Source organism: Haliotis rufescens, unplaced genomic scaffold (genome assembly GCF_023055435.1).
Source record: "Haliotis rufescens isolate VD_foot unplaced genomic scaffold, xgHalRufe1.0.p SCAF_2, whole genome shotgun sequence".
Classification (NCBI taxonomy): domain Eukaryota; kingdom Metazoa; phylum Mollusca; class Gastropoda; order Lepetellida; family Haliotidae; genus Haliotis; species Haliotis rufescens.
The window spans coordinates 15,999,850-16,107,025 of NW_025963890.1; the positions used below are offsets into that span (position 1 = coordinate 15,999,850).

Below are 107,176 nucleotides of genomic sequence, written 5' to 3' on the forward strand. Positions count from 1 at the left end.
CCACTGCTGCTACTACAACTAAGTCAGCGAGCCTGACCACCCGATCCCGTTAGTCGCCTCTTACGACAAGCATAGTCGCCTTTTACGGCAAGCATGAGTTGCTGAAGACCTATTCTACCCCGGATCTTCATGGAAAGCATTCAAGCCTTTGTACCATGGTGCCACGGTCGTTTGTTAAGCTGTGCTTATTTTCGACCAGTTATACCATATTTGTGTCACTTTTTGTCCGTTAACATTACATTTGGATACAAATAATGTAAAAAAAACCGAGATACCCCTAAACAGGATTGATATTTCAATGGGAAACTTTCATGAATTATTATATATAACTCTCGCTCAGGTTAAACAACATGGGTTTGTCTGTAGAATACTAGACAAGGAGTGGCAAGAAGTAGGACTTGTTTGTTTATTGTTTAACGCCGCACTCAGCCTGTAAATGATAGAATCTGGACCACATAACCAAACGGAAAGGGCAGAATCCGACACGACATGGTTTGCCTGACCCTTCCTGAATAAACGCATACAGTCAAGCCAGTGTTTGTTTAGAGCATGTATAGATGTTATCAGTGCAGTCAAACACTCCAGGTACTGACGTTACACACACTGGCACTATCCTTTACAGATTTCCGGCCAAATACCACCTTCGATGTTCTTCTCAGATTAACATGGTGTACGTCTTGCACGACTGACTTTTGGTTGATTTCGCCGAGGGGCAAAGGACTTGGCTATTTACTTTGTGTGATCAACTGAGACACCCTTCCACACCCCACTCACCAACCACACACCACCACTCAACTTTCAACCGACAGTGCACTCGTACTTGTCTCTATTTATCCTGCCAGCTGCGTGAAGATCTGGGTTAGAACTGGTCTTCGGCAACCTATGCTTGTCGTAAGAGGCGACTAACGGGATCGGGTGGTCAGGCTCGCTGACATTCGTCACCACTCGCCCCTTTCCGTAACCTGCAAGCTATTCGGCTTGTCCCGGAATAACACGAGTTGGTCACGAATGGCTCGCTGACTTGGTTGATGCATGTCACTGTATCCCAATTTCGTAGATCGATGCTCATAAGGTCAATCACTTGATGTTTGGTCCAGACTGGATTATTTACAGATCGCCGTCATATAGCTGAGTGCAGCGTTAAACAAACAAAGAAAACAAAACTCTGTTATTCGATACATGATCGATTTTCTAACAGATTTTCTTTGATTAATTTAACTAATTTCATGTATAATTACTCGTAAATAACAAAGTATGAACACTGAAACAAAATAACTTTTCATTAAAGCTATTGTAATAAAAAATGCACAGTGCATAATCGGGCATTTTCAGTGTTGCATATATATCAGTTCGTTAGTAGGACAAAAAACAAATACTGTCAATTGCGCAAGGTTTATTTTTGGGTGTGGGAGACATGGGGATTGGGGAGGGTACACATCGTTTGCTCCATGTAGCACGTTCGCATGAATACACTAGAATAAGATATCTTGACGCTAGGCGCAGCTACGTTGTGGGAGTGTTGTATATTATATCGCGTTTGTCCTTGGGTATTTTCAGACATTTTATTGAAACGCCTGCACTTGTCGAACTTGTAGCAAAATATGTGCAACAAGTTCCGCCCCTCGTTTCCCAGGGTGTGAATGTTTAACGCCGCAGACAGCAGTACACCAGCGAGATCACTGCGTTCTTGTTAATATTTGTGCGACCCGTGAAGATCCGGGTTAGACTAGGTCTTCAGCTACCCATGCTTGCCGTTCAAGGTGACTTTGCTTGTCGGAAGAGGCGACTAACGGGATCGGGTGGTCAGGCTCGCTGACTTAGCTGATGCATGTCATCGTATACCAATTGCGTAGAGGGGCGGTGGTGTAGCCTAGTAGTTAAAGCGTTCGCTCGTCACGTCGAAGACCCGTGTTCGATTCCCCACATGGGTGCAATGAGTGAAGTCTTTTTGTGGTGGCCTCCTCCGTGATATTGCTGGAATAGTGATAAAAGCGGCGTAAAACAATACTCATTCACTCACCAATTGCGTAGATCAATTCTCAAAGCGTCAATCACTGGGGATTGCTGAGAACGGCGTTAAACAACAAATAAAAACACATTAAATGAAGTTATGTAAATGGTTGCCCGAGATTTTGGCACAATATTACGGAATCTCCCGAACTGACACTTGAACCCCTGAGAGCCGTACGAGTCGTTAACTTATATTTTCACACCCCGTCCTTCCTTTACGCTGCTGTTGTCAAGGTCATGGTCCTGTTTACATACCCGAGGGGCTATATTATGTAAATGTTCTTGGTTGAACCCCGAAATTCAATATCAGCGACAATTCCACCCGTAACGTATTCTAAGACTTCGTCACTTTACACCATCTGCCAAAACAAACACGGATATTTGAGCCACGGAGTTATCTCCCCTTTCCCCCTGGTCATCTTCGAGAACCCTGGGGGTGAGAGAATCTTCCGGATGGATGCTCGCGTTCATCGATGACTGTTTTGATACGAAAACGTATGAATACACGCATTGAAGTGTTGGTTACTCGCTGAAACCATGGAAGAACCTTGAAATGCATCCCATTCTCACCACCCAAATGAATTACGCCCGAACGCACATGCTCACCTCCGCCAAGTTTAAAGCTTCATAAACAACCAAGGGACCTGTCATTTAGAACCGGGTGGTGTTGTATGGGCTTGGGGTGGATGCACTATTGTTCTGAAAATAATGACGCTCCCGTAATGCTTGTCATATTTTGGATGACCCCCCCCATGTCCTTGTACGATTTGTTCATGACCCTCCCCGAAAAGGCAAAGTGCAAAAGCTTTTTATATGCTAAAATGTCCAAATTGTCATGACCCTCCCCAAATATATATTTTATACTTTTGTGCCCCCCCTTGAGACACTATCATAAGTTTTGGTGACCCTCCCCTGATATAAAACCATAATATCTCCTCATGTGGTTTGACACTGTAGGTGGCTATCTCGGACCAAAATACTTTTAATGGTGAAGTTAATCAGCCATATTGACGGGGCCACTTGACAAATATTTTTGTCCCTCCATTTTGTCGAGATTCATATGCCCAAAAGGCGATTATATGAAAATACATTTCTTCATTTTGGTCAATGCTTGCCAGAAATACTTTTGAAAAGAAATACTTTCCTAAGTCTCAGAACAATGAAAATCTAACTTATAATCTTAGTTTGAACGTGGTAGGCTCCTTTGAAATGATGTAGCTATCTCACCGCATTATACTTGTAATCTTACCACATTTAACCGAACCCATCAGACCGATGAGACACTATCTGATTTAAAGATCGTACACAGTGAGATAATCTAACTCTTGGTTACGCATGGTCAGGCTTATATTTTGTTTACTACGCGACCGATCATGCTTCAAACACTTTATGGAAACAGTGTTAAATCAGTGCAAACACTCCTTTAGATACGGAATGGCACAGAAGTTATTAAAACCAAATGAATACATTTATCTGAATAGTTATTTAGACGGCGTTTACATCCTTTCATGTCTGCTCGAAAACACGCAAAAAGCGTTTATTTTTCAGAAATTCAAAGTTGTCAAGCCTTAAAAATACCTTTAGTTGAGATTTTTCTCGGGAATATTTTCGAGTGGTATTTAATCGAGTTCAAAGGTAAGGCTTTTGAAAAGTAATACCGTGTATTTTTCTCTTAATTTACCGCACACAAATGGTTAACCCATCAAATAATCTTTTCATTACTATGAACGAATATGCTAATTGATACTCAAACGGGTAGGAAGGAAAAGGTCAGTTGACATTATCGGTACATGGCGACATGTCTATAATGGCGTTATTTATAATCCTGGTTATTTTCAAGTTTGAGTTTGATTAGTCAAATTGTTGACATGCCCCCTTATTCTCCCCCTCTCCCTTAAGTCTCCCTCATCTTTGAAGGCCGCGGATTAGCGACCAGACAGGTGCAAGTACTCGCCACCCGCGAGTTTACTGCTGTTATGGTCATCTTGGTCATTTGGACCATTGTCCACACTGTCAACTGCCCACTCACCTGCTGACCTGGACTATGTGAATTCAGCCTTCTTTATGGATTCGGCTGTTAGGAGGCGACCCTCTGCAAGATTTCCCTGGGAAGAAGTACTGACCTTTAATGACTGAACTTGATGGCCGGGTGGATAGTCTGGGTGGACAGCCCGGGTGGATTCCAACTTTGCGAGATGGATAACTTCATCCGTATATACTTGATTTAATTCTTATGATTAAACCAAGTTGTAATGCAGATAATGGATTGTGTGCCAAGGTATACTCCACCAAATGTTAACCGCACTAGTCCCAGTCGTTCAACGCGCCGCAATTCGCTGTGCAGAGTTGCGTCCCTTGGGCAAAGCAGAAACCTATGATTGTGGGTTCGAATCCCGGTTCGACCCGATTATGTTTCTAGGTTTGTCAGCACCGTGCTCGCGGGATTCAGCAAAGTTGTAAACGTCTGAGACCTGCATCTCTTCGGGATTTCATCCCACATTAAGCTGATACAGCGTGAGGTGACTGGAATACTGTTACAAACGGCGTTAAACTCACTCACTCACATGACGCCAAGTTCTGCCATGCGCTATAAAGGCGGCACCGCCATTGTCAAGGCGTCCTTGTTGATTTGTTAAACAGTAGCTCTCATTAAGAGCTCTTGGTCCAGTCTACACTCTGATAATTACTGCTTGTTTACATTAGACGGTGAATAGACGGGTAAATACGCTCATACATCAGCCTCATACAGTCAGACCTTGAACACAGAGCCATTATATACCATAGCCCTTCAATTGACAGGAACCAGGGTTTGTGTATATTCCTATCGATATTTGCTACGGTGTATTTGAATAAGGATGTATGGTCGCCGAGCTTCAGTATAAATGAGACTGCAACACATGATGTTTGAACAGCGGCATGGAGTTAATGTGAAGACCTATTCATTCGACGGTAAACTGTATGTGTATAAATGAAACACTACCAGGACTGTGGTACAAGTTAGGCTTGATGAAAGAGGGCTAATGTTTGATAAAGACCGTACTGCGCCAGACATGAAAAGGATATAGGCTAGGGGAAATTGGCATTCCTTGAACATTGAAAAAGTAATTTGAAAGCTTTGTTTGAGAAATATTATAATAATCATCAGTACAGCTGTTTACGAGTATCTAACAGAGAGACAATGCTATGTCACCAATTGAACGTCTTCCGACCTCTTTAATGAGGAAGAATAAACAAATAAAATGCTTTTAGGGCACATGTTTTCTGAAATGTGAGAAATGCGGAGGGCTTTATTTATTATTAACAGAAAAGGTGATGTGTTGGCAACATACTCACCACACACACACACACACACACACACACACACACACGTGTCACCTAAGTTAATAATTCTTTTTTAGGATGTGGCACGAATGCATTTTTTGTTTGGTTTGTTGTTTAACGCCGCATTCAGCAATATTCCAGCTATATGACAGCGGTCTATAAATAATCGAGTCTTGACCAGACAATCCAGTGATTGATATCAAGAGCATCAATCAACGCAATTGGAATACGATGACATGCATCAACCAAGTCAACCAACCTAACCGCCCGATACCGTTAGTCGCCTGTCACGACCAGCATGGGTTACTGAAGACTTATTCTATACCCGGATCTACACACAGACAAACAAAATAACCACGCTATTCACTCCAGCATTTAAAAATCCATGCAAATTACAATAAAATCACCGACACACCCACGTGAAAATGCATACAGAAACCATCCTCTTTTTGTCGATCCCGCATGAAGTTGAGGCATTATATATAAACCCGTAGAAAAGAATTATACGTCGTTTACTTCGAATTATTACACATAGATATCGAGGCGGATATAACAGCCAAATATTTACGCGTACATGTTGCAGTCAATGGGAGCGAACCGTGCGTAGTTGTTAGGGAAATCGTATACAGTAACAAATAGTGTGATATGCGCATGCCACAACCAGGCGTCAAAATACTGTTTTCCCAACAGCTGTTCAAATGTAATTAAATTTGATCAAATATTGACCAGACCAGAGTTATGCTTCAGGTGCGATCAGAACCCCTGCCAATAAACCACGTACAGGCAACACACAGTCTGCCCGCCCTTACACATTTCGCAGTATTATTTTTTTGTACCAACTCTCAATCATAAAACGTTTGTTATATCAAACGGTATCGGATGTTTTATGAACATGTGGACTCTTAGACTTTGATAACACGGATATAAAACTTACAAGTACAGTAACAAAAGGTTTTATCTTATGTCATAACGTCTGAAGATCTTGGAAACTCTCAAATGTCAGGTTGACAAATATTGACTGTAGCGAAACTTTTACTGATAACGATTGCGGGCGATATTTGATATAAATCCTTGTGGGTTCGAACTCCAAATCTGAGGTCATAGATACACAGCGTGGGAGTGACAGACAGACATATCAGTGACTCGTGGTTGCTATTTTGCTTTAGTAAGGACAGTCGACCTTTCAGTAAAGGTCAATGACCTTTTTGGCCTAGTTTGTCAAATCACTTTCACTCTCTTGTATTCATAAGGCGGCGATGGGGTAGCCTAGCGGTTACAGCGTTCGCTCCTTACGATGAAGACCCGGGTTCAATATCTCACGTGGGCACAATGTATGAAGGCCATTTCTGGTGTCCCCCGCCTGAAATATTGCTAAAGGTGACGTAAAACCATACTCACTCACTCTTGTATTCATATTAATAAGATAAGTTTTCGTCGTCACAATTTAAGGTCAGAGCTCCACATGGCAATGTCCTATTACATGATAGAAAGGCCTCATTCGTGACCAATTCGTGTTATTCCGGGACAAGCCGAATAGCGACTCGTGTCCCTCTCATGGCCATTTTGGGGACCGGGTTCAGTCTTAGCGCAAACGGCCATACCTAAAACAATTGTCAACTCGTTGCGTAATGGTTCACATATATTTCCCCATATATAATATATATTTCAGAAGCAATTTAAAGCACATCTGGACGTGCGGAATTATACAGTATGAATGAACACATTTAACTGTGTCTTTGGTATATTTTTAGAAGCAAGACATATGCATAATCAAAAATTATTTCTGAGGGATTCTTTGACGAGGTACTTGAAATCATACGCGCATTCTGATTGGTTTGTCGTATTTTCGCACATAACATTCATCGATAGGGGGACGAGTCTTCTTGAAGGTTACGGAAAGGGACGAGTGGTGACGAATGAGAAAGGCCTGGCGGTAAAGGCATTCGCTCGTCACATCGAGACCCGGGTTCGATCATCACATCGGTGCAAAGTGTGAAGCCAATTTCGATGTAATCTTCTCACTAAGAGGCGCCTTGTAAGTCTTTTTTACAACGAGACAGTTTTATTCTTTTGATGTTGTTTTGTTTGTTTCTTTGTTGTTTAACGCCACACGCAGCAATATTCCAGTCTAGTGATTGACATCATGGGCATCGGTCCACGCAATTGGGATCGATGACATGCATCAACCAAGTCAGCGAGCTTGACTATTCTTTTGATGTAATACGTTTATCTGTACGCCACTACAAAGCCACACTTTAATATGATGTGTTTCAGTTACGTAAACTTAACACACAGGACACTATCAAAAGCTATTTCTTACAGTGAGGCACGATGATAAAAGGACATCTTACCAGGTGTTATTCTTACACCATTTTGATGTAAGCGTCATGCAAAGATGGCATTAGTATGCTTGTTTCAAATTGAGGAGCCATATTGATATACAGTAAACAACGGTTATAAAGAACACGCTTATAACGAACTGACGGATATAACGAACTTACTTTTTTGGTCCCGACTATTTGCTGTAGTTATGCTGTATATATGCTTATAACGAACTACGGTTATAACGAACTAAAATTAGTTGTCCCTTTGAGTTCGTTATAACCGTACTTTACTGTATAGCAAATGTTATGCCCCTCCGGGAGCACCGTCACAAGCAAGCATCATGCTTACACTTTTCGCGAACACCTGGTGTCATCACTGACTTTCAGTCACCCATTCATATAATTTTCACCACTACTTTCCATTTTGGGGGCACAGGTGGCCCAGTCGCCTAAGGCGCCGCGATTCGCTGTGCAGAGTTGCGTCCCTTGGGCACACCAGAAACCTATGATTGTGTGTTCGAATCCCGGTTCGCCCCAATTATGTTTCTAGGTTTGTGAGCACCATACCCGTTCTCTTGTGTTTCACCGAAGTGGTAAACGTCTGAGACCTGCATCACTTCGGGCTTTCCTCACACATTAAGCTGACACGCCGCGATATGACTGGAATACTGTTAAAAGCGGCGTTAAACCCAACTCACTCACTCACTCACTTTGCATTTTACGCCCAAAGGAATTTGTTTCGTCTTATAATGAAGACTGGTTATTCTCCGGCGATGACGATTTATATTTTATTAGGTTTGATTCTCACGGGTAGAGATAATTCACAACTTGTTTGTGAAACGAAAACAAATCACCGAGGTATTACTCGAGCGATATATCAAATATAACGTGAATAAATGACATATATGACACAATTTATATTTGACTTCTGGAAACGTATTCAAAGCTAGCTCTTGTCTGGGAGGATAAACACTCAGTTTTGAATAATATAAACCACGCATATTACACGCAAACCAGTTTATGACGTGGTGTTAACGACATTTGAACTGACCACATTATGTTGTAAACTACCTTTGAAGAATTTTATTTTATGAAATAGAACAATAATTCATGCTGCATAAAAAATATTATACTGTCTTTTGAAACAGTTGCTTTGATCTAAACCGACATGAAAAAGTACGACCGCTTTATAAAATACTCAAGCGAGCTGAATATCTCTTTTATGACAGTTAAGGGAGAGAAATAGATTTGGCCATCCAACTATGGCCAGAGTACGGCACATGCAGAGGAATTTTAGAATGATTCAGCTGGGATTTCGTTTGGAGACAAGATACTTTTTTCAGCATAAGTTGCGACACGACATATTTTTAAAAATTAAACCTATGAGCCCAAATATCTTATCAAGAAAGCCACCTTGCAACAATGTCATTTTCGTGGCAGACAACTTCTGTTTATTTCTAATTTCTGAAGCATTAATATTTTTGTAAAGATTTTTCTTGAATAATTGATTTTTTTCCGATAAAATTTCAACCTCCTTCAGAAGATCAAATGGTCGGTCGGTACCAGAAACCTTTGATCGTGGGTTCGTATCCCGGTTAGGCTTTATAATTTTTCTTAGTTTGTTAGCATCACACAAGTGCTCGTGGGCTTCACCAGAATGGTGAACCTCTAAGACCTGTGGCACCTCGGGATTTCCTCTTGCTTCAAGCTGACCCACTGAAGTCCAAAACCACTACTCCGCTTGTCTCGAACTAGGTATATCTCGACGAATTGTAAAATGGCCCTCAGAGCTGGGGGATAACAAGGTTACCATGTAAAATTAACCCTTGTTGCTAGATAAACACAAAATACAAATCATGTACAGAAACTGAACAAACATGGGGATCATGCATATTTTTGAAGATATTTTTATCAAATGTGCACTTTCAATCACTACAAAAATAATCCCCTAAATATTATTATGGTCCGTAACCTTTTTGATTCGTGTATAGGCTCCAAAGTCCAAAAGAATATGGTTTTACACTGTTTTTAATATCTTTCTGGCCATTAATCGCGGGGGCTACCAAGAATGGACTTCATATATCGTACCCATGTGGAGTCGTCGGTCTCCCGACCCCACCCCCAGTTAGAAAGCCATGCATATCAAAATGTATTTTAGCATTGCGTAGGTGGACAATGTAACACTGACACTAAGCTGTCTGTCATATAATACCGGTGTGAGACAAGGAGTGTTGTACATTGCTACCACCGCTGTTTTTCTCCCACCTTAGCAGCATTCTTGACTGAGGGAGTTAAATTACCATAAACACAGATTGTTATCGATTTTAAGCATGAAATGAAATACTTTATTTATTTAAAGTTTCTTTGTCCGGTAACGGATGGTATTACAGGAATTTCATTGCCCATTGAAACACATTCAATGAGAATGCAACCCTTTAAGTCGTCTCATAATCCATTTTTGTGTTGGTCGTTTGATGTATTCAAGACATTGAATAGAATGTTTTGCATTTTCTTGTTATCAATGTGGTTTCATTGTCATGGTCGTGAATCTAAACTGATGGACAAAAGAAAGTATACGCTTGAAAAATTGGATTTGACTGAACAATTACAAATGTTATAAAACGTTATGCTGTAAATAGTCGCCGAAACACTGCAAACTTAAAGTCCAAAACAACTATGATACCGGTATGAAATATATCACCATATAACTACGATTTTTTGTTTGTTATATTTTTAGCCACCATCAAACATAGGTGTATACTTTCTTTTTACGAACTGTTTCATTTAGTTTGCCTCTGTGTCTTTCCCCAATCCTGTCAACCAAAATGTAAAACCTCAACGACAGAGAATAAACAGTCTCGATTATCCGCCGAAACATATTCCATTAGCAAAAGGTAAAATAGCGGTGACAACTATATGAATGGATTACTGAAAATCAGTGATGACACCAAGTGTCTGCGAGAAAAATTCTTTCCATATTCATATACCAAAAGCATATGTATCATGATCATATGATTTAGAATCACCATCATATAGTGATGATACCAGGTGTTTGCAGAAAGGGGAGCTAACCCTGCCCAACCGATGGCACCAGTTACAAACACAAAACATTCTCTTCTCTCGATCCAGCTTCCCCTTGCTTTAATCTATCCAGCAGAAATTCTGCAACGATCTGTCAGTCTGTCGGTATGGCTCATAATCCAGTTCGCTGTTTGTCAGTTCTCTGCTACCTCCATGTCTGTTTGTCTGTCTGTCCAACTGTCTGTTGTTTACCGAGACCGCCTTCTTATGGCCTCGACCCAACAATCTGCCTGCTGTGCCCGACTGTATGTCTAACCGACTGTGTCACTACATGTGTGCCTGACTGTGTCTGAATGAGTGTATATCTAGCCCATGACATGTGTGTCTGACTGTGTCTGAATGAGTGTATGTCTAGGAAACTTTATGTATGTCTGGCTGTCTGAATGGGGGTATATCTAGGCCACTACATGTGTGTCTGACTGTGTCTGAATGAAGTCACGTCTAGGTCATTACATGTGTGTCTGAGTGTGTCTGAATGAGGGTATGTCTAGGCCACTACATGTGTGTCTGACTGTGTCTGAATGAGGGTATGTCTAGGCCACTACATGTGAGTCTGACTGTGTCTAAATGAGGGTATGTCTAGGCCACTACATGTGAGTCTGACTGTGTCTGAATGAGTGTATGTCTAGGCCACTACATGTGAGTCTGACTGTGTCTGAATGAGGGTATGTCTAGGCCACTACAGGTGAGTCTGACTGTGTCTGAATGAGGGTATGTCTAGGCCACTACATGTGAGTCTGACTGTGTCTGAATGAGGGTATGTCTAGGCCACTACATGTGAGTCTGACTGTGTCTGAATGAGGGTATGTCTAGGTCACTAGATATGTGTCTGACTGTGTCTGAATGAGGGTATTTCTAGGCCACTACATGTGTGTCTGACTGTATCTGAATGAGTGTATGTCTAGCCCACTACAGGTGTGTCTGATTGTGTCTGAATGAGTGATGTCTAGCCCACTACATGTGTGTCTGATTGTGTCTGAATGAGTGTATGTCTAGCCCACTACAGGTGTGTCTGATTGTGTCTGAATGAGTGTATACCTAGGCCACTACATATGTAACCAACCAACCAACCAACCAACCAACTAACCAACCAACCAACAAACCAACCAACCAACAACCAACAAACACACCAACCAGCCAGCCAACCAACCAACCAACAAACAAACCAGCCAACCAACCAACCAATCAACCAACCAACCAGCCAACCAGCCAACCATCCAGCCAACCAACCAGCCAACCAACCAACCAACCAGCAAACCAACCAACCAGCCAACCAGCCAACCAACCAACAAACCCCTGTGCACCTTTGCTCGTTTGGCAACAAGGTAGATTTGTTTCAGCGGATTTATCTTGTGTTTCCTATGCTTTGTGGAGGATAATTCTGTTGCAGATTTACTGGTGTATGCAGAAATGTCTATTTTGCACGCAACAGTTTCAGCGGTGGCTGTGGAGACAGGAAATGTATATTTTGTAACGTATCCTTATTAGCGAATCTGATATGCGCGACAACCTATTACCATGACAATAACTTTAGCAAGATAGGAACATGTCTTGAAGCTGCAAACCAGATGCACTGTCCTGACTAATCAGTGTCTCAGTGTGACGCCATTAACTATGAGGGGTGGGGTGGGGATGCTGGTTCTGGGTGGGGATGGTTATCTAACGATTGAAGGAATGAAGGCGGTGTCTGAGTCTGAGGTGGGCATGTGATGGGGTGCTGGTAGGGTGGAGTGAGACGTCGTGGGCGATGGTTATACAATGGGTGTTTACGAGGGGATACAGAAGTAGTATAACACGTTTGAATACAGTAATACAAGTCTTGAAACGCGACAGAAATAACAGGTATGACATTTGTCCACACAGGCTCACAATCTTAATGATTTTGACAGTTTTGTTACACGGTAAGCCAACTGAACAAATCTGACTGAACTGATCGATATGCTTTACAGATGATGTTCACCGCTACCACTACAACTACCACCACGACTACCACGACAAATACCACCACCACTACCACGACAAAAACCACCACCACGACTACCACGACAAATACCACCACCACTACCACGACAAAAAACACCACCACGACTACCACGACAAATACCACCACCACCACTACCCCGACAAAAAACACCACCACGACTACCACGACAAATACCACCACCACCACTACCACGACAAATACCACAACCACTACTACCACAACATATACCACCACCACCACCACCACCACCACCACTACCACGACATGTACAAATACCACCACCACCACTACCACGACAAAAACCACCACCACGACTACCACAACATATACCACCACCACAATCACTACCACGACAAATACCATAACCACCACTACCGCGACAAATACCACCACCGCCGCCGCCACCACGACAAAGACCTCCCAAACCACAACCACGACAAATGCCGCCACAACCACTACCACGACAACGACAAATAGAACCACCACCACGACAACGACCACAAGGTGACAGGTGTGACTAAACATCCACAAGTGCTGACCACAGACGGATATCCCACATCCTGCATCCGGGTAACCTCTTGACTGAAGGCGCTCTATGAAGGACGGAACGTCTTAATATAAGCAACAAAACACTTTCCATATTCTTCAGAAATCTCTGCCAAAAAACAGTCGATTATACGATTCCGACTATATCTTGGGGATGTGTTTTAGAATCACTATCAACATAGTGATGATAAGGGTGTTCGCGAAAAGGTGAGCGTATCCTGCCCCACCGGTGGAACCGTCACAAACACATGCAAAGGAAAGTCTATGGTTCACAACCGTGTTATAACTACCATTTAAGAATTACCTTTGTCTTAAAATCCAAGTGTCCTTACCATTCGACAAAAGTAAGGGAATATGCATTGCTAAACAGACACTCAAGGTGGTATATCGATAGTATCGCAACAGTATCGCTATAGTGGTTTGAACAATCGCAATATTATCCCTGGTTTGAACAAAAATTTCCCTGAAGTGTTTTCAGCTATCAAAATATTATTGCAATAGTATCACTACAGTCATTTGAACTATTTTTAACAACTATTGCAATATTATCGCTGTAGTGGATTCTTGTAAATAAAAATTAAACTTGAATTTTTTTTTGCCTGCCTCAAAAATTAGATTGTTGCAAGACTCATAGTTGTAAATAATAGTTAATAGTTATCAATAAATTTCAGGTTTTGTAGTTAAAAAATTTCTAATCTCGATACGAAATCCCATCCCTTACTAACACATCGTCTCCTAATATTGTGGGAACATTATGCCCTATGGAGGAAGCAGTTCCAACATTCCTGAGATAGAAGGAAACATCCACAACACTGTCCGTGAGAAGTATTGACCGAATCAATTAACGTGGGCGGGTCGTGATCGCGTATATATGAAAAACAGATAAAAACTGCATATGTGATCTGATAAGACGGTTTTCCGGGTGGATCCGGGTACATTCATTAAAGAAATAATATTGTCAAATTGTCGTATTCTAAGTGTACACCATTACTTATATTGGGACATAATAACACGTGGTGTAGATTTAATGTAGCGTGACGTATAGGTCCCATACCGGGACAAGGTTTATTGGCTACAGTCGATTCACAGGTTCTGGAAGGTGATGAATGCACCCGCCGGGTGGTTTTCCGATGCAGTTCCCTGTTATTACTTGTATCGTGTTCCTTTAGATCAGATCGCCTCCGTGGTCTAGTGGTATAGCGTCCGCCCGGAGAGCGGAAGGTCCGGGGTTCGATCCCCGGCCGCGTCATACCAAAAGACGTTAAAAGATGGTACTTGTTGTTACCCTGTCAAGGACTGGTCGGCTCGGAGTCAGTATACTGTGTCTGAGTGGGGTATTCATGTTAAACTGCGGCATGGTATCTCAGTGGGCTAGCACTATAAATCGGCATCAGTCCGGACTAGTACAAGCAGCCACACAAACACACACACGTACATACAGCTATATAAGTGCAATAATCTTGGACGCGACGTTAAACCCCATTTCACCTCACCTCGTTTAGATCAACACTTGACTTGCCTTTGCGTGTGTTTGTGACGGGTACCACCAGTGGGGCAGAACATGCACACCTTTATGAATAGTGATTAATAAATGCATGCTATGATAAAGTCGAAATCATTTCAGCAGTGAATTCTTATGACTATGGAATTGTTTCCCTTTTCCCTTTCCATATACATACGAAATCTCTGTCGAAAGCTGAATCGATTGTACGATTCCGACTATATCATGAGCCTGTGTTTATAAATCACTATCAAATAGTGATGATACCAGGTGTTGGTGAAAAGGTGGGCGTATCCTGCCCCACCAGTGGCATGTGTGTCTCAAGAGTTTTAAGCCCACACACCATGAGTTGGTGAATTGCGAGATATCTTTGGAGAAAGGACAGGTTGAAGCTTGTATGCAATAAATCAATCAAATCACTAGTTAACTTCTTCAATAATACTGCTTCTCCGAAAACACTTAAATGTTTTGACAGCTTCCATTTTTCATTCAGAAAGTGATATTTTTTTCAATTTATATGGCCTTAGTTATCAAATGATATGACGAATGGCGCACCCCCCCCCACCCCCCCCCCCCCCCCCCCCCCCGACCCACCACCCCCTTTTTATTTCGAAAAAGATCTTTATTTCTGTATAAATTACCACCAAAGACAATAAATAGATCTTAATTGTGCACCCTCCCTTTCCAAAAAAGCTGTATCCGCCCATGAATAGAAACCATGACTTCAAAACCAGGCCGTTGGACGCTGGTTTCCCAGTGGTTAAAGCGTTCCCTTGTCACGCCGAGGACCCGGGTTCGATTCCCCCCGCGGGTACAATGTGTGAAGCCCATTTCTTGTGTCTCCCGTCGTGATATTGCTGAAATATTGCTAAAAACAGAGTAAAACGAGACTCGCTCACTACGTTATCGCGACAGTTTGGGTTAAGAGGAAATCAAAAGTAATTTTTATCAGATTCATATTCAACGTGATCGGATTGTATTTGAAAATTCAAATAGTTTAGTATTTGATTAAACTTTATTTTGCCGCAAAAATCACTTTAACCCATCCTGGTAAAGAAATGCCGAGTGAATGCACCACGAAGCACGGGACATGTACATCATAGTGTTGAAAGCCAGCGACGTGAACGATGACCATAACGCCTCCTCATTTGTAGCTTCCCCCGCGACGTCAAACAACTACTCCCAGGCACTACATCAACGTCAAGCGATCACACCAAGAAGATCTGAGCGGACAGGGGCGTTGCTGTCATGCTTGAAGTATTATTCCTCACTGAAGCTCAGATTTAATGCGTTGTGCAATAGGCGGCTGGTGTATTGTGTGGAATGTATATTATCTGTGTGTGCAGGTAGGAACATAATAACGGGGTGGTGGTGGTGGTGGTGTGTGTGTGTGTGTGTGTGGGGGGGGGGGGGGGGGGGGGGCTTTTTCCAACAAACCATCTATTTACAGACCTCCATCAAACAATCTAATCATATTCACTATTTCACTATTAACGTTTTGGTATTTCACCACCACCAACTATTCATTTTGGGCATATTTCTGAGCAAACTATTCATTTACAACACCACCCTCCTGTAAATCACATGGATGCTTCGGAATGTGCGGTTCCTGGTATGACGCATTTCAAAATTTAGAATAATGAGAAAAGGTCAACTGTGGGATGTTTTTGCATAGTTAATCCTTAATAATAAAACCTCTAAAATTTTATTTTGATTCGAATATTCCACATGTACAATTCCGAGTAGAATATGCCCCCAGTAACCTCTGCTTTTGTGCGGACCGGGTGGTCAGGTTCGGTGACTCGGTTTGTAGTGTGTCATCGTACCCCGACCGTGTGGATGGTTGCTCTCTTGTTGTCGGCTCCAGAAGATTATTACAAGCCGCCCACATATTGCTGTGTTTGGTGTTACACAAAAACCAAACCAAACACACAAATATTTCAAAATATATTAAAATGCCATCGAAAACTTCTAAAGGAAGGACTATAGCCTTGTCAGTCTAGTATGTCTATATCAAAACGGCGTCTAACTGACCTATCTATGTAATAGTGAGTGAGTGAGTTGGGTTTAACGTTACTATTAACAGTAATCCAGTTATATCGCGGCGTGTCAGCTTAATGTTGGAGGAAAGCCCGAAGTGATGCAGGTCTCAGACGTTTACCACTTCGGTGAAACCCACGAGCACGGGTATGGTGCTGACAAACCTAGAAACATAATCGGGGCGAACCGGGATTCGAACCCACAATCATAGGTTTCTGGCGTGCCCAAGGGACGCAACTCGCACAGCGAATCGCGGCGCCTTAGCCGACTGGGCCACCTGTGCCCCCAAAATGGAAAGTAGTGGTGAAAATTATATGAATGGGTGACTGAAAGTCAGTGATGACACCAGGTGTTCGCGAAAAGTGTAAACATGATGCTTGCTTGTGCCTTAGACGACTGGGCCATCCGTCTCCCCCACCTACCCCCCTCCCCCATCTATATAATAAGGGAAACAGGTACCTTATATTACAATACATCATACATTCTCATTCATTACTCAGATAATGATGTGTTTGAATCAAACGTTTTAGCATTGGCAATTACCCCACGGTTTGCACCTATAAAATGAGCGATTCCCTTATTTTTAAAATTATTATGATCGTACGATGTCATATGAAAAATTTCAATGAATAACAAAATAATTTATTTGGCCAAAAAGTCACATAGCATATAATCAAATACGATGCGACGATTTGTGTTTTTCTCGAAGTGTAAAATTACATACATGAACCATACATACGCAACTACGTGTGAAATTTTATGCAGTCCCATATTTTTAACAACACTGTACTCACCACTAAAGGAAAACAACTCCCGATGTATTTAGAAAATTAGCAGGGTGTCGTTTTAGAAATATATGCTGCAGTGCTCTTAAATAAAATGGCTTTGAAATATGCTTACAGCGATATTTTTATGTATTTTAAAACTGACCCTTTAACGCATACACTTTCTCCAGTCATTATGTCTTAATCGTAAAGGGTAGTTTGTAACAGGTGGCAGTCAAGCTAGCAATTTAGTCTTTAGTCTTTGGACCGCGGCAAATAAACATCATTACTTAACCTGGCACTGCGAAAATAGCCGCTTGAATTTTCACGGAAGATACGTTAATTGTATTGAACAAGGATCAAAGGTTGTATTTCAGAGCCTACCAGCCAACAAGGGCATTAACTTAGAAATGACGCTCTCTGGTATACGAAACGGCCTTTAAAGCCACTGTAAACGTGAGCCCCCAAATTAAAGCGATCGGAAGCAATTTGAGTTTCTCTATTCTCTACCACAAATACCCCATTCCCATTAGTCCGTCTCATTTACGACATTACGTTACGTAATTTGTTACGACATTGCGCAAAGCGGTCACCCGGAAATGATCGGTGTATTTTGAGACGGCATTGGTTTGTCGTCAATCACGAAGCATTATTTCAAGCGCATGTAACTTCAATAGCATGACACGCCTGATTTAATTCATTCAGTGTTTCTGGAGCAAGGGCGATCTATTCTGGGTGGTAGGTGTACCTCATTCGTAATCGTGCAATATATTGATGTCCAAGTACTCGAGACTTTGTAACGGGCACAAATGAAAGGGGATTTTCCGAAATGTTCGTCGTAAAATGGATGTATTATTGGATCACTAAAATAGTTTCGAAATCATAAAACGTTTAAAGCACGCGTGTTAAGTGTTTATTTTTTCATTTCCAGAAAAAAATGTCAAGGTCGTTTTTCAATAAACATGTATCCGCGCATCCGGAACAATTATTGTGTACTGGGGCATGGTGACAGTAGAGATACGTTTTCAACGTCTGACCTTCAAGTCGCAGTTTCGACCATGTCGACGTTTTAGAACATTACCTTTTGATTTTATAATGTACTAAATGCAATAATTCCCCGCTACGTGAACTAGACCCAGCCAGACACCCAACTACTCAGGAAGCGGTCGAGTAGTCTAGCGGCTAAAGGGTTCACTCGTCACGCAGAAGGTACGGGTTCGATTTCCACATGGGTACAACGCGTGAAGCCCATTTCTGGTGTCTCTCACATTATGTTGCTGGAATATTGATAAAAGTGGCGTAAAAAACACCATAGACTCGAAACAAGTTGTTGATAAAAAATGAACAATGTATAAAAAGATATATGCATTGACCACATGTATATAAATAAATACTGTATCTGACCAAATAGATCGTCCAGTTTAACACATTTATTGATTTTGGAATCATGTCTCAGGAGGAGACGTCTTTATTTATATATTTATGTTCCCAAAAATAATTGCCCGGTTAACAAGATTTCCGGATTAACGGGGCTAACTGCATTTTTAAACAATCAGACCTACGGCTATTTAACTTTATTAATATGAGAGCACCACGTCAAAGCCAACCCTATTAGATTACACATGTACTATCAGCCCAAGCAAATGTTCCAATACATGATAAGTCTTGTTTTAAACCCTAGTCTTAAACCTGATCTTGTGTACTGAATATACCTTGAATAGCATCTAACTGACATATCTACCATATATATTTTTTTAATGATGTGCAGTTTGGTTTTGATTCTTATGTGTTGTATATATGCATTGTTATGTTCATTAAAAAAAAATTTCGTTCACTTTTAAAATGCTTTCATAGTTTAGTCTCTACACATTTCAAAATACACCCATATACAGTGAAACACTTTTAATCCAGACGATTTTGTTCCGAGTCAATTGCCCGGAAAAACACATTTTCGGATGACCGAATCATGAGTTTTGAGTAATGTCCTCTAAAACATAATGTATCGTACCTAACAGTAATCGCCTAAAAGGCGAGGTTTCTGGATTAACGGTGTCCGGATTAACGAGGGTTAGTGTATAGGTCTCTCCTTTTAATCATTTAGCTCTAAACCTGCAACTCAACATCCGGGCAATATCGGGATAGTCGATGGCTGCTTTTAAATAGTTATATAATTGTATGTAGTCAGACACATTCAATGAACGCTTTCATTTCCATATTCTTAGTAAAAACGTCAACGTGCAATCTTGCTTTTGAATCTCGCGTCAACTTGTTTGCTTTCCCAGAGATATGTCAAGATCATCTTTTTGATAAACATGTTTCCATGCATCGTTACATTTATAAGGGATCGTGAAAGATTCAGCCCACGGTCGGCGTATATCTCACTACATCGATATATGAATAAGTAGTATGCCTTTATAAATGTGAATCGGTTCTATCAAGACGATCTCTTCCTTACACTACAATAGTGATTTGGAAATAGTATCTTTCATTTATTCGCATTCTGTAAAACGGCAACAATGCTCAAATTTCAGTCGTCTCGACGGCGACGCTTTAATTAACGCACGTAAAGGGCCTGCCCCACACTGCCGATGTACCTCGCCGGGACGACAAACAAGTACATGCGCGTCGCTATATAAGTGCAATAATCTTGGACGCGACGTCAAACCCCATTTCACCTCACCTCACCTCACCTCACCTCACCTCACCTCACCACCTCGCCGGGACGAAACCGGAGCAAAAGATTAACAACGGCGAGAAAATCGGCGGAGCTCCGGCGAGAAAGCACTTAAAAAATCAAAATTGACCGTAGCAATACCCATGTGGTATCGGCGTTCCCGTTGTGATACCGTTGTTCTGCCGTTGTCCTACCGATGTAAGAGCCGATGTGCTACCGAATACCACTTTTCTGTCAGCTTAGTGTTACCGATGCGCCGCCGATGTTATACCGATGTACCACCGTTGACCGGAGCTGTAGCGGAGGGATACCATTGCGCTGCCGATGTTATACCGATGTACCACCGTTGACTGGAGATGTAGCGGAGGGATACCATTGCGCTGCCGATGTGACGGTGGAGCTCCGGTATCACATCGGCGGCGCATCGGTACTACTTCGGTGGTATTCGGTAGTACTACGGCATCACATGGGTACCAGTACGCTACACCTTGAGGCCACCGGAGAGCCGCCGATCTATTACGGGGTTACCGATGCTCTACCGACATGAACGTTGCCATACCGGAGTACTGCCGTTGTACTGCAGTTGTAGTCCCATTGCTCGCTCCGGCAGCGCAACGGCAGAAAAATATGAGTATGTTCAAAAATTTGTACCGTCGCCTGCCGTTGCTATATTTTTCGCCGATGTCCTGACGATGTACTACCGTTCTGTGATACCGTTGCGCCGCCGTACTAGTACCGATCCCCGAAAATCGCCAAATTTGTGCTCTGGTATAGCTCCGGCGACCCAAATCGACTAGGTGTGACAGGCCCTTAATCAACTGATTCCAATAAGCGAATTTTGAATCTGCGAAAAAAGAGCCACCCATATTTCAAAACTGTCAATGTAGGATTTGTTGTGCTTTAAAGTTGACAAGTTACCCGCCACTTACCCGATGGCTGACGGACGGTAACGATTATTCATATAGTCTGTTATCAGACATCCCGTTGTCATTTTTGTGAGGTTTGACGAAATCTAGATCAGATATCTTTTTTCAAAAACGAATTAATTCAAAAAATTCATTTGGTTTGTAGACGCTGATGAGAAATTTATGTCAATTTTGTTTTGAAAACTGATGATATATTAAGCGCATCCATGTATATCGTAGCGATAGCGTCCGTTCCTAACATCGTATTGTACGCATGTGTCCTTTTGAAACACTCCGTTTGTAGATTCGTTCAGCTGTTTGTTCAAAGTGCTCCGTCAGGTGGCACGCCTGCATTCAAGGTCTGGTGATTACGTAAGCTGATGAATTTAATATGAAGTGTCATACGTGGAGGTCAAGGTGGAGGTTTCAAGGTCATGCAGAGATAGGCATGTGTCTTTCAATTAGGTTTGTACGAATGCTACTAATGGATATACGCAACGAAAATAACGAAAAGAAAACAATGATGGAAGATCTGATAAAGGGTGGGGGACCAACGTTCAAGGAAAGTTCACCCCCAAAAATGTCGGATAGACAAAGTCTGTTGAATAACACCTCATTTTAGAAACGCAACACGTGACTGTCCAACTGGAACATACATGTTAGTGCAATGAAAACTCGTTACCCAGTTCCTGTTAAACGTCTCAGATCTGCATCACTTCGGGCTTTCCTCCCACATTAATCTGACACGGTATAACTAGAATACTGTTAGAAGCGGCGTTCAACCCAACTTACTCACTCACAAGCGTGATGGGAATGAAGGGGATTTTGTCGGGATATACAGTCTTAAAAGATATAAAGATAGCGTTCAAGCTAACGAAGTTAACTGAACAGTGCATATTTTTACAACTTTGCACAGCGAGCGACTTTCACACGACCGGGCCACACGATTTTATGAAACAAATATAGCTAGGATTGAATGTAGATCGCATGGTCCCTTCACTCATGAGATAGAACACGCGATCAAATACTTTGGAATTGTAATAATCCTCACAATAATTTTAATGTGTACCTTACGAGCTATCAATATGTTCGTCTCCGCCATAATGTCAAAACATTCGCTGGCAATCCTCGAATCTTGAAATACCCTCGAGCAAAACCAGAATCATTTATAGGGTGATGAGAGACATGCGGCGTGAATGACGACTACACTTCGTTTGCAATTTAGTGACTGGTGTACAAACACGATGGCACATTAGCCTGTAATGTTCAGAAAGTTTCAGTTAAAAAGTTCTCACTTTTGTGCAAGACGTGTGACCTGTCAATCTTAAAATCGACGGGAAAGGGTGATTCAAAAGTGTAGATTAAAAATGTCGAAATAGGAGCACCATTGTTCTCGTCACAGATGCTCCAACATTTTAAAGAACATTTTTGGACAAAACGACTTTGCACCAGCTGAGGTTAACGTTTGTATGTAGGTATAACATACTCAATCTCACATTAAAAGTAAGAGGCTTGTGGTTTTTTTTTACAGAAATCACCATGCACTCACAGTGCACGGGAAAAGAATATTAGTGTATGATCGTTAACAATAGTGTGACTCAGTATCTACCACATTCTACATTACACTGCCAACCCCCGCGACGTTGAAAATACAATCAGTCCATTAATCTTAGACAAGGTGAGCTCCCCGCCCGCAGAAGCGGCGCGTCTGATCTCAGTAGGGGTGAAGTGCAGAGTGGGGCGTTCTAAAGTGTGATTGGAATTTAAACCGATTCCATTGGACAAATTGACAAGAAAAGCATGGGTAAACAGCTACCGGGTGATATATGGTGCAAGTGGGCGTTTGTCATTGATACCATATAGATAGCCTGAAGGCGCATCGTGGCCAGAGCGCTGTGTTGTCAATGTTGAAGTGAAAATCATTATTGTATTGTAGCTAATTTCGTAGAGGAAATGTTTATTTTATCATGAAGTTTTAAATATATAGATGATCATTGTTAAAACAGTTTTAAGGGGAAAATGGTTTGGCCAGGCCAAACTTTGTTGTTGAGGGTGGGGTGTTTTTTGTATTGATTTTGACAGGGAAAAATGAGGTCGAGAAAAATACGAAAATACATTGCATCGTACATCGTAATCTTTTTAATCATATTTAAGTTTGATGAGGATCGGTAGGTCATACTTTGTATTAAATCTTGGCTTGGTTTGGGTCATACAAACTATAAATCTAAATCTGACAGCGGCATTTCAATGTTATGAATTGGTTGGTGTGACAGTTAAGCATTCACTTATTATTATATTCTGCTCTTGGGGCAAACCCTTCAGCATCAATGTGGATATGTGATGCAGTGAGACCGACGTGGCACGCCCTGGTATCTGGTAGAAAAAAAGATAATCTACACAATAATCACAGACAACACAAATTTAGTCACTTAAATATTCGTTTGAATGTTTTTGTTGTCAAAACGATCTTGACCGTCGGCGGCATAAAGAACCTTGTCATCCTGATTTTATTTGTATTCTGAATTTTCGGTTTTTAAGGTCTGCGGATATGTAAACCAAGCCAAAAAAATTAGGTGTGTATTGTTTTACGCCACTTTAGCAATAGTCCAGCAATATCAAGGCGAACAGAATTTAAGGCCCCATGTAAACCGTATCCAAATTTCATCGGCTTTTATCGACATGTACGTATTCATTCGTAGTGAATTCATAACATGTAGTGAAGTGATTATTCGGATATATACACCAATAGAGAGATACAACAGACTCGAGCCCGTGAAGATCCGGGGTAGAATAGGTCTTCACCAACCCATGCTTGCCATAAAAGGCGACTATGCTTGTCGTAAGAGGCGACTAACGGGATCGGGTGGTCAGGCTCGCTGACTTGGTTGATGCATGTCATCGATCTCAATTGTGTGGATCGATGCTCATGTTGTCAATCACTGGATTGTCTGGTCCAGACTCTATGATTTACAGACCGCCGTCATATAGCTGGAATATTGCTGAGAGCGGCGTTAACAACAAACAAACAAATACAACAGAATGGCTGATACGTTAAGTAGCTATTTGCAATGAATTCATTATTTAAGTTCCTTTGCATATATCACTTGCAATCATCCTTGAGATGTTGGGCCTTGTGGTTAAGGAGTGTTAACATTCACACTTCACACCTTGGATGGATGGCGGATTTGCATCAGTGACCAACATGACGTCCGATGCAATTCCCTATTTTGACCATATGTTCCCATGTATTTAAGTAGTTATACTTACTAGGTACGATATGTTTGTCACAACCGCAAACACAGTTTAAAAGGTAATTAGCCTTTTATTTAACCTTGCGTGATTGGAATTATATTTCATATGCACCCACGTAATATAAAACGTCGACGCCAGACAATAACCAGTCTCGGTTATCAACCGAAAGATTTCATTGGGCGTAAAAGGCAAAATAGCGATGAAAAGCGAGTACTAAACTAAGCGACACATACTGTTTGTAGATCAGCTTAACTCGACAAGTAACACTCTATGTAAGCACGACAAGTATAGATGTAAATTTGACATTAATGGAATAATGGACTTGGGGACAACTAAGAATCGGAGAAAACCCACGCATCCTATAAGAAAAGCAGCCACGTCTACAGACCCCAAAACTCTGAGTATTTACTTAATCAAATGGATGAATGAACGAATAGACAGGACAAGTCTGTCTACATCAGATGGTGCGTTGCTCTCTCAAACCTCAAAGCGGCGGCTTGGTACATGAATATACTCTCAAGACGCCAAGAGGGCGTGTCTGTTCTGATGGGCGGGAACGGCGACAACCGGGAAGTTGGGAGTTCACGCAGATGTTTGATCAATCAGGTGACCGCCTTCGCCCATCTGACACCAACTAAGGCCAAGACAGACGAGCTCCAAACACTGACAAACAGCAATATTGAGATTTACGATCCCGACTATATCATAGGCATCTGTTTATGAACCGTTGTCACAGAGTGACGATACCAGTTGTTCGCGAAAAGGCACCCGTCACAGACACATGCAGAGGCAAGTCAATTATTCACATGAAAAACAAAACCACCGGAACAAATGGGACAAGTCAAAATAGGGAATTGCATCGGACATCATGATTATCACTGCGTCAAAGCTGGAAATGATCTCCACATTTTGAAAGCTTCACTAAGACCTAGTCAGTCGACTCCTTATCAAACAACTTTTGAGCAAGAGTCGCATGATGCTCTTTGTAATCTTCGAAGAAAGAGCCTGCTCGACTGTTGTCATAAAAGTTGTGAAATGTAGATACCAAAGGCTGGAATATTGCTTTGAAGGGAAAGTTGACAATTGCAATGTTGAAGTCATCCCTTTTGACTTACAATGTTGTCATACAACACGGGTTTAAATCCCCTTGCGGGTGAAATGCGTGAAGACCCCTCTTGGTGTCCCCATCATAATGAACGCAATATTTCTAAAATCAGAGCATTACCTTTCTCAAAAAGGCGAATATGCTTGTCGCAAGAGCGACTAACGGGATCGGTTGGTCAGGCTCGCTGACTTGGTTGAGGCATGTCATCGTATCCCAATTGCGTGTCAATGTTGTCAATCACTGGTTTGTCTGGTCCAAACTTGATTATTTACAGACCGCCGTCATATAGCTTGGATATTGCTGAGTGCGGCGTTAAACAACAAACAAACAACAATCTTGGTACTCACCGCAAATATCTTTTCGACCACAAAACCCATGTAAGAACACATCTTTGGCACAAAGAATCACAGAACCATAATTCTTATACATATACTTTATTGTTTAAAAATAAAGTACTAAACATTTTCATATACATAATCATTTCACAACACTGTTTACACGAGGGCATATCATTATTAATGACATACTATATATGAACCTATGACTATATAGGTGTCATTGCTATTATGATATGATGATATGGTTCAGCATACGCTATATGAGATCAATAGATGAGACGTCGCGAGGCCTTGCCATCGCTATGTGACCGGCTTTAATATCAGAGACATACAATCTTCTTACAGTAACACAGATTTGTGATTCCATGAAAACATTGACTATATTTCATATGAAACTCATTTAAGGAATTTTAAAAACGGTTAATGTAATTTTAAAACAAATATTCATACGAAACTCATTTAAGAAAAAAGCTGATCTAACTTTAAAAAAATGTACATCTATTCCCTATTAGTAAATAAAAGACAATATCACATTTAAAAAAATCTTAACTTACTTTGGAATTACATTTTGAAAGAAATATATTTATATACATTAATATTTTATATAAAATCAAGAGGAAGCATTTTCTCAAAATATGCAGAGAAAGATAATTTAAAATGAAATTATTAAAATTATACATAGCATGTCCAATTTCATATACCGTATTCGACGTAATAAGCGCCCAGGGCGCTCTCAAAATAAGAATATTATTTTGATGGAAAAAACAGAGTTGAAAGATAAATTTCGACATATATAAATACGACAGATATATTTTTCCAGAATTGTATTGACCATAATTAAGGGTGCATATAACACACGCGTGCGTATTATACACGAATATATAAGTCTTGTGTACATTGATCAATCGGAAGAGGTGCTAATTGGGATTGTTCACTTTTATATATTATTATATATATTATCAAATATCGCCGTGGGCGCTTATTTGAGCGGGGCGCTTATTACGTCGAATACGGTAATCTTCTTAACTTGATTTTCTTTATTACATTCGATTCAAAATATCTTCAGAGTAATGCCCGGGAGAAAAATGAATGCATCTTTACGTTGTCATGGTGATTTCGGTCTATGCCTCACAGGTTTCAATACAGACTACACTGGAGAAATATAAATACCTATAGCTCTAACAATACCCTGCTGCTTCGAGCGATATTTTTGTCATGATATGCATACATATATGAAATAAACACCGCGCAAAAATGTACCTTTCCATGGAGAAACCATGGTCAGAAAAGAAGAAGTGAAACGTCAAAGTTACCATTCTTTCTATAAAGGGTAATTACGTTTTTGCGTAGCGAGAAATGATGGCACTTTTAGTGATAGCAAATATATCAATGTGATAATGTACATATTTTTTCTACATCTCTATTTACAATAAGTTATGTACAACTATGATAATGCATGTTCAATCGGTGGTGTGATGTATATTTTAAATATATAAAATTCTCAAAAATGGAAGGTTAACAGATGTCACATAACATAATAATAATAAAATAAGTCTAAAAAGATATCAGAATCCAGACCATTGCCGTAAGTCCGTCAGCAGTTAATGCAGATCACAACCTCTTTCAAGAATATAATAGCACATTGTGAATTTGGGTAGTAAATATTTGGATCTTGTCCTCCTTGCTAAGGAAACGTACCTTTCACAATACAATGACAACATCGAGAAAATCTATATAGATACACATTTCAATATGGCCGGAGATAGAAATGAAATGGAGGCGCTTGTGATGATATGCTATATATACTTATATATGTCATTCTCTGACTGGCGCCTCTGTCCACGTCCATACTGTCATGACTAGCTTTCTTAATATTGCTGCTGCCGCCGAAATTCGCTTAAAAGTCTGAGACATTACGTGTCCCGTACTGGCCTCCACACACTTCCGCCATCTTGATTCAGGGGAGATAACTCTAAATCATTCGTGTCCATTTCACAGATTTCACTTTGGTATGTGGTGGTCATTTGCGCACGTGGTCACTGTGGGTCAATCTCGACCAGAATGATCTCCTTCTGCTCCTCGCTCACATTATTTATGTCTATGATGAATGTTGATTCGTGTGAATAATGTCGGACGATGTCGTCGTCCATTTTCACATAGATTCTGGAAAAAATAAAAAATAACATTCTTAAAACAATTCCACATTTAAGGGGTAGATGTGTGCCAATATTTTGGTTGAACAGGATTGCCAAATATAAGATATTGTTTCGAAAGTAATGGTGAGTTGTGTTTAACGCCGCTTTTAACGGTATTCCAGTCATATCACGGCGTATCAGCTTAATGTGGGAGGAAAGCCCAAAGTGATGCAGGTCTTAGACGTTTACCACTTCGGTGAAACCCACGAGCACGGGTATGGTGCTGACAAACCTAGAAACATAATCGGGGCGAACCGGGATTCGAACCACAATCATAGGTTTCTGGCGTGCCCAAGGGACGCAACTCTGCACAGGGAATTGCGGCGCCTAGGACGACTGGGCCACCCGTACCCCCTTCGAAAGTAATAAGAAAGGTTAATTACACTAGTAGCATTATTTATTTTCTATAGGGTCGTGGCAATGCTAAATTGGGTTAAAGGGAAGTCTTCAGAAAGAATTGTATTTTAGTGTTAGAAGACCAGCAAGCTCTTGAACCAATAGTAGCTGTGGTAATGTCCAAAACTTGCAAGTGATAGAGAAAGAAATAATTACAATTTTAGGAACATGCCATATAGCCTTCACAAACATTTTCAAAACTCAAACATAAAGATTATATAAACAAATTGATATATACCCTTTTGACTTCTTGTAGAAGTTCTTGACTTGTTTTGTGGGTACGTGGTATTTCTCCTCGATCTTGAAAAACAAACAAAAAACAAACATGACAAGATAGTCCAATGAACAGGTTGAATTTAAAAGCAAACGCTATCCGTCAGATGTACTCCATTTCCGGATCCCGTATCATAAATGTTCACATAAGTTCATATAAAGATATATTACATAAGTGCACACAGGTTGCCGAAGTACATGCCAGTACCATGCCATACAAACAGTGCCCAGTCTTTAGCCCTAACTACCACCAAACATGGGTGCATCTCAGGTCTATGTCCCATATACTAAAAAAGGCTACTAACAAATAATAATAATAATAATAATAATAATAATAATGATATAAAACAATGATGAGCCTAACCTGCCTGACTGTGTCACTTAAACCCTCTTTGCTGCATTTTTAAAATTTTAATCTGTAAACAATATTGATAATAATACACCTACCGCTTTCAGTAGGCCGTGCAGAGTGGGTTGTCGTAGTAGCAGTGCCGTGAAGACGTTCTCTTGCTGTTCACGAACGTACAGCAAAACTGGAACAGAATAAACGTGTAAGTACATTGAACTTGTCTTGAAACGTATGGAATACATCAGGATTAATACGTACACAAACGTAATACATTTGGGAGGAGACTTTGAAGGAAGTATCGTCATCTAGAGTAAGCGAGTCAACTACTTTCTCAGACTTCAATTCCATTTAAGAAGACACCAGTCAACAACTTACTCTTTGGCATCTCCATGCAGTGACTACAGGAACTTCGTCTTTGGCGCTTTGCGGGTGGGTAGAACTCATCACTGCGAGACAAGTCATCACCTCCACTCAGACTGGAAGTAGAACAAAATGACATGAATATACATGAATGTCCAAACACAATGCTTGTACTTCATCAAAGAGTTTTCAATGTAACAACATATTTTATTGTTTAAAGTTCAGTCAAAGATAAAAATGTCATTGAATTTATTTAAGTTGGACTATAGCGTGTTCGTTAAAAAATCAACATGGCTTAGTAAATATTATGTATTATTTTAGGCATAGTAATTATTATTATTATCATTATTATTATTATTATTATTATTATTTCGTGTCCTGTGATTTAAATGTATGTATAATATATTTTGTTTGGCTGTCCAAGTCAAACACGTTCTTCAAATTGTTAACAGAGCGGAACTTTTTCCTTCCATCACAACGTAAAACTTCCAATAAATCACTCTCACACACCCCCTCCCATCGTATCCGTCGATTTTATTGGTCGTTGTTTGTGATTGGTGGTCGCCAAGGAGGTGTTCAAACACCAAACAAACCCTGCTATTACATGGCGACCCCTGTTCTATCTACACTCCTTAATTCCATTTAAATGCTTTAAGTCGTCCACCGTAAACGTATGATATCCGTAAAGTGGGCGAAAAAGAAGCGTAATCTGCCAGCCTCAGCCTTGAACGCTTGCGATCCCCCGAACTATTTGTAAGTGGGAAGTGTGAGACAAGCGTGGGCGAGACGAGACTTCTTTTTTCCACATACTACGAAATTGATTTTATCTTAAGAGTGTCAGTAAGTCTTTGTTTCAATAATACTGAACATACGATATGTTATTAAGCCGGGATACCAGACACCGGGGCAACTTAACACTTGGAGAATAATTCGACATTGGACGTCAACGCAGGGAATCCGATAACGCCCCAAACAACAAAGAAATAAAATCAATACCCGGGTCGCAGGAATCATGTCTTCACATCTTAACACAGCAATTTGTAGCTGGTGTCATGAGAGAATTCTGTTGTCGCAGTTACATGTCGATGCTTGAGCCAGTAATTAGTCGTTATCTCTCATTGCTCTTACGGCCAGTGATAACGTAGGCCTCTGAGGTCATAGACACTGACAGGACAAAAACAAGGGAGATAACTTAATCCCTAGGTCAGTGGAATCGTGTAGTTCGCCGAGAACTATCACCTGTCGACAAATCCGATTGATAAATTACATTCCTGAAGGACTAACATGATAGCAGACCATAGACTTCGTGATGGGGATTCATAAACACGAGCTTGCCATATTTCATGGTATAACTACTGACTATGTAGAATATATTCTACATGTGTCCGCGTTAAGTGTTGCCAGGTGCAAGGGATTTGTAAAGGGCCAAGATCGAAGCACGGACAACACCAGAGAAAGATATTCAGATTTTTTTTTTCTTTTAAAAGCTATTTGTTTATAAAGAATATATTCATTTACAATAGTTAGCTTTTTATTAACCTGACTTGTCAATAACACCTTTGAAATATATTCAAATGGTCATTTCTAAGTGAAGGGTAAAAAGATCCAAATCAATAGAATGAAATGATTGGTTCAATCTGTTGATCCCATATTAAATGGGTACAATGTGTGAAGCCCATTTCTGGTGTCCCCCGCCGTGATATTGCTGGAATATTGCTAAAAGCGGCGTAAAACCATACTCACTCACTCACTCTCCATATTAACATTTGACAAGTTTGAATATGCATATCGTTCTATATTTTTAAAAGAAAAGCTGCCTCGTTTCCTTCCGTTTGGAGAAATAATCAAAACTGATCACTTTGAGGGACCTCCTAAAATATGCTCCTGAATATATATAAATTGTCAGTGCAAGAGAATAACCAGCCTAGATTTTAGCCGAAACAAAGTCCATCTGGCGTAAAGGGCAAGATAGCCGTGGGAATTATATGAATGGACCACCAAAAATCAGTGGTGGCACCTGGTGTTGGCTAAAAGGGTCAGCGTGTCATGTAATGTGCTACACAGAAGTTAAGCAACAACTTACCTAGAACAATCTTCGTCGTGTGAAGTTGAAATGATGGAACTCCCCTGTGACAAAAAAAAAGACCACTGTTATAACAGTCAAACAATACACACCATAAATAATCAGTCATCCACGTATAAAAACCACCTGACCCCCATTCACGGACACGGGGTCTGTTATATAGTGAAGTGTCTACCATTTGGTTCCCCATGCTTAACAAAACATTCTCGGCACATGTATCCCTTACCTCCATAGGATGCCACAATGCACATATTGAGATCTCGTGTTACACATAATCATAAGGTATAAAGGTGTCGTTAATCCGCCCATACATGTAACAGTAAATCTAACCAACCCAACACTACACGGTTAGCCCATGAGGGAACTTGAGCCCCAAACAGGCAGGAATTCGTTTATCCGTATTCCCATCTTACTACAATGGAGATAGTTGTTTCTTTGTAACTGTTTTCCCAAACACTTATTCACAGGTATCGCCTTTTCCATTGTACAGAAAGTAAGAAACGCCCTTTGAATGCGGAGGTTTCATTTGGTAATTATTACTTCCGAAACCATCAGTGCAACTGTTCTTAAATGTATGCAGCGAAACACTATATGAAGGTAAAGAGTAAGGCAAATAAAAGACATCTAAAGGTAATTATCAAGGGCTCATTCCAAGCGCTGCTTTATCCCATAACGAGGCTGGCATTGGCGTGCTATGTTTTGGGTCTTGTGGTTTTACAACACATAACTGTAGTTAAAACTAGTGTCGTGTGCAAATGGGAATTCCTTCATGGCGTATGTAGGTCACGTGTACTTTAAGGTCTTCCAGCCTTTGGGTATCACTCCATGACATCCTTTAAGAGCACACTTTGAAATTAATTGTTTGTTGGTTCACATTAATCTATTTAACCCACCTTTTGAAAAAAATCTTCGGTGTCGATGCCATTTGAGGGGTTAAAGATCGACGGAGTACTTTCAAGGTCAACCATGGAGTAGAACTCTGATCGGTCACAGGCCGGATGGTACACTTCCTCTTTGACCTTCCGCGCTGAAAATGTAGTTCTCATGTGAAACTATATGACAACAGCAAAATGGAGAGTTCTGTGTTATTTCTTTTTAATCGAACATTGAAAACATTATATTTATTGTTGAATATGTTTCGACGCTTACCGCCAGGTTCCATTTTTCCACGTGAGTTTTTCCGCCTCTCTTCATCTCTTGTTTTTCTTTCAGCACCCTATAATGAGGAGAGGGGTGTTATAGTGAGGCGTAAGAAACGGCGTAAGAAACAGCATAAAACCAACATAAAACGAGAACACTCTAACAAATATAATTGAATAAATTCTGTAGTTATGAAAGAAACTTTAACCCATGCTCTATAACCTATGTTCAAGGTATGTGAGGAAATGGCTTGAGGACATTTCTTAACCTGGATGATTTCAAATACATAAAAGCGACAAAACCCTTTCAATAATTCAATAATCAGCCAGTCCATGTCTTTGTGCGTTATGCGTGAATTAACAGACGTTTCAACATGTTCATACAATCTAAATATGATTTTGTTATCGCCTCACATGATTTATATACAAACTACTCTAAAACCGTACACATCACTGCATCTATTGATTTGGGAAGGTGCCAATGTAGTATACTTTAGCATGAAAACGCTTTGATCAGTTAAATGCACTTCTTCAAGCGTCTAGACGGATTCTAAATTCAATTTACGGATTAGATTTTTAAAAAATGTAATGTGTTTCAGTCAGAACCATATTTAGATTTAATTACCCACATTTAATTCGTGCAGTGACATTACAGAGTTTCTGGTCTCCAATGCATAACGAACCATTAAGAGACATGAAAAGAAATATAACCTGAATCATAACACGAAGAAGAAAACGAAACAGTTAACAGTGAGTGAGTGAGTGGGTTTAACGCCGCTTTTAACAATATTTCAGTTATATCACGGCGTGTCAGCTTAATGTGGGAGGAAAGCCCGAAGTTACTTCGATGCAGGTCTCAGACGTTTACCACTTCGGTGAAACCCACGAGCACTGGTATGGTGTTGACAAACCTAGAAACATAATCGGGGCGAACCGGGATTCGAACCCACAATCATAGGTTTCTGGCGTGCCCAAGGGACGCAACTCTGCACAGCGAATCGCGGCGCCTTAGACGACTGGGCCACACGTGCCCCCGAAACAGTTAATAACAAGGCTTGGGTCAACGTTGGCAACTGTGACATCTGTGCACGGCGTTGCGTTAAGAGACGCTGGCAACTGCGACATTTATGCATGGAGTTAAGTTAAAAGACGTTGGCCACTGCGACATTTGTCTGCTGAAAAAAGAAACGGAAGCTCACCTTATCACAAAACACCTTAATCTGACAGTAGCCTCTATGGATGGGATGGGCATCTTTGTTGTTCTCGTATGTGTCGATTTGAATGTGAAGAGGGATGCCCTGAAAATTAAGACACATCTTATAGCAATGAATGAAACATATCCGAAGGAAGGGAAGACTGATGATGAAAAAAAGCTAAGAATATGGATATGAAGGAATATGGGAAAGTTGAGAAAACAAATTTGATATTTTTTTCTCACATTCTCAGAATAGCCCAGGAAATTATGCCACATATGTCCTCATTCCTTCTAACTTGTCTCTTGAGATATTTAATATGTCTTCACAGTATGGTACACGCAACACAATGGCTCAGCCTTCATAACCCATGTCACTGCTAATGTGTATCTAATTACGACAATGGTATAATTTTCTGAATATTGTTGTCAGGTCTAATTCCCATGCTAACCCATGTGGAAGGATGTGTGCTCATAAGATGCAATGGACACAACTGCAGCGTCCCTCCGAACAACCATGTCTCTTAGGAGTAACCCTAGACATGTACAAAGACTAGAAAACTCCCAACAAACAGTGATGCCATTATTCCCTATCAGCACGTCGCTAGAAAAATGTAAACGAGGTTAAATTACCTATAATTACTTGGTCTTTTCAATTTCCGCCATGCATAGCTATCAAGGCAATTTTCATTTGAACGATTCATTTCTTCCCAAGTTAAGTATCTCAGCAGTGAATCTTCACTCAAACATCCTTTAGAAATACTTGACAATGGGTTGTTCCCGTGAAGGAAAATCAACATGGCTGACAGGCTGGATATTGAGTTGAAGTACCCAGAAGTTGGATAATTATAGGAGGCCCTTTTAAGTACATCAACAGGTCAGGTCAGCGGTCAACTGACCTAAATATGTCACTGATCTGTTATTTTAAAGTTCATTCATGAAACTGGACCTAATAACCATATTTTCATGGCATGATAGAAGGTATTTTGGGTTTACGGGTCACCTGGTTTTAATATGGAATTTTTATTCAAATCATGTTCTGGACCCTATAAGACTAGACGAGTAGGTGTATTTTATATGAGATGATGGTTCGGGTTTAAACATGTACTTTCCCTGATCTGCCATTCAGTGTTGAAAGAGAATGTGTGTATATGTATATTTGATTGTGCTGCTCGTTCTGACATATACCTCGGGGTATTTGGCTTGTAAATTGCTTATGGGTTTCATGCATCAGAAGAAACGATCGGGGCGGAGGCTAGACGAAAACAGGATCAATGGAGTAGACGATACCAGTATTTTAAAGCGCAAATGCAATCAGATATTTTTAGCATATTCTAAGCATTTATACATCTCTATGAAAGGATTGTGCCCGAGGGGAGAACATAGTTTAGTTGTGTAAAGGTTTCTGAGACGTTACTCTGTCCACAAATGTGTTTTAGTACTTAACAGCAATGTTCTGGTTACACAAACACGATTCTGTAAAGAATCTTTTGTGGAAGAAATGAAAAAGATTTACTCCTGGGTCTCCAAACCCACACACTCTCTGCGTTCAGCTGCAGTAATTTGCTCATTTAAAATCTGATAAAACATATTTAGTTAGGGTACATAGCTACGATCACGACTTTAATGTCATTGCAAAGTCAATGGGTCACAAAGGCAATCCCTATGTAATGACACACAATTTCAATGACAAGTGAATTTGATAATGTTGCCTACCTTAACACCTTTTTGATTACTGAAATCTGTACTGAGGCAATGGACTGCTATAGCAACCTGTGAATGAATACAAATAAAAAAAATTAAAAACATGTTAAATGCCGGCAACCATATTTATGCTATTCATGAATTTACATTCATTCGGCTACAGCATAGGGAACCATGTACATACTGTAATCATGATCAAACAAATATACATGAAATAATTCAAAATGATTTTTTTTCAATTGATATACTTTCTTCAAAAGCATAAGTAAGTTTTAAATCGTTAACGCTTTCAACATAAAAACAAGCAATAAAGATTTTTAATGTTTTCATCAATAACAGTGAAAGAGGAAGCATCTCACCTTGACTGCAGTCTCTCTTGGATTCCATCGAACACAGACAGCATTACAGGAAATCTCTTCAATGGAGTTGGCAGAAATGCCATGACTGTTCTTTGTATCTGAAAAAAATGTAAAATATATAAATACATTGTAACATCACGAATTTGAATAAAATAACATCTAGTCCTGATCAAGGTTTTCACTAAAAAAAGAAAGAACTCAGCATGTCAACTGATATCAGTATTTATCATTTTGTGCTGTTATTTACGTAAAAATTATATATATTACTCAAATGAATTGAAAGAAACGGGTGTTCGTTAACTCCTTTTGAGGAGAATGTAATGCAGTAGACTGAAGGCCTACTCACCAATATCTAGTATTCTCTGTTTGTAACTATGTTGACGTCCATGCCAGAATTCCCAGGCTCGCTTCTCCTCCTCCATGCCCTTCTCCTCTCGGAAAACCAGCATGATGACAGACTGTAGGGAGATGGGTAGAATATTTATTTCGTGAATTATTGAAAAGCATGTAAATGAGAGTGACCAAACCCTTTCTTTAATTATAAGCATTCTCCGCTAAAAGCAGAGTCCAGTGTACGCTTCCGACTTTATTATAAGCATGTGTTTATGACTCACTATCATACAGTGATGTAAAGAAGACAACGTTTTTTTCTTCAAAAAATACGCTTACAATTTTGGTTGTTCATGGCATTCAGTGTAATACATGGAAGATTGATAAAATGAAACTGTGACTTGTGAACTATTACTATAAATTTCATATAAATTTCAATTTTCCTCGTATAATCGAGACTGGTGATTCTCAGGCGTTGAATTTTATATTTCAAACAGGAACACGGGGTTCGAATGTAACATATCCCTATGAAAACTTCATAAAATGTTAAAGAAAATGCTTTTATTACTTTAAGTTCGTATCGTTTATTTGACTTATTGTTGTCAGATTAGTATTACAATTCATTCTAAAAGAAGAAAGAAACATGGACGTTTGGATCATATCAATATTTGTCGATAATTACGTGTTGACGCAGTATTTTAAAACATAATACACATAAAGGTAATTGAAGGTAATTATTTAAGCAGGTACGACACGTTTGTCACAACTGTAAGCGTGATATGAAAAGGTCGATGAACTTTCAGTGAATATTTGTGTGAGTGGAATCATATTTCACATGCATTCACTAAACAAATACTGAACTAAACGACTCGTAGTGTGTACAGATCGGCTTAACATGAATGGGAAGACTCTATGTAAGCACAACAAGTATAGATGTACTCAGGCCACAGTAATGGATGGACGGACACATCTATTTCCAGACCACAACACACTCTCACTCAACTTTCTCTCAATCAAATGAATGAATGGATGAATAGACAGTACAGCTCTGTCTGCTTCAGATAGTGCGTTAGTCTTTCAAACTTCTAAGCTGGAGCTTGGTACATGAATGTACTCCCAAGACGCCAAGAGGGTGTGTCTATTCTGGTGGGCGGGAACGGCCACAAAAGGGAAAGGACACTGTCGTTTGCTCTCTGTTGGGAGTTCATGCCGAGGTATGATCAATCACGTGACCGCCTTTGCCCATCTGACACCAAACAAGGCCAAGACAGACGAGCTCCAAACACTGACAAACAGCTAGAATGAGACATACAGTGTTTGGTTCTGTGATCGCACGAGATCACACGCTCTCCCCAGGCGTAGGTAGGTCCCTAAAGGTCTCCCGAGTACACATGAGGCTGAACGCTAATTATTCAGACATCTAGTTCATGTGCTTCTTCGGCACAATCAGTACATTTCCCCATTAGGAAAGTATCTCAGACAATGATGGATTCCCGATTATTATCTAATCCTTAATGTAAACGTGTTGCCATACAAAAAGACGTATAGGTGTCTAAGAAGGTCACTATCAACCACATGTGTCATAGCGCTCTCAAGATGTGTTCCCTTGCTCACACTGAATGTCCGTAACACTGTATGGCCATAAGAGTTTGTCCATGAAGGGAGTTTTTTGGCTATCGTAATCTATAAAGGCACTTCACATGGTACGGGTATGTCAACAAATCCCTTGTCTACGATAATATCTTGCCCTGTCAGCCTTCTGGCAAGTATAAAGTGTTATTAACTCCAAGTTTTGAAATGCAAACATTCGAAGGGTGGGTAGGGTGACGACTGGGTTGTGGGAATATGGGACTCCTGGTTGCAAAGTTTGATATAGAAGGCATATAAAAGCGTGAGACTCATTGTCCTTTATAATGACTCATTAATCATGATGGTTTTACATCATGATCGTCAAACATTGTGAACAAAGCTTGGGTTGCTTCGTCCATGGTGTCCCAGGTATCTGAGACATTTTTATATGACAAAATACCTCCATGATATTATCATTGCATTGCAGTCATTCCCATACAAGATTCGTCAGTTTAACTCATCTTTAACACTATTTCTAAAACTTCCATTTTTCGTACCTTAACTGTAGAACTCTTTGGTAGCGTAAAGGTGGGGTTGAACTCAAACGTCAGGCCATAATATTGACCTGAAAGAGAAGCAAAAAAACCTTTATATTATATCATCAAAATATCAACAGAAAAGACTGGTCACGTCAGTTTGGAAAAAATAGAGTGAGTAAATCATTTCGGTTTACACCCTTATCAGCGTTATTCCAGCCATATACATTACTCCAAGGATGTCGCAAGGATGTGGCCTTTTTGTTGGACGGTAACGACCATAAGGAAAATCGAACCCATGTCTTCGGCTTGACGCGCGAATTAATCAACCACAAGACTGCCCCATCACTCCTTAATTTACCTTTGTTTAAGTACGTTACTCGATCCTCCTCAATACGTTGTGTGGTGGAGGTCGGGGTCTCCATGAAGTATTTGTATCCAACAACTTCTTTTTCTCTGTAATTAATAAAAGGCTATGATATAATGCCATGACATGTCACGCAAAAAGAATTCTTTTGGTAAATATAATGATTCAATTTTTTATTAACTGTTTTATGATTTATCACAAAAATTGAAATACAGAATTGTATACATTCAGCTCTTTGCACATGTGACCAGACATACAAGATTATTCTTACAGACATTAGTTAGGAATGCTATTTTGTCCTAAATGGTTTAACAAGGAAATGATAATATGAACGAAATAATGTGGCTGTTGTACTGCTATCGTTACAAAAAGAATACATTTACAAACAATACGATTTACAAACGATTACAATTTGAAAGGAGGCGTTTTATTATCATCCATTAAGATGACAAATTATGCAATTCTATTTTCAAGCACATGCATTATACAATTTTATTTGCAAACATGACCAGACAAAGTTAACAGTACCAGCATGGACCGTCTCTGGGGCCTCGTTTCTAAACCTTACAACATACATTAATATTGTCAATTCACGAAGCATACATGGTAGCTTTTCAGATAGGATTCTACAGGTTGATAAGGTTTTATAATTTTGAATAGCAGTCTTAAGATTTATTGTGTTTGGTAGAGCTCATCTCGGCGGGAAGGGGTATTAATGCACGTCAACATACTTTACGAAACCACAGGGATCCAATATTCAATTTCATCTGGTTTCAAAGTCAGTAACTGAATTATCTGTACGTAAGCGCCATCAAGATCACTGTGACCTAGTTTCCTTGTTCTGTGTGAAATCCACTCGGGGAGAACATTGACCAGGGTTTAATAATTAATTGAGCAATTCAAATTGAAAATTGAATATTATGTATCCAATGAATATACATGTACTCATTTAAAACTAACAAATGTAGTACCGATTTTCTAGATTCGATCAGTTAGGTGTTGCACTATACTGTATGTTCATCCACAAGAAAATGTATCATTCTGAAAATTCAGATTACATATTTTGCCAATTTGTGTGAGATAATATACTCTGCTGTATGTGGATGAAAAGGATTAATAATTCAATAACCAGCTACCCCAAAAACAATCCATCAAATGTCAGGAAACCGTTAGTAATCAGCTGTGTGTTGCAATCAATGTCTGTCACTGTTAAATTTACTACAATAAATAGTGTTCCTCTTCAACTGACATTGACATGATAGTCGCCGATTGCGTTTTGTTTAGTTTCTGTCCCGGGATATTTGTGACCCCTGAACAATGGCTGGGTGTTTTATGACATATACACGCCCGGGGAAAACTACGTTTTGATTAAATGATAATGTAAAGGTTCACTGCCCGTTCCTCAGAACCCCCATCAAAAGGCATTGCTGTTTATATGCAAATCTCATATTAACAAAGAGTATTCGTGTATTAACATTTGAAATACATTGTTCCAATTCTTGTTAAAACTGATAAACAATTTGAAATAATTATCAGACTTTTGTAAAAATAGAATCGGTCGGAGTACAGAACCTTGCAGTATACAATACCTTATAATGTACCCGGCTATATAGTTGCATATTTATGTGGACATATCCATTAACAGATTAACAGAACTAGATTTCAGAATATATAAATCATTATTTCTAAACAACTCTACAAAGATTTACAAATGTAATATTGTGCCCATGGTTCTATGTGACGATGTAAGATGTCATCTCAATATGACTGAGAGGAGGGGAGATTAAATATGAGATGGAGTTTCCACCTGGAACACTCACTAATCCGTAGGTAGTACAACAATTACCCAAGGATATATATCCCCCTTCATCTTAATCCACAATGAAAATGTTTCCCGATGTCAAACAATCTTGACCTGACTGATCATGAATAGCTGGTATCACTCAATAAGGTGTCAAAACAGACATTTCAATGCCTGAATGATTGCGATCTATACCCCAGGGCGACTGTCAGAAGTAAAATCTCAATAGGACTGCATGTTACTCACACTTTAGGAATGTAGGTTGAACTGCAGGCTTTGTCAGGGTTCGAATATTGCCTTACGAACATGGGTACTGATTTCCTTTTCTTAGCCGCCGTCTTTTCTTTAGCGGCGACCGCATCAAAATTCCCATTCGCATCTTTCACGCACTGAAAATAGAAGGGCAATTCAATAAAGCTGTCTGTAAATATAGCCGAGCAAATATTGATCAGTTAAAATAGAAAGACACTAGCTATTGACACGGTCATGGACATACTGTAGAGAGTAAACAAGAGCATCTTCATCAGAAATACCTGGATAGATGGGCTTAGGTAAATAAATGTTAAAGCAAACACTGCGTTCATGGGGAACGATGGACCAATTATATGGCTCTGGTTTGAAGATGAACCTACCAATGTACCCTAAACAATCTTATTGCGTTTGTACGGTGGTCTGAAAACCAACTTCAGTGGTGACCACAGATCGACACATGAGGTGCCTCGATATGTTTATAACAGTCCTATGTTAAGCTCATAAGCAAACTTGTTGAACAGACCAATGGTTTCAGACACAACTTTGATCGTTGGTCATGTGAAGGGCTGTTTTCATCATTAGACATGAAAGGCCAAAACAAAGACATTGCCATGTGGCAAATGGCATCTTGAAAAAGGAAACATGATTTCAAACATAATCAACAATTAGTTGATATCATGAACAATTAGATGACATTGTGCACGCTTGTACCTGTCATCTTAATGCACCGGCATGCCGCGGATACAGAAAAGCATACTCACTGTACCAAATTGGTATGGAAAAATGGCAATAAGTCTTTTTAAACATAAACATTGCATACCACTATCTTACCTCCATTGCCCGAATATACTTGGTGTTTCTATCAAAGCCAGTCGACACATATGTCAAGGGACGCCATGTGAAATACTACATGAACAACGGTCGACATACTGCATTGAGCTTCCTTGGTGGGGATATAAAGGCCTTGACAGCTCGTATTTTTGAGTTTGAATGAGAACATGTTCGTTTCAAGGCCAAGCAGCATATTAAACGCTTTCTCGTATCTATTTCAGACACACCTTGCATTAATACACGAAAGTGGCTGACTAAAATTGCATAGATTTACCCGGCCCAGATAGAATAACACTAGCGGTTTAGTTATGAGTTTCGCTTGAGTGAATACTCGTTCAAGCTTTACGGTATAGGCTACACACCAGCGGTGTTACAACTGCAAATAGGAATTTCATTTGACGTACTCGCATAGGCATACATAATGACAAGATTCGGTTGGGCACCTTGACATATCGAAGCAGTTTTCACATTTTCGTTTGTGAAGTATAACTTCACTGAAGCATGTTTCCCTAACAACGAAACTAAGAACGCAAGTTGGGACATGAGCAGAGCCGCGAGTGTGTTGTTTAAAAGCAGAATGACGGGGCTTCTATAAGATTGCATAAGGAAAACGTTCATGTGTGCATAAGGTGGATGCATGTACAAATAGCTTTTCAATTATTTTACTTTAACTTACAAGTGCCGACTCGTACCGTGTTTAAATTTTCAAACCATCGTGTTTAACGAATAAACTGTAAGACATATATTTAATAATAGCACAGTCCTTCATGGTGTTAAACAGCCAACCCCTACGCTACACTACACAGTATAATATTCACTGAAAATTTGGATTGCTTTCAAGAAAATACGATCACCTGAAAGAAACGAATACTTTTTACACACAGACAGGGGCATTAAGGCCATTGTATTCTGTACACCTGATATCTCGAATATGGGCATTCACCGGAATATGGGCAAGATAGTGTTACATGAAATATTTGCTTCTTGGAGCCTTGGCGTTTTAGGCTTGTGGTATCACTATCTGGGAAAAAAATAGGTTGTTAAAATACTTACAAGAGTTCCATTTGAGGGTGACAGACAAGGTTCTTGGTAGCCGCTGTCAGGTGACTTCATGCCATAGTTTTCGCTGCCATTGGTCATGTATTGCTGGTACTGGTTGTTGTAGGCAAATTGTTGCTGAACATACCGTTCCAACATTGGAGAGTTCTGTTTCTCAGTCTCCAGCGTCAGACCATTGGACGGTGACGTTGGGTACGCATAGTTTGATGTTGGGTAATTATACACATTGTTTATGGAAGGAAGAGGCTCGACAGTTTGCATGGGCTGAAGCACTTGGAAATACTGTCCCGAAGACTGGACAATGTTTGTATTGATAGGCCCTGTCTGAGACAAAGATGAAGGTCCACATGTCGTCATAGCGTTCATTGGAATCACCGGAACTGTTGAAGCTTCATAAGGAGGAGGAAGTTCATGAAGTTGGTCCAAGAAGCCTTCTTGCTTGATGTTGGCAAACGTTGTTACTTTGTTCATGGTCGTCGCTGTTGGAGATGATGTTCTTGGGCTGTCGTCGATGTAGGTCTGGACAGTTGATGTTGGCTCGGCTAGTGTGCGACTTGCTGCTGATGAGGCACTAGGTGGATTGAGTTGTTTGCGCTTTAGTTTCTCATTGAGTGCACGGCAAACCTTTTTTGATACATCATTAGTTTTCCTCTCTGACTGGTGTTGGGTAGGGTGCAAGGGGGGAGATTCATCATGATGTCCTGATGGCGGACAGTTGGGAAGAGCAGGCTCTTTGTCAAGTAAAGACCGGTGCTCATTGCCCAACGTAAGATCCTTAGCCTCAAACGAATTACTGTCAAACGTTGCCTCTAGCTTTACCGCACAGTCATTAATCATTACTGAATCGTCGCCATTTTGCAGTGGCGACGTCTGGTCACCACATGGTGACGTAGTAGAGTCCACTATCTCCTCTTGGTCAGCCTCGACGTCCAGACGAAGTGCCGTCTGCTCTTTGCACGTGCTTGGCTTTGCTGCCTGCAAACAGACAACAAACATGGCTGATGTGAGGATACAATGACACGAATTCGGCTGCCGTTCCGCATCTAGCGTGAAGAGGCTTACCCTTTTGGTGGACATTTGATCGTCGGGTGTTTCCACGCTATCTGACACCCCACAAGCGACATAAACGGAAACGTGGATGGAGAGGCTGTCTTTAGGTATCAAAAGACGTAAACAGATCGGATTGTTCATCCGAATAAAACAAAACGATCCATTTACCGTCTGTCTTGACACGGCGGTTCTCTTAGGCACAGAGGCTCTGATGAGATAGCCCTCGGGTGAAGGGAAGATCACATTTCTTCCACCTCATTAAGTTTGAAATGTCTGTGTATGTTTCCTCTGTCACAATGCTAACCCTTGTTTAGCTCACACGAGTTTATTATGGTCATGAACATGTACGCGTTTTTACAAGTGCGTTCTGTGTCCAGTAGGGTACGCGATCGAGTGATTTTGAAGAAAGGACAATACATACAGTAAGAAAACATATGATTAATGCAGTTTATGCCCAAATGAAAGAGTCCTACGGCAGTTGAACGTTTAAAGAGAAGCCTCATGTTAAACTTCGGTTCATAAATGCATTATTCTTTCAGTTCATCATGGTCATCATTATCATCTACACAGCCACTAATAATTCATGTTCTTTTTGTATTTTTTATGGTAATCATCCCTTAAAGTATCCCAGATGAAATATTACAAAGGCCGACATATATAATGAAGCTGAGGTTTACTGGGGTTTAACGTCGCGTTCAAGATGTCTTTAGACAAATACGTAATCAAACTGTCTTGAGACCAACGTCAAAGATTTATATCTTTCACAAGAACAATAAAACTATATAAAATTTAAATAATTATCTATTCATGTGACAGAAGAGCTATGCATGAAAGCCAGAGACGATGGTCCAAATAGGTTTAGGTAACCAACAACACAATCTACATATATTATACTCATAATGACTTAACTCAAGCGTTGCCAAGCGACGAAGGCCGCAGTGTCCCTTCGGGCGAGGCTTACACCTCAAAGGACCGGCGTATTTAATGACGATGTAAATTGTATGTTATAGCACATGAAACAGATTGAAATAGTACCACGGGTACAGTGTTTCCTCAGGATAGGAAACAAGTCAGATGCACAACCTCGGTTGCGTGTGGCTGCTTTCATTTGCACAATATGAAAGCTTACGAACACCATCAATGCTGCACTGTCAGATTGGGTTACGGTTTATAGCAACTGGACGCATCACACTTGCAAATATCTGCCACCCTTCGCGACATACGTTTAAGTCTGTCGTTCATCGCAATTACCTGAGATGACCTCAGTAACAATTTTTTGAGGTGCCGGTAACTCGATCTTTTTTTAGACAAATGGCGCTGAACATGTTATTTTAGATTTTAAAGAGTTGGCATGTAGCATGCTGTGCGTCTAGCAGTTGTGGATTTCGAAACAAATTGATGTAAATTTCAAAATGTAGGATCAGCGATTTCCGTGTAATAACACTGGCTGTGGAGCCGTGACTATACACTTGCATGTACAGTAAACTGCGGTTATGACGAACACGCTTATAACGAACTAACGGACATAACGAACTTACTTTTTAGTCCCGACTATATGCTGCAGTTATGCTGTATATATGCTTATAACGAATTACGTTTATAACGAACTAAAATTTGTAGTCCCTTTCAGTTCGTTATAGCCGTAGTTTACAGTATTTAAATCATTGAAATTAAACCATCGCATAAACCTACCTGGCGATCGATGGTCGCTAAGATTGGCCAGGTTTGGAGGAATCACATAGAATGAACTGTCCTTCAGCTTCCTGTTATATTTCAACCGTCTGAGGAAAACTATCGTTATCTAACCACTAGCAACCAAGTAATTTAAACTAAATAGGAAGTACACTCAACGCACGAAATTTACACAAACTCTCAGTTTTCCTCGCACCTGATCAAACCTACGTTTACCTTGCGCTCATAATCGTCGTTATCCGACACCTTGTCCATCCTGACCAAACCGCACACCTCGCTCAAATAAAGATTGTCTTAAATCTAACCCTCCCCGTCACCTCTAACGCCAGTATTTGTTCAGTCTGCGCTATCTGGAAATTATGTAATTATTTGCCAAGTAAACTTACCTCAACTTTAATGAGTATCCCGTCTTTTGTCTTCTGAAAATCGGCCTCACTCCCAGCCTCACAACTGTCAAGGTATTTGTCGAATTCGTTGGGGAGTATGATCTCCGAACTGGCGTTTAGACCCTCCTCGTCGCGCTTGTTGTCGGGTCTGAAGTAAACAATGGCAAGGAATGTGTTGGTGATAATGTACAATAATCATTGCAGTTTTATAGGATGTTGTACAGACGGCAAGCTCATGAAACGCCTTGTGTGGCCTTGACACTGGCAAGTACGCCATTTTGTGGACGTCGACGGGCGTTACTATGGTGGTATATAGGGACTGGAACACTCATCATTGTTGGATACAGAATGTGGAATTAAGGTATTTCCTGTTCCAGGACCACAAAATCTGTGTTTCATGATCAGCATCCCAGTTACGGCAACAGTCACGTTTCCTTCGTTCACTACTTAATATTCTGACTCACGTACACGGTTCTATAGCAACGTGTGTTTTACTGTCAGCATGTGTAAAACTAGGAAATTGACTGTGAAATAAATAATTGACCTCCACATGACAACGTGTATCAGATCATAGAAAAGACCCTGAGCTGACATTCTTCATAAACTTGATCTACCAAAGTGACTCATATCCATGTCCGCAAAGTAGCTGATCCCTTACGTCAGATAAATCAGATGTTCAAAAGTTCATTATATTTCAATTCATGGCGTTGTGTGTTGAGGATCATCAATTATTAATATTGATGACGTCATAAATGGATGACGTCACACTCACCTCATATCGAACAGTTGTTCTCCCTCCCCTTTCACTGGCACTATCGGGCCAAGGTTCATGTATTCATGGTACAGGGCGGCACCGTTGGCGTGGGAGTCTTCCCCGTTGATGGCCGTTGATGCCGCCGTGAGGGGGTGACCAAAGAACGCCGCAGGGTCATCAGGGGGGACGTCTTTGGCGGCGGATTTTAAATCAGTGATTGGTCTTTCGTCTTTGAAATTTTCCCTGGAAACAGAAATTACATGTTTAATGCATAATAACAAACTATGGTGTCTATCCATACTATGGTATACATATCTTGTAACAGCTCACCACCTGTATCTACGTAAGGTAAGAGATACACATGTCATGAAATTCAGACCCGTTGTCAGTTTCAGGTGTGAAGTATACACTCTTCAGTTTTCTGACAATTGTGGTTTGTCTTTGTCGCGAACTATGTAACGAGCAAGTAGTTGAAACAGACAACGCATGTAGCTTCAAGTCGAGGTTAACGAAACCAACGTTAACGTCAACACTGAAATAAACAAGCACTCATTTCACATCTGAAACACACAACAGCAATGTGTAACTGACATAATACTCATGGTAACATTTCACATTAAAATCCCCAAAGGACAGCTTCGTAACTGATCAACGTGGTCGTGCAACTTACATGATATCGATGACGTGACCTTGTTGACAACGCTAACGTCTACAGCTAAGATCATTAACCATAATGTAGATTTCCACCCGTCCACTTCACACGTGGCCACCAGGGAAGAACACTGATTGCATCAACAATACGGTTCAGATAAGTCCTTTCCTTGGGCACTCGCACAAAGTTAAAGGGATGTCGTAACACCCCTATGCTCTCGCTCAGAAGCCTTGCAAACTCTCGTCAACGCTATAATTACCTCACTCGGAGTGCACGCACCGTGAACACATAGCCGGCAATATACCCGAAGGGGGATGGTGGAAGATGGAGATGGAGGTGTATGGAGAAGAGGGGTGAAAGGATCGGGGGTGAAACTGTAGAGGGGGATGTGAAATGGGAACACGGTGTTTGCTTGACGTATTTGTAAACAGCATATCCATCGGGATGATAATAGGGAAAGATGAACGGATACACGAAGAAGATAAAATGAGTTCTCATGCCGCTAATATAATTTCTCTTTTGTTGGAATATATCACACCTCACTGCAAGTATACTCCCATCTCAGTCGGGAGGTTGTACTAATTAGATAAATAGCCCCTGGAAACGACAAAATGTATGTCTCATACTGCATATGTCTTTAGGTGTACTTGACGGCGTTACTGAGATGCACCATCAAAGAAGGTTGCTTTATGTCTTATGGTGTTGCTGTGTATGTTCAATTACCCTATTAATCCGTAAAATATTTTAATGATTTTTAAATATTTGAAACGTTCTTTGAAAATGCCTCTTCTGCTGCATGTTAGGTGTAAGTTAATGTATTCGTGCGGACGCTTGAACGAATTAAAGCTGTAACATATTTTTACAGTCGATATACAACAACATCTATGCCTGGTTGGGGGTACTGTACATTATATACATAATTTTGGAGGGTGGTTTCGCAGACAGGTGCTAATTGGTGGGGAGGGTGGGGTTTAAGGGTGAGGTGAGGTTACAGTGAGTTTAACGTCGCGTCCAAGATTATTGCACTTATATAGCGACGTGCATGTCCGTGTGTGTGTGTGTGTGTGTGTGTGTGTGTGTGTGTGTGTGTGAGTGAGTGTGTGTGTGTGTGTGTGTGTGTGTGTGCGTGCGTGTGGCTGCTTGTACTAGTCAGTACGGACGCCGATTTATAGAACTAGCCAACTGAGATACCATGCCGCAGTTTAACATGAATACCCTACTCAGACACAGTATACTGACTCCGAGCCGTCCCTTAGCCCCTTAATGCCGAGCGCCAGGCTGGGTAACAACAAGTACCACATTTTAACGTCTTTTGGTATGATGTGGCCGGGGATCGAACGCCGGACCTTCCGCTCTACCCCTAGACCCCTGGCGGAGGCGGCCAGGGGATAAAGTGTAAGGGTGGGATTAGAAGTAGGGTAGTGGCGGAAGAATAGACAAATTCACATTGAGGAAGAACTTAAGCTACACTGTAGTACGATGAAAGAGCAATGGATGATTTGTTTGTGAAAAACGTGATATTAAGCTTTCCAACAAAACGCATCATGCAAATAGTCCATTCACTGGAAATTGTTCTTGCGTGAACGCATTTAAGATCAATGATGAAGTTTGGTCAGATAGCCAGACTGCCAAAGAAGAAGGCTTAAACTTGATGGGTATGTTTGGAAGTGCCCCAACACTTTATCTGGGAGTCTAATCCCCTTTCAAAGCGACCCAGTGGATCGCGTCCAGCAAGTATTGGCGATTAGAGGGAAGGGGTCGCTCCTATGGTCACTGATCCAGAGGGAACACAAGCACACTGGTAACAACGAGGGTAACAGGAACAGTCCATTTCTAGCAAAGGGGTGACAACACATGTGCCAAAACTAATACACTGATACTGTTACTCTCGCTGTAAGGTGTGTGTGTGTGTGTGTGTGTGTGTGTGTGTGTGTGTGTGTGTGTGTGTGTGTGTGTGTGTGTGTGTGTGTGTGTGTGCTGGAAGGGGAGGGGGGTGCCTAAGTTGGTGGTCGTGGGTAGAAAGGGTGGTTGAGTGGTTTGGGGGTTCTAGAAGCGGTTTTAATGCGAATTTTATTTAGAATCGCTTTCGAAAGAAATACTTATACTTGCACATAATCATTGACGTGAGATACGCTTCTATTGATATTTTATGATGTGACAGTTTTTTTAGATTCGTCGCGTTCTCAGTGTCTCCCCGAAAACCTAAACGTGTGCTCAAAATGCCAAAGTTTGTATTCCAGGCATCCTACGGCGTTCTGTAGTTTTGTATGTAAGCAAGTACATGCACATATGAACGAAAAATCTATGAACCGACTTTGGGCTAAAACCATGATAAATACAATAAAACCTCGTAAATCTAGAAACTCCCTCCAGACGACCACTGTTAATTATCATGTTGCAAAACCACATCACTCAAGCCAGTGATCCGTTAATCCAGACATCTCTTTATCCCAATGATTTCACCTCAACGGTCATGTCCGGATAAACGTGGTTTCGCTGTACAATTTGCATGTTTTGTGTAAACTATTATAAAATTATGTCCGCTACAAGACATGCTTCAACGAATGATAAAAGTATATACTTTCTGAAAAAAAAGTAGGCATTAGGTTCACTTGCGCTGAAGCGTGAGTGTTTTAAGAAAAACATCGCTTTGCTGCTTCTGTTTGCTGACTGGGCAAAAGAACCGGCCCTGTCAATATTTTGCCCCATTCTCAACAATACTCGTAGTGAACATGTATGCGGCTATGATTCAATCTCCCTCGCTCTGTTTGCCAACACACAGTGGAAAGACGGTGGATTTTTAAACTAATTAGGGGTGGGGCTAGAAACTCGGAATAGCGTCTCCATTTTATACTTTTTTCACAGGTGGGTGATTATATAGACACATTTGATAGTTAAAATATAAAATAAAGAAATAAATACCACTGTGTCAGTATTTAGATATAAGTGCTTGTGCTTACACGTTAACTCAACAAGATAAATCCACAAACACTACTATGCTCCCAAAAAGAATACTTCGAAATATTAAGATATAAATATCTGTTCTCATTTCGGTACTTTGCAGATTCAACTTCGTGTTTAGTGTATCTTTAACAGGCTGAATCAAGTAACTTAGGATCTCCAACAAAGATAACATGACAAGAGTTATCCAAACAAATGAAATATATACTACTCAAATGAAGTAAGAGATAATCCGATTCTTTCATATTAGTATAGATAATCTGTCACGGAGAACATCCAATTTCTGTCAAATTACTTTAGTTAATCTGAGGCATGACAGATTAACTATGGTAATATGAAGAGTCAGGTGTTCCTTAACATCTTTTGAGTAATATAGTTGCCAATTGTAGGAAACGAAATTGAATAGAAAGTCATAGAAATGAAGCTGCATGCGTTTTCTCTGAGTATGTTGTCAGATATAAACACTTTCAGACACATTTCAGTTGTGCAATTAAACAAAGAGAGTGTTAAGGAATTATGACAAGGCATGGGACATTAGTATTCAATCGACATCAATAACATGTCGTCCATGGACTATACATTTTCACGTACACAACACGGACCAATCCATTAAACATTAAACACAAAGTTTGATTTCCTCTCGCAATATTCATGCATTGAAATAATTATGCAAGTTATATGTTAAAGCATGGTTTAAAAGACGGAAGAACAACAGTGTTATGACTGTTTCACATAATCAAAACATATTCATTTGCAACAAAGTATGCACAAAGTTTTAAAAAATACATTTTAAGAAAACCCTTTTTAATGAAATTGAATTTATTAATTACAAAAAGAAAACTGAGTTACCAAAACAGGAGATCTTCCAGCATCATTGTGTACAATCAACGCTTTCAAAGTATTCCAAACACGATGTGGCTCCGAGAACTATTCTGTCAGAATTCCACCCGGGGTATAACAGACGTCACATCGCCGATAAACAATATAGCCGGGGGCACCGAGATTCCGACTTCACCGTGGGCCGTTTGCGGTTACCGGGGGCGAGGAAAGTAAGAATGTCGGGGTGCACACCGGCTACACACCCACGCTACCTATTGATATTCATATTATCGTCTACCGCTCACACCCGCCTTGCTCCTAATCCTTTCTTTTGTCGCCAACGGGTCAAGGGAGATAACTCTACTCGCTGGGCGGGGCTGATCGCTGCGAGATAGGCCTGTTTTCAGCCAGTACGTCGTGGGTCGATCCGCGACCCAGTGGCTAGAGGTTGCCCTAGTTCGCCGCGAACTGTTTTGTTTACTTAGTGGACAATAAGTGGCGCGTTATGCATTTCATAAAAGGCGTGTCATTCCTAAACTGACCGGCGGAGAGAAGAGTAAAGAATTAACTGGGATAGAATTCATTTGCGGTACGTGCGCTGTGAATAGTCCATGGGACGCAAAGCGAAATGGGCCAATCCGAGAGCGGCGGATAAAGTCAAGAAAACTTAAACAAACTGATCATCGGTTTAATTGGCTACCAGAGCATTCTATGACACTGATGGCGACTTGAAGTTTTGTCGTGAAGGAATTTACAGGTGGTTAGTTTTTGTTGGAAATATTTTGTCGTTCGTTGTTGGCTTGGGGTTGGCGCTGTGAGGTCATATGTTTAGCTGGGGTAAATCCAAAGGTGTCACTATTTTTATACAATGTCGCGGGTAGCGAAACGAAATAATTAGATGTGAAAATATTTTTTTTATCATAATGCGATAAAAAGCAAAAACAATTAAATCCCCTAACGTCCATTTTCTGGAAGTCTTATAATTATAAGGCATAACATTGAAAGGGCAATTAATCAATGACAAAAAAAAATCAGAATTGAATGTATTTAAAAAGTATTTAAAACTTCATTGACAGATATGACTGTATTGTATAGTAAAGGCCTGTGCATTGTTCATGATGACGACAGTCGTAATTATCTCCCCTTTTTATGAATCACATCACCGATAGAGACTTAATAAGTAAAGAGTATCATCAATGAACAAATTATTAGAATAATAACACCTATAATCCCTCTCTTGTATATTTCAGCAATTGACATCGATCCGAAGGGAATGCCTCGGCGAACACTGCCTACTTAATTAGAGATAATTAGATATTCATCCAAACAAGTAGAAACAGATCAATAAACAATAAAAACAAGTGTGCTAGCTCAGCATAAACTGTATTGGCGAGATCGATCACAGAGATTGATCTATGCTCTGCAACGAAATGGGATTGTTTATGTTTCGATCACAATGTATGGCGTTGTTTAGCAATGGAGATTTCGGCACGGGTGAGGGTGGAGGTTGGGGGAAGGTGTGGTGGGGTGAATTGGGGTTTAACGTCACTTGTATAGCAATGTACATGTGGTATGTGTGCGTGCGTGGGTGAAATGGGGTTTAACGTCGCTTCCAAGATTAGTGCACTTATATGGCGACGTGCATGCACGTTTGTGTGTGTGCGTGTGTGTCTGTGTCTGCTTGTACTAGTCCAGACTGATGCCGATTTATAGTGCTAGCCCACTGATATACCATGCCGCAGTTTAACATGAAATTCCCACTCAGACAGTTTCCCAACTCCGAGCCGGCAGTCCTTGTTTTATCCCTTTAATGCTGAGTGCAAGGCAGGTTAATAACAAGTACCATCTTTTAACGACTTTGAGTAAAACGCGGCGGGATGGGACCATCGACTTCCGCAGACGCTCTATCCACTAGACCGACCACTGACAGCTATTGAAACACCTCAATTACACGTCAGTTACTAAGGACTTGGTTATAATACGATCAATATCGAATTCAAGTGGAATACATTTCACATGTACACGGGATGGGTGGGGGTCGGGTTACCGGTGTGTTATGTGCACAGGACTCCACATATCTGGGGGATCGAATTGAAAACGTCTGCAAACTGTCGTCAATTGGAAATACACCTAAAACAATATATCTTGTTTAAACAAGAGATCCTTTGAAGCTATTTTTGAGATTGAAGGAGTGTCAAGTTCGATGGTCATATTTGGGTCTCTTAGGAATGTGTCACTCTGAGTGGTTTGGCATATTTTGTCCTTCTATATACCGTCGAACTCCTTTGTAAAAGGCTGCATCATTTTCATCCCGAATCAAGAACTGTCGACGATGAGGGAGGAGATGAAGAAGGGGCCTAATGTGCCTGAGTCACTTACTTGACCACAAATGATAGCAAGCTCTATGAAGAGATGTGTGAGGGAGTGAATTGGGTTTTACGCCGCTATGAACAATATTTCATGCAGTTGTATCACGGCGTGTCAGGTTAATGTGAGAGGAAAGACCGAAGTGATGCAGGTCTTAGACGTTTGCCACTTTGGTGACACCCACGAGAACAGGTATGGTGCCGACAAACCTAGAAACATCGCGGGAATCGGGATTTCTGGCGTGCCCAAGGGACGCAACTCTGCACCTTAGGATGAAGTTGAAATGTTCAATGTGGCGTTCCAGCTCACTCCCTCACCCTTTTCAACCAAATGTGTGTAATATACACACAGTGAATGTTGACTGAAATATTGAGTTGTTCATGAAACAACACATAAATGTCTGATAGTTTATTGATTAAAATTAATTATTAAACAAACCATGAATCAATATAAAAAAACAACACTTAAAACTATTACGTTGTAAAGTTCCTGTCTATCGTGAATTGAACTGCGCACCTAAATTAGTATTTCTAATATCACATGCAGTCAAGCGTGCAACACTTATACCGTAATATATTTATATATCATATCCACGAAATCGTTGGTTATATGTCCGGCAGTTTTAGTATGAAAATCGATCCATATACATACATGTATATGCGTATGAGAGAATCTGAAACCTATAAAACTATAATCGGTGATTTGCTGGTATGAATATCGCATTGCCCGGTTTACAATGGGCATTATTTTCAAATAACTTTATTCATAAATGTCATGATTGTTTTGATTGTGCCCCAAAAGTATCAAACTCTGCGCAAACAATGGGTTTCTCGTAGATTGACAAAGTATCATTATCATCTCGACGCAAACGAGATTTCACGCTGACGACGGGACCTTAATGTCCACGCCATTGGCCTCTCGGCCAGAAAGCTCCCGCTCTGTTGTACTTAAACCCCAGGGTGCATCTGAACTCACTACGACACCGGCCACATAAAACATCGTGTACGATACTATTTTCCTGAAACCAATAGATTTCTTTTGTAATATGCTATATCCCCGAAAGCAATCTATCTTTCTCTCGTGGTCAAAAGATGTGACAGTTGACTGTCCCGCGACGGTATATTGCGATTGGTATACAATATGGCAAGGTGAGTTAAGTCCGCGTTAACAGAATATGATGTACCTGTCAAGTACTTCTTTGATTGGTCAAGCAGAACGGACATCTTGTCTGTGAGGGCACAGGACGTGAGACATGACCGCCTATTCAGGAAGAGAGTCATTGAGGTTAATCTCGCTTTAGTACTTTGGTCGTACTCCTTGAAGGGTTACATTTGATAGGGTTATGTATACGTGAATACTATTACGGGTTCATAATGTTAGTCTCGGGGGCTTCAAGCTGGATGAACATCATCAACATCATCATCATCATCATCATCATCATCATCATCGTCAGCACCAGCATCCACCAAAACGTCAAACACAAATTTTAAAAAATCGGTAAAATCTAATATCTCGAAAAATATATTTAATCTAACCAGTCTCGTGTTGTGTTTTATGGGCGATTATGTTTATACTCAAACTCACTTTGAATATCAATCTCTTTATATTGCATGAATGCGTATTTCAGATTGCATAAAGCTATAAGCATTTATGTCACGGTGCATCAGATGACATCTAAAAACGTTTATCGAACAGTTCATTACGTTAGTTCCTTTGTTAGCAACGGTTCCTGGCAACAGGCATTAAACATAAATATCATGCAACCCATCTCGCGCCAAAGACACATGACTGAAATTAGCAACTACCCGAAAACAAACCGGAAATTATTTCATCATACAATAGACGTTTATTGTGTTTTGTTTCACGACTATTTGTTGAAAAAATAGCTTTGCCTGACTAGGGTGTCTTTGTGCGGGTGCAGTGACAGGTGAAGATATCGATCAAGGGACACAAGCACGGGGTCAATGAATTATTGATATCAACAAGCTGCAATTGACATCCTTTACTGGAGACAAAGGTGATATCGACATCCACGCACTTGTCGGAGATGACATTTGTGGACTTGAAACGAAAATGACATTTTTGCCTCAGGCACTGTCTAGCAATAAAAAAATATCGACACGACTAGGTTGAACTTTTGGTATTAAGGTGATGTGACATATAAATATGTTTACGACGTAAGAAATAGGAAAAGTGTGTTCACTAGTAGGGACTAGAACTGGAACCTTGGCGTGGATAGCGAACGCATTGTCCAGTTGCCTACCATACAGCCTCCTTAAAAGATAATCTAAAACACATTTCATTCTTATATAAAGGTGACTTTTATTATTTTAGGATGCGTGTTCGTCCTATGTTAAACATTAGGTATACTTTCATTCCATCGCCAGTTCCTAAACATGGCATATTCAACTTTCCGTTTAAAAGTTTAAGAAGGGTCTCTTAGTGCATTTCAGGTTTCGTGTATTTGAACGCGGTGTTCTGTCAGACTCAGAAAGGACGACCCTGTCGGTATATTGTACGAATATATAGACATAGGAAAATCATAAAATCTTATTGAAATAGTCACGTGTTTTTTTAAAAAAAACTGTCAAACACATTCCAAATGCAATATGCTGCGAACATGTACTGTTTATTCACCAAACATGCTAGCTTTTCAAACCGACAGTCTTAGCCTTTGAGCTCTCATACAAAACCCAACCTTAGATTATATTCGGTGCATGGTCAAAAGCAAGCTTACTTCGCCGACTGTCAGAAAGACAGAACAACAATGATATAATCCCAAAGGCATGCCTTTTCTAAAGAATCTCATCTCCCATAAAGAGTTTTAAGGTAGAATGTCTTACAGGAAAGTCCCATTATTGAACAATGTGCATTCACTGAAACGCTATCGTCACAGAACCACGGAAGCGTGAACTACCTTTTAATAGCAGAGACCCACTGGAGAACTTCCTCGGTAAGGGGTAAAGAAAAGGGCCCTGCGCAGTTTCCGACACAGAATCATATGCAACAACATAGACGATAATAATGATTATGACAATACTAGCAAGCATGATGGTAATAATGATGAATATATTTAAGTGGATGAATATCATAATTCAACGATGTTAAGCATACCCTGTGGTGACGAGTGTGTGTGAGTATGTGTGCGTTCGTGCGTGGATGGGTGGGGGTAGTATTTCTATTAATATGCTGTGATTATTAAAGGGATAGTTTGGTGGAATTAGTTGTACACTTAAGGCAATAATATGCTAGGAATAGTACAAGGCAAGGTTGTGTATAAGTGTGCCCTGCATATGATAGTGTCAGGCGTGGTGTAGGATAAGATAAAGCAGGTTGTGTCTTGGATATGCCCCGGAGCGCCGTCACAACATGTGTAGATGAAAAATATATTTCTTAGCTTTCCTACTTGTAAATGGACAATGAAGACAGTGTATTTAAGCAGCCTAGTTCTCGTTATTTGAGAGAGTCATACTCTTGAAAAACATTTTGGAAGAAAAACCCGAATGCAAATATTTAAGGTTGTATTGTCTTAAAGGTTTATCGCAAGACAGACGCATAAACTTTAGGTTGGGATTAAACAAGATTCTGCTTTATTTTTTATCACCGACGGTAAATCGTACTCCCACACAAATGTGTATCAAGGGTGTTGAAACCAGTGATAAATATTTCACGATGAAATGTGTTTATCACCGCGTAAAACACGATATGAGTAGAAGGAGGTAGATATATAGCTTTGCGTCTTTTCATACAACACAACACTCTGATATGCATGCATTTTATGACGAGATTTCACAGAGATCTGACATTAACCGCATCCGTAGAAACCACGTGATACATCCAACACCCCCTCCCTCCCCCAACCGCATGGTATGCAGCACTTCCACGTGCCCTAGCAACACCTGCTATCAACATGACAGATAAGAAGCGTGTACATTTCACATGGGGAGCAATGTAAACATTCGAGTTACTAGTACCGTTATTGCATTTCCAATACCATAAAAAGAATACGGGTTGGTGTACTCCGATTAAGTACTTAATTCGAGACAGACAATTACGAAGCAAATCTACATTGACCCCGTTCAGGGGGTGAAACTCGTCCAATGTATTCGCCTGCTATAGTTTAAGGACTAATGCAACCGTTCTCACAATAGTCGGCCAACCATCCTCATCATCTTTGTGCAACTATCGTCACAGCCTATCGTCACAATATCAATGCAGCCGTACAATTTGTATCCAACCATCATTATCATCTCAGTACAACCATTGTATACGATTCTGCGGGGGTTGTTTTATCCAGGGGTACAATCAAGGTGATTCTAGAGTTTAATGTTTCCAGGGATAGTATTACTAGATTGTAGGGATAGTGTGGACTCCTCCTTGAACAAGGTCGGGAAATGGGAGACAGTTCACGTATATCATTGTCAGGATAAAGGCGTGATATATACACTGTCGTGGGGGACATACTGCACATTACGCGCAGACGGCTAGCTCGACTCAATGGTGGGTGAGTGGGTGGATTTGAGAAGGAGTACTCTTGTTTATAAAAAAACAACCCAAAAGCGACATTGTCCTAAAGGTTTCATGGATTCAACATTCGTCTCTTCCTGCCTCATATTTCTCTAAACATTTTCCGTCAGCTGACTGTCACGTGTGACATTGACGAAGTGAAATATACACCTTCTGTCAGACATTACTTGTCGGGATCGCCAACGTGGGATACCTGCACAAGCGGGGGGGCTCGTTTCAAAATATTTTGGAAATTTACTTTCGTGATTTGAGAGTGTTTGAAACCTGCTTTATTACATTAAAACGAAAATCGAAAAAAACATGTTTTCTTTCAAACTAGTATACATGGCTTCACACAGAGCGGACACCATGGGACAGAATTGCCTCAACCGGGCCAGAGAGAAATGTAAAATATCAATACAGCTCGCATTTTTTCAGATATTGTAATACATTTGAAAGTGCAATTGATTTTCATTAAAAAAACAAATACATCACATTCCAGTGCAGCTGTTCGATATGGAGGGGCTATGTCAAAACGATTATGTTCAATATTGTCGATAAGCCACAAACGCATCAGAACACAAACTTAAGTGTTGTATTTGTCGAGAGCCTACACACACTCCAACTCAATATAGGTGAAACCCTCCGTTGATAAGTCACTTAAAAGGAAAAGGGATTGAAGTAAATGTGACCTTCGCCTCAGCCCACCTACACAGCCTGTTGAAATGGATATCACAGGCAAAAACGCTTATATCAAACAGAAATGTTTTTTCATATAACAGCCAACATCATTTGAGTCGATAAAGCATGTATTCGCCTATTAAGGCCACCAGTTATGATTTGTCGGGGTTGAATTTAAAAAAAACTTTGATAACCTTTAACAAAATTTAATTTCAAAATTGATTTCAAAAATCAAGGATGTCAAATTTTGAAAGAGCAATTAGGTTGTATATAGGGTATATAGACGCGCCTTTGTTGACAGGAACTGACACACGTGTTCACAAATTTGATTGACAGCTATTCACATGGGTGTATGAAATGTACAACAATGTAGCAGTGGTAACAACTTATCACAGCAAATGAATTTAAGAAGAGTTTGATTATTGATAGTATTCTTGATAAATGAATGGGAAGGTTTGGTCGCGTGTAGAAATGTAATTCAGATCACAAAGTGAGAAGATTTCACATGGTGTTGGTCATAAACTATGTGGGGGATAATAAATATATCTTCTGTTGAGATCAGTAGGGATATCATAGATCAGGGAGCATAGATAATTCTTGTTACGCTAAGGTTCTTCAAGTTCAAAAGGACATGATATTCGAGCGGCTCTGTTACAAGGGAGAAATAAGGTCACCAAGTCATAATGGTCTATGCGTCTTAAGTGTCTTATCTTAGTGGTCATACGTCATCGTGACCCCAAGGGTCGCACACCTGAGGCCCCATAATCTAGGAGAGAACGAGATGACCATGTTATTGACATACTATTAAACATGTCAATATGCGTTCATGTGAATATTAGAAAATATGACAATGTGTTTACTTCTATTTACCACAATGGAATGTACTTTTTAACTCGGGGAGACTTTCAAAGCAAATTACAAATACCGCATTAACTGAGACTGATGGTAAAATTTTGAAATAGATCGTTTTCGAATTCTGAAATGTGTTTGTCTACCAGCGATGTGTGAAGCTTTGACAAGCTTTTACCTGTTCTACGATGGATAAAAAGAAAATATGATCCTTAAATTGAAAGAGGCTTTACATATTTTCAACATTTGTGTTAATGTTAATGCGTTATGTCTTATAGCGGTGGTAGTCTCATGGGTACTGTATAATATGTGCAGTTTGTCATGAAATCACACATCATGCATTTAACATGCAATTAAGCGAAAGCGACAACCTGTAGGCGTTTAGTGCTTGCTTTCGGTAACATCTAAAAGGACCGGTCCTTTGATGAATGCAGGTAGCGATTAACATCGCGAGCATCGATAAAAGAGTGTGGGATATCGTTCAAGATAATCACACGATGGTCACGTGATTTATCACATGGACATACATCTTTTTTATGATAAGCGACAAGAAAGAGATGTATGCAAATGAAGTAACTTTATTACCCATTTCTTGACACGATCGCTATCTAGTGAGGAAGGCCACGAGGAAAACCCTGGGGGCAAAGGCGAGGGAGACATAGCACGGGGGGTGGGGGCTGTTATGCGATTAGGCGGCGGCGTTTAGATGAACATTCTTGAGACTCATTCCTTGATTGCAAAAAAATGTGCCTTTGGCATAACGCATTTGAAACATCTTGTATCGGTACCACCTTTGTAAATAATTAACAAGCAAGCAGCATTTTGCCTGGGGCGGTGACTATGTGTGTTTTAGACGGAGATGTTGCGATAAGTGCTTTTAGTGTTTACATACTAAGCGCCGACGGTAGCTGGTCAATACGGAATACAGCGCTTACACCTAATGTAAACCTACACGTAATGACTGAAATGTATTGTTATTCTGTTGAAATGGATTACTGGGAATTATTCTAAGTACATGCGGTCTTTGTGCAGATTATACGATCTGTGAAATGAATAATCTTCCTAAGAGGTGAAATAAGCGTCTCAATTGTTTGACATAAACACAGAATACATTCATCCCTATTGACAATGAAAAGTCTCGGACATCCATTTCGTCAGTCATGGTGAAATAATTTTCATGTTTACTTTTCTTTCCGAGTCAAAAGTTGATTAATTTCTTTGAAAAACAAAGTCATCTGTAATTACAACGATGCCACGAACCGTGAAATGATAGCGTAGTCTATATCGTCATGTACAACATCAGCGAATTGTGTCAGGTGGTGAAAACCATATGTATTCATGTCACTCTCGATTCCAACGTGATATGAATGAGTGTCAATTTCACATCGTGATAATAATGCGGTTGGTGGGTGAACAATGCTATTGTACATTACAAAAGTTGACCGATGTATATTTCATTATGTCACACCTGCTTTTTGCAGGTATCAGTTGACCGATTGCCAGTTTTGTTTGTATAAGTCGTTGATTGGCACATTGAAACCGATTCCATTCCGTGAGGGAACGTGATGCTCTCAGTGAAAATTCCTATAGAAACATTGCTTGGGTGCATCAAACGTATACAAGTCCATTCAAGTCTTGTTTCTAAGGCCTCGATAATTGCGCTGAATATAATACATGCTAATTTGGTATTTAATCAGGTGTAACGAAACTTATTGATCGACAAGTCTGGCAATCAGTGTCATGATTGAATAGGTAATTTGGGCTTGAGGAGGGGGTCGGTCACATGGGGATGGGGTGGGGTGTTAGGGGATTTTGTGGGGTTAAACACCGTTTCATCCGTTCATTAACGCCAAAAGCATTGTTTCAATACTACACACATCATTAATCTTTGTTTCGGAACTTACCCGGATACATAACAAGACAGAGCAAGTCGGAATCATGTCCTGCGGCAAACATACTTCCGCAGGAAGGAAAGAAGAAAAAAAATAACAAATGAATAGAAACGACAAAAATATACCTACTTATCCCACAAAACGTTAACAAAAAACATGGAAATTACTATATACATATTGACCCTCATTAAAACCTAATTTTTTGGGATGCAATTAAAGGTCCTGAAGAATAATTCCAAATTCCGAATGGGATCCATGATTTTTGTTTGTTTGTTTGTTGTTTAACGCCGCACTCAGCAATATTCCAGGTATATGACGGCGGTCTATAAATAATCGAGTCTGGACCAGATAATCCAGTGTTTGACACCATGAGCATCGATCCACGCATTTGGGATCGATGACATGCATCATCCAAGTCAGCGAGTCTGACCACTGATCCTTTTAGTCGCCTCTTACGACATACATAGTTGTCTGGGTTCCATGACATGGTCCCTTTATCTATATATGTGTATTTGGCAAATATAATATTCATGCAGTTTGACTACAAGGCTATTTCAGTCGGACTGGCATTTACAACTGACTTAAGTTTGACGTTCGTGTCATACGGCCTTTCCAGCTGTTTAGTTTCTGTATCTTGTATCCAGCTATAGCGGTATGAATGCATGGGGGTGGTTAACGTGATAGGCGTGTGCGCCTGTTAACTGTAAGTTGCAAAGCGTTTCCCACTGAATAGCTTGGTGTCGTGACTGAACGGTCGTATTGACATTATAAGTATTATATATGTGGAAATAGCATTCGTTTCGAATGGTTATGAATCACCAATTGCGTTTCCTAATAGTCAAAAGGATACTTGTGTATGAATAATAAATACGTAGCTGTAAATACAACACGAAATCTTCGTCAACCTTGACGATTGTTTACAGTGAAATGCACACACATAGTGAAATAGACAAGTGTATGTTTCAATGACACAGCTGAAAAACATTGACAATTGTCTGGGGGAATTCAAATCCTGAAATAGACAATGTTGGTGTTGATGTTTCACGTGATAATTGCGAATCTTGGTTTTTTTTCACTGGCTCCACCCAACAGCACTGACAATTATCTATGGTAAAATGTAAATCCTGAAATAGACAAGTTTGGTGTGATTCGCATGGGTTTCAACACTGACTCCACCCAGTAAAACAGACAATTGCCTATGGTGAAATGTACGCTTAGAAATATACATCATTGATGTGTATGTTTCACGTGATAATTGTGCATCGCCAGTTTTATCACTGGCCCCACCCAGTAACCTCATTTCACGAAACTGTGTCATACAGGGTTGAACCTTTCACATCCAACCCACTAAACACATTTCGTAAAGCGAATAAATCTTTAAGAATAAACTTCATTTTTTGCTTCTCATAGACAGAAACCACTTCAGGTTACAGTACAGAGAAAATTTAAAAGTACCTAATATGTGTAATAAAAGCAACTAAAAGCAATTTGTTTGATACAAAAGCAACCATATTTACAGCACGACACATATAAATTATTACCGGCCTATAACTAAAAAGTTTAAGAAATAGGATTGTCATATTGTACGACTGTAAATATGTTATATTTTTAAATTTAAAAACAATTTCATTGGCGACATGCTCATGCGCCAAGAGGGGTGCATCTGTTATTCACGCTTTATACTATTTCGCCTACCGGCAGTAACATATATGAATAATTCATAAGCAAGTGGGCGGGACTAAGGGTGTGTTTATTGGGTGCAGTATCATAAACCAGCGTACACAAAGCGGGGAACCAAATTATTTAATATTTAAATTTTACTTTGGATTACGTTTGAACATAAACTGAATTTCAGAGGATTCTTATTAAACAGCGTAATTCCTAATAAAATTGGCCCTGAGACATAAAAGTGTAATTTATGAACATGAGAGGATATATATCAATAATATTATGAAAATATGTGAAACCAAAAATTTTCATATTTAGACTTTGATGGCAGAATTTTAAATATGACAAAAGTACATAGACATAACTCAGGGACTGGACACAGAGACGAGGTCACACGACTGTCAGCTGTGCAGTCCTGTTTTCGGGCCATGTAATCTGAGCCCTTGAACATGTATCGTAACCTTCCCTTGACATGCCCTGAGATTCTGTGCGACAACAGGCAATAACTACATGCTATCGTTTGACATATAATTTTACTCTTAAAAGGATCATCTATAATTTCGTGCCATCGATTTTCTGTGCAACTCGATATGCAGCGTTAAAATACAGTATGTACTCGTAGTGCTGTTTGAACGGGTAATTGATGTTCCCCCATTCTGCACAAATACAATGATAAAATAAATCTATCGATCACCGAGCTCTGACCACTGAGGTGTTTATCACAAGTTGAATAATTCAATTATGATCATCAATTATATCGGTAATAAATATCTCAGTGTGTTCTGCCACCCATTATAATGTAAATGCGGCGAGTCCCCATGTCGGATATTGCCTTGCACTATTATAATGGTTGCCTGTGTGTGACAAGTCACGGAAATACGTAGTGTCAAATTGTATGAGTTTGGAGATTACTGTTGGATTAAAAATAATAATTAAAAAACATCAACGAACATCAACGTATTATAATTCATGCTGTTTAGAAAACACGGAAATACTCGATGATATATTTGAAATGTCACGGAACTGAAACAAATGTCACATTTCGGTATTAACTGAGTGTCTGTAAATGAAAGAATGACTTACATTATTGCTGATATTTCGCCATCGGATAATTCAAATCCATCAAGAGAAAGATCTTCCTCGGGGCCCCAGCTCCGCATGTTTACCATGGTCGTTCCTAACTATCACAATTTCGTATACCCGGCGATCTCAGCCGTGTGTGGGGGTAGCACTGACGTAACCCAACACGCCCTCCCAACATCAATAGAGCGGACTGCACGAACACAGAAGCTCACACCCTACACGGTCCACTAGCCCCGGGGTCCAAGCACTTAACACACTGTCCAGCGATTATGGCGTTGACCACATGGTCAGAAGGTCTTCACCACTGCGTGGACATCTCACGGGTAGTGGTGATCTTAACTGACTGGGGAAATGTCTCCGTTCGTCAGTGGTCAGCTACGCATGGATGGTTCGCCTTTATTGCTGTGTCCCTCGCGGTGCTACCTTTTCTTTGCATAACTATGGTTACCATGGATACATATTATTCTCTCTCTCGTGTCGTCTTCACCAATTTGATGGTTTCTTCTTTAGGGGTAGATTGGTTTGAACCGAGGGGAGTGATTGTCCGGCTTTTTAAGATCCCAAGCCCTAGTCCTTATAACAACATGCCATTGAGTCCGTCTGTGGGGTTGAGTCCTGCGGTTGGACTGTCGCGACGTGTTGTTTTAACACCGAATTACACTCAGCTTGGCAAATTAATATGTACAGTTAAACGCATTCATGTTAATTGCAATTCAATAGCGCCTCTATAAACACTCTTTGGACCCAAAACGATTTAACTACTTGTCAAATTAGGAACTTGGAACCAATTATATTCACCCATTCACACAACCAATTATAAAAGTCCTATGACTACTTAAATCCTGTTAAATAGTCATACCAACATACCAAAACATTAATTAAATCCTTCTGATCTTATTCCAGCTCAGGATCCCGTTTCTTGAGAACGGCGTGTTGAAAAAAAGCTAACATGCCTGTTTAAGAAACAGGGGGAATTTATGATAATAGCTACCGAGGTTAGTGTATGTTCTCTGTCGGAATCAGGTGGTTGTAAACTATATTGTTCACACTTCGCTGCCTACATCTTAACACCAATGCCCCAGACAACACATACGACGACTAACACAACCACGCTCGCGACAGTAGCGATATAGCCACCATCACACCACGGGACGTATAGCACACTGTCACACCACAATCCTGATCTACTCACTTACCTGTATAAACATCCGAGAAACACCGGGATTATCCTAAAATAGTATCCTCATACACGTGGTCCGATACTGTTGGTAAATAAACTATGCACATCAACCTATGCCAATACAGTATCGCAATTCTAACGATACGGGTGAAATCCCAGGTAGAAATTCCATCGCGTTATGGCGTTCCGACCCCATCTCTTCTGCAGCGTCTTCGTCAAGCTATAAGATTCGGTTATAAATAATAGCATAATGAATGAAAAACACCTTACCCCGAACTTTTCGACTTTGTCGCGGTGCTCATTCTACACGGCTTGTGGAACTCGTTAGACCAGTCGGGAAACACAGCTATTGTACGGAGTACCCAGTTCAACCTGTTCCTTTAGCCGTACAATACAAATATAGATGGCCGGCTCAACGGGTAGCCTCCACTTGGTCCGAACAACATGGAACGGTAGGTAAAGGCACTGCCAGTCTTGTGGATTCCGTGGATTGTGTGTTGATCTACAGAGCCGCGTCCCCGGAGTAAGTTTCTACATGGACGAGTTAACGACGAAAACTCCACCGTCCCACAAAGGATATGACCTGCATGGGCTTCAGGTAGCTGTCAACATAATGCCTCCGCGTATTTTTGTCAATAGCGCTTCTTTTGTTATGCGTTGTACGATTCATTACAGTGGAAAGACGTCGTGAGAAAGAGGGACGGAGTTGTACTCGCAATGCGAATAGTAAAAGGGGTAGAATGTGAATGGTTGGGCCGTTTGTATACTTCGTATGTAGAAATGACTATGTTTTATTGATAAGGTGTGGTTTGAGCTGAAACGTTGCGTGACATATGCACTCATTGGTTCTAAGAGGCTGTCGTTTTGGTGTTTATCATCACATCGGCTTAGCATCTGAACCGTTATCGGTTTGATTGCTCGATAACGCTGCTCACAGACACTACATCCCCCTCCATCAAGTTAATATCATTTTTGTCACGGGACAGTGTGCAGGAGTTTACGGAAATCGATCTAGCACGTGGGTTGCTGTGCAACGGGACGCTGTCAACAAAGATGCAATACCAAAATAGGAGTGCGGAAATGGTTTGGTGTGGTTTAATCGGTGGACATTTTCGTTAACGAGTTGGTGACACAAGCGGAAATTGATGTTCATTTTGTAATTTTGTTGTCCGTTTTATGCGATGAACATCTATAAACACTTAAGAACATGTTATAAGACTCGGAGTCCATGTTAGGCATTTTCACATCGAGGCAACAGCGGTTATGCCGTTGTCTGGCAACATGGCGGCGATGAGCTATCGTTAGGAATGGTTCTGTGGCCGTATCACACATCTTGTTAACCAAGCCCCCCTGTGGTACATATACCACACCCAATTTCAGATAAATAAAACTTTATTTCTACTATATAAGATTCTAAGTTGTTATAATCATTATTATGTTTTGTTTATTTATACATTTACCACTGTTGGGTATCGGGTAACATTCAAAAGGATCCTGAGTTATCGACATGGGTTTTCCTATTTGACCTTGACCTCGGCAGTTTAAAATGTCAGAATGTGTGTTGAGATGACCCCATGTCAACTGTGCTTGATGGATACCAATGGATACTACCGGATACCAGTGGATACCAATGGATGCTGATGGATACCATACAGATAGCGTTTTGTCTTATCCCGAGGAGCAAGCTGTACATGGACACTGTGATGTCGGGACAGGCATGTGGCCTTCGCATGTCACGCCGAAGACCCTGGTTCGAGTCCCCAAACGGTTCTGATGTGTGAAGCCTGTGATAAGGCAGGCTTTTTCTAACTCGACGTTGAAAAAATTCTCATAATAAATGAGTACCCCCCCCCCCCCCCCCACACACACACAATCCTACCAGTGATGGAATAAATACCTTGTTTTTTGAAAATAATATTTTCTGTGGTCCATTCTGAACATATTTTGTAAAGGCTGAGTGAAAATAGATGCTCATTAGAAATGACAAATTACACACTCTTCACGAACACAAAATCAGCCTGGAGCCTTGGGAATTTTTTGTTTTGTCTTTGGGGCTAGACACATCCCATCACGCATCTAGATTTTTACTACTGCAGACAACAAAACGACCGGAAAACGTTGTGATTTATAGCCACGAGCAAGCCACGTTATCATAAATGTTAAATCTGGTAGATTGTCATCAACAAGTTTCCGTTTTCTGCCTGGTAAATGAAAAAACCAGCTGATCAAAATGCAATACGTGCGTGTCCATTTATTAATTCATAAGACGTTTCGTGGTCACTTCACTGGTCTCGGGTAGCAAAGTAGCCAAAAGCACTACAGTCCCCTTTGCAGAGTTGCATCCCTTAGAAATATAAGGATCCGGTAATCCTTGGTACGAATCCCAGATTTACCCATCATTAGCATTTCAGCATCATACCCGTGTTTGTGAGTTTCACCAACGTGGTGAACGTCTAACATCTGCACCACTCCGACCTTTCCTCCCACACCAAGCTGACACGCCGTCATGTAACGAAAATGGAGATCAAAACTCACTCACTCACTCAACGTAAAAGTCCATGCCTTCGCGCTAGTTCTAAACATATATACTAGATCTAGACTTGACCTTAAGGACATCTGACCAACATACTAACACTCTCTGACCTAGTGTGCTATACAACAGATACTAATCTACCTTTGTAGGCACACGGCAATGAAAACCAGCCCCGACTGACAGTTTGGTATTTAATATGACCCATCCCTCAGTTTAATACCTGTCCCCTTAACCCATAAGCAATGCGTGCTAAAACAATAATTACCCGTGAAAACGATGTTCCTTTAAAGATAACGATAAAAAACAAATATACAAGATGTACACATGCGGGCATGAGTGTATCTGTCTAAAAGGCGGACCCGCCTCCAGTCTGATGAAATGCATAGCCTTAAAATTACTCGTGACCCTATTCACTCACTGTGAAGTATTATACAGGGTAACCACCTTAGGTTTCCTTTGAATTGTTTATTTGTTTGAGAAAATATTGGATAAAATAATTATGCTTCAACTTTATTTAATTGTTTGTTGGAAAAACTGGATGTCCTGAAAAATGTGAATGAAGAAAACAATTGAAAGTCTCCTACTTTCGGAGAAAATGATAGTTTGTCTATAAGGAGTGAACGGAAAATCACATCCCCCCCCCCCCCCCCCCCCCCCCCCCACACACACACACACACATATTAAATGTTCAAGCCCAAAAGTCTTGTTTAAAGGACCTGATTCTATCATGCTACCCTAGCTCCTTTAGTTCAGACGATCCGCCTCGAAGTGTCTGAGCACCGTGCAATTCTAGGCTGTGACTCACATGGTCCGTGCTTCTGTACCCGATGTTTATATTCCTACATATTACGTTTCATGAGTAGGATTTCAGCTGTGAATGGCGCCCAGTGCAATGAACCCATCGCACAAAGTAATCTTGGGTCATGGTATTATATACATTTCTTAAGGCTATGCTAATCGACCTTCTCTAGGGGTCCCAAACCACAGGTGACAGGGCGAACGTGTGGGTATGTTGGTTAATGATAACTTTAATTACCATGTTATGATTTTCATGTTATATGTTCATGATTTGGTTCCTTTATGGACACTGTATTAAGAAAGTGTAAGGTTATATAATTGGTTGACACTTACAAAATAAATAGTTTATTTGCATGTGAAAAGAAATATAGTACAGTCAACAAGAGTGAATGAACGAGACTCAGGACCCCGCAAAGGGAACTGTGTAGTGCTTTTGGCTACTTTGCTACCCGAGACCAGTGAAGTGACCACGAAACGTCTTATGAATTAATCCACTCAAGATGAACTACGGTTATAACGAACTCAAAGGGACCACTAATTGTAGTTCGTTATAAGCATATTTTATTCATATATACAGCAAATATCCTGGACCAAAAATAAGTTATATCTGTCAGTTCGTTATAAACGTAATTTCCTGTAGTTTTCTTCTCTTCAGCGTGATGTAAATAGTCGTGACATATCTCAAAAGTGTATAGTTTTATATATATATGATTCCTTAGAAGACGATTTTGGGGTTGCACCACTTTGTTTCTTTTAGGCTTTTGAATTCATTTTTAGAAACCCTAGAATTTCTTGTCAAGAATCGATCAAGGCATAGATTCACCATTGCGAGTCTATGTTAAAGTATAGGGGTTACGATAGACACAAAAAAGTCCAATGAAATGAGATTAGAGCAATTACAAATTTGACATTTCCAATAAAAATGTATGAAAAAATAAATTGATAAAAGGTTAACGTGAAATATTAAGACACAAGATATATAGAGCGAGTTGTCCAGGCTTGCAGCACGCGGGTCATTTCCTTGACCGCTTTGATTGATGACATATCAATATCCCCAAGATAAGGCTTGAAGTAAGCCGCATTGTTGACAACCGACAATCATGGCATTAGCATTTCAGAATTCAGCTTTATCAATAATAAGCCTCTTACACGACGTCACCGTGACCTCTATTACTGTCCCGTCACTTCTTTCTGACCGATAACCTCTAGTGGTCAGTCTCGTGAGTGGACACAACTGGACACCTGTATGGCCAATGGCTATCAGTGGGTATTTCAATGACTCGAAAGAAAATGTTTAGATAAAATCATGCTGTAGGATAATGGACTTTGACAGGTGGAGGATGTCAGTTGTGTGGGAAATAGTACATGCAATGTTATCATCTTAAAACAATGCTGAAAGAATATTATGATTAGGTTTTAACGAGGACTAGGATGAATTACAGGTGTGTTTGGGATACGAATAACGCTATGTTGCTATTAAGGCTAATATATAAAATGTGATTTGGATTAAATTCTCTCAATACGAATAAGGTAGGTATTTTTGTACAGTATATTTATTCTTTTCAGTTTTGCCAAAAGAGACCATGAACAAAAACATTCAAAACATTTTGTTGGAAAATAGAACAACCTGAAATATATTTAGGATGAGTTATATTCCTTAATGCATTCGTGTCAGGAATATTGCCTCTAATTAATGCGATATGATTATGAATTTCGTTCAACAATTTCTTTTTCTCCCATGACAGTCTAAACCGTGATGATAAACTGAAAACGTATAAAGGTATAGTTTAGCCAAATGACGCCAGAACGAAGGAAAATATAATTATTACGCTCAATACTTGACAGATTATAATATTCTGTTTTGATCTTCAAATATTATATGTACTGTAAACTACGGTTATAACGAACTCAACGTGACTAGTAATTTTAGTTCGTTATAACCGTAAGTCGTTATAAGCATATATACAGCATAACTACAGCATATAGTCGGGACTAAAAAGTTAGTTCGTTATATTCGTTAGTTTGTTATAAGCGTGTTCGTTATAACCGTAGTTTACTGTATTGCGTAAGACAAAAACAAGGGAAATAATTTTAATAAATGCAATACTTTCAGTTTCAATCCAAACACGCCCCTCCCCAAAAACGCTTCTGATTATTAAATCCATCGTGCTATTATCTCGGCTGTACCAGGTCATACACATAGCTGTAGGAAATAACACGGCGAAACGCTCACAAATCACCGGTACAACAATCATAAAAGCAGGTGACCCGTGACAACGTGTCACTTTCACAGAATGTTGTGCATTGCAAATTAAGTCAGGCTTGATGGCAACCAGCGGACCGCCATCTCCACGCAAGTGACAGACACAGCCACGTTTGCCTTCTCTTTGATCAGCTGATGGACTGTAACGCATTGTCATAATTTTTAGCATATTTGATGAAGACGGGGTTGTTCTGATAAACCACTCTTATGTGACAGTCTGTTTTTCACTGTTCATTGGTGACGATGATGCACTTATTAGACCCCCTCTGGTAAAGATATGAATTTCAAGGATTGTCATTGTCGTTTGATATGATATAAATTGACTGTGATGATACTGGTATTGTATTGTTTGTATACGACGTAGTAGTAATATTGGTAGTAGTGGTAGAAGCAGTGGTGGTAGTAATAAAGATAGTAATTTTGATGTAATAATAATAATAATAATAATAATAATGATAACAACAACTACAATAATAATAATAATAATAATGATAATAAACATAATATGCTACTACTTCTACTACTACTACTACTACTACTACTACTACTACTACTACTACTACTACTACTACTACCACCACTCATGATGAAAACAAGGCATTCCACAGTTTTCTTAAACGAGCCAAGGATGTTGGACATAATCTCAATGTCAGTGTTGATTTTGTTGATGTTCTGTACTGTTGGACGGAACAGAAATGCGTGTCAACCAAGCAAACTGCAATATCAAATCGACCCAGACTCAATTTTTCAAGGAGAGGCTATCTGAACGACCACTGCATCGAGTATATGTGCAGTGTGTTGAGAAAAACAGCAACCCTGCAGCGTCCTTCGCTTGGATGAAGTCTGCTGGCCTGAAAAGTGAAACAGAAGACTTTCTGTTTGCTACTCAGGACCAGTCACTTTCCACTCGAAACCGCCAGTGTGATTTTTCAGCAAATTGTAAATATGAAAGGTAGATTGTGCAATGAATTTGATGAGACTGTCCAACACATTGTCAGTGGATATACAGCTTTGGCACACACACAGTATCTTAAGCGACATAATCGTGTAGCTCGATCATTTTATTACTGTCTTCGCAATGCTTGTTGTTTTGACACAGGGGTCCATCCATGGTACGACCCAGAATATGTAGAGGGCGTCATGGCAAATGATAAATATACAATTCTTTAGAATAGACCCGTATACAACCTCAGATGTATCCAGGCCAACACACCTGATCTTGTCCTTTTTGATAAATCCAATGAAATCATACATATTATTGAATTTTCTGTCCCATTTGACACTAATGTGATTGACAAGATTCAGGAAAAACATACCGGTGCAACGACTACTTCCCTTACCACTACCGGTGCAACTACTACTTCCCTTACCACTACCGGTGCAACTACTACTTCCCTTACCACTACCGGTGCAACTACTACTTCCCTTACCACTACCGGTGCAACTACTACTTCCCTTACACCTACCGGTGCAACTACTACTTCCCTTACCACTACCGGTGCAACTACTACTTCCCTTACCACTACCGGTGCAACTACTACTTCCCTTACACCTACCGGTGCAACTACTACTTCCCTTACCACTACCGGTGCAACTACTACTTCCCTTACCACTACCGGTGCAACTACTACTTCCCTTACCACTACCGGTGCAACTACCACTTCCCTTACACCTACCGGTGCAACTACTACTTCCCTTACCACTACCGGTGCAACTACCACTTCCCTTACCACTGCCGGTGCAACGACTACTTCCTTTACCACTACCGGTGCAACTACTACTTCCCTTACCACTGCCGGTGCAACGACTACTTCCCTTACCAGTGCCGGTGCAACTACTACTTCCCTTACCACTACCGGTGCAACTACTACTTCCCTTACCACTACCGGTGCAACTACTACTTCTGTTACCACTACCGGTGCAACTACCACTTCCCTTACCACTGCCGGTGCAACGACTACTTCCCTTACCACTACCGGTGCAACTACTACTTCCCTTACCACTGCCGGTGCAACGACTACTTCCCTTACCAGTGCCGGTGCAACGACTACTTCCCTTACCACTACCGGTGCAACTACTACTTCCCTTACCACTACCGGTGCAACTACCACTTCCCTTACACCTACCGGTGTAACTACAACTTCCCTTACACCTACCGGTGCAACTACTACTTCTGTTACCACTACCGGTGCAACGACTACTTCCCTTACCACTACCGGTGCAACGACTACTTACCTTACCACTACCGGTGCAACGACTACTTCCCTTACCACTACCGGTGCAACGACTACTTCCCTTACCACTGCCGGTGCAACGACTACTTCCCTTACCACTACCGGTGCAACTACCACTTCCCTTACACCTACCGGTGCAACTACTACTTCCCTTACCAGTGCCGGTGCAACTACTACTTCCCTTACCACTACCGGTGCAACTACTACTTCCCTTACCACTACCGGTGCAACTACTACTTCCCTTACCAATACCGGTGCAGCGACTACATTTAACCACTACCAGTGCAACTACTACTTCTGTTACCACTACCGGTGCAACGACTACTTCTGTTACCGCTACCGGTACAACGGCTACTTCTGTTACCACTACTGGTGCAACGACTACTTCTGTTACCACTACCAGTGCAACTACTACTTCTGTTACCACTACCGGTGCAACGACTATTTCTCTTACCACTACAGCTGCTACTATTTCTGTTACCACTACCATTGCCACTACTACTCATACTATTTTCTATTGCTGTCACCTTCACTGCGACATGCACTGTAAGCAACAATTAAATAATCTAGGACTGAGATAATTCGGCAAAAATTAAATATTATTCCCATAAAACTGAAATAAGTTTTCAGTTTTAATCAGGGAGTCTGAGCCTGTGGAACCTATATGTCTTCCTGTCGAATATTTTCTTAAGTTCTTACTTCTACTGGATCATATACTACCTTGATGTTCGGCTGATGACCAATGACAGAAAACAACATCATAATACTAGTAATCAAATAGGCCTAAGTCGATTGTGAAGCCTACAGGTCATTATAAAACGTTCACTCGACACCTGGAGTACCAGGTTTTGATTCCATACATTGGCAAAGTTTGAAGCTCATCCTGGAAATCCCCCGTAGTGACAGTGCTTTAATATTGGCTAATCGGGGTCAAACCATCTCCCTCTCCAACACCCCCTCACCACCTCACACACACACACACACACACACACACACACACACACACACACACACACACACACACACACACACACACACACACACACACACACACACACACTCACTCACACACACTCACACACACACACAGACACACACACACACACACTGTCAAACCATATGTAAGCGTGTATATTATCTTACACACCACAGACCTCCACAAAGACCAGATGAAGACACTGACATAATCTTTACCTTTTTACCTTTCTTAAACCCAATGGTAATAACATATGCACCCAGAAACATTGCAATTTTAATACTCCCGTTTCTGCCCCTGTATATGACACATATGTTATTGCTTGCCATCTCCAAGACTTTATTGATCAATATCGATCAAATAAATCTCCCCCGTCAACGGTTGTATTAAATATTAACTCAATAGCAAGCACTGGCTCTACTGCCGTTACCACTGAAGTGGTTAACACACCCGACGAAGATCTCAGCCACTACAGGCGCAATATTCCCGTCTTTGATCTGAACACGTGAACACATGGTTAAAAGCGATGGATTCGGGTAGAAATGGGTTAGGTAAATAACGCCCCGCAAGCAAATATCATTGAAAATTACAGAAGATGTTTCCACCACAGAATAAACGTATCTTAGGCTGTAGGAAGGGGATCAATAACTATGGTTAATGGGGAATCTGTGTAAGCCAGGGAGACCACTTAGGTCCACCTTTATTCTGGGTCAAATTGCTGTTTTATGTTTATTGGAAGGATTTGAGACAACAAACTGAAGGTTTCAATAATGTTTAGAATATTTTTGTTTCTGATTCTGTGGAATTCACTTTCAGTGCTTTGAGAACAAACAATGAGAAATCAAAATTATCATTTGACGAAATATATTGCGTCATGAAGCCACAAATGTCAAGAGTGAATTTAAATAATCTAATGCATATTCACCGCGGTGTGTTAATATTCAAGAAGTTTGCGTGAGTGCAGTTTTACGCCGCCTTCTCTAACATTGGCGGGAGACATCAAAAGCTTGCCATATTTATACGATAAGTCTTGATAAGCTAGCAGTTTTAACAAAAATGTTATCCCATTTTCAGATCTAAGGAAAGGATATAAATACGACAAGTTCAAATCAGACTAATGATATTGTGGAATACTATCACACCAAACAACAAAACAATGGGGAGGTTTTTTTAAATGTTGTATCCAATACCCAATTAGGAAACGTTTAATCGTCTACAGGATTTTGAAAGGGTGTCCCACTACCCGAGTCTGGAAGTAAACAAAACCAAATGTTAGGTGCGAATGCACCCCCCCCCCCCCCCCCCCCCCCCCCCTCCTCCCTCTGTCCACCATTGTCCCTGTCACTCATCCTAAATAATCAACTGTACATCCTTTCGATAATGATAACCAAACGGAATCAAGTTGAGCAAAGTGGAACCATCCTTTCAAATACACTTCTCAGTGTGTTTGTGCAGGCAGCTCTGCGCCCGTCAAGTACCCTGAGATAATTATACCCGTGCTGCTATATGTTCTAGGGCTCTTAACGAACTGGTTGACAAGGACAGTGTCACGCCACTATGTTGAACTAACCTGTCAATGCCCAGAATCAGTTTACATCCGTCAAGGCGACGTCAGGAGAATTGGGTGCACGACTTAACGCAGACAAAGTTAATTAGTGACAAACTATTTTTTTCTAAATCCTCCAGAACATGTACACGTATATACTCTAGTAATACCAGGAGGCACGGGTGGCACATTCGCCTCAGGCGCCGCAATTCGCTGCGCAGAAACCGTGCTCCTCTGTTCGAATGCCGGTTCGCCTTGATTGTTTCTAGGTTCGCTGGCTACGGCACTGCAGTCACTCAACTGCTGCCGAATTTGGATCGGGTAGAAACAATGTCTGGCCTTGCTAGTTGTGTGTCACCATGCGTTGAGACTATTTACAGGTCATCATGACATGGCTGGACTATTGCTAACTGTGGCGCACAACATTCGTCCCGCCACCTTTTATATTCCACAAAACAACACAGGAAAAACTCTTTCATTAGCGACTGAAAATCAAATTCCGTTTTTAAAAAATCACTGTAAAAATCATAATTTTCGTTACAGTGGTCGATGATACAAAGGATATGGAGACTTGTTATTTTATCTTTTAAAGAATATGAAAGAAATGTTCAAACACACTTTGGCATAAAACCGAAGGGCGGAAGTGATTTCATTGTCTTACACACCTATTAAAAAATATTTCTCAAAATACAAATGGAATAGCAGGCTATTGAAGCTGACTTGAATTTACCTTTCTTACTTTTGAAATGAGCCCCAAACTGAGAATATTAGTTTGAGCACGCGCATGTTATTGACAGTGTAAATTGACAACTGCACCCATATTACTTGACTTTCCTGCAGAAATGAACAAAGTTTCTTACTCCGAAATCAAACGATGCACTAGCACGGATTGGGTATGGATATTCCGCGCGGACGTGCAACTTTGAATGACACACTGTGCGTTAAGGTGAGATCGGAGGGTTACAGAAATTTCCCCTGCATCGCTGGCTGGTGCGGGTGGATTAAATTCTAAATAAAGTGCAATACAAGTCGAAATGTCAATAAGTGAGTCAGTGGATGCTTTTAAACGCATGTGTATTTTTGCACAATAGCCACATCTTCAGCATCATTTGGTGGCCCAGCTTCAGCCAGAATTTTTGTTGTTGAGAAAAACACCATACAACAATTCAACAGTCTGAAGCGTGTTTTTTTTCTCAAGATTATTCAGGGACAATATATTTTTTTTCGATAAAAAATCCCGGGGGCACGGGTGGCCCAGTCGTCTAAGGCGCCGCAATTCGGTGTGCAGAGTTGCGTCCCTTGGGCGCGCCAGAAACTTATGGCTGTGGGTTCGAATCCCGGTTCGCCTCGATTATGTTTCTAGGTTTGTCAGCACCATACCCGAGCTCGTGGGTTTCACCGAAGTGGTAAACGTCTGAGACCTGCATCACTTCGGGCTTTCCTCCCACATTAAGCTGACACGTCACGATATAACTGGAATACTGTTAAAAGCGGCGTTAAACCCAACTCACTCACTCGCCATAATGGTAATGACAATGAATGGTATGCTAATTGTAGTATGTACACACGTTTGCTTAAGAGTCTGAGCACCTGGAACCTAGTGACAACAGGGTAAGAGAACCAGTACCAGTAGAGCAAAATGTTGGCATCTTCTGTGGAATACAGAACTGTGGGAAACATTTTGGGCGTTGGCAAAACTACAGTGTTCTATAGTATCCGTGTATGTGTTTTTAGTGAACATTTCATGGACGATTACGTACCCTTGCCACGCGAGGAAGGTTTGACAGATGTCATTCAATGGTTGCGAATAAAATGGAACTTTCAAAAGGTGCAATCGACGGATCTCATATCCCTATTTGGACCTAAATCGCTTTTCTTGGTGTTCATTGATAATACAGATTATTCTTATATTGAGACCAGATTTTTTTCAGTTACAGCTGCAGAACCAGATATTTGTTTAATTGACACTAGCAACTATTTTGGTTAAAAAAACACACATTGCAACAGTGTGATTTTTGTGGTAGACAATTAATTTCTTATTTCTTTTCAACATTAAGTGGCATAATTACTTTTCAAAAAAAGTTTCGGGATAATATATTTTTTTAGATAAAATCGCCACCCCCAGAATATCAAATGCCCCTAAGAGCATGTTAAGTGGGCTGTATCATCAGCTGGCAGTGGGCGCAAGATTTACTCAAGAGTCGTCATCCACAAATCATGATGTTGAAGCACAGGACAATTAGACAGACCGACAATTTATTCAATAAAAGGCCACTGGCCCAAAATACATACATATGCAGGAATACATAAAGCCTGCGCAAAATGACATATTTACAAACTGGAAAAAAATTACATTATTTACATTTTTTAATACTTATTCTCAGTGGATTATTTACTATTTACCCTAAGTTGATGAGCTTTGGTAAGAAAAATAGATAATTTATATAAGGTACAATTATGTATGTATGTAAACACATTCATCCAAGTGGCGCTTCTGACTCGTGTTTACAAATGTGGCCACTTGACGTTGATATTCGACCAATTTGAGTGTACAACTGAACTGCCCGACCTTGATACGCGATACTTATAACCTGTTGCAGGTGTCTTGCTTCCATAGATTGCTTCGACACATTTGCTTGTATCACATTCTGTAATGGGTGTTTGGATCACTGTTGTGTAAGGACTTCTCGTTGGGACTGCATGTGTTTCACTGTTTCTCGATGCCCCTTCACTGGAAGCCAGTAAGGGATACGTCTGATATAGTAGTATATTACATCTGTACAGCATTGTCATCTAGTCATGTCATGTCACTTTACACAGAACCCCTTACATTTAACGAGATCTGTACACTTGGTATTTCACCAATAATAATTGTGTTGAGTACATTTTGACACAGTTCATGGACGAGATCTATGTCATGATGACCTGTCGTTTAATGCAAAGAACTTGTTGTTTAGTAAGGAAAGTGCGATTTATCTTTTGACGCATCTTTGCGGGTGAGTGAATAGTGAAACTCACTCAGATTTCCATACAAAGAATGAATATGATATGTTAGCACATGTATGTGTGTTGAAGGACTTGTGTTCAGTGGCGGGTATGCTTTCTTATAAATATAACACCTAACACCAGAGAATAGCCAGTGTCGATTTTTGACAACAGTTTCCATTGGGCATACCATGTTTATTTAATATGGAATGCATCTATAATTATTATGCATTACTAAGTAAAATGCCCTCTCCAAAACGTATTTGGAATTCATATAAGGTATATTTGAGAAATAATAAAATTTGAAGCGAAATACAAACGCATGTGCGCATCGTTTAGTCCATGCTATGAATATTTAAACCGTTTTAAAGACAACAATATTTTGAACAGGTGAAAAATGTTTGCTACATAAAGCATAATCCATATCAAAAAGATTTTGGCTTGAATAATTCTGCGTAAATATTTGCATGACTCTACTTGTGGTTATTTTCGGAGAAGACTATACTCCTAATTAAAGAGCCTGTATCTCGAATACAGCTGTCATCAGTCGTCTTTCTTCATCATCTTTGGGGTAACGTGATGTGTTCACAGTTTCACAACATGTAGTAGTATTTATGTTATCGCATATACATCTCTAATGATTCATTTTATACTTTATACTTCATTCTGCTCATTTTATACTTGACACTTCAATCTGTTCATTTTATACTTGAAGAATATAAGATTCCATATCATGGATCAGCATCGACTTAAAACTTTGTCGTTACCAAGCAACTATGTGGCCACGTGACTGACATAACAGTAAAACGTGTGTATACATCTTTATCTACTGATGTTATATATGTGATCTACCTTAACTTACCGCGGTATTTAATCATGGACAGTTAATTAAGTTGAATTACGCTTTGAACACTAATTCAGTTATGCAAGGGGTGGCTAAAATGTTGTACACCCAAAACAGTTTGCATGTACATGCATTTAGTAAAATGTTCACAGGATAATTTGAACCACACACAAACAATATTCTGAATACAGTAAACTACGGTTATAACGAACTCATAGGGACCACTAATTTTAGTTCGTTATAACCGTAGTTCGTTATAAACAGACATACAGCATATAAACAACAAAAGGCAGGGATTAAAAAATAAGTTCGTTATATCGGTCAGCTCGTTATAAGCGTGTTCGATATAACCGTTGTTTACTGTATTTCTGAAGGGATCAAAGTGACTAGGTATTCTCTGTTGATGAAAATGGATAATATTGGCAACCGCGCTGTTATCAGGTAACTCAAACACTTTTGACACCACCAGGATGAAACCATCTACACCAGTGGGATCCAGGCACTCCAGCATCGTTGACAGAAGTGTGTGGACCTTGGGGGGATTATGTTGAAAAACAATTAGCAACTCCATAAATGCAGTATATCATAGCCACCCCTCTTAACGACATGACTGTTTTACACTGGGAGGAAAGACCGAAGAAATGCAAGTCTTTGACGTACACCACAATGGGGAAACTGATACATCAGAGATTCGAACCAATTTCCATAGGCTTCTGGCAACATTTACCCTGCACGTCATTTTCCGACTATGCAGTAACATTATTTGTGCAGACAAGCAAATCGCTAGTTGTGATCCCTCTTGTTATTTTCTGAATGTTTCTGAATTAATAATATATTGTCAGCAGTAAACTTATGTCCTGTCTAAATGAAATGTTTAACAAATATCACATGACCTCTATATATACTGGGAATATATTACGATAGTTAACTGTTATTTATAAACAATGACTGTTCAGGTGAACAATTGACTCGCCTTTTCATGTGTTTGTGACCGGTGCCCCCGATGGTGCAGGATACGCTCACCTTTCTAGCTTTTTGCAAACACCTGTTATCATCAGTTAAACTGAGAGTGATTCATAATGCAATGCTTATAGTCGGAAACGCACAACGGACTACTTTTAGCAGAAATCGTTTATGACTCTGGAACTGTTTTTTATAGGGACATCCTGAGTGTCCGGTTGGGGTGAGTGAGTGAGTGACTGATTGCTTGAATATTGCAAATGAACTAATACATTTTCAGCTTCATTGAATTTTTTGATTCAATTACACATTATGTATGAATATCCCTATTAATAATAACTAGTGAATTATACTTAATATTAACATGTATAAAGTAATCGAATCGATTAAAACAAATTTCGAAAATGTTTATGGAAATGAAATGGTTTAACTCTATACAACTAATACGGGTAAAAGGGTCAACTATATTAACATCAACATGCAAAAGGGTAAAGCTATGCTTAGACCACAGTCGACAACACAAGGATAACAAAGGATTTTTAGTTTTTATTCGTATGTTACAGTCAAACACCGTTGTGTCGAAGTTAAAGGGACGAACGTAATTAACTCGAGTTATGCGAGGTTCGACACAACCGAAAATGATTACTGAAGAAGGAATACGCAGGGACCAAGCTTTTACTTCGAGACAATCGTACAATGGACACAATGGTGTTTGACTATATGTGACTTGTAGCAATAGATTTCAAGTACAATTAATAAAATGAAGTGATATCAGTTCATTGACTTGGAAAGACATATTTGGTTGGACTGGACCTGTGTCAGCAGTTCCTTTGACGCTTACTTGACTTGCTTGCTTACTTACTTGCTCACTTGAGTGAGTGAGTGAGTAAGTGAGTAAGTAAGTGAGTGAGTCAGTGAGTCATTGAGTCAGTGAGTGAGTGAGTCAGTGAGTCAGTGAGTCAGTGAGTCAGTTTGGTTTGAACCCCGCTTTGAACAGTATTTCAGTTACATATATGATCGAGTTATATGTTATAAAATTGATGTTGGAGGAAAGCTCGAATGGATTCGGGTCTTAGGCATTACCACCAACACGGTCATAGTGCTGCCAAAGCAAGAAACAATAATCTAAGAGTTTGAACCCACGAACATAAGTTTCTGGAACGCCTTTGCCACGCAACTCTTCACACCGACCGAGTCACGTGGATGTATAGTTTCATAAACATATATTTGCAAAAAAATTATTACTCAAAACCATCTATGAATTACTACTGATGACTAATACTTACATGAGTAAGACGTGAAATGATATCCAATCCAGACGTTCGGGGAGAGCTGTGATCATACGTTTTTGAAGCTCAACACGCCTACATATATTTTATCAATGAAAAGAAGTGGGTCATCCCTGCAGGGACCCGAACTAATGTCTTACTTTACACCCAGTCAAACAAACCTAGATAGCCGTTAATAGGCAATACATGTATTTTAATTTCCCAAAAATCCAGACACTTACGATCGCTGGGTATATAGAGCCGAAGTATGACGAAGTAGTTTTATGTCGAAAAATAAACAAAAGACGACATATCTGTTTACTCTAAGCAAACACATTTCAATCTTAACTTTGGTATTTGTTAAGTCCTTTCAGACAAGTGATTGATTAAGTGGTGTAATTCTTTTATGTGTTAATGTACACAGGGTGTGTAGTTCTGGGTCGGATTATGAAATGAAGAGAAATACTTTTACAATGGCAACGAAATAATTTCTCAGAGTTATATGAATGAGTTGATATTCATATGAGTAAATTTACAACGTTTCAGAGGTAAACGTTTTATAAATAAAAACTGTTAAAATGACACCAAAAGCCCACCAGGAAAATTAATATTGAGTTGATTTATCAAATTATGTAATCTCAGTGGATTTCTGTGCATTTCTTCGGTATATAAAACATCTATATCATAGTTGTGTTTCGGACCTTAAATTTGCAGTTTTTCGGCGACTGTAAATTTTTGGTTACTTCCAATTTTTTAAGTGAATACTTTCTTTTTTCCAGCAGTTTATGTTGAAGTATAAACTGTTATGGATTCATGAAATGTATGAAATGTTGCAGGTTATTGCAATAATATGATCATAATGTTTTAAAGAGCAGTGTAGTGACATATTCTGAAAGATAAACGTTAAGGTGTTTCAGTACACATACTGATAACTGAAAACTGATAAATAATTAATTTGATGACATAGACTGTCCGATATTCCGCTTACAAACATAATAAACCACTTGTCAGCTGACCAGAAAAGCTTTTGAAGCATATTTTGGAAAAAATAATGGTAACACCCCCTTTATTCTCATCTCTTATGAAGAATGAACATGACCCGAATTCCCAATATCTTGTGTAGAGAATACACAAAATCCTTGGAGAAACTTGACTTTTGAATTGTTTGCATTAATTAAAAAAACAAAAACAATTTCATCCTCATTGAACATTTCAAAACGTCAAAGAAAATTAGAAATGTTTACCCATGTGACTGAATAAATACAGTATCGTCAACAATAACGTAATCATAAATTCTTTTTTTTTCTTCATGATATATACCATATTCGATGTAGTAAGCGCCCAGAGCGCTCTCAAGATTAGAAATAGGGGGCTGTTATTAGAATATTATTTAAAGGATAAAGTTCGTGGTTTATGCTGACAGCCTGAAATGTTTATATACGACAGATATATTTTTCCAGAATTTAAATTTCCAAAATTAAGGGTGCATTTAACACACAAGTGCGTATTATACGCGAATATATATGTCTTGTGTACATTGATAAATCGGAAGGGGTGCTAATCGGGATTGTTCACTAGCCAATATATTAGCAAATATCGCCGTGGGCGCTTATTACGTCGAATACGGTACTACTTAAAAGGTTTAGAACCACCTGATTGCTTCCCTTGTATGTCATGCCATGCTTCAACATGAACTAGACCGCCTCCGTGGTCTAGTGGTAGAGCGTCCACCCGCAGAGCGGAAGGTCCGGGGTTCGAACCAAAAGACGTTATACGATGGTACTTGTTGTTACCCTGTCTGGCGCTCGGCATTAAGAGGCTAAAACAAGGACTGGTCGGCTCGGAGTCAGTATACTGTGTCTGAGTGGGGTATTCATGTTAAACTGCGGCATGGTATCTCAGTGAGCTAGCACTATAAATCGGCATCAGTCTGGACACACACGTGCATGCATGTCGCTATATAAGTGCAATAATCTTGGACGCGACGTTAAACCCTATTTCATCTCACCTCAACATGAACTGTCGGGCAAAAGTTACTGGGCAAAAAAAAAATATACAAACGTTATCAAAACGTTACTAGACTGAAACAGTCGCCGAAACACTGCTGTCAGGACAGATTAACCATAGTAATATGAAAGAATCGTGTTGTCCTTAACTCTTTTGAGAAGTACCGGTATATATCCCACTAGATTATTCCTATGACATCTTTGCGCCAGACATAACGTGCGTGTACTTAATCAATTACCTTAATGATTACACAGGTGAAGGCTTTATCGTGAGAATTTTGCTACACAATGTCATCAGCGTTATAGAGCTCTTTTCTTAACCAATGTGCTACTTTAATCTATCATTAAAGTGTCTATTGCCTTCGACAGCCACCGTGCCACACATATTAACTTACATCTGTCGCACACCTGTCATTTACATGTCAATCAATCACTTAAAAAGTCCCGGTAAAACAAATTAGAATCAATCAAACTTAAAATAGCGGGGAAATTAATTTGGGGTTGTGAAAAAAGGCATTTCGCCTGGAGTGATTCTTACAGAGAAGACATGTGAATATAGCTACGTTCTGTGGGATATAATTACCATGAAACACGAACACGGTTTGAATAACGTGTCTACTCCAAGTAGTAACGAGTACTTTTAGCAGCCACTCCCACCACCCCAACCCAACCCGTCCTTTACTTCATGAAAAAAAAAAAAATGAAAAAAAAGAACAAACTATATTTCCTATTCCAGCCCATCCAGTGAGTGAGTATAGTTTTACGCCACTTTTAGCAATATCATTGCGGGGACGCCAGAAATGGGCTTCACACATTGTACTCCTTTCGGGAATCGAACGCAGGTCTTCGTGACTTGCGAACGCTTTATCTACTGGCTACCCCACTGCCCATCAAAAATAAGGTTGGTAGGCAGATTTTATTTTAGTTTTAGTTCCACATTCCTATTCTCTGAAAAACGGTAATTTGGAGTGCGTGCGTGTGTGTTCGTGTGGTGTGGGTGTGGTGGGGTGTGGTGGGGTGTGGTGGGGTGTGGTGGGGGTGCAGATTAGGGAAACCGGAAACACACATTACTTTGTCTGTCACAAGACAAATCTATATGCCCGGCGGTCTTTTATTACAGCCTACGTTATCAAAGGAAAGTGGTGTGATAAAGTTCCCTGCAGGCCAAATAGATACGTGTATAATGTCTTCAGAGCGTGGAAGGGCTCGGATCGTATCCTGCACGTTATCAGATGTGTTTCATCATGGGTTACATATTGTTATTATTTTCTTCAAAAGTGCGAAAACTCAACCTTTTTTAATCGTATCCGACATACTATTGCACTTTGCCAAGTCCAGACACAATTCACCTGCCACAGAAATACATTACATGAAATTTGTGGACCCGACAGTGCTGTCTTAATGTTGCATTGAGGTCTGACGTCTCTAAAATCAGTGGAAAGGAATTGGCTATTTGACCATTATTGAACGGTATCAGATCATCGATATACATGAAACCTAAGTTAAATTGGTTGGCCATATCATATTTTGATTTTGACAATCTGAAAAAGAACTTCTGACTCTTCTAATGAAACAGATTAGCAGGGAGGGGAGCACAATTGGTGCTCATAGGGATGCCTATTTCTTGCCTAAATGTCTAATCCCAAATTTTCACATAGAAGTTATTTATCAACGTGGAAGTCCAGTATTTCACACATTGTTTTCTCAGTAAACTTCAGTTGACATTTACTTTCGTTTTTGCAAAATTATCCTTAACCTTTGAAAACAGAGATGTAACTGTATCTATAGTCACCATATTAGGTGCCAAATGCCCCATGAATCAAGGAATGAGGTTTGCGGGATTGTGGTGTACAAAGTTAAAAAAGCCAATGTTTTGACATAAGTGAACTTGGTTCTTTTTTGAGATTGCAAAATAATGAAGCAGATGTTTTGAGTCTTTGAGAATCCACGTGTATTAATTCCACGTGTCTATAACACTTTTTGTGAATAGAAAGAAAGTCCTTTCTTGATTGTGCTATGGATAATGGTTACTCTATCAGACAGGGAAATGCTGGCCCGATGATATTTCCCTTTGTACGGATTTTATGGAGTTTTGGAATCAAGTTTTGTTTGTTTGTTGTTTAACGCCGCACTCAGCAATATTCCAGCTATATGACGGCGGTCTGTAAATAATCGAGTCTGGACCAGACAATTCAGTGATTGATGTCATGAGCATCGATCCACGCAATTGGGATACGATGACATGCATCAACCAAGTCAGCGAGCCTGTCCACCCGATCCCGTTAGTCGCCTCTTACGACAAGGATAGTCGCCTTTTACGGCAAGCATAGTCGCCTCTTACGACAAGCATAGTCGCCTTTTACGGCAAGCATAGTCGCCTTTTACGGCAAGCATGGGTTCCTGAAGGAATCAAGTACAAAAGTGGAATTGACATGTGGTCAGGTCTGAGAGTCAACTACTGATGATACTGCTGCGTTGTTTTGAGGTTTTCTTCCTCAGCTTACACACCGGCCTGAGATGTTGTATATGTTTTATTTATTTGTCACTTTGCTAAGTTCTTTGATCCAACAATTAATATAGAGGTGCTTACACATATAAGACAAACTATAACAAATAACATCACCATATGACGATTGCATTTATATATCATTATCAATATTTCATGTAAGAAGCTAACCCTTCACAAAACCGAGGACTAAAGATTGGACTATATTCATCTTTTTAATGCTTAGAACATTCACATCCTTTTATGTTTAGTGTAAAGTTGTGATCATGGTGGTATACAAAACCAGTTCCTCTTAAAACAGTTTGGTTAAATGTCAGCTCAGTTTGGGAGGAAAGTTGAGTGAATGAGTGAGTGAGTATGGTTTTACGCCGCTTTCGGCAATATTCTAGCAATATTACGACGGGGGACACCAGAAATTGGCTTCACACGGGGAGGAAAGTTGAAACTCTCGAGCAAGTGTGCTGACAGACAAAGATAACAGCAGTGATGAATACTCAATTTAACAATGATTATATAAACAGCCATATATGTATTAATAGAAACTTTGTTAATTGAATTTGAAAATATTTACATCACTATAACCAGACATACCAAGAGATGTATTTGCTCTGATGTTTCCGTGCTCGATCTTTTATCATCAGCAGGTCAAACGGTAATTGGCTCTACTATGTTTTATCAAAAGTTTTCAATGTCTGAGATTTGCATCACTTCGGGCTTTCCTCCCACATTAAACTGACACGCCGTGATATAACTGGAATACTGTTCAAAGCGGCATTAAACCCAACACACTCCTATGTTGTATTATATATAAAACTGATTAGAACTTCAACAACCAGCTAACAACCTTTCCCGATCGCTAGTTACATATCATGTAGTTCAAAATATTCTGTGTGCAGAGTTGCGTCCCTTAGGCGTGCCCGAAACCTATGATCGTAGGTCTGAATACAAGATATGTTTCAAGGTTTCTGACCACTATCCCGAGCCTGTGGGTTTCACCAACGAGCAACATCACTTTCGGCTTCCCTCTGACATCAAACTGACACGCTGTGATATAACTGAAACACTTAAAACTCACTCACTCATCTTTAATATTATGTTTTATATTTAAGACCTCAGTTGGTCGCGAATACCATGTCAATAAGCTTGTGGCACCACTGTACCACTCGAGGGATCTTTGTAGGAGTCCAACCCTTCGTAGGTTCGTGAATCGCGTTCATTTCATACAACATACTCGCTGCCAATAGCTGCAAGATTGCTGATGGGTCCTTAAGCAATATTTACTCTGATTTTCTCATATTTTATAGCATTATTCCGGCCTTGTCGGTGCGGGAACCACCTCGGCTGGACCTCGCACAGTGTACCTACGTTAGGAATCGAACCATGGTCTCCGTCTTGACGAACGAACGCATTTCAATACCACTTGGGGCATCTTTGTTAGGGCCGCAATGCGGCATACCTTCTGCCTACGATTACTACATTGTGCGATATTATTGTACGATAAACAACTCCTACTCGTCGTTTATTTCTTTAGTAGACAGACAATGTTCTCTTAAATAAGTGTTTACCAACATGTAAATCTTCAAAATTCATCATATCTCACCCTCGTTGCGTTAACGATACTTTGTGATTCGTAAATACAATTGATAAAGGTTTACCTGCTCATGGCGTTGAACATTCGCATTTCACAAATCTGTGTGTCTGTTTTCCGAAGCCACGTGTACCACAGTGTCAGCGTACGCTTCTCAGTAACATGCCGAATACCCTTGTCAGAGTAGGATTCTGATGCCTCACCTAACCATCATCGCAGATCGCCAGCGGGAACTCGAGATTGGCTTTAAAAACTAAGACATTAATCGTTCTTGTTTTATTACCAAAGGGGATGCGATTTCGTCACGGGTGGCATGATACATTATATGTATCGTATGCATCTTGAGTACGTATGACGTGACCTGCATATTGCAGATTGCACAGGCCGTGACGTCCTCTTTAGCGGCTGTCGTTAAAGGTACAGTGTGTCGATAATCTGCCCTTTGTTTTGAAGTGGTCGCTTGGGTAAGAATAATTTGATATTTTCTTTGATACTAGTTATCAACGTCTTACAAAGCTTCTGAAATATGCCGCTTGTACGAGAAGGGTTCAAAGTACGACAAATTTGCTAAGAACAAACGAGCTATTAATCCACACTATCAGCACACATATCTACATAAACTTTCTGCAAATCGATATCTACATACACGTTCTGCAAATAGATAAGTACGTACACTATCTGCAAATAGATATCTGCATACACTATATACAAAGAGATATCTGCATAAACTTTCTGCAAATAGATATCTACATACACGTTCTGCAAATAGATAAGTACGTACACTATCTGCAAATAGATATCTGCATACACTATATACAAATAGATATATGCATACACGTTCTGCAAATAGATATCTACATACACGTTCTGCAAATAGATATCTACATACACGTTCTGCAAATAGATAAGTACGTACACTATCTGCAAATAGATATCTGCATAAACTATGTACAAATAGATATCTGCATAAACTTTCTGCAAATAGATATCTACATACACGTTCTGCAAATAGATAAGTACGTACACTATCTGCAAATAGATATCTGCATAAACTATATACAAATAGATATCTGCATAAACTTTCTGCAAATAGATATCTACATACACGTTCTGCAAATAGATAAGTACGTACACTATCTGCAAATAGATATCTGCATACACGTTCTGCAAATAGATATCTACATACACGTTCTGCAAATAGATATCTACATAGACGTTCTGCAAAAAGATATCTACATACACGTTCTGCAAATAGATATCTACATACACGTTCTGCAAATAGATATCTAAATAGACGTTCTGCAAATAGATATCTACATAGACGTTCTGCAAAAAGATATCTACATACACGTTCTGCAAATAGATATCTACATACACGTTCTGCAAATAGATATCTACATACACGTTCTGCAAATAGATATCTACATACACGTTCTGCAAATAGATATCTACATACACGTTCTGCAAATAGAGATCTACATACACGTTCTGCAAATAGATATCTACATACACCACCTACAATGGGCGAGGTTGCCAAGTGTAGTGGTGGTGTTGGCTGCGCTCTGGGGCGACACCAGGAATTGGCTTCAGACATTGCATCCCTATGTAGAATCGAACCCTGGTCTTCGGTTTGACGAGCGAACGTCAACCTTAATGCTATCCCATCGTCCACTCCCATTTCAACCTGATATAACCGAAATACTGTTTAAACGGCATTAAATCCACCCACATATTTCATATCAGTGCGCCTTTAAAATGGCCACGAAATCTGCACATACAAAAATTAACTTTAAAACGATCGAAAAACCCTTGGGATCTGCTGTATGTCAGCCACGCTTCAAGGGTTAAATAGCCCATTAATATTCTTACATACATGCTGGGCTGTACATATCTCAAATAGGATGAGCGTTGCTGTTGAATATGAAGCATTGAGAGCCATATTGCACTGTATTTGATTTCGCGATTACCACAGTACATTACTGGAATATATGGGTCCTTTTGTTGCCTCCTATCTCGGAAGATATATCAGTATTTCATCTTTCCCAGATAGCTGACATATTTGTTCACATATGCACATACAATTGCAGACATAATTAAACGGCTGTATGTGAAGAAAGCCCCTGGTGTTGTGGGCTGACAGGCAATACATTCATGAAAATACACTGTCGGGCAAAAGAAAGTATACACCTATCGTTGATGGTGACCAAAAATGAAACAAACTAAAAACGGTTATTCGATGGTGATGTATTAGATACGGGTATCAAAGGCGATATTACATCCATCAGTTTGCAAAATGTACTGAGATTAATTTGATTGGTTGTTTTTTAGAGTCGTTCCGTTCGAATCGGGCTCATATTGAAGCTATGAGTTGTTTGTTTGTTTGTTGTTTAACGCCGCACTCAGCAATATTCCAGCAATATGACGGCGGTGTGTAAATAATCGAGCCTGGACCAGACAATCCAGTGATTGACATTATGAGCATCAATCCATGCAATTGGGATACGATGACATGCATCAACCAAGTCAGCGAGCCTGTCCACCCGATACCGTTAGTCGCCGCTTACGACAAGCCCAGAGGCTTGGATCTAAATAGGTCTTCAGCAACCCATGCTTGCCATAAAAGGCGACTATGCTTGTCGTAAGAGGCGACTAACTGGATCGGGTGGTCAGGTTCACTGACTTGGTTGATGCATGTCATCGTATCCCAATTGCATGGATTGATGCTCATAGTGTCAATCACTGGATTGTCTTATCCAGACTCGATTATTTACACACCGCCGTCATATAACGTGAATATTGCTGAGTGCAAACAGACAAACAAACAAACAGAAGTTATTATCATATAATTGGTAGATTTCCTGGCAGGATAAAAACAACGGACAAAAACGGTATCATATACGGATAAAGATGCAAATAAAAAAGGTCAGGTAGGTACTATTCTTCCAATGTTTGCAAACAAACATGGCGCCGCCATTGTCTGTCGGCGATCGAGTCAGAATTCCGGGAATCTGGAGACATTACTGAGATAATAGTTATCATTATCAAAACAATAGTCTAAGATACTGAAAACCAGTGTCTAACTGTGACATATCTGAAATTTTACAGCTTTAGAGATATTAATTGCGCGAGTATTTAGCGAGGGCACTAGCCTAGCGGGTTCAGTTTCCATATCTGTCCTTTTTAGATCTCTTCGGCTTGGGGGTTCTTTTCTCCAATTTGAAACAGTTGGATCTGGCCGAACGAAATCCGAATATCGTTTTCATTGTATACATCTGACATTCTTACGTTATGACAGGCCAGGCAGACAGCGGCGTCTCGTAGACTAGAGTAGTTACCCTTTGACAAAGGGCAGTTACTCTTGCGGGCGGACCGTTGGATTGCCGCGAAAGACAACAATATGTGCATGCACTTGTAGTTAGGCATTGTCTGAAATAACAGGTTTCATTTGGAACTATGTTTACTGTCAGACTAACAAACTGGCCTTCTGACGATATAATTTATAAATCAATGCGCACATTCCAGGACAACGGTTAAGGTACCGTTTGTGAGAGATCAGAACAAGGTTTTCGATGACATTATTTCAAAATGACATCATATGACAAAAGAATGAAAAGAAGTTTTGACGCTAGTGTGTTTTGGAATTGTAAATATCCTGTTTTAGGAACCAGCATTGTATTTAACGAGCTTTGGCGAGCTAAATGCATATTGTATATTCCTAATACAGAATATTTACCGTCCCAAAACACAAGCGTGATGACCTCTTTTTATTTTATCAATATAACGGCCGGGGATACCAGGATTAGGCTTCACCCATTGTACTAATGTGTGGAATCGAACCCAGGTCTTCGTCGTTTCGAGCGAACGCTTAAAGCACTAGGCTACCCCACCGCCCCTATTCTATAATAAACAATACCTAATCTAAAGCAGTTGAAGTTGGTGAAATTGGGTTTAACGTCGCGTCCAAGATTATTGCACTTATATAGCGACGTGCATGCACGCGTATGTGTGTGTGTGGCTGCTTGTACTAGTCCGGACTGATGCCGATTTATAGTGCTAGCTCACTGAGATACCACGCCGCAGTTTAACATGAATACCCCACTCAGACACAGTATACTGACTCCGAGCCAACCAGTCCTTGTTTTAGCCCCTTAATGCCGAGCGCCAGACAGGGTAACAACAAGTACAATCTTTTAACGTCTTTTTGTATGACGCGGCCGGGGATCGAACTCCGGACCTTCCGCTCTCCAGGTGGACGCTCTACCACAAGACCACGGAGGCGGTCCTAATCTAAAGCAGGGTTCTTTGAAATCACACAACCCAAAATTACGAACGAATCGCACGCACGCACGCACGCACGCATGCACGCACGCACGCACGCACGCACGCACGCACGCACGCACGCACGCATGTACACAGTGGTTGGTAATCGCGACGTCAAACCCATCTCACCCCCGACATCTATTGGCCTTTACCCCTGTTACCCCTACCTCCCCGGGCAGAATACATAATCAGCTTTTTCGTAACACCCGACCGGAACGGTCAGCTCATGTTATCAACCCCTGGTTTTCCTGCCCTAGACTCAATGATTTTTAGGTTGCCTGACATGTAATATGGTTGATCAGGTGGAAAACAACCTCAACTAACTCAATCCAACATCAACTACTTCGCGAAAACATCTACTGCTACAACCACTACCCCACACACAATCCCTTCTATCAACAGCGGATAAGATTGTCTGTAATTACACCTCCACTGTAAATATTTCTTCTCCATTCATAAATAACAACAGCGTAAATTTGGTCAAGTATAATGCCAGAGCGGTGTTAATGCCTTGCTGCGTACAAATTTAAAAGCAATTTGATAGGGGTGCGATATTTCTCACGACATTTTACATGTCCAGCCTTTTAATACCTTGATCTACTGAATTGAACCATTTTTATCACGTGCATTGCTTCGGGGTGGGTAGTTATCGCGTCTCGACCAATTCACCCCATTATTGTCAAGCGCTATTGACAGGCATAAACGACCTGTATTACAACAGTTCCGAGATTTGTGATGGTAATTTTATGACCCAAAAGCCAAGTAAGTACAAGCGGGAGAAATCATTGATGGTCATAAAGTACAAATGACTTGTTCTCGAAAATCCATGTTCCCAATAGCCACTGTGTTTAGCTGTAAAGAGTTTTCACTCTGATCGGAGTTTAACAACGCGGTTCTGAAAGAACGTTTATTTTATTCTCGTTAAACAGTGCTATTGTCCGACAGACGTTCGTGGTGGTTGCAGTAGTACTACAACTAGTTGTCAGGCATGTCACATCTTGAACGTAGGCAAAGCACGACCACCACTTATACATTCACGAGGCATACATGGTCTGCTCGAGAAGAGCTTTATAAATAAGTTATGACTTTATGATGAATTATATATCATTAGAGCAGGAATATTTCTGTATATGAGGGATTGTATTACCACATGAATGAATCAACCTTGACATTGAATACATGAAAGAAAAGTCAGGTGAGAGAGAGGAAGAGAGTCAGGAGAGAAGAGAGTGAGACAGAGGGAGAGAGAGAGAGAGAGAGAGAGAGAGAGAGAGAGAGAGAGAGAGAGAGAGAGAGATTATCAATTAAAAAATTAAATGTCTAGTAATTTTCACACGTTCCCACACGTAGCCCATATTGGAGTCCAAGTGATTCACAATATACTGTGACGTCGGTCACAGCAGGTGGTCTTTCATCCGCAGGTCCATCAGTATCCGTAAACATCGGACAGGACTCGAAAGAAACGGATGCGGGACACGTATCCAATATGTACGGATGCCATAACGCTGCCGCCCCCGAACCGATCTTCTTCCATGACACAATGATTGACGTAACGTTCACCTCGACGTCGGTACACTCGAATCCGCCCATCGCTGTGGCTGAGGTGAAAACGAGACTCGTCAGGTGGCGACAATCCCTGCACATCTGAGGCGACGTCGTACGGTTTGTGAAGATATTCGTCGAAGGCCAGGGATACTTCTTGCAGTCACTGCTGCTGGCTGGAATCGATTTCGTAGGTGTGTTGTTCGAATCCAGTTGTCTTGTCGATTATTGGTTACGCGTGGCCTGGCACTCCGAGGATGATCTCTGACTGCATTCGTCTGTTGCCAACGTTGCCATAAATACCAAATGGTTGACTCGATCCTGCTTCAAGCATACGAATGGCTCGCAGACGTTCATTTTCGGACAGGCGTGGCATTTCGTAATGTTGAATAATTGCGTAATTTTGTTGTTTTTCTGAGTGGTTGTTGTCAGCACGATGCTAAACAATGCATATGGAATCCCGTTAACGCACATGTTTTTTATACCCATTCTTGGGTAGTGAAATGCAACTTTTGCATGGAATGCATGCTTTTCTGTAGCAGTTGCGTTTTTGTGACTTGATTCCATACATGTACTGCAATATTGAAAACCAAACTTTTGCTTGAAAAATACACTAAAATAGTGGTGTCACAGGAACTTTTGTTGTTGAGTATATTATCAAGAATTATAAATAAGTTAAATCTTTCCCTGATAGGTTGAACTCAAAATTACCCACTCCCCCCCCCCCCCCCCCCCCCACAACCCCTTCCCCCCCTACACACACACAACTTAGTACAAGTTAGAATCGTACTAAACAACTAACGGCGAAAAGGTGCATATGTAATTATGACAAACTCTTCTGTTTTCGTGTATATTCTATAAATGTTATTTGTATAAAATGCAAATTGTGGTAGCTTTGCTTTCTGTTGTCTGTTGGCTAGATCAGACAGTAATAGCTCTGGTCCCCAGCACTTTGACAACGGATTTCGACTTCAAAAAGTTGTTATTGGTCATAATCAGGGCGAACCTGTGTTTCGAACCCACGACTTCAGGAGTCTGGCACACACGAGGGGTGCAACTCTGCACAACGAATTGTGGCGCCTTAGACGACTGGATGTCCCGTACCGTAGTGGTAGTAATAGTCGTAACTCTCAGCCAGTGAAACCCCATATATCTAGATGGGACCTTGCCACGTTGAATCGACCGGATTAAAACAGTACCGAATGAACGGATCATTGATACGTAGTTACGCCCCTTTGTAAACATATGGCCGTTCCAAGAACATCGTCCTCAACGCTGGGTTTCCGAAAAAGGGTAAAACTGTGTGTCATCGTACCCTATCGACTTTGTCTGACAGCTATCAATCATTGATTCAGCAGTCTCTCTTACAGACTCCAGAGCAAACGTTTAATAAACTAATCTTCCATTTAACTCACATTCAGTGTGCGAGCTTAGCCTCAATTTTGTAATTGATATCTTTTCCCGTAAAAACCAAGCCTCGTTCTCAAGTGCGACCTCAAACAGTAAATACAATTTGCTAGCAGATGACATATTCACTTTATAGTCTCTGTCAACTGGAGTTTTTAAACAGAGGTTTCTACTGAAACAACTTTTTTGTACTTTTATTAGCTTTCCATGTTACAAAATATATTCACTGGATATTAATGCTTTTCACCTGGATAATAAGGTTTATTCATTTCATGATGAGGATCATCTTTTTTAAAATTGTCCCAACTGTATGCATACCTGACAAGGACGACATTGGCTACCATTATGATACGATGTCTTATATTTTTCTCAGGAGGAATGCCATTATTTTTTCTTTTGTTTCTATTTTTTCTGACTTGTTGGATGGCATAAATGCACATATATTCACAAGATGCAAAATTCTACTAGCGTTTAAACTTCTATATAATATTAATGCATACACAAGCCTTATTGGTATAAATGTACTCTTGATATTTTCCACTTGAAAATTCATTAGTTATAGAGGTGCCAGAATTCCAATATGTACATACCTTACTTGACAAATCTCCAGTGGTGTCACTTGGAAGTCGCATCATGATAAATAGTTAGTAAGAGACTGGTATTCCAAGTGAGTTCCAAGAAAATAACAGTTGAAACACACAATTTAGCCATGACCGAGCATAAAAATGCAATAGCCAAGGTATAATCCAAAAGTAATCGTCCACCACAACAGTAAAAGTAGTATACTGCTACAGCAGACGATAGGTTTGAGCCAATCATTTTACTGATAGAGGTCACGTGACTAAAATCTTGACTACTTCCGGTGGTGTGAAGGGTTACTTTCCCTAATTAAAACTAACAAACCAATACATATTTGAGATTTAAGTTCTGATTTATTTAAGTGCAAATGTCTGTTCAGTGTGATAACTCTGACAAACTATGTCCAGACAGCTTAAGACAGAAAGAACCAAATGTCAAACACCACAACCTGTAAACCATCAGTTTAGACCCCTGACACACAAATTAGTCCCTCAATGACATATCAGTCAACTCAAATTTAAACAAACGGTGTTAAACTGCCCTAAAGTAACATATCTGTCACTAGAATGTGATGCTATCAGTAAGATGCCAGATGTATTTATGTTTCTGGCCGCTCTGTGTGGGACTTCTTGGTCACTTCGAGGGGGAAACTGGGGACTGTCTTTTATCCAATTAAAAACATGTTTACATTTGTAGCTCCTCCTGTTTTAAGTTGGATATAGTAAGCTTAGTGATCAGTGATTGCAGGAAACATAGGAATTGGCCCCTCCTCCCTTTAAGATAGATGGAACCCATATTTTTGTGAATGACTTCTACCCTGTGAGAGAATATTTTGAGGTCACGTGACTTCAATAAACATGTTCTCACAGCCTCTACAGTGCATGGATGGGTTATATTTAGGTATTATTTTGGTAAATTGACATATGTGGAAATGGGAAATATATGAAAACATTACATGTACATATAGGATTTGTAATAAAAGGTTTATATGAGGTAGGTGTAGAGCCCAGGATTTTTCACTTCCTGTGACAGGGGCTGTGACGTCACTATGGGGCCTTTAGCATTGAATCTATTTATAACCTGTGTGAAAGCGAGGCTTGGTTTTCATCTATAAGCGGTAACATAGGCTGAGCTCGCACACTGATTCCCTTCTCAGCTCTAGCAGCCTATACTCACCCCTTTCTCAGCTATACGAGACTTGTGGTTCCTTTATACTCCAAGGTTTTTTTATGGAATTAATTTTATTAAACTTTTAACATGACTTTATTCCGGGAACTGGGTTAATCTGCTGGTTCAGGTGTTATTGGCCTGTGTACACACTAATCACAATTTACCTGCCTTCCGTAAGGTCATACTGGGGGCACGGATGGCCCAGTCGTCTAAGGCGCCGCATTTCTCTGTGCAAAGTTGCGTCCCTTGGGCACGCCAGAAACCTATGATTGTGGGTTCGAATCCCGGTTCGCCCCGATTATGTTTCTAGGTTTGTCAGCACCATACCCGTGCTCGTGAGTTTCACCGAACTGGTAAACATCTGAGACCTACATCACTTCGGGCTTTCCTCCCACATGAAGCTGACACGCCGTGATATGACTGGAATAATGTTAAAAGCGGCGTTAAACCCAACTCGCTCACACACCAAGGTCATATTCATTGAAACCATCAGCTTATCTGTATTGTTAACGCAATGCTGCACATAGGACTACTATATAGTTATAAGAAAGAATAATCCGTAAAAAGTTATATGAAAGAATATTGTTATTTAGATTAATACATTGTTGCATGGCTTTGTGTTTTGCACCCCGAAACCGGTACAAGCATAAGTTCAGATTGGTTCGTGTCATTCAACGGTAAAATGTGTTTTAGAGATAATCTATCGTCCAGATATTGTAGGCCGTTCATATTAAGTCGCGACGAATGAAACAGTACAGTTTTATTGAAGTTAACCAACGCAACATTATTTTCCACGTCACGAGATCAAAAGCCCATAGGAAAGTCAGGATTAAGGTTAATAGAAAGATTCGGATGTATGCACTTATGAATTACGCTTCAAAGACAGATTATGCCTGTGTTGGAGGCGAGGGTTTCCCAATGGCCTAAGGTCAGTGTACAGAGCATCAGTGACCAAGGGCACGTTTGTGCTGAATTGCGTCCCTTAATTGTTCCAGGATCCGCATGATGGGGGTCGAAATCCAGATTTGGCCCGGTGAGCATTATGTCCGTGAGCTTGGGATACAACAAAGCAGCAGACATCTACGTGTACAATCAGCGTTGCTGTTTGGTTTCCCCCACGATCAGCTGACACGTGCGACGTTAATTCTTCTGAAGACTTAAAATCGGCGCAAAAGCATCAAGTCACTCACTCACTCACTCACTCATGGGATGCTTGAAGCAAGAATAACAACATTGTTCTAGGTTCGCTACACGGTAACAGACCATTTGATTATCATGATTATTGTGACAAATAGTTCACGTAATTATTGACGTCATACAGATATCACTGATGACATGAGATGGAGTAACGTGATGTCCAGTAGATGAGGACGTCCGACCCCAGCATTAATGTAAGATTCCCGACACGTCCCTGTGGGGACAAACTAAAAATTAACTATGGAGGATGACATAATTAAATTAATTTGTTTACAAAACTAATTAAATAAACCACATAATTCATACATATTCTATCGCTTAGTAAATACAAAACGTTCATTTCGTATCATGGTGAATTTATAAAACTCCGAGCAGAATACACATATTTTCATCGCTTTGTTAAAAAAACTTTCGTTTCGTAAAATCCTTGTGACACATATGCGTTTGTTACAATTTCTGTGGACGTACATCTAGTGACATCCTTGCCGTGGGGTCATGCCCTGTCGCTTCCAACATAGCTCAGTGTCCCATGTTGTACATGTGCAGCACAACGACACAGCAGGAAGGTATGCTACACATTTCAATTTCACACTTGAGTAACGCCTAAAAAAAGGTTAATGTACGACTGGAGCTTCTGACACTGTGAGCGCACACATCAGTTAATGCGACTCGTCTTGTCGAAATGAGAATTTCTAATGGGGCCTGTGTCTCAAAACTGTATCTGCATGTGCTCCCGTAGTGACGGCCAACACACGAACAGGTATGAAATAAAAACAAGAGCTTGCCACTGACGTGGCTATACCCCCCGCCCCTGTTGCAGAATTTATGACATAATTAAATCTAAACAAACCCTAACCTTTTTTAACCGAGGTGGAACTTGTCATGGAAATTGTTGAGTTTGGAACCTAAGTCCATCTTGCTGCCATGGAAACGTAAAAAATAAACATTTCTAAAATTTCTAAATAGCAAAAGGCACCAGTTCAGCATGTACCTGACAGACCTGCAAAGTTTGATGAAAAAATATTGAACGGTTTATGAGTTATGCTCCGGAAACGAACCCTACCCTAACAGAACCTAAGTCCATCTTGTTGCCATGAAAACGTAAAAAATAAACATTTCTAAAATTTCTTAATAGCAAAAGGCACCAGTTCAGCATGTACCTGACAGACCTGCAAAGTTTGATGAAAAAATATTGAACGGTTTATGAGTTCTGCTCCGGAAACGAACCCTACCCTCAAAGAACCTAAGTCCATCTTGTTGTCATGGAAACGTAAAAAATAAAAAATTCTAAAATTTCTAAATAGCAAAAGGCACCAGTTCAGCATGTACCTGACAGACCTGCAAAGTTTGATGAAAACATATTGAACGGTTTATGAGTTATACTCCGGAAACTAGTCCTGACAATAGACCTCGCCACTTGAAATCGAATCACGATACTTAATTAACGTGGTGAGGTGAGGTGGGGTGAGGTGAAATTGGGTTTAACGTCGCGTCCAAGATTTATATAGTATATACTTATATAGTAAGGTGCATGCATGTGTGTTCGTGTGTGTGTGTTCGTGTGTGTGTGTTCGCGTGTGTGTGTGTGTGTGTGTGTGTGTGTGTGTGTGTGTGTGTGTGTGTGTGTGTGTGTGTGTGTGTGTGTGTGTGTGTGTGTGTGAGGCTGCTTGTACTAGTCCGGACTGATGCCGATTTATAGTGCTAGCTCACTGAGATACCATGCCGCAGTTTAACATGAATACCCCACTCAGACACTGATATACTGACTCCGAGCCGACCAGTCCTTGTTTTAGCCCCTTAAATGCCGAGCGCCAGACAGGGTAACAACAAGTACCATCTTTAAAACGTTACGTCTTTTGCTTAATTAACGAAGATAGCTGCAGGTGCGTATATACCTTTAAAGTATACAAGTCATTCCGTCGATAAGAAATATTACTTACAATAATGACAAAAATAGCAAAGTGCGCTCTTAACAAAATGTCAGTTTCATAGTGCTGGCCGACTCCGATACGTTGTTTTTAACATGGCAACCCCTCAGACACAGTATACTGACTCCAGGCCGACCAGTCTTTGTTTTACCCTCCTAATACCGAGCACCAGACAGGGTAACAAGTACCTAACGTCTTTTTGTATGGCGCGACCGGGGATGGAACCACTGACATTCCGCTCTCTGGGCAGACCCTCTACCCATTAGACCGCGAAGGCGGTGTTAACTACTAGACATTCTGTGAGAAGATTCTATGGGGCCATTAATTACATTAATTTTGTTATGAATAATAACGTCATGTCATTAAACATTCTGCAACATGGCCATGCAAGTTGGTTTGTAAATAATCGCCCTTCAATGAAAGGCACACGTCACACAATTCTAATCCACTAAGATCTATTCACACACAAACACGACTTATAATTGTTTCTCACCCCGGCCGAAATGGAGCGACTCTGGGAAATAAATGAGACAGATAAAAAGTTAAATGGTCCTCTCTCTGGTAAAAACATCTCCAAACTTAATCCATATGCCATGACGTATTATCACGTGGACATTTTATGGGAAGCCATGAAACCCTAGGTGACAATAAGACTTAGCCTGTCTGTAATACACAGTTACACATTTGTGTGAATTTCTTTGCTTGCTTTCGCAATATTCCACTTATATGATGTCTGTAAGAAATCGAATCTGGACCAGACAATCCAAAGGTTGACATCATGAGCATCCGAGTCACCGAGCCAAATCCATAGGTTGCTGTTTTCAAATATCGTAAAGGTCAATATTCGTTTGTATTTATATAAACTCTCAATCTAAAAATACAACGCAAAGATAAAAGCACACATTGTATAAAACATTAATAAATAACATAAATCAGGCTTCTAAACTCAGATATTGCGGTTGTGTAAAACCAAACTCATATTTCAGTGTTGAAGATTGATATCGTGACTCACATAATTAAACTACAGATCTGCATTCATTTTTCCTTTTTGTAACAAATCGAAAATTATTCTAAAACAAACAATATTGCTCGAAAAAGTCCATCGTTTAAGTTTTTGAAAGCCATACAAAATTTATGCTATTCCTTGCGTTAGTGCTCTCTCTCACAACCAAGATCATCTGCATTTTAACAGAGGTAGTCGGGTGCAGACCGATTTTTCTCCGGCGTAAAGGTAATGATAGTCTTTGAACACGCAACGTGAAATGTACACCTTTGTTTCCCACATGTCAATGGGAGATCACGTCTCCCGAAACTACATAATAATTGGCCCCATTATCAAATAGGCCATCTATAACAGGGGATATCTAATACACGTCGCTTTTGTTGATAATTAACGCACTATGAGAAGTTTAATGAGCATGCCTACCCGGCGGGTAGCTAACGTATTAACTTTCTACCCGTGGACGTTAGAATGGCTAGAGCGGAACCTCTTTAGTGAGGACCGCACATGATAGGGGCTGCTTGGCATAGTCGTCTTAGGCGCCGCAATTCGTGCTGTGTGGGGAAGAGTCCTTCTCGTGCCAGAAACTTAGAAACCCGCTCTGTCCTTGTTATGTTACCATATTCCTGGTCGTGGGTTTCGCACAGTGGATAGGGGGTGGATAGGCATCATGCATGCTCTAGATCTTCCGACTGAAAAAGTTGCTAAAGTCATTGATTTCAAGAACGCTCTAGAACCTACGGTGGAAGAAGTAGCTGAAGGCAGAGACATCATGCAGGCTCCAGACCCTCCTTTGGAAGGAGCTGCTGAAGTCATAGACTTAAAACACGCTGTAGAACCTCCCGCAGAAGTAGTTGCTGAAGTCATTGTTATCAAACAGACTCTAGAACCTCCGGTGGAAGCAGTTGCTGAAGTTACAGTTATCAGGGAGGCTCTGGCACCTCCAGCTGAAGTAGTTGCCGAGGTCATAGTTATCAGGGAGGCTCTTGAACCTCCAGCTGCAGTAGTTGCCGAGGTCATAGTTATCAGGGAGGCTCTGGAACCTCCAGCTACAGTAGTTGCCGAGGTCATAGTTATCAGGGAGGCTCTAGAACCTCCAGCTGCAGTAGTTGCCGAGATCATAGTTATCAGGGAGGCTCTTGAACCTCCAGCTGCAGTAGTTGCCGAGGTCATAGTTATCAGGGAGGCTCTGGAACCTCCAGCTACAGTAGTTGCCGAGGTCATAGTTATCAGGGAGGCTCTGGAACCACCGGCTGAAGTAGTTGCCGAGGTCATAGTTATCAGGGAGGCTCTGGAACCTCCAGCTGCAGTAGTTGCTGAAGTCATAGTTATCAGGGAGGCTCTGGAACCACCGGCTGAAGTAGTTGCTGAAGTCATACATATCATGCAGGCTCTAGAACCTTCGGTGAAAGTAGTTGCTGAGGTCCTAGTAACCAGGGAGGCTCTAGAACCTCCAGCTGAAGTAGTTGCTGAAGTCATAGTCATCAGGGAGGCTCTGGAACCACACGCGGAAGTAGTTGCTGAAGTAATAGGTTTAAAGAACGCTCTAGAACCTCCGATGGAAGTAGTTGCTGAAGTCACAGGTATCAGTGTATGTTTTGTGGCTGACAATTTCCCCTTTTCAAGCACTTTCGGAGACATATAGCATTTTTTCGATAAATTTCAAGCCCCCTCCAGAAAATCAGACGGTCGGTCCCTAAGGGGCGGTGGCAGTTGGCTCGTCACGCCGAAGACTAGGGTTCGAATCTCAACACGAGTACACTGTGTGAGACCCATTTCTGGTGCCCCTCGCCGAAAGGTGCTGAAAGCTTACTCACTCTGCATTACGTCACATAACTCCTTCTACGATATCCCAAGCGTATAACCCTGCGCCAATGGAATCGTAGACTAACATAATGGAATCGTAGAAGGGACATTGTCGCGTTGTCGACCTTAAAAAAATTACCCAACGCAACATCTCGACAATACCAACTCTTTTTACACATTTTAGATAGGTCGACAATGCGACAACGCGACATATTTGTACCTTGAAAAATATGGCGTTGTCGCATTGGCGTCATTTGGTAAAACCCAGTGGTATTATTCATACCATTATTAAGTGCGAAAATTGGTAAAAATGTCGGTCTTTCATGCTTTGGTAAATTTTAAAACTTTCTGTTTGTTTTTGTAAAAGGGGCAATGCAACAAAGCAACAATGTCTTACGTACCCATGTAAGCAATGTACCCAATACATACACTCTCCTTCCCCCTAGAAACACTATGAATTGCCCATACAACACCCACTCCATAAACCGGATGGGACGTCTCAGACCTGCCCCTATACCCGGGGTCCTATACCCGTTGTTTATTTGCCGGAAAAATTCCTATAATCACTGATACGTAAACAGTATGTACAAAGAGGGACATATTTACCCACTTTAAAACATTTCGGTCCGAGTCAATATACTCTCGTCGACACTCTCTAAGTCTTGGGGCTATGAACGACTACTTTAAAGAGTCAGAATAACAGATTACTGTAGAGCTTGTGTCGTAGTTCAAGGCATCATGCAGAGGCTCGTGCACCCAAAACCCTCCGCACTAAGTACATACAGGTACAGGCACACCGTCCAATGCTGGCTAATAATGACAGCTTGAATCAAATAAATACAAGTTTTTCAGGCTTATAAATGTTAGTGTTGGTGAGTGAAGGAGGGAGGTTGGTTTCACAGTATGAACAGTATTCCAGTTATATCGCAGCTTGCGAGAGAGGTGAGGTGAGGTGAAATTGGGTTTAACGTCGCGTCCAAGATTATTGCACTTATATAGCGACGTTTTTCGAGAGAGAGAGAGAGAGAGAGAGAGAGAGAGATGGGAGAGAGAGCGTGAGAGGGGAAGAGAGAGCGACATAGAGAGAGGGAGAGAGAAAGAGAGAGTAGGAATGAGAGTAGGAATGAGAGGAGGGAGAGGAGTGACAGACAGACAATGGGAGAGAGAGACACTGAGACAGAAAGACAGTGGGGAGAGAGAGTCAGACGAGAGAGAGAGAGATGGGAGAGAGAGAGCGTGAGAGGGGAAGAGAGAGCGACATAGAGAGCGGGAGAGAGATAGAGAGAGTATGAAAGCGAGTTAGAATGAGAGGAGGGAGAGGAGAGACAGACAGACAATGGGAGAGAGAGAGACACTGAGACAGAAAGACAGAAGAGAGAGAGAGAGCGTGTGTGTGTGTGTGTGAGAGAGAGAGAGAGAGAGAGCGTGAGAGGGGAAGAGAGGGCGACATAGAGAGAGGGAGAGAGAAAGAGAGAGTAGGAATGAGACGAGGAATGAGAGGAGGGAGAGGAGAGACAGACAGACAATGGGAGAGAGAGACACTGAGACAGAAAGACAGTGGGGAGAGAGAGTCAGACGAGAGAGAGAAATGGGGGAGAGAGCGTGAGAGGGGAAGAGAGAGCGACATAGAGAGCGGGAGAGAGATAGAGAGAGTATGAAAGAGAGTTAGAATGAGAGGAGGGAGAGGAGAGACAGACAGACAATGGGAGAGAGAGAGACACTGAGACAGAAAGAGAGAGACAGTGGAGAGAGAGAGAGCGTGTGTGTGAGAGAGAGAGAGAGAGAGGGGGGGGGGGGGGAGGGAGAGAGAGAGATACCCTAGTCACTGTGCAGAGTTATGTCCCTTAGGCATGCCATGATTCGCCCCGATTATGACCATTGGTTTGCTGCCATCACCACATCCCTGCATCACTGGGGGCATTCCACTCACTCTCCGGGACATGACTCACTCAGATACTGTTCAAAGCAGCGTAAAACACAACTCACCCACTGTCTGTAAATATATCAAAGTCAAACACATTACGTGGGACAACAGCAAATTAACTTAATACATATATACCTATTTTCTTTCCTCCACAAAAAAATGTATGTCGAAGCCCACAAAGCCGTTCTAAGGCTTTGTCTCAGTAAAAAGGTGTTCGTGACTAGCTAAACTGTCTAAACATAGCTTCCTATTGTTTTGATAATTTATGAAGACACGTAAGTTTGTTGTTTTAATTCATTCCTATCTGAAAAAATGTGAAATTGATAATATTATATTATAATCATAAAATCATCAATCAGCCATGCTTTATAAGGTAAACAAACCATGTCATGCTATTATCCGGCTTTGGTGTTGTGATGCGCATGCGTGGGATTACGTTCAATACCATATCCAAATTCTCACTTCACTCCAGTGTTACAATTATCTTCCGAGTTACGCCAAGCTTTATTTAAGGTCATCAAAATGCAATAGAGAGATAAATCTTCCCAATAAATCTTCTCCAGCGGAAGACATCACAGAAATATGGCGACGCCCGAGGTGAAAGCAAATATCCTATGTTACCCATAATCTGACGCTGCCAAATGAGAGCGGTAATTAAAACCTGTATAATGCCGGTGTTGGAATATGCTTCTGCGATTAAAGAAAGGGACACAACTACTTGGTGTACGAAATGTTTGCGTAATCGGTATCTTGCTGTTTCCTGTCCATTGACATTGATATGGGTATTTTGGAGGGGCTAATCTCTGCGGAATGGTGCCTTGGAATAATAAACTTCTTATGGAAGCAGTGTATTGAGGTTTGCGTCGTTTCTTATGGGCGACATTAAGTATATATATGTACATCACACATTGTAACGGGTGGGCATTGAATCCGGGTGTAATGCGTAAAATGTGACGCTCAATGTAAACTGCCGGACAAAAGAAAGTATACACTTGAATACACTTGATTGGATTTGATCCAGAAATTACAAACGTTATCAAAACGTTACTAGTCTGAAAACAATCGCTGAAACACTGCAAACTAAAGGTCCAAAACATAACTGTGAACCCGTATAAAATCACCATCGAATAACCATTTCATATTTTTCATTTTTAGTCACCATCGAACTTGGGTGTATACTTTCGTTTGCCCGCAGTTCGCTTAGCTATCAAACCACCCCTGTTTGTCAAAATTTTGCTAGCCAGGATGAACTATGAACTTTAGCAAGCCGAGCAAAGCTGACCGTGCATTCAGAGGCGCCATTTTTGTTGTCTTCCCTGACGTCCGCGCCGTATGTAAAACCCTAACTAAATTACTTTGGCAAGTCTAGATTTCTGAAAATGAAGTAATTATATGGGAATCTTTCTGTTATGCAAAAAAAGATAATTTAACAAAAGAAATTATTTCCATTTTAGAGGTTAAATGTTAGTCTCAGTATGGTGGTTTGTTTCCACAGAGGTCAAAGCAAGGTGCTTTGATTGTTCCGATTGAAAGCAGAATGCGGACCTTGGACCTTTCTGTTCTAAGGACATATATATTTGATAACATTCAATATTTATCAAGACACCACAAACCACAAATAACAACTAACGCCAAATTGATACAATCGTGGTCTTAAGGTATTTCCTTTGCTTTAGATGATAACACCGTTAACGACCAGTGGTTCGCCTTTGCCATGTCGGCTTGTATTTCAAGGTGTGTTATCCGATGTCAGGGTTTGGCAAGGGACTGCGGAGGTAACTGTAATATTTAGTGAAGCGAAAGGACGGAAGGCTGAAAGAATAGCAGTGTCCTTTTATCACTGATGATACACGGGTTAATTTCCCGGTGACTAAGAGAGTCCCATTTCGTAATGATGTTGGACATAACGTGTTAATGTACGGCCTACTGGTTGCGTGCTGTGGTGTGTGTCCGACCTGTCTGGAGGATTTATGATGTTGTATGAGCTTGCATGTGCATTCTCATGTTGTAACATTTCATGTTAGGGAAATGTATATTGTTGTGAGGCATGTAAAGTACCAGGAGACGGGGGGGGGGGGGGGGGGGGGGTTTGTTGGGGGGTGAGTCTGAGTAAAGCCCAGAGGGGTAAATTCGACATATAAACATATTTGGTGGGGGTGTGGGGGTGGGGTGGGGTGGGGGTGAAAGAGGGAGAGAGACGAGGGTGACAGGGGGAGAGGCGAGTAAAGGAGGAGAACAGAGGGGTGAAGGAGAGAGGCGTCGGGGAGAGGCAGGATTGAAGGAGACGGGTGGAGTGGAGAGTGTTGTAAGAGGGAGAGAGAGGCAGGAGTGAGGGAGAGGGACGGGGAGGGGGTGGGAGGCAAGTGACCGAGGATGAACAGAGGGGAGAAGAGAGAGACGTGAGGGAGAGGCAGGATTGAAGGAGACGGATGGAGAGTGTTGTGAGAGGGAGAGAGAGGCAGGAGTGAGGGAGAGGGGCGGGGTGAGGGAGACGTGGGGAGGCGAGTGACAGAGTGTGAGTGAGTTGGGTTTAACGCCGCTTTTAACATTATTCCATTTATGTCACGGCGTGTCAGCTTAATGCTGGAGGAAAGCCCGAAGTGATAGGTCTCAGAC

The 107,176-nt window shown here is 40.5% G+C and overlaps 1 protein-coding gene across 7 annotated transcripts; it reads right to left on the reverse strand.

The window, feature by feature from the left end:
• Positions 1-27,201: 27,201 nt before the first annotated feature.
• Positions 27,202-87,942, reverse strand: LOC124135610 (protein grainyhead-like). Of its 7 annotated transcripts, none has more exons than XM_046501014.2 (18): positions 87,755-87,942; positions 46,541-46,765; positions 45,769-45,916; positions 42,635-43,615; positions 40,745-40,887; positions 38,692-38,786; positions 38,352-38,419; positions 36,242-36,353; positions 35,896-35,993; positions 35,549-35,605; positions 33,840-33,938; positions 32,651-32,717; positions 32,395-32,528; positions 31,502-31,545; positions 29,434-29,534; positions 29,157-29,242; positions 28,675-28,736; positions 27,202-28,008 (listed from the first exon to the last, which is right to left on the reverse strand). In XM_046501014.2, exons 1-18 carry the CDS (start codon positions 87,778-87,780, stop codon positions 27,882-27,884), a joined length of 2,673 nt encoding a protein of 890 aa, XP_046356970.1. In that variant the 5' UTR covers positions 87,781-87,942; the 3' UTR covers positions 27,202-27,881. The 7 variants fall into 7 exon arrangements, with proteins under 7 accessions (XP_046356970.1, XP_048255648.1, XP_046356969.1 ...); XM_048399691.1 differs by lacking the exon at positions 87,755-87,942 and adding an exon at positions 81,606-81,676; XM_046501013.2 differs by lacking the exon at positions 87,755-87,942 and adding an exon at positions 65,451-65,929.
• Positions 87,943-107,176: the final 19,234 nt, after the last annotated feature.

Coding starts and splice junctions, on each gene's coding strand:
- LOC124135610 (XM_046501012.2), bottom strand. CDS start 64,086: ATGGTAAACATGCGGAGCTGGGGCCCCGAGGAAGATCTTTCTCTTGAT. Junction 46,766..64,000: donor GGCGAAATATCAGCAATAAT/GTAAGTCATTCT, acceptor TTCTGTTTCCAG/GGAAAATTTCAAAGACGAAA. Junction 36,354..38,351: donor CAAAGAGTTCTACAGTTAAG/GTACGAAAAATG, acceptor ATCTCCCTACAG/TCTGTCATCATGCTGGTTTT.